Below are 144,179 nucleotides of genomic sequence, written 5' to 3'. Positions count from 1 at the left end.
GTTACACGAAATTCATTGTCCTCTATATCAAGGACATTGATGTATTATTTCCACTTTAAGAATATTGGTTGAAGATTCTTATTGGCCCCAATTGGAATTTGATGTTTCTAACTTTGTTTCTGAGTGTTTAATTTTTCAAAGGGTCAAATGACACCATGGTAAACAATATGGTTTCTTAATGTCTTTACCAATTCTTGACCGCCCATGGAAACATATTTCAATGGATTTTCTAACTAGTTTGCCTAATACACAAGCTAATCATGATATGATTTGGACTATAGTAGATTGATTTAGGAAACAAGCATATTTTCTACCATCCAAGAAAACATTAACTGCATCTCAAGCTGCATAATTGTTTTTTAATACTATTTTCACTAATCATGGTTTGCCAAAAGTTATTATTTTTTATCGTAATTCTAGATTTGTAATAAATTTTTAACTACTTTATTTGCTAATTTGGGTACTAAGATTGATTTCTCATCTGCATTCCATCCTAAAATCAATTGGCAAAGAGAAGCTACTAATAGTACAATTCTAGATCTTTTGCATGTATACACAATTTCAAAACCACAAACATGGGATACTTGAATTAAATTAAGGTTAGGATAGAGTTCCAACCTATTTAATTATTTGTAACTGAAGATTGCTATGTATTCACTTTTGTTGGGTTTTATCTTATTATTTTCTAACAATTGTGAATGCTTCATTTGACGTGTAGAGTAGGCGAAGAAGGTTTTGGGTAGCACCGGACGGTGAGGTAAATCCAAATGCCTAGAATAATTACCATTTTTTATGGGTGTGTGTCTTATCACTAAAGGTATGGTGCCAATATTTATTTGAGTGCACTTATTTACTAAAGCGCTTGACAAAACATCTATTATCTTATATGCACATGGACACTCAATTAAATATTTCATTATTTGATATTTGTATTTGGGCAGAGCCCAACTTTTGGATGCCCAAATGCTTTGCTTTATATTTGGAAAAAAGCAAACAAAAAGCATGCTATTTGTAAAGTGGGCTATTTTTTGGCTTAAAGATAAATAAATCTATAAATACATGCCTTGTGAAGCACTCACACAAGGCATGGAGAGAGATTTTCTCTCTCCATTTCCATGATTTAGAATCTCACTTAAGCTAACTACAAATCATAGCAATTAAATTTTTATTCATGTACTAGTATGCTTTCTAGATGATCTATCAATTCGTATAAGTGTAAAATATAGAGATAATATTTTATGTAATTAATTCTTATGCGGATATTGTCCATGTAATCTGACAAGTAGCTCTAGTATCATTTGATGCAAAGACTAACATTTATTTTTTTGTAGAAATTTGGCATAAATTGTCTTTGCTCATGCTTACATTTGGCCACACTTGATTTTTCATTGGTAATGGCAACTCTGGCAACATTGGGCACTCCCATATCTCAAGCAATACATATTCCTTGACCGGCTGTGGTGGTTCCCATGGTCTTTTCCACTCGTCACTTTAGAGCCATCGTCCGCGAGTGTGTTTGAGAGATAGGAAAGGCGGAATAAATTTGAGATGGGAGAGCATAAGAGAACCTGGCTTTGTCAAAGATCGACATCGAGGGATTATGCTAACTCTCTCCCTTGAAGCCTCTCGGGGGATAACGCCTCTCTCTCCCTCTATCTCTCTCTCTCTCAAACTTCTTCTCTTAGCCTCTTGGAGGGGTATCCTTCTACCTCTCTCTCTCTCTCTCTCTACCTCTCTCTCGCAGTCTCTAGGGGTCTCCTTGTGCTTCTCTAACTGCTCCCCATGCCTCTTATTTAGCTGAATTAGAGAAGAAGGGTTGTGGTTGAGAAGAATAGCTCTTTATGGAGGGAATCTTGGCAAAATTAGGGATCTAAAACTTCTAAGATGCAATCTGATGCTCAAATCACAAATCTGATGATTCAGTTGGCTATGAAAAACAATTATAATCCCAAGACACTTGACTAAAAATCCAAATCATTCCTTCTTCTCCTTGTTCAAAGTGTTATTTGCTGCCTGTAAACTATGATCATGACGGGTGCCATTTCGCCAATCATTCTTTTTTAAATGAAATCTTCAAAACTGGTTGAAAAAAACACTTACTTTTTTCTAACATGATATCGTGTTTTAGAAATTTTCATAGCTTTTTAGGATATTTACAATAAATAATATCTAAAAATATTAAATATATGCTAATTTTATCTAAAAATCTAATATTTTTGGACCATCCATACTATACACATTGATATTAATGACCAATATGGCTCATAACTCTTGTTTACGCTGTCGTATTGTTGCGCATTCGAGGTGTGTAAACCACCCAAAAGTTGTGCATGGGATTTGGTACTTTGTACATACTTAGTTGTTGTGATTACATTTATTTTATGCGTATGAATATAGTGGGGAGGAGTTGGAGACAAAAGTGGCGAATATGATGAGATGCTTTCAGCCTATGTTGAGCAAGGTTGAGTGGAAAGCACAACTGATGCTGATGAACATGTTAGGACTTTGTCTTCTCCTTCTCCAGCTACATCAAAAATACCTAATGATAACAACCCTCCACATCCAGGAGTTGGAAAGAAGGAGGCTAAGCATTGAAATGTGCTATGAGAAGCATGGAGTTATCACTGTTACAGTGTGTGCTTGTTTTGGGTTACAATGTGTCGTTTACATGGGCGCCAAAGATATGGAACGACAGGCTCTTAAAGTATTCAGAATGAGACTTTTTGGAGTTGAGGTATGTGCTGTCCAGTTTGGTACAGGTACGTTGAAAGATGTGGCATCAGAAGCAATAAGATACTTGGTTTCAAATGAAGAGACTACACACTATATTTTAAGGTCCGTAACTGGATCTCACCCTTATCCAATGCTGGTGAGAGATTTTCATGCCATTATTGGCAAAGAGACTTGACGACAGTGCTGCTAATGAGGGATTTCAAATGCTAAGAAGGGAGGGAAAAGAGGAGAGTGTGACGAAAAGGAGGGAAGGGGCAATGCTAATTGGGAAAGAAAGGTGAGAAAAAGCAGGGGAGGTCAGGAACGGAAAGAGGGGGGCACGAGAGGACCCAGGGGCAGACTTATCAGAGGAGGGAGCAGGATATGGGCGCCGTTCGTGTAAAATATTACACGGCGCAGCGAACAGAATCTGAGAAAGAGATAGAGAGTACACAACAGATAAGAGGAGAATCAGTAAATTCTTTAACTTCAAACAACTGATACAAAGATGGCTCTGTCCACCCGTGCGCTTCCACTGAGTGAAGCTTAGATGGCGATCTAGACAGAAGATAGGTGAAGAGCTTAAGGCTAGCTGGAACAACAACTCTGACTGGGTGAAAGATAAGTGTAAGATGGCTGCGAAGGGGTTTAGCTTTTATAGCCCGCGAAGGTCGTTAGGTCGGCCTGCTGACCGACCTACCATATGAGCCTCCACTAGTCGGCCAGGGAATATTCCAGGGAATATTCCCTTTACCATCGGGCCGGGGGCGCTGCCCCCGGACCCCCGCCAGGGGGGCCGCTGGCCCCCCTGGGACCCCCCAGCCAGGGGCCGCTTCCGCGGCCCCCGGACCCCACAATAGGGGCCCCTTTTAACTCCCTTACTACGCAACTCAATGCAATGTGCCTCGAGTTGCTACCAGCTTAACCACTCTGTCTAACCCAAAGATTAGACCCACAATGGTCACCTTTTTGCCATCCGGTCACATAGACCTCATCTGATATACAAGTCAGGACTCCACCAATGTCCGGGCTCACACTTGGCTTCTCCTTATAATGGGGGCCTTACAACTTTGAGCACCATGGATCATTGGTAGTACCTAATGAGGGTGGGGCATTGATCATATCTAACACCCCCCCTCAATGTCCACCCATAGGTGAACTATCTCCTCGGCCCAATGCCGAGTCTCTGAAGATGAACTTGAAGCAGATCCTTCGTAAGTGCTTTGGTGAAGATATCTGCTCCATTCTCCTCTGTTGGACAGTAGACCAATTCCACTATCCCATCCTCCATCAAATCACGCACATAGTGATACTGGATCTCTATATGTTTGGTGCGTGCATGAAACACTGGATTTTTGGCAATGGCGATGCAACTCTGATTGTCACATCTCAGCACAGTTGGTTCTTCATCCTGCACTCCCATATGCCATAGAATCCTTCTCAACCATACGGCCTCACATGCAGCAAAACAAGCTGCCTTGTACTCTGCTTCGGTAGAAGACAATGCCACTGTTGGTTGCTTCTTACTAATCCAAGAGAAAATTCCTGAACCCAAAGAGAAACAATAACCAGAAACTGACTTCCTGGAATCAATGTCTCCTGCCCAATCTGAGTCACAGTTCCCCACAAGAGAAGTTCCGAAACTGTATGTGATACCATAGTCAAGAGTTCTCTTCAAGTATCTGAGCACCCGCATCCCAGCCTTCCAATGACTCTCATGAGGTTTGTTTGAGAACCTGCTCAAAACACCAACAGCAAAACTGATATCTGGTCTGGTGTTACACAAGTAGATTAGACTGCCGACCAACCTCCTATACCTCCCAATGTCTGCTAGTGCTGATGTATCCTCAACGGATAACTTTACATTCACCTCCATAGGTGTAGCTATTTCCTTGCACTCGGTCATGCCAAATGCCTTCAAGATCTCCCATGCATACTTCTTCTGAGAGATGAAGATCTTTCCTGGCTCTTGCCAGACTTCAATCCCCAAACAATAGTGCAGCAAGCCCAAGTCTGTCATTTCAAACTCAGAACTCAAAGCCTTTCGAGTTTGGTTGATCATATCTTCATAGTCACCTGTAATAAGAAGGTCGTCCACATATAGGACAATCACTGCAGACTTTTTACCATCCCTGTAAACATACAAGTTAGCATCTGAGGCACATCTTTTGAAGTTTAGGTTTAAAAAGAACCTATCTATCCGTTGGTACCATGCTCTGGGGGCTTGTTTCAGCCCATACAATGCCTTCTTCAGTTTACACACTTTGTTCTCAGAATGGGGGGCCTCAAACCCTGGTGGCTGAGCCACGTACACCTCCTCCTTGAGGTCACCATTTAAGAACGCTGACTTAACATCCATTTGGTACACTGGCCACTTCTTGTGGGCAGCCACTGCAAGTACCGTGCGAATAGTGGTCATTCGGGCAGTTGGGGCAAATGACTCTTGAAAATCAAACCCTTCAACTTGTGAAAATCCTTGGGCAACTAGTCTAGCTTTGTACTTTTCTAAGGTACCATCAGCCTTGTACTTTACCTTCCAGATCCACTTGGTGCCAATAATCTTCCGCTTTGCTGGCCGATCCACTAGCTCCCAAGTGTCATTCTTCATTATGCTGTCATACTCCGCCTGCATAGCAGCCTTCCATGATGGATCTGCAAGTGCTTCTTCTAAGTCAGTTGGCTCCTTTACTTCTCTCATAATCTCAACCATCAAGGCCATGTTGACTATGTGAGCAGAAGCCCTCCTTTGCTCCTCTATTCTCTGAGACCTCCTTGGTCCGTCTGCCTTCTCCTCAACAGATGCAGGCATAGGATTATTGTGGTCATAGAGCTGCTTCACCCAGCGCGGCAATGGCTTTTCCGGTGGGGTGATGTCAGGTTGGTGAACTTTTTCCTCATCATCTGAAGATGATGCTTCCTCCTCCTTAAGGATAGGGATAGCTCTCGGGACATGTTCATAGTGGACTACTTCTTCGCTTGATGATAAAGTGGAAGACCTTGCCTTCTCCTCCTCCACTGTATGCGGCTCCTCCTTGAACACCACATCACGGCTCGCGATGATCTTCTTTGCCTCTTGGTCATATAACTTGTAAGCCTTCTGCTCATCACTATAACCCAAGAAGATACATTTTCTGCTTTTTGGTTGTAACTTGTTTCTCTTCTCATCTGGAACATGTGCATAACATTCACATCCAAAAATTCTGAAATGTGAAACAGATGGTTTCTTACCAGTGTAAGCCTCATGAGGTGTTTTTCCCTTGAGAGCCTTTGTGTAGCTCCGATTTAGAATGTAGACTGCAGTATTAACAGCTTCAGCCCAAAAATGGTTAGGCAATCCCTTGCCCTTTAGCATGCATCTTGCCATCTCCACAATGGTACGATTCCTACGTTCCACAACACCATTCTGCTGAGGTGTGTGAGGCGTCGTCAATTGACGCTTGATCCCTTTGCTCTTGCAAAAGCCTTCAAACTCCTTTGAGTTGAACTCACCACCACCATCTGTTCTAAATTTCTTCACACTTTTCCCTGTTTCATTCTCAACAAGTATTAGCCATTCTTTAAACTTACCAAAAGCTTGAGCCTTATCACGAAGGAAGTACACCCACATCTTCCTACTGTAGTCGTCGACAATCAACATAAAATAAGAAGATCCCCCCAAGGCCTGTGTAGGCATCTTACCACACAAGTCAGCATGCACCAACTCTAGAGGAGCATGTGCTCTATTCTTGCTTTCTTGTGGAAATGCCTTTCTCTGTTGCTTGCCCATCATACAAGCTTCACATGGTTCCTTCAATTCAGCTATTGTAGGTAGGTGAGCAACCATACCTTGCTTTTGCATCTCCTTCAATACTGCAAATCCGATGTGTCCAAACCTTTCATGCCAAAGCTTACTTGTGCCCACTCCAGCGGTGGCTGTAAGAGCACTTAGCTCATACAGGTTGTTCCTCCTTTCTCCTTTGCCAACAATTGTGCCAGCACTATCAATAATTTCTGCACCTGTCTTCTTGAACCTTACTTCATGACCAAGATCAGTTATGGCAGCAACTGATAAGAGATTTCTTCTGATTTCGGGAACATACAACACATTTGAGAGCTTTTTGACTTCACCATTTGCAGCAACAAAAGAAATAGTACCTGTGCCCGCAGCAGGGCATTTAGCATCATTTCCAACCGTCACAGTGATGGATTCTTGTAGAGGCTGCATAGAACTGTATAGACCTTTCTTGTTGGTCATGTGACGGGAGGCCCCACTATCCAACACCCAAGAGTCAGTGGTAGATTCTTCTTGCGCCGAGGAGCACACTTCCTCAATGGTCGCCATGAATAATTCCAACTCTGCTTCAGCCGTATTGGCTGTCTCTTTCCCTTTACTTTTAAGGGTACCATTCTTTTCATCTGCCTTCTTGACACGACAATCTGCAATTGCATGTCCTTTCTTCTTACAGTAGAAGCACTCTCCTTGAAACTTCTTCTTGCCGCCCTTCTTCTTTTTGTCACCATCATTTTTGGTGGAGGAAACACCTTTGCCTTTTGCATTGGCAGAGAATGCAGCATCTCCATTGTTGCTTCCTTCTCGGGCTTTCAGCCTCAACTCCTCCTCCATTAATAATGCACAAAACTCCTCAAAAGTCAAAGCTTGAGGTCTCACCTGAGTATTAAGGGCAGTTACTAGTCCATCAAACTTTTGTGGACAAATCCGAAGACACCTCCGAGCTAGCTCTTCGCTAGTCTTTTGTATCCCAGCGCCAGCCATCTGGTCGCGCAGATTCTTAATCCGAGTGATGAATGCTTCAACCGTCTCTCCTTCAGCAAACTTCTCCGCTGCTAGTTGATTCTCCAAGTTTTGAATCCTTGTTTGGTTTCGTGTTTCATACTGACTCCTTAGTACATTCCAAGCCTCTGACGCTTTGGTTGTATGCTGAATCAGAGTCAAAACACTGTCAGAACAGCTTGTAACTAAGGCACACAATGCATCTGCATTCCTTCGTTTCCAAGCTCGTAGAAGATCTGCATTCGGAGGAATCATCACACTAGGATTTGATGGGTCGGGGGTAGGCTGTGGTTCTGCGTCAGTCCCCAGCACAGTCTCCAGAAGCTCATAAGAATCAAGGATAGTTGTAATTTTGAACTTCCACAAGGTGTAGTTTGTACCATCTAACTTGCCTTCGCTGAAGGTTGGTGGACGAATCCTCAGTGTTTGAATAGCCGGTACAGCAGCACCACCTCCTGCACCGCTTCCTGATGCACCAGAACTGCTTCCCGGAGTCGACATCGTTTCTCTTTGCTGTTGAAGCCTTTGCCTCTTGCACGCTCTCCGATCTCTAGAGCCCCCTGGGCTCTGATACCATGTAAAATATTACACGGCGCAGCGAACAGAATCTGAGAAAGAGATAGAGAGTACACAACAGATAAGAGGAGAATCAGTAAATTCTTTAACTTCAAACAACTGATACAAAGATGGCTCTGTCCACCCGTGCGCTTCCACTGAGTGAAGCTTAGATGGCGATCTAGACAGAAGATAGGTGAAGAGCTTAAGGCTAGCTGGAACAACAACTCTGACTGGGTGAAAGATAAGTGTAAGATGGCTGCGAAGGGGTTTAGCTTTTATAGCCCGCGAAGGTCGTTAGGTCGGCCTGCTGACCGACCTACCATATGAGCCTCCACTAGTCGGCCAGGGAATATTCCAGGGAATATTCCCTTTACCATCGGGCCGGGGGCGCTGCCCCCGGACCCCCGCCAGGGGGGCCGCTGGCCCCCCTGGGACCCCCCAGCCAGGGGCCGCTTCCGCGGCCCCCGGACCCCACAATAGGGGCCCCTTTTAACTCCCTTACTACGCAACTCAATGCAATGTGCCTCGAGTTGCTACCAGCTTAACCACTCTGTCTAACCCAAAGATTAGACCCACAATGGTCACCTTTTTGCCATCCGGTCACATAGACCTCATCTGATATACAAGTCAGGACTCCACCAATGTCCGGGCTCACACTTGGCTTCTCCTCATAATGGGGGCCTTACAACTTTGAGCACCATGGATCATTGGTAGTACCTAATGAGGGTGGGGCATTGATCATATCTAACATTCGTGAGGTAGACACGGCCCATATACCGCTGAGCCCATAGGGAGCCACCATAGCCACCTTCACGAGAAGACAGGGATATTGATTCCAAATGCAATTCTAGCCAGTTCCACTCCAATGCCCACCATAGTATCTTGATCGAACTCGATAGCTTGAATCGGAGGAAGGCGAGTGCAAGGGGCAGACCGCTGCTGCTTCTGTGACCACAGGAAGGAAAACCTAGACAGGAACGAAGAGGAGAACCGGGCTATAGCACCGAAGGAGTGAGGCGGGAGGAACAGAGTACTGGAGTAAATCAGACCTGGTCCTCCGATGGTTGCTGTATTGCCTCTGGTTCAGCTGGATCCCAAAATTCACAGTTTTGACATAAAATACAATTCTAAAGAGCCCTTACAGAGCATCAAAGCACATCAAAAACAAGTTTTTTAATGCTGCCTGGCATCACAGTCTTCCACTCCTAGTTTCAACATCTTTCAACCTGAATATTGGTTTGCACAGATATGATGTTTGAGCTGGAGTATTCACACTGACTTTTGATGGAGTCATTCAGTGAATTCAGGAGCTATGCGTTCTCCTGAGAAAGGATTCGGTAGTCACTAAATGTTTGCATAGATCCGATGGAGTAAGCTAAATTGACTTCGATATTGGAGGGCGATGGCTGCTGCTTTTGATCATTGCCCCAGTCGACAAAGTGCTTGAGAGAGAGCATGCCTCATTCGTGGAGGCCGTTCCATTCAAGACAATAGTCCTGTTCACGCTACTGCAGCAGGTCTATTTACTCATTTGCTTTGGCATCACTTGGATTCCCATCGTGGACGTTTTGTTTCCTCTGTTGATCATGCTTTTGGTGCCCATCCGAGAGTATTTACTCCCTAAGTTCTTCATGGGATAGCACCTGCAGGAACTGGATGCAGCTGAATATGAAGAAGCTCCTCTAGTGGCACCATACTCCATGACCATGACTGCAAAAGCTTAGCACTATTGCAGCACAAGTTGGTGCATAAGCAATTGGTCAAGTAAGCAAAGAGCAACATTAATGAGAAGTACTCGGTAGATCAGCTGTATGGAAATATGCAAGAAGGCATGCAACTTCTGTTGTTCATTCACATCCATCACCGTTGGTCCTAAAAGAGCTTAAGAGCTGCACAATTCAGTTGACTTTAGGCACTGGTACACTAAGTGCTTCAGTGGATGAGACATTGTTTGACCCAGAGAAACACATCGACGAGCTAATCCCTGTGGTGGTGAAAGAACAACGCGGGAGTAATTTTCTGCAGTCTTTGTTGGAGGCTGCATGCATTGCTGCTATGCCTATTCTGAAGAAGATCCCCACTTCTGTACTGTGGGCTATTTTGCTTTCATGGCCATTGAGAGTTTGCCTGGAAATCAATTCTGGAAGAAACTGCTACTGACCTGAGCACAATACATGTCATAAAATATTTGACAAACAATATAATGAACTTGGCATCAAATATTGTGATATCGAGATCTTCTTGATAGTCTTTATTTCTTGTTGTACCTTGAACCCTGTGTTCTGCAGCCCTTACACGAAATCTACGACATTTCTGGTGAACCCGACGTGAAAGTGCTGCGTCATCAGCAAGATGGGAGACTCGCAAGAAGAGATGACAGATGATAATGTTATGAAGAACCTGTTTCAGTCATTTACCATGTATATGCAGCAGCAAGTTCATGCAAAACGTGACAGTGATGCTATGGATGCTTTGAAAGCTGTCCAACAGGAGATGAAGCAGTTTAATGGCCAGCAAGTGTCAACTTACCTGCATTTGTATGAAGAAAAGATGAAGTTTTTTGGTGTTTCTCAAGATGTTTGGAGCCGCTACTTCTTGCGGATCGTGGTGCGCGCTCTTGAAGGTCGAATTGCAGAAATTCAAGAGGCAGATGCAGGTTGGGCTGAATTTAAAAAGGCATTAAAAGATGAATATTTCCTGGAGGATACAGGTCTTATGAATCGCAGGAATTTTTTAGCATGGGTTTCTATGCCTAATAAGGGACTTTCTGTTACCGCTCTTCTGCGAGAGTTTGAAAGCCGTTATGATCAGTTGGATGGGACTGAATAGCAAGCTTTGGAGATGCAAAAAGTGGAGTTATTTTTGCAAGCTGCAGATGCTGATTTACAGGAAAAGTTGGATGATCTTTTGGAAGATCAAGCTACTGATTCAGGTTTAAAGACTGAGTGGAGACATGTCATTGATGCTGTGAATGCTCTTGTCAAGAAGCAGCGCAGGAGAGTCAGATTGCATCGAAACACAGGATCAGTTCCTGAAAAATCCTTGGAGACTTCTTCTTCTACCCCTGCTGCTTCTTTGCCTAAGCCTACTCCTCCTGTTGTGAATCCACCAGTTCCTGCTGCTCCAGTGCCCTTATCTGTAGATGATGTTATTAAAGGCTTGGCGGATTTGACAATTGAAGTAGTCAAAGCTGAAGTTGGTAAGTTAAAGGAGCAACTTATGTCAGTACCTGCTGTAGCACCTGCTCCAGTGACTGCTTTTCCAGCTGGACAAAGAAAAGGGCGACGATGTATTTGGTGTGATAGTACAGAGCACCAACACTACAGAGATTGTGATGCTTTTCAGGAAGCACGTAAGAAGAATGTAGTGTTCTGGGGACAAGATGGGAAGATATGGCTGACAGAGACTGGCGCTCCTCTTGACACGAACTTTGGTAAGGGAGGTATGAAGAAGCTTGTTGATGATATGACTGCGCGATCAGCTTATGTGAGTGTTAGAGGAGATGCTTCAGCTTTTGGAGTCCAGCTTGAGCAGAAATCTGATGGAGACTCTGCTTTATGGTCTTCTGCCTTGGAGATAGCGAGAAGAGGGAAAGTTCAAACTTCTACTATGACTTGTGTGGGCTCTAGCATCCAGGAGAAACAGGATGGGATTCTCCTGTTGACAGGTATTCTATTTTTGCTTATATGGCTAAAACGCAGGGTTTAGATGCCATGGTTGAGGAAAAGAGAAGAAGAGATGAGGAGGGTCCTAGCTCCTCCAAAAAGACTAGAGGGGGTGACTTTGTTTCACCACCTGTTACAGCTCCACCTATGTCAAATTCTCCAACTCAAACACGTTCCGATCAACCAATGGAAGACAAGCAGAAGGAAAAGAGGCAACCAAGAAAAGAACCAGGATTCAAGCTCTTGTCAGACCTTGATATGCAAACGGATATGAGTAAGATTTTTCATGAAAGAATTTTGAATAGTGAAGTCACTTTTACTGTTGGAGAGGCTCTTGGGATTGCTAGAAGAGAAATACAGGATCAGATGCAGGATCTTTTGCGGAGGAAACGACATGCGATGGAAGGACCTGCTTTACAGGGATTGTGGAATGGAGCTCTTGAGGAAGAGCATGATGATGCAGTGATGGTTGAGAATGCTTCTGTTAGTTCGCAATTGGAGAAAATAGTGCAGCCTATGTAGTATGAAGATGATGAGACCCCTATTCTCATTCCTCGCAGCCATTTTTCACGAAGTCATTGGGCTAGAGCAACCACTGAGACAGTGGTAAGGATTGGAGAGAAACAAATTCCCTTGATTGCTTTAGTTGATCATGGTTCTGAGATTAATCTTATTGCTTGAGGTGTTTATGAGAATGGCAAGTGGCCTATGGATGTAGAGCATGGCTGGCGTATGAGAGCCGCCAATAATACTTCTGGTGATATGTATGCTGCTTGTCCGAATATCAGAATTTCTATTGGTAATGTTGAAGAGGATTATCATTGCTTTGTTCAGGATTCATGTTCTTATCCGATTATTCTTGGACAGCCTTTTATTACAGAAGCAAGAATGGAAACAAAAGTGATGGATGATGGGTCAGCTTATGCGCGGATACGCAGTAAAGATGGTATGCGAGCTGTTCAGTTTATGATTGTTGGGGTAAATCATCCGAGAAATAGGGACTCCTTGCGTGAGGCACCACTACCTGCGAAGAAGTTGGATTTTCATTAGGTACCGCTGTCTTGCGAGACGCCAGTGGTACGGAGCGGAGAAAAGAGGAGATCTCGCCTCCTGGCAGCCAGTCTTTCTCCAATAACTTTGTTGGGTTTACTTCACATAGTTCAGTAAGTTATCAGAAAATTTTAGATTTGCCTAGAGCTGCCAGGCAGTACATTGGTCGTAAGGAGAAAGAGTTGAAGAAAGTAGATATTTTGCAAGCAGAAGAGCATGTGGATGGATTGTATGAAGGGATGTCTTATGCAGATACATTGTTTGAGATAAGAGCAATGCTGAAAACTGATGTATGCAAGGGTTCAAAGATCATACCTGTGCAAACCTTGGATATGTTTCAGGAAATTTCTGGTTTTATGCTGCAAACAGAGTTAGAGGCTGAGAAAACTCAGCAAACTGAATTTATGGCTGATCTTGATCAGCTAATAGAATTGCAGAGGGCTGAATCCATTCAGCCAACAGAGTTGAATGCAGAAAAATTTCTGCATACAGAGTTTCAGACTGCACCCATGCAGTCCATAGAGCTAAAGGCTGAAATTTTTCAGCCAACAGAGTTGAAAGATGCTGAAAATTTGCAGAAATTGCAGCAAAGGAAAGAGTGCTTGAATGATGCCAAGGTTGACACAAAATATAAAACAGTTGATAAGAAGGTTAAGCCGGTTGCAGGCCCGCTTCCTTCTGATAGTGATGAACAGATTGAAAAAGCTATGAAGCAGCCTATGTTGAGGGATCCTGCAAATATTGGACATAAGTTTACAGCTGAAACTCTTGCAGAATTGAAGATTGGAAATGATGATTTTTTGCTTCTAGTGGAAAAAGAATGTTTTAGAGAGATGCTTGGACGTCATGGTAAGGAATTTGCTTTCTTTCCACATGAAATTGGCTGCATTAGTCCCGAATTGGTTGCACCTATGGTCATCTTCACTGTTCCTCATGTACCATGGAATATACGTCCTATACCTGTACCTAAAGCACACTTGCCAAAGCTGATAGAGTTGCTGAATGAGAAGATTAAAATGGGGATTTTGGAACCCTCTTCTGCACCCTATTCTAACAGGTGGTTTACTGTACCAAAGAAGAATGGTACTTTGAGATTTATTCAGGATATGCAGCCCATGAACAAAGTGACAATCAGGAATGTGGGAACAGGTCCAGTTGTGGATGAATTTGCTGAGGCTTTTGCAGGACGAGCCATCTATTCACTAGGTGACTTGTATTCAGGTTATGATCAGTTTCAGCTTGCCTTGGAAAGCAAGGATATTACTACTATGCGGACACCTATTGGTCTTGTGAGGATGTGTACCTTGCCTCAAGGTGCTACAAACTCAGTTGCTCATATGATGAATGCTATGCATAGAGTTCTTCGAGACTATATTCCGCAGTTTACCATGCCTTTTCTAGATGATGTGCCTATTAAGGGTTGTGTAGAAGAAGAAAAGAATGAAAGTCTTGATTTGCGTGGATGTAGACAGTTTGTGGCTGATCACTTGATTGCTTGTGAGCAAATTTTGACATGATTAGAGGAGGTAAATTTGACACTTTCAGGGCTGAAATCTGTCTTTGCTGTTAATGAAGTCATCATAGTTGGGCATATGGTTGGATATTATGGCAGAAAACCTTCTCCTGCAAAGGTGGATGCCATAAACAGGATTGCAGAGTATTGCTCGACTACTTCAGAGGTGCGAAGATTTGTGGGAGCTTGTGTATTTTACATGATTTGGATTCCTCATTTTGCTCATATTGCAGATGTTCTCTATCAGCTGCTTCGAAAGGGGCAGAAATTTCATTGGGATAAGAAGCATTCAAAAGCCATGCGTAAGCTCAAGAAGCTGTTGCAATCAGCTCCTACTCTACGCAAGGCGGATTATCAGTGTGGATGGCCGATCATGTTGACAGTTGATACTAGCCCTATTGGCATAGGTTGGGCTGTGGGATAGGATGATGCTGATGGAAATAGGTATGCTATCCGCTTTGGAGCTAAAGTTCTTAATGAGCGACAAAGGAGATATCCGCAGATCAAAAGAGAGTTGTGGGGAGTAGTCACTGCACTGAAGTGTGACAAAGGATATTTTATTGGAGCTTCAAATGTTGTGGAAACAGATTGTTTACCTTTGCTTGGCATGATTACTAGTTGCTCAACTCCAGATATAGCGATGCTTCAGTGGATTGCCTATATTAAATCATTGAATCCAGAATTTCGACACATAGCAGGGAAAGATAACCCAGTTGCTGACATGCTTTCTAGAGCGAGATATGAGGATGAGGAGTCAATGCTTGCAGAAGATGATGGGACAGAGTTTGTTGCTTCTGTCCTTATTCATGATTGTCATGTATCTACTGTTGAAGCTTTTATTGAAGAACTTTATGTTGATGAATGGCTGCAAATTGGACAATATCTAAGTTCATTGACTCGAAGAGCTGATTGGACAGATGATGAATTCAAGAAAATTAGAAGGAAGGCTTATGGGTATTTCTTGAAAGATGGTTTTCTTTGGAAGCATCCAAGAAAGAGAGGAGGCTTGCCCTTGAGAGTAGTTTGTGATGTAGCGATGCAAATACAGATTATGCGAGAGTTTCATGAGAGCTCATGGGCTGGACATAGAGGTGTGTGGGCTACCTATGAGAAAATCAAAGAAAGATACTGGTGGAAAGGGATGTATAAAGATGTTTCTCACTTTGTGGAGACTTGTAGGGATTGCCAGCTTTACTCTTTAGTGCGACATCGTGATGAGCTGCATCCGACTTATTCACTATGTATGCATTACAAGTGGGGGGCATGAGAGGACCCAGGGGCAGACTTATCAGAGGAGGGAGCAGGATATGGGCGCCGTTCGTGAGGTAGACACGGCCCATATACCGCTGAGCCCATAGGGAGCCGCCATAGCCACCTTCACGAGAAGACAGGGATATTGATTCCAAATGCAATTCTAGCCAGTTCCACTCCAATGCCCACCATAGTTTCTTGATCGAACTCGATAGCTTGAATCGGAGGAAGGCGAGTGCAAGGGGCAGACCGCTGCTGCTTCTGTGACCACAGGAAGGAAAACCTAGACAGGAACGAAGAGGAGAACTGGGCTACAGCACCGAAGGAGTGAGGCGGGAGGAACAGAGTACTGGAGTAAATCAGACCTGGTCCTCCGATGGTTGCTGTATTGCCTCTGGTTCAGCTGGATCCCAAAATTCACAGTTTTGACATAAGATACAATTCTAAAGAGCCCTTACAGAGCATCAAAGCACATCAAAAACAAGTTTTTTAATGCTGCCTGGCATCACAGTCTTCCACTCCTAGTTTCAACATCTTTTAACCTGAATATTGGTTTGCACAGATATGATGTTTGAGCTGGAGTATTCACACTGACTTTTGATGGAGTCATTCAGTGAATTCAGGAGCTATGCGTTCTCCTGAGAAAGGATTCGGCAGTCACTAAATGTTTGCATAGATCCGATGGAGTAAGCTAAATTGACTTCGATATTGGAGGGCGATGGCTGTTGCTTTTGATCATTGCCCCCAGTCGACAAAGTGCTTGAGAGAGAGCATGCCTCATTCGTGGAGGCCGTTCCATTCAAGACAATAGTCCTGTTCACGCTACTGCAGCAGGTCTATTTACTCATTTGCTTTGGCATCATTTGGATTCCCATCGTGGGCGTTTTGTTTCCTCTGTTGATCATGCTTTTGGTGCCCATCTGAGAGTATTTACTCCCTAAGTTCTTCATGGGATAGCACTTGCAGGAACTGGATGCAGCTGAATATGAAGAAGCTCCTCTAGTGGCACCATACTCCATAACCATGATTGCAAAAGCTTAGCACTATTGTAGCACAAGTTGGTGCATAAGCAATTGGTCAAGTAAGCAAAGAGCAACATTAATGAGAAGTACTCGGTAGATCAGCTCTATGGAAATATGCAAGAAGGCATGCAACTTCTGTTGTTCATTCACATCCATCACCATTGGTCCTAAAAGAGCTTAAGAGCTGCACAATTCAGTTGACTTTAGGCACTGGTACACTAAGTGCTTCAGTGGATGAGACATTGTTTGACCCAGAGAAACACATCGATGAGCTAATCCCTATGGTGGTGAAAGAACAACACGGGAGTAATTTTCTGCAGTCTTTGTTGGAGGCTGCATGCATTGCTGCTATGCCTATTCTGAAGAAGATCCCCACTTCTGTACTGTGGGCTATTTTGCTTTCACTGCCATTGAGAGTTTGCCTGGAAATCAATTCTGGAAGAAACTGCTACTGACCTGAGCACAATACATGTCGTAAAATATTTTACAAACAATATAATGAACTTGGCATCAAATATTGTGATATCGAGATCTTCTTGATAGTCTTTATTTCTTGCTGTACCTTGAACCCCGTGTTCTGCAGCCCTTACGTATTGCTGCGCATTCGAGGTGTGTAAACCACCCAAAAGTTGTGCATGGGATTTGGTACTTTGTACATACTTAGTTGTTTTGATTACATTTATTTTATGCGTATGAATATAGTGGGGAGGAGTTGGAGACAAAAGTGGCGAATACGATGAGATGCTTTCAGCCTATGTTGAGCAAGGTTGAGTGGAAAGCACAACTGATGCTGATGAACATGTTAGGACTTTGTCTTCTCCTTCTCCAGCTACATCAAAAATACCTAATGATAACAACCCTCCACATCCAGGAGTTGGAAAGAAGGAGGCTAAGCATTGAAATGTGCTATGAGAAGCATGGAGTTATCACTGTTACAGTGTGTGCTTGTTTTGGGTTACAATGTGTTGTTTACATGGGCGCCAAAGATATGGAACGACATGCTCTTAAAGTATTCAGAATGAGACTTTTTGGAGTTGAGGTACGTGCTGTCTAGTTTGGTACAGGTACGTTGAAAGATGTGGCATCAGAAGCAATAAGATACTTGGTTTCAAATGAAGAGACTACACACTATATTTTAAGGTCCGTAACTGGATCTCACCCTTATCCAATGCTGGTGAGAGATTTTCATGCCATTATTGGCAAAGAGACTTGACGACAGTGCTGCTAATGAGGGATTTCAAATGCTAAGAAGGGAGGGAAAAGAGGAGAGTGTGACAAAAAGGAGGGAAGGGGCAATGCTAATTGGGGAAGAAAGGTGAGAAAAAGCAGGGGAGGTCACGAACGGAAAGAGGGGGGGCACGAGAGGACCCAGGGGCAGACTTATCAGAGGAGGGAGCAGGATATGGGCGCCGTTCGTGAGGTAGACACGGCCCATATACCGTTGAGCCCATAGGGAGCCGCCATAGCCACCTTCACGAGAAGATAGGGATATTGATTCCAAATGCAATTCTAGCCAGTTCCACTCCAATGCCCACCATAGTATCTTGATCGAACTCGATAGCTTGAATCGGAGGAAGGCGAGTGCAAGGGGCAGACCGCTGCTGCTTCTGTGACCACAGGAAGGAAAACCTAGACAGGAACGAAGAGGAGAACCGGGCTATAGCACCGAAGGAGTGAGGCGGGAGGAACAGAGTACTGGAGTAAATCAGACCTGGTCCTCCGATGGTTGCTGTATTGCCTCTGGTTCAGCTGGATCCCAAAATTCACAGTTTTGACATAAAATACAATTCTAAAGAGCCCTTACAGAGCATCAAAGCACATCAAAAACAAGTTTTTTAATGCTGCCTGGCATCACAGTCTTCCACTCCTAGTTTCAACATCTTTCAACCTGAATATTGGTTTGCACAGATATGATGTTTGAGCTGGAGTATTCACACTGACTTTTGATGGAGTCATTCAGTGAATTCAGGAGCTATGCGTTCTCCTGAGAAAGGATTCGGTAGTCACTAAATGTTTGCATAGATCCGATGGAGTAAGCTAAATTGACTTCGATATTGGAGGGCGATGGCTGCTGCTTTTGATCATTGCCCCAGTCGACAAAGTGCTTGAGAGAGAGCATGCCTCATTCGTGGAGGCCGTTCCATTCAAGACAATAGTCCTGTTCACGCTACTGCAGCAGGTCTATTTACTCATTTGCTTTGGCATCACTTGGATTCCCATCGTGGACGTTTTGTTTCCTCTGTTGATCATGCTTTTGGTGCCCATCCGAGAGTATTTACTCCCTAAGTTCTTCATGGGATAGCACCTGCAGGAACTGGATGCAGCTGAATATGAAGAAGCTCCTCTAGTGGCACCATACTCCATGACCATGACTGCAAAAGCTTAGCACTATTGCAGCACAAGTTGGTGCATAAGCAATTGGTCAAGTAAGCAAAGAGCAACATTAATGAGAAGTACTCGGTAGATCAGCTGTATGGAAATATGCAAGAAGGCATGCAACTTCTGTTGTTCATTCACATCCATCACCGTTGGTCCTAAAAGAGCTTAAGAGCTGCACAATTCAGTTGACTTTAGGCACTGGTACACTAAGTGCTTCAGTGGATGAGACATTGTTTGACCCAGAGAAACACATCGACGAGCTAATCCCTGTGGTGGTGAAAGAACAACGCGGGAGTAATTTTCTGCAGTCTTTGTTGGAGGCTGCATGCATTGCTGCTATGCCTATTCTGAAGAAGATCCCCACTTCTGTACTGTGGGCTATTTTGCTTTCATGGCCATTGAGAGTTTGCCTGGAAATCAATTCTGGAAGAAACTGCTACTGACCTGAGCACAATACATGTCATAAAATATTTGACAAACAATATAATGAACTTGGCATCAAATATTGTGATATCGAGATCTTCTTGATAGTCTTTATTTCTTGTTGTACCTTGAACCCCGTGTTCTGCAGCCCTTACACGAAATCTACGACAACGCTGTAACTTCCATGATGGATGGCTACAGTCCTTGTTAATATGGAAAAAATATCGGGTTATGATTCTCGATTTTTCTAAAAATATTTTTAATTAAATAAATTTCTTGAGTTATTAATGTTAGTTATTTTTACTTTAGTTAGTAACTTTACTAACTTATTAATTGACTAACTAAGTTTCAAATTATTCAATTGACTTTTAATTGCATGGAAGTATTATACTACGACTCTCCTACATCCCAAAGATTAGCCCCAAGATGCATCATTTCAACATAAAGCACATGTGAAACATAGTCCTCTCTTTATAATAAATGTTTCAGGAGATAATTCAATACTTATCAAATCAAGCCCTAAACGGAACAAATGTACTATCTTACAACATAGGACTTCTCATGCTCTCAATGCAGATCAGTGATTGTAACATTGCTTTTGTTTATTGATTGTGTTATTCTAAATGCTTTTGCATTGAAGTGATTGTTGGAATGTGATCTTGATGATTATTCCAAGTGCTTGTGTTTGATGGTAAATGCATGGTAGGGGTCTGTGATGACAAGTTGCCATGGAAAATGAAGGAATGTTTCCTTGGAAGATGATATTAGGCTGATTACCTTGATTGTGCTAGATTCTTAATTGGATTAATTAAGGAAGGATATTTGTATGGGTGGATCATCTCCACAATCGCACCACGGATTACCTCGAGAGGGCATTGCTCGATTAAGGTGAATGCCTATAAGTGTATGAACATGTAAAACTATAGATCAAATAGCGCGAATTGTGCACAAATAATTTTTTTCATGACTTCACCCTAATGCAATGCGTCATTACTCAGATAGCACCAAACTAAATCATGATGTTGCCATTTTTTAAAGACTTAAAATGAATGAATTTTATATTTCAAGATATTTATAAAATCAAATTTCAATGGATTCTTAACTCCCTACAACCCTTTCCCCCTATCGTTTATGGTTTTGCATTCATTGGTAGGTGTAAAGAGTATTTTTCATGTATTTTTTGTATATAAAAAGTAATAAATATGCACTTTAGCATAAAATTGGAAATAGGCTGAAGCTAAACCTTATGCCCTAGTCCCACCATAAACTCATGGACACATTCATAATTTTTTGAAAAAAAATATACATAAAATCTATGTTTTTCCTATAAAGTTAATTTTTCTTAATTTATTTTTATTTTTAAATATATATTTTTGATATTTTCTAATTTTCTTGATGTAAAATGATTAACAGTATCGAGATTTGTCATTATTCACCATTTCAAAGTCATGATTTATCTTGAAACCACATTTTGTGGATTTTAAGTGTTTATCACAAAATTATTAAACAATTAATACCTATTGGTTTTCTAATATTTCCTAATAGAATAAATCATTTGCAAGTAGTAGCAACCATTTCCAACCATATGAAACTAAAATGCATCATAAAACTACGAAAAATCCCACTTATGCATAAAATCACATAAAAATCCATGTGTATCCCATGCTCGTGAAGCTAATGATGCTCACCCATGGTTGGTAACACCTCTTCAATCATTCATCTACGTTTCACAATCCTTTAACATCATCCCAAGTTCAAAATATTTCATCTTAGCCCACTACTCTTCTTGTACATAGAATCGGCCATGGAAACAAGCACTCAGAGGGGAGAGAAAGACTAAAATCATAGATTTTGATTCAATGCACCGTTTTGTGTGTGATCTGTAGCAATACATAGTGAAAAATTTATCTATTTCAGCCCCCAGACCATTCTTGTCATCTCCAACAGTTACAAAATTAGGAAATTGATAGATTTGAGGGGACGCAAAAAATTTTGCACCCCCCCTTCAGATGAGGCAAAACGTTTTTGTTAAGCCCTTGGCATATTAAAAGTGAACTGGTTTAGGTTTTTCATATTCACACTTCCGAGAAGTAGTTCTAGCCTAGACGAAAGGCCAAACAAGCTTGGATCACAAATGCACTAGATGCCTGGCTTCATGGCATAGAGATCTATCAACCTAGCCTCTATCACTAATATCTTCCTTTCCCAGCGAAACCTTTGACCTTTTCTCAAGAGCTAATATAGAGCATCAGCTACATGTGCAAAGTGAGGAATCCATATCAAATAGGACACACATGCTCCCAAGAATCTATGCACCTTTGATACATTCGTGCATACATCTTGCATTCTATCAATCCCATCTATTTTTTATGGTAATGGTCTTCGCCCATAGGGCCCATACATATGCCCAACAATCAAAACGTCTTCAACTCCAAAGACATACTTTTGTCCAAAAAGAGTTAAATGCACCTCTTCTAGATGGGTCAAAATCCTTTCACAATCCACAATATGGTCAACAACAAACTGTTTGCATCCATGAGCATCCATCTCTTCATTCTTCTCATCCACTACACACCCTTTGATTGGAACATCATCCAAGAAGGACATTGTCAATTGTGGTATTAAATCCTTGAGTGCTCTATTCATAGCATTTGTCATGTGTGCCACTGAGTTTGTTGCACCCCTGCGGGAGAGTACACATCCATACTAACCCCAATGGAGCATGTTGGAGGGGCTTTTATCAAAAGGTCGTATCCATGGGGAATTAGAGATAGAAGGAAGTAGAGGATAGGAGATGGAAGAGAAGAAAAAGAATAGACAAGATTTAAACATGATTAAGACACAATGAGTCGAATCAATATATATTGAGAGAATGTGAAATCCCTTTTCTGGCACTACTTAGAAGCAATCCCCAAGCATTAGATCTCTTGGAGCTCTCTCATAGACCAAAAACATGCATTTAAAAAATCGCTTCTTCTCTGCTTCTTGGAACCCAAATCTGATGGCTCAGTTGGCTCCAAAAGGGGGTTAAAACACTAGGAAACATGTTCAAGAATCTCCCATTTCACTCCTTCTTCTTCTTTTAGTTCAAAGTGTTGTTTATCGCCTGTCAATTGCAATCGCAACACGCAATTTTGCCCATCTTTCTTTTTCGTCTCTTTTTCATGAAAATTCCAAAACTCGTTGAAAAAGTAACTTGCTTTTTGCATTCCACCCTATTCTAGAAATTTTCTTGGATTTTTAGGATATTTACAATAAATAATATCAAAAATATCAAAAATATGCTAAGATTATCCAAAAATCTAGTATTTTTGAGCCATCCATGACATGGACACTAGCACTCATGACTCAGATGACATTGACTCTCTTGATCAATAAGAAAGTCTGATGATGATGCTCTCTAGATTTTTCTCACTATTTTCGTGTAGTGGCACAACATTCACCCCCTCTAAACCTGTACATCCTCCAATATGTGCCACCAATACACCACTCATAATGTCAACTTGCTACTTATCATGCATATAACAAGGCATCCCCTTGGATCATAGATCAAAATACTCAGCATTTGTACAACTCTTGAGCCATACCTAGTATCCCCTCTAGGGTCATAAGGCCTTGGGTGCGTATCATACACTAGAGGTTGTTGAATCTCCATATACATGCTATCAATGCACCCATCAACAAATACATAACAACATGCATGCTCTTTCAAATTCCATCACATGGGAAGTTACTTCTAATAACCTTTTTGCTCCACATCCAACATAAACTGAGCCTTACTTGCATTCAACACATTCTCACCATCACCGAAAATAGTGAAATAGTCCATATCTTGAAGCATCTTAGAATTGTCTATCAAGGCCTTTGATAAAGCATGTGAAACAATTTCCAAGTGTGGATCATCATATCTAACATCCTCTAAAGGCATATCCTTGAGCTTATGAACTGTCTCATAAACAATAACTTTATCGTCCTGCAAATCATGTGCATCCAACACTTCACCAATCTCCCTTTGAGTCCCTGCATCAAGTAAAACATGATCTTCATAAACCTCTTCTTATGCATTAAGAAAATCTATAGATGCAATGGTTGACTCTTCTAGTACAGAATCTTCCAAGGCATCTGTGGGTGGTTGTCTCATTGCCCTCTTACTTGCTATCTTGTTTTTGCTCCTGCCCAACCTCTTCCGTAACATGCGCGAGAGGTGGTTGATTTGTAGCTTTAGGTAGATCCACACTTCTTCTTGTCACTGCCTTAGATATCCTTGCATTATCTTCATCTCTCTTCTGTTTCTCTTCCACAAAGACATCTGTGTTTTTGCCCTTTTGCTAAATATGCATCCACTGAATATGCATCTATCAGTGATTCCCAACTAGTTATGTCACCATGTATCAAATAGTGCACTATCAGTAACTTTTCTCTTTTCAGTTGCATGCAAAGCATGTGTCCATATCGTAGTCTTTGGAACACTTGGCCATGCATTCTATCCAATTGTAGACCGAAAGTAAGAGCATGTACAGTCGCATAAGCATTCTAAACAACAAAGTCTTCCAACAATTTTTACATACCTCCCTTTCCAAAATTCAAAGCAAGAGGAAATCCTATTTCTTGTGCATGGATCTTTCCATCTTTCCAAAAGATGAGCTATCATGCCAAGGCCTCTTGATAAGAAGCACAATTCTTCCTTTCATGTTGCAAACTATCACAACACATACATCTTTTTCCTAGTTTAGGGGTTGCTACATGCCCCCTTTCCTCTTGTTCTTTCTCATCTAATTTTGTGACCTTCAAGTGAAGATCCCACATGAATTTAACCAATTCATCTAATACATCTTTCTCCCTAACATTGGGAACAACAGGTGCAACCATAGGGCTAGCCACAGAAGTGGGTGGCTTATTGGATACATCAACGGTATTGTCCATAACAATGGGTAAGCTAGATACATGCAATCTTTCTCTTCTTCTATACTTTTTTACCAATGCGGTAACAACGTCTTTAACATACCTCCACTCTATTTTAAGCCTTGTCTCTATAGTTTGATCCTCTAACAGATCCTTAGGTTTCTCTTCAAGCTAAGGATCTGCTGCTTGTAGAAATAATTCAATTTTTTGACTTCCAAGAACTTACTTTTCTACAAGTTCTAACTGCTCAAATTGACTTTCAAATTCTCTTAATAATTCTGTAGCCACCACAAGGCCGTTATTGGGTCATAAAACCCACTCGTGAAAAGTCTTGTGTATAATCAAATTGGTGCCTTCAATGTAAAATTATTCCTTGAGTGTTTTCTTGAAAGCTACGCAGTCAGCATCTACATGTACAATTCAATAATTCGCACTTGTAGTTCATGTATAGTGATCTAAACAAAATATTGGCTCCATGCAAGTTGAGCCACCCCAAAGAATTCCATCTTTTGAGCATATATATGTGCCTATGCAGATACATTACTTCCATTGAACAACTTCATCTCACGCTCAACTACTTGCAAAGCATTCATCATAATAGTTTCTATTTGAGCAAAAGCCTACATCACATGTTCTTGTTGTACCTGCATAAGCATGTTCATATTCTGCACTAATTCCTACAAAACATCATTGGAAATTGTGCAGGTTCTCTCATCTTTTCTTTCCTTCTAACGACCTTTCACATTGGGTTCACCAATGCTAGAGGGGTTTTTGTTGAAAGGCTGTATTAACCAAGGATTAGAGATAGAAGGAGGTAGAGAATAGGAGATGATAGAGAAGAAAAAGAATAGATAAGAGGTAAACAAGATAAAGACAAAGCACAATGAATCGGTACTGAGAGAACCTAAAATCCCTTGTATAGCACTACTCAAAAGCAATCTCCAAGTATTAGATCTCTTGGAGCTCCCTTATAGACCAAAAACATGCATTAAAAAATAGCTTCTTCTTTGCTACTTAGAACCCAAATCTGATGGCTCCATTGGCTTTGAAAGGGGGGTAAATCTTCAAGACACCTACTCAAGAATCTCCCGGTTCACTCCTTCTCCCTTGTTCAGAGTGTTATTTTCTGCCTGTCAACTCAATCACAGCCCACACGATTTTGCCCCTCTTTCTTTTTCATAAAAAATCCAAAACTTGATAAAAAAGTAACTTACCTTTTGCATGCCACCCTATTCTAGAAGTTTTCTTATCTTTTAAAGATATTTACAATAAACAATAAACAAAATATAAAGAATAGGCCAAAATTATCCAAAAATCTAATATTTTTGAACCATCCATGACATGGACACTAGCATTAATGACTCAGATGACATAGACTCTCTAGATCAATAAGAAAGTCGAATGATGATGCTCTCCAGAGTTTTTCACACTGTGTCCACATAGTGGTACGACAATGGTGTTACAACCATGAGCAATTGGCAAGGCCTAGAAGACATCTCACAACTCTAAACACTAAGACACTACCTTATAGTCAAATCAACTAACTGCCTACCCCTAACTCCAATCATAAGTGCCCAACATAAGGTGTCTCGTACACCACATTAACATAAAACAAGCTTCTGGGGGGTCCACTAAGAGTAGAAATTAAATGCCCAGGACATGTTGAAAAAGTGTAGAATGATGTAAATTTTACGTGGAATTTAAAGCCTGATGGAAGTGGAAGATGCAGATTTGAAAAATTTAAGTAAGTGTAGAAGATGGGAATGCAAGTTTCGACCTTTGGAGTGGTTACAAAAGTTTTATAACTTTTTTGAGTGCTTGATTGAAGTAAGATGAGGTCACTAGAATGATGTAAATTTTACGTGGAATTTAAAGCCTGATGGAAGTGGAAGATGCAGATTTGAAAAATTTAAGTAAGTGTAGAAGATGGGAATGCAAGTTTCGACCTTTGGAGTGGTTACAAAATTTTTATAACTTTTTTGAGTGCCTGATTGAAGTAAGATGAGGTCACTTATGCCAGATGTGTAGGATTTTTCGATTCGCAAATTGGATGCTAGACAGGGAAGAAACTTGAGCCGAGCACCTAAAATGTTAAATAATGGCCAAATTTCAAGTAGGCTTCGCCTTGAGACTTTGGGGGGCCCCAAAAGGGGTCAATTAACAAAATATTTTATCAAATGGGAGCTTCGCTCTGATACCACTGGTGCGCAGATCGGATGCTGTACGCTCGCGTAGTGAATGCCGGAAGGGTCTAGTTCAAAAATAGCAATCAGCAAAATGATGCCATTCTTGGTGATGATTTAGCAAGCAACTATTCTAACCATTCCGATATATTCCTCCAAATTTTCACTATGATTCACTTGATTATTTGTGTGAAATGGCTACCCGCATGGAAACTTCAAAAATGAGGCTTTCTCTCTCCTCTTGATAGATATTTGTATGCTTCAATTTATGAGAAAAGAGGGTAGATTGATTTGAGAGATTTCTATTGGGACATGATGCTGAGACATGATGGAGTGTAGATCGATGTTTGAAGGAGCATTAACGACTGTTAGTAAGTGTCACAATAGCCTTTCAGATAGGAGATACGTGTGAGATAAAGTGTGGTTTATGAGTAAGTGATAAATTTCATCCTTTTATGATAGATCTTGATTACAAATAGTGGAAAATGATTACTCTTGATTATCAATGATCTGTTTAATGAGAAACATTAAGAAAATTAGCAAGAATAAGTCGTCTATTGATTTTTCTATAAACACACCAAATCCATAAAATTGTGGTTTTACGGCAAACCATGGATTTTGGGGGTTTTGATGTGTGAATGGTGTTTTCATGGGATGAAATGAGGAATGAAAATAATTCTCAGCAAGTTTTATCAGGTCACATAACAAAATTAGAAAATATCGATATTTATTGACAAAATTAGAGAAAAGTAGGAGAAATTAGATTTTAAACGCTAAAAATAGGAAAAAATAATATATGTGTCTGTGAATGTATGGTAGGGCTAAGGCATGAGGTTTTAGCCCTAATTTTATATTAAAGTGAGTATTTATTGCTCTTTATGAAGAAAAAATATATCAAAATGATCTCTAAACTTACCATCGAATGTGCAACTCTAAATGATAGGGAGAGGAGGGGGTCATAAGTGTTGATTACATACTGAATTTGATTTTTTAAAATTAGGTGTGTTTTGAGAATTGAAGGGTTCAGTAGCATGAGCATTCTTTGGTGTGCTGACCATATGCAATGCTTTAATTATGCTTAGAATGAAAGCATGAAAAAAAAAGGTTTTGCACTATCAGAATGATGTTTTAAACTAATAAAAATGGTTGAGTAGTATGAATCATTCAGTGTTACACTGCATTCAACATATGGTATTATCTTGGATGCATGGCAATTGTCTTCATAAACATTGACCCATGTTGAGAGTGAGGTATCCCAAGCCCTAGGGCTAGTGATTTGTTTCCTTTGGGAGACTTACTCAATGAGGATTATCTTTGATCTCCTATAACATTTTTAAAAAGAGAGGATTGTGTGTCGTACGTGCTTTATGTGTTCATGGCGTATCTTGAGGCCAATCCTTGAGGTGTAGGAAAGCTGTAGAGAGGTTGGGATAATTAGCCAAGGGGTGCTTCATATGTCTATTTTATATGGTATATAATACCAATACGTGTAGGGGCTCCTTGTGAGGATTTTGGGAAGGGATCCATTGGACTATAAATGATACAAACACTTATTTAGTTAGATCAAGGTGTAGCCTTTAGATGCTACTAGCCACAAGGCCATGGGGTATTTTGATTGAGTATTGAGACATGGCACACTAGAGCCTTAGAGTCAGTGTCATTGTTGTTTTAGGTCCTGACATCCACCTTACAAAACATGTAAGATATCATGGGATTTTAAACAAAAATATATTATATTTAATAACATTTAAAAGATTATATTTACAAAATATATTTGTAATTACAATGTGAGATTAATACTAGTTTAGTAAAGTAAAAGGTATCACTTTAGGCTTATAATATGCAAAGAAAGGGTGTTTCTTAATATTCGCTACTATAATAAAATGGAGGGATAGTGACGTATGTTTGTGATACATAATAGCGACGCCACTAAAAGCATTGCTATTATGCATTACTAATGTGGATTTGCGATGCTAATAGTGATGCATATAGCGATGCTTTTAGTGATGCTATTAGCAATGTTTTTAGCAACACTAATAGTAATGAAAATAGCGATGCCATCTAAGGAAAAAAAGTGCTGAGAACCCGAGTGTGGAATTTGCTTTAAAAAATTGTGAGAGAACAAAAGAGAGAGCGAGAGAGCACAAAGCTTTGAGAGGAAGGAGGGAGAGGGAGATCTCATCACAGTCTTCATCGCCACTACTATCATAGGGTGAAGAAGAAGAAGAAGTGTGCAAGGGAGAGAAGCCACGAAGAGGAGGCATAAATGGTTTTATCTTCGGTCCTTTGAGGTAGGCACATTGCCTCTTCTTACTTTATTTTTGTGTTTTTGTCTTTTCTTTTTTTTGTTTTTATTTCCAAAGAGTTGCATTGAAAGAGAGGAAGGGAGGGATGGAGGGAGAAGAAGGAAAGGAGAGAAAGACGGAGAGAAAGGGGAGAAAGAAAACAAAGATGAAGGGAAAGAGAAAAAGAGAGATGAAGGGAGGGAGAGAGGAGGATGATTAAGAGAAACAATAACACTATCTTGAGGAATTTGAAAATTTCCAGGATGATTAAGAGAAACAATAACACTATCTTGAGGAATTTGAAAATTTCCATGCACTCTGAAAACCACCAATATTTTATTATTTGACCACATGCTCGAGTCCCATTGTCTTATTTAAAGGTGGAATCTACTCTAAATGCTACATAAGCTACCTTCCTAAATCCACTTTCAAATATGGATTGAGATTTAGCCATGTGATAAAAATTTTATCACTTATTTAAAATTGGGACTTGGGGAATTCCCAAATTCTCTAATTTGGTGTTCAATTGAGGAAGAGAGGGAGAAAAGAACAAAGAGAGAGAGAAAAAATAAAATAAAGAGATAGAAAAAGAGAGGCAGGGAGAGAAATAGAGAGGGAGAGAGAAGGAATGAAGAGAAAAGGAGGAGGAAGGAAAGAAGGGTGAGGTAAAGAGAGAAAGGAGAGTAAAAATAAATGAGTGAGAGAGAGAGAGAGAGAGAGAGAGAGAGAGAGAGAGAGAGAGAGAGAGAGAGAGAGAGAGAGAGAGAGAGAGAGAGAGAGAGAGAGAGAGAGAGAGAGAGAGAACTAGAAAGAACAGAGGGGGAGGAAGAGAGAGATGGTGAGAAAAAAAGGGGAGAGAGGGGGCTTCATAAAAGAGAGAGAGAGAGAGAGAGAGAGAGAGAGAGAGCGAACTAGAAAGAAGAGAGGGGGAGGAAGAGAGAGATGGTGAGAAAAAAAGGGGAGAGAGGGGGCTTCATAAAAGAGAGAGAGAGAGAGAGAGAGAGAGAGAGAGAGAGGAAAGACAGAGATGAAGGGAAGCAAATAAAGAATTGAAAAGAGACAGAGAAAGAGGGATGGGGAGAGAAATAGAGATGGGGATAGATAAAGATAAAGAGAGGGGGAGAGAAAAGGAATGGAGAGAAGTAAACAGATGGGGGGAGAGAGAGAAGCAATGAGAGAGAGTGGGGACAAACAAAGAATGAAAGAGAGAGAGAGAGAGAGAAAGAAAGAAAGAAAGAAAGTTATATTAACGTCTTCTAAAGACCAAAACTGGCCTATGAGACAAACTGTGATACAACTGATGAGGTCCAGCTATCCAAAATAAAAGTGCTGAATGAAAAGCTAAAAACTCGAAATTGAAAATACGGTGCTGTGAGTGTGATAAGTGTCGTGTATGTGTATGTGCATATGTAGCTATGGTATTCCAGATAATGGCTACAAAAGGGGAACAAATGTCGGCTGTGATAGGGAAACAACTGTCGGCTGTGATAAAGTGGTGCGATGTGTATATGTAACATATGTAGGGAGATATACTATCTTGGGATGTAGTAGGAGTTGTCGAAGTCGCTAATAGCAGGTGATCCCTCCTGGATGCAGGATGTGGTACATCGGCGGTGGAGAAAGAGCAAACTGGAGGTCTGAGATCCAGTGTGTCGAGTGTCACCGGATCTCAGTCTGCTGTCGATGTAGATCAAGAATCCTTCGGATCTCCTGTCGGTGTGGCTGTGGGGTCTGAAACCCACGGATCCTCGTGCGGCGTCGGGTACGTTGGTCCTCAGCCTGCTGTAGTGTGAGCCAGAGGTTTGGCTAGAGGCTGGTACAGTAGCTCTCACTCTTTCTATCTGAAAGAACTGTGTAATAGTCGTCTGGGTGGGCCCCTCTCTGACTCGGACCCGCTGTGTGCTCTGCTCTCTGATGTGCCATGCCTCTCCTAGAAAATGGCCAAATGATCTATGATCCATATCAGTCATACATCCCTGAAGTGAGCTGCTCAATGTGTATCTAGATCTCAACTCTGAGTATGCCGGGCATCTGAGAACAAAATGCTCCTCACTTTCCACCTCTGATATGCAAAGGGGGCATATCCTCTCCTCCCGTGGGATGCCACTGGCTCTGCCACTCTCAATCATAAGCTGATGTGATGATACCCTGAGCTATCCAATAAGAACTCTCAATTGATGTGGCATATAGATCTGCATATATCTCGGAATCTCTATGAATCCCTGCTCTGATATGCTCAAGAACTGTGTATAATAATGTGCCATCTTTGATGGCAGTGGCTGTGCAGGGCTGACCCATGTCCTCTGTATATAAATATGCCATATCTCCTGTTTGATGACTCTGTTCCTCTCAGAGAGAGAGAGGGTGTAAGTGGGAGCCTGAGTATCATATAGAAGAGGTGGGAGTCTATCAATGTCCCAGCCCATGTCTGTCAAACCAAGCTCTAGTCTGTGCATACCATGATGTGGTATCCCCCACTCGAGCCATCTCCTAAGATGCCATATATGCTCTGTATGCAATGCGATCTCTGTCCATATCTTGAAATCTGTATAGGAAGCAGACTGTCTGAAATAGTACCTCTACTAGCATGGGCAGTGTGGCAAGCTCTGCTCACACAATGTCATGTGGGACTGAGGCCTTGCTGCGAATCAATCTAGATATCATGATCACCTGAGGTCTCTCCATCAATGTCCATACATAATTGGCAAGGCCTGGCCCCTATATAGTTGCTCCATACATCAGTGCTGGAGTGACTAGAGTATCAAAGATCCACCCCTTGGTGCGGGGCTCCTGGAAATGTGCCTGATGACACTGTCGCTCCATAAGAGCCAATGCTGAGTATCCTCTAGTGAGGCGGTCACGAGCTGCCTGTGTCATCGAGAAAATCCCTAAAGCTGCTGTAAAGGTGACTCCCAAATATACATATAATCCAGTGACCTCAATACTCCATCCTGCTGCCATGAAAATACTCTATCTGCGTATTTGAGCTAATGTATGGAATATAAGAACCTTGGTTTTACCAAGGTTCACTGTCATGCCTCTCTGTATGCAAAAATCATCCAATGCTAATAAATGCTGCTGTAATCCCTGAGCTGAATCTGAGACCAACACAATGTCATCTGCATATAGTAAGATATGAACTGTGGCTCCACTGAGATCTATACCTCCACCAGCTCGCTGTTGAATAAACTCTCCTATCTCATCAATGTATAGCCCAAATAGAGTCGGTGAGAGTGGGCATCCTTGTTTCACACCAATGGTGCTCACAAGGGGATCTGATATACCTCCCGGACATCTGACTCTGCCAGTAACCCACTCAGATAGTGCATAAATACCCCACATCATGTCATCATCCACCCCCAGATCAAGTAGGCGTCTGAAAAGCCTCTCTCTGGGAACCGTGTCAAAGGCTTTGCGGAAATCCACAAAGCAACAATACAATCTCTGTTTCTTCACTTGTGTCTGGTCGATCAGACAATGGAGAGTGAAGATGTGGTCTATGGTAGAAAATGCCCGTTTGAACCCTGCCTGTCCGGGTGCACGCATGCACTCTCTCTCTGCCAGCGTGCTGAGCTCCTCCTCCATCACCGTGCCATAAAGTTTGGCCAAAATTGGCCCAATCATGATGGTCCTATACGTGTTAGGATCCATATGGAGGAAGAGAAACAATGAGAGAAACAAAAGCATATTGCTTGCTGTAACATAGACAAAATGGGTAATGATGATGGTTGTGGCATCCAAGATTGTGATGCGTATCTTAATTAGCATGTTTAGTGTCCTTGCACTCAGTGCAAGCTAGAAATTAGACGAAAGCGTTTCTTATCTTTACACCATGTGCGATGCTTCGGTGAGTTTCAATTGGAGATCATTGACTAGGAAATCTCAAAATTCGAGAAAATGGTAAGAAAAGTGTGCATCAATCATACTTTTCATTTGCATTGTAATTGTTTTACAGTTATTATATTTCCTTGGAGTTCTCTCCTGCACCTTGTGTCTTTTCCATCCCTTTTCATTTCTCATTTGAACGAGTCATTAAAAGGCCATTAAGCCTTCCCCATGGCTTAAATGGGTCTTAGTTGTAAAAGATTTTGAAACACCCTTTTGAATTTCCCGATTTCAAGGAGGGAGCCTTCCAAAAAAACTACTTTTGACGAACGGTGCAAGGGAGCGACGGTGGAATTCCAAAGAAGAGTTGTAAAAGCTGCTTCCACGTCCGAATGACTACAATTCTGATGCCTCCTAAGAAGATCCAAGGCATAGCCACGGGAGGGTCATCTCTCGGTATCCATGTGGATATCTCACCCCAAACCCAGGTTTTTCCTTCTTAATTTTATATTGTTGTAATTCAATCATGCAAGATGAATTGTTAGAGGTACAAAAATATTAGATGTTCCTTGGAAATGTCTATAGAGAGGTGGCACTCCATCCCATGGAGTGCATCTTTTGCAGCCCATCTCACAAGAGTTTGTGGACATCCAATATGGATGGAGTGTCTGAGCTGATAAACACATTAGAGGGCATGCCATTAACAACATCCTTGATACCAAAAAATACAGTAGACCTTTTGAACATTCATCCAATCTTGGAGCCTGAGATGGAGGCAATGATTGATGCATTACTATCCATGGATGCCGAGTTATCTAATCCATTGAGAGAGAAGGCATCCATACCATTGTAAGATGGGTGCCGAGTATCTCACTTAAATATGTGCTATTTTTGACATAATTTTTGAGCTTCAATGTAACATCTTGTCTCACATACATATTTTTCTCTTCGAGTCAAATCCAAAATAATGTATCATGCCATGGTTATTAGCCAATCTACGATTATAAAACCATGGTTAAAAAGCCTTCCACATGAAATGAGTGTGCAAAGTTTTACTTAATTTCATTTGAGCTAAAAGACCTAGTTCAAAGGTCTAGCTAATAATGTAAATTGTTTTTATAAGTAAATAAAGAAAAGGGAAGTTAGAAGAGTCATGTGAAGGAAGGTGGTTGGAGGTGATGTAACCACCTCTCATCTTTATCTTTGCACGCATTCTTTCTTTCTCACTCTCTCTTGGCTCAAACATGATCTCCTACCCACTCTTGTGCAAGTTTAGTTTTTCATGGATTGTGATGAGGATGAGAGTGAAGATACAGATCATTGTGATATTTTCTGTGAGCTTGTGCTCTTATGTGATGGTTGAAAGCACTCTCTTTGACAAATCTTGATGAAACGGGCATTGTAGATGATGCTTTGAGGTTTGGTTTTCTGGGCATATTCTAGTGCTTCCTTGGGTTTCTCATATTTGGCGATCTTGATAGGGGGTGCTTAAATTAGTTCTAAAGATTTGAAAGAAAGTGATCTAATTAAGGGTTGCAAGACTGGGCTATGCTTCGGGTATCAATGAAGGGTTTAACAAAAGGGAACATTGTAAGAAGTATAGAGAAGAAAAGAACGAGAATAAGAATATGATTAAGCTATTCTTCTCTATGGGCATCAACGAGTTATTCCTTTTCATCGGTCCTTTCTTTTGCAAAAGCAGAAAAAATCGAAGAAAAAGAAGACAAAGATCAACAGTATATGGTGGCTTGCCCTGCAAACATGATCTCATCGCCAACCATCTGCCATGGATGCCACCCAAGAGATCTAGCCTTGTTGATACCCTCTTCAAGCTGCCCTGCAGACACACGACGATCTCCAATTAACGACCTTTCGCACTTCATCTGCCAATCCGTCTGACACAGATAGATGAAAAAGCCTTCTTTAAAAAATTAAACCCTAAGGTTTATTTTCAATATGAAGCTACCCTAATCTTTCAAACTCTTGACACCTCACATTTGCAATTAGGTAGGTGTAAATAATTATCAATAGTAAAACATCCACACTCATGCCTTTGTGGAAGCAACCAGAAGGAGCACTTGAATGTCATATCTATTGCGAGGGTAATTTGCAATGTTTTATCTTGTGATCAGGGTCCAATCCATGGAGTTTATCCATGGAGTTTTTAGTGCTTGAAAGGTGGGTGTTCTTATAACTCCTTGTGGAAGATTGTGACATTTCTTGTGTTCATATGGGAGGATGTTTACTTTGCTCTTTTGAAGTCCAAAGGCAAAGGATAGTTAAGAAAGCAAAAAAAAATTCATTGAAAAGTTCAGTGTTAAGTAAATTTGGGATGGGTACCGATTGAAGTGGTCCCAAGGAAAAATAAAGTGAAGTGCTCGTGATGTCTACTCCTCAATGACATGTTTAAGTTGTTAATTCCAAGTCAAAGCTCTCTTCCAAATGCTCGCAAGGACGTTTGCAATTCAAGTGGAGGAGAAATGTTAACCTCCCAAGATGTGCTATTTTTGACATAATTTTTGAGCTTCAATTTAACATTTTGTCTTACATACATATTTGCTCTTCAAGTCAAATCCAAAATAATGTATCATGCCATGGTTATTAGCCAATCCGCAATTATGAAACCATGGTGAAAAATCCTTCCACATGAGATGAGTGTGCAAAGTTCTATTTCTTTTCATTTGAGTTAAAAGACGTAGTTCAAAGGTCTAGCTAATAATGTAAAATGTTTTCATAAGTCAATAAAGAAAAGGGAAGTTAGAAGAGTTGTGTGAAGGAAGGTGGTTGGAGGTGATGTAACCACCTCTCATCTTTATCTTTTACATGCGTTCTTTCTTTCTCACTCTGTCTTGGCTCAAACGTGATCTCTCACCCACTCTTGCCCTTCAGTTTTTCATGGATTGTGATGAGGATGAGAGTGAAGGTGCAAATCATTGTGAGATTTTCTATGAGACGGTGTTCTTGTGTGATGGTTGAAAGCACTCTCTTTGAAAAATCTTGATGGATCGGGCATTGTAGATGCCACTTTGAGGCCAGGTTTTTTGGGGATATTCTGGTGCTTCCTTAGGTTTTTCTCATGTGCTACTTGCACTCTTAAGTATGTAGGTAATGTAAGAATGGAGTGATGCAAGTGTGATCGAGCCATTCAAGTATATACTATCCTCCTCTGTTTTTGACTCCATTATAAAAATGTTTTTAATGATATTCAAAGGTGTTTTTTTTTTTAGTTTGCCAAAATATCACATATTACTACATGAAAACACGATACTTGAGTCTTGTGATGATATGCCATTGGTGTTATGAAAGCTTGGCATGGACTACAACAACATCCATGCATGTGCAAATGATTGTATATTGTTTTGAGGAGACTATGAGACTATGAAGACATTTTTGAAGTTTGGTGCTTGCACGTATTGACATGAATGGATTTGAAGGAGGTAAGAAGGATGGAGGCACTTTAGCCACAATCAAGCTCTGATGGTCACTTGCAACTATCTTGTACTCCTTGGGTCCTATCCACTAAAGAAGAGCTCATGGTGAAGCAAATCATCAAGTCTATCCCCACCCCAAGTATGATGCATTCTCTAAGGTTTATTTTTTCTAAAGATGACCAACTAATAGGATTGAAACTTCATGAAAACCTTGAAGGGCTTTGTTTGACAAGAGCTCAGTCACCAAAAGGAAACATGTTTGAAGGTTGGCTAGTGCTAGAGGCATTAGTACATATTTAGAAATACCAATGGTGGATTCAAAAAAGAGTATGCTATGGATGTTGAAGGAAAATGATAGAATGATCAGAGATGTGGTGGTTGAAAATGTGATTAAAAAAGGATGGATGGTGCACGGAATGAGAAAGTGAATCTTTTTTATATGTTGCATCATGCATCCATGGAGAAGTGGCTTGGTAGGTACGAGTAGGCCAAAAAGAGAGTGGGAGAGAGTGTGATCTAAATTTTGATGCAGTACACACCACCGATCGGTTCAACATCCCAAGGATATGGAGGAGATGCCATGGTTTATGTCTATGTGGTGGTTGCATGAAGCTTTGACTGCAACTTCATGTGAAGGGGTAGAGGTTTCTAGGGAGAAGTGGGAATTCTCAGGGGATATAGTTTGAAGGTGACTACATACTTTCTTTGTTATCATATCTAGATTTTATGTGCAAAAACTAACCTAACCATTTCAGTGTACACAATGAAATCTATAGCAGAATGTGGTCCTACATGTGCCATTTTCGAGTTGAGTGCATCAACAAAATGCACTCCACAATGGATTGTGGTATCATGGCAAAGTTCAAGCAAAAGAGTCGATGGTAGACCAGGGATCCAGATACTGTAGTAGATGAGATAAAGTGTTTTGGCAACTTGCAAAGTGGTATATTAGTGGATTACTGTAGCTTCTCCATGATCATATTCGATGTGTAGTGGTTTAAAGAGGTATTGGAAGGATTTGAGGCAACCATTCAGTGAGGCTTATCTAGATTTCTAAAGGTAGATTCCAATAAAAGATAAAATAATTTGTGCAACACGTTTGTCTTGTTGAAGTCATTGTGAATAGGAGTATGACCTTTTTTGTTTATTTTTTCGTAACACAAAATAATCACACATATCGATTCACTCTCTGCAACATACTTATAGTGTGATATTGAATTGGTAATCTTCTATCAAAATCCCAGGCAACCTTGATGGTGATATGTTATGTCTTCAACACCTCGGAGCACGTGAGTATATGATGCAAGTAGTGCCCCCTACCTAGAGGGGAAGAGTATGCTGGTAGAGAGGGCAATGTTGCTAGGGGTGGAGGGCAAAGAGGGCCTAGATTGTGTGGAGTAGACAAGCATGGGTAACATAGGTGAAGAGATAGGAGACCAGGAATTGTCTAAGAATAAAGTGGATTCCTTTTTGTGTGGAGACCTATGTATAGATCTTTTAGTGTATCATTGAGCTATGCCAAGAACTTGACATGGAGCTATAGATAGGGTCATATTTGTGTCTGGTTGCTTAAATCATTGATATTTTACTTTTAAGGATACTTTATTATGTGCCTTTTAATTAGCATCCTTTTTTGGAGAGTTATATTGTCGTGCTTTACCTAGACCTTTAACATGATTACACTAACATTATTTTTTGACAGTGTAGGTTACCTTTGATGATATCCATAGAAGAGCAAGATGAGTCAAGGGATGACAAATGAGGAGCTCTAGGAGATCTTCATCATACGTATGTCTTTGGATTAGATGGCTTGCTTTAGAGACATGGAAAACTAGAAGTTGCCACGGTTGAGGGAGTGGTTCTAGGAGGTTCTCAGAGATATAGATGATGTGAGTCCATGGTGAGCTACTAGTTCTCAATCTCATACCGGTTCTCAGAGAGGATGGCTCAGTAGGTGCGTATTATGGAGGCACCGATGCAGTGTCTCCATCTTGTCAATTTGGTGGACACTTGTCTTCTCCATAGCTTGTCACACTTGTAGGGATGCCTACTCCTCTAACTCTAGCTTTCGCTCACTCATTTGTAGAGGTGGTACCCCTATGGGTGCTACTTTGAGAGATACCACCCCTTGGAAGTCCATTAGATGTATAAGGATCTCCTACATATGCCAAGGAGTCTAGTTGTAGTTGGGAGAGGCCACATCTTAGAAATATCCCAATAGGGCACGAATACCTCATAGATTAGAAAATAGGTGTTGTGATCATGAATGATGAGGGGAGGAGGGTAAGGGTTCACATGAGATATTGTGCCAAGAAGAATGTAGGCACAACCTTTTAGACCATTGGCAAAATATACTAAAGGGGATTAAGGATTATGTATTGGGTCTTTGCACAAAGAGTTTTTAGTACCTACAATGGCAAAGAGGTTTCGCACTAGGTGGATGATGGATTGTATGCGTGTATATATGTGTTATATACAATCAGACACATGCAAGGAAATCAAGCATGGCACCTTAAAGCCCAAGTGGTTGCACAAAGAGGATTGGAGAAACTCAAGGAGGAGACCACAAACTCTTTAGGATGATGGCGGCAATAGCGAAAGGTAGTGAGGACACGATTAGAGGAAGGGGTCATGTATCAGTTGGGGAGTGGTAGCCATATGACTTATTTGGAGGACTTTGTAGTTTTCTTTTGGTTCTTCTTACTTTCTTATTTAGAGTATCACTTGTACTAACAATCTTATTTCTCACATACTCGATCAATGTAAAATAAGTGCTATGCATCGATATGTAAAAAATAATGCTTGTATGTATGAGTGAATGAAGAGTTTCCATGAATTAGTAACAATGAAGAAAAATGAATGTGCAACAAATAATATTTTCTTATTTTTTTAAGAATATGCTCTAATGATATGTGGTATTGCATTAAAAACTCAAGGGTGCTGGATATTCCAATTCATGTTATCCTTTAATAAAGAAATAAAATAATATTTTTATTTATATGATATGCATGAGAATTTGATCAATTTTAATAACATTTATCAAAATTTTAACCACTTGGCATTGGGGCCGCATTAGGATGAACCCTTACTACAAATGTGCCATATCTAGACATAAATGCCCTTGTTTTTTCATAATTTGAGAATGAATATGTGATGCTTTTATATTTTTTAGTTTCTTAGACCATTCTTAGAATACTAATAATTATTATTTAATTTTTTTATTATTTTTTACTTCAGTGATCCAGTATCCTTCACCTAGGCACTTTTATCCCACAAGGAGCTTGAAACTAAGCTAAATTTGATGTATGGTTTTTCTAGTCCACATATAATGAGATTATCCTTCAAGTCATTAGGTATAACATTTCTCTCTTTAGCTAGAATTTTAGGTCTCCAAACATACTTCGGTCGAATTATCCAAGCATAAACATAATCCATTGCTTATCGCTCAAATACTCTATTAAGGAAAATGTTGGGGGTAAAGGCACCTCTGCCTAGCTGCCCATCTATTATTACACTGATAGTACCCACCACTACACACTGCAGGTGGCGGGCACCCATCATCATCACTTTATTATTTATTCTTTTGGTGACAGTTTGAATAAAGGAGGGCCCGGTTACACATTGTGACTGTTGGAGTTCCCATGTGTGTGTCTCTCTTCTTGATCTTGCTCTCCGCCATAGCTCACTTCCAAGCAAGCTTCGATCCTTCTCTCCTTTCAACTGGTATCAAAGTGAGGCTTCCCGAATTCTCGAGCTTGGTTCATGGCATTCTTAGCTTCCATTCAAATACCTACAACAATTGGTCGCCTTCCCAGAAACCATAGTCGACGTTCCTGAGCTCTCGTCACTCCCCAGCTTCCCGAGCACCTTCCCGGCCTATTGAGGCACCCTTAGGGAATTGCTATAGAGGTATTGAATTGATATTTTGGTGCTTTTATTTAGTCCTTAAGTTTTATTAAATCAAGGAAGCCATAGCTCAAACCCTTGGAGCATGTATCTTGCTCCCTCTTGCATTTGGGCACTTGAGGCTTGTTGTGTGCCTCCCTGGGCACCCCCTAGAGCCTCTAACCACTACCATTGAGGCTATGTGGATGCAAATTAGCACAAGCACATATAAAAAAATTTGCACCATTTTCTTGGCTGATCTGGATAGCATACTACAATAGCTCACCTACTCCTCAATGATGGCTATGTCATGCTTCTTCGGGCTTAACAATGCACTTGGCAATGATCTCTAACATGTGTTGAAGCCTCCTTGATCATTGGCATCAGATTTGGGTCTGATATATACATTCCCACGACTATTTACAGTAGTCCCATAGTCATGTTATGCAAAAGTAACATTGGCATCTAATGCTATGCTTGTTTGGGCACACCTACTTAACCGATTTGGTACCTATTAATGCCCGATTGTTTGGGGGATGCAAGGCACATGTTATGACATAATTTTGGAATAAATTTCTCACTAAAAATACTCAATTTTTAATAGTAAATCACTACTGTACAAGAGTGGGCTGAAGCGTATTACTTCACGTTTGGTTATGCCTATTGGTTTCGGGCTATGTCTTTGGGATATGCAATGAAGTATTGACCTTCGGGATACAACATTGAGCTTGTCTTTGATTTCGGATCTTCATTTGAGCTTGAGCTCTACTTCGGAATGCATTTGATGCTCCTTCTTGGATGTACATATGGCATGTATGTTACCGTTACCTATGTTTGATTGGTCTTGACATGCTTGGCCTATGCCACTACTACATGCTAGTTGTTTGGAGTTGATTGCCACTAATGCCTTGTCTTGGCTTGCATCTAGCTTCTCGAAACTTACTTGGGATATTTCTTGGCTTGCTAGAGTTGTATTTGGGATAATAGTTTAAGTCTATGGATGCTCTAATCGGAGACTACATAACCTATATGCTCATGATGTCTTATTGATGTTTGGTCTTGGATCTTTCGTCACTGGTGCTCTCCTATGCCTTTCTTGAGCTTCTTGGCTTGATCCATATGGCTTTTGTGCTGGTGGGAGCATCGTTAGACGTTTGATAAACATTGAGTAGGTGGTTTATGCTATTGAGCTTTGAGTCTTATGAGATCGGGATCTTCTTCACTTGGATGTTGCATGGTTGATATATTGTGGTCTGCACACATGTACTTGGGCTGATTTGGGCTTTGCACTCATTGAGCATACACCTCTTTGTGTCAGGTCTTGCCAGTGTTGTGTACACTTTGCCCTATTACACATGGGGTGTGCCGGCTTAATGATGGATGTGTTTGATATGCTTGGCTGTTTGCTTGATGTTTGTATAATCGTCCTAAGTTGATTTATGCCCACTTGATGGTGGTTATGCTTTGACAGTCAGTGGTTGACTTGGTGCATTGATTTAGCCTATAGTTTACTCTCATTGTACCTAGCTATAATTTATTACAGCAAGCACTTATGTATGGAATAATGTGGAATTTTCATGCTAAATCATCCTAATTTTATATACTTTTGATGGTATTTGGTGGATAACATCATTAGCTATTAGTTCGTGGTCATTTTGCCTTGGGTTTGTCAAGATTGTGGGAGAGAAGGAAGGAGTCTCACTTGAAGCTTTCTTGCTTGCACAATGGGGGAATACACACAGAGATGGAGGCTGAAAATAGTTTTCCTCTTCTTAGTTGTGTAAGCCAAAAAGAACTCACGTACATAGAAATAGAAGAACCCTATATATGGGTCTCAAACCAAACTCAACTAACTAAGGTGGCATACTAACTGAGCCACAAACTAGAGTAGATAAGGATAGCTATCATCTAGCTATTATTCATGGGTGGTGTACCAACCGCATCTGCCCAACTGACAAGTCGGTGATATAAATACACAATGGTCACCCTGGCGTATCACGAGTGGAGCTCGATATCTCAACACTCCCCCTCGAGCTCAATCCAATTCATGCACACCAAGTAGGTCTCTAAACTTGCCCAGCTTCTCTGCCCCCAATGCCTTCGTGAATATATCAGCTACGTGATCCTCTGTGCTGACATAAACTAGATCAATAAGACCTAGTAAAACCCTCTCCCGCACATAGTGATAATGCACCTCAATGTGCTTTGTTCTAGCATGATAGACTGGGTTATTTGCCAAGTGTATACTACTCATGTTGTCAGAATAAATGACAACTGGCCCATCTGTAGGCTGATGCATATCATAAAGTAGCTTATGCAACCAAGCTACCTCACATGCAGCCATTGCTGCACCCCTGTACTCAGCCTCTATACTGGACAAGGCAACTATAGGCTGTTTCTTACTGCTCCAAGTGACTGCAGCACTCCCAAAAGAGAACACATATCCACTGGTAGATCGTCTATAAGAAATGCTACCAGCCCAATCAGCATTAGTGTATCCATGCAACTGTATCTGAACCTCAATCTCATAGAATAGTCCATACTGCAATGTGGACTTCACATACCCGAGTATGCGTCTAGCCGCATCCAAATGCAGTTTCCTTGGAGCCTGCATAAACTGACTTACCAATCCAACAACATAGCTCAAATTTGGCCTGGTAATAGTCATATAAATCAAGCTTCCTACTATGCGTCTGTACATAGTAGGGTCTTCGAGAAGCTCACCTGCATCTGCGCTCAGCTTCACATTCTGCTCCAAAGGAACTGAAATAGGCTTACAGCCTGTCATCCCATATTTTGACAGCATGTCCAATCCACACTACCTTTGCAAGAGCTGTATCCCACTTGGTGATCTAATCACCCCAATGCCCAAGAAATAACGCAGCTCTCCCAAATCCTTCATCTCAAACTTTTGCTTCAATAGCATTTTCACATGAAGGATATCTTCATCACTGTCACCTATCATAATCAAATCATCAACATAAATGACAAGTAGCATAATACCTTTCTCTATTTTTCTCACATAAAGTGAGAAATCTGCCTTGGAAATCTAAAGGCCAATAGTGACAAGATATTGTCCTATCTTGTCAGACCATGTTCTAGGTGCTTGCTTCAAGCCATACAATGCTTTCTTCAACCTGCAAACAAACTCAGGATGAACAATATGCACATAACCTAGTGGCTGCTCCATATAGACCTCTTCTTGCAAATCACCATGCAAGAAGTCATTCTTTACATCCATCTGATGTAAAGACCATCCCTTTGATGCAGCCATAGCAATGACTGCTCTTACGGTTGCCATCCTTGCAACCGGACTGAATGTTTCTTCATAGTCAATGCCATATGTTTGTGCATACCCCTTGACTACTAATCTTGCCTTGTATCTGTTCACAGAACCATCTGCATTGTGCTTCACCTTATAAACCCACTTACAACCAATTGCATTCTTACCTTTAGGCAAAGGTACTAACTCCCATGTAGCATTTGCTTCCAAGGCATCCATTTCTTCATCCATGGCTTTCTCCCATTTTTCTTTTCCTATGGCTTGCTCAAAAGAAGTGGATTCTGGTTCCTGTATCACTTTGACCATATATGCATAGTGAATGGTTGTAAATCCATCATATTTCAGCCTATCCACAGGATACCTAGCTCTGGTAGACCTGCGCAAAGTAGGTTCACTCCCAGGTGCTCTCAAAACATCCCTGGTCTTCCTTACTCTAGGTGTAACAATAGAAGGAATACCCAACTCATCATCAATGCTCTGTTCTGAGCCACTTGATTCACCATCCACATAAGAGTGACCTGCATTCACATCAAACATGGGCTGATCTACCTTCTCTTTTCCTTTTCGTGAAATCTGCATACCACTATCTGCATTGTTTTGAGGAGATTCTCTTGATCTCAATCTGCCTGTCCATGGCGAAGAATGTGAACCACTGCTAGAGGACGCTCCAAGTCCACTAATATTTTGTGACTGCTGCTGTGAATTCTGTGTAGCATTACCATTTTGTGCATCTACATCATCAATCACATTTACTGGTTTATACCAGCTACTCATCTCATAAAAAACAACATCTCTGCTCACTGTAAACTTACGAGGAGAAGGGTTATAGCATCTATATCCTTTTTGTTGTAGAGAGTAACCAATAAAGATGCACTTCTCAGCTTTTGGATCCAACTTGGATCTCAACTCATCTGGCACATGTACATAGGCAATGCAACCAAAAATTTTCAAATGAGAAATATCTGGTTTCCTACCAGTATACCTCTCCTCTGGAGTCATCCCATGTATTGCTACAGTGGGAGTCCTGTTCATTATGTAGACTGCTGTAGCAACTGCTTCAGCCCAATAAAAATCTGGCAGGTCTTTTTCATTGAGCATGGCACGAGATACCTCTCCAATATGCCTGTTTTTCCTTTCTGCAATTCCATTTTGTTGTGGGGTATGATTGCATGAATATTGCTGCTTTATGCCATGCTCCTGCAGGAACCTTGCAAACTCATTTGAGAGGTACTCTCCCCCTCCATCTAACCTTAGGCATTTTATTTGCAGACCTGTTTCTTTTTCAGCCATAGCTTTAAGAGTTTTGAAATGCCCAAAAACTTCACTTTTCTTGTTCTTAAAATACACCCAAACTTTTCTACTATAGTCATCAATAAAAGTGACAAAATAATGACAGCCTCCAAGAGATGCAGCTTTAGTAGTCCACACATCAGAGTGGATTAAGTACAATGGCTTCTTACTCTCTTGAACATGTCTAGGAAATGGTTTCCTTGCCTATTTTCCAAATTGACGGGCTTCACATACCTTATGCATTTCTGCAACCTTGAATTTATGCAATCCTGCAACAATATTTTAGGCCTGCATTGATTTAAGTCGCTGTACATCAACATGACCAATGCGTTTATGCCAGATATCAATATCTGCAACTACACCGGTTCCATGTGCAAACATTGCTGCACTCAATTCAGGCATGTCTGCATCCAACGTAAACATTCTGCCCTTCTTCTTTCCTTTTGCTATCAAGCAACCTTTATTTTTTATATCCTCAACAAAGCATCCATGAGGATTAAATCTGACCTAGAAGCCCTGCTCAACCATTTGACCAACAGAAACCAGATTCTTGGTGATATTCGGGACATGAAATACATCGGACAGGTATTTCTTTTTCCCATCCTGCATAGACAAAGGAAATTTTCCAATCTGCACAATAGGACGTGCAGTATCATCACCAGTCTCCACAAATCCTGGTTTTTCCATTTTCCTTGCATCCTCCATCCATTCTGCATGACCTGTCATGTGGTTTGATGCACCTGAGTCAACATACCATACATCGTTGCTTTCTTCTGCACTTGTCATAGAATTGTTCATGTGCTGCACCATAAACAAATGCTCATTTCTGTCATCACCCTGTCTACTAGAAGATGCATAATTCCCTTGTTGCAATTTCCCATTCATGATGTCATTCTGCTTTTTATAGCAGTCTTTAGCCATATGACCCATTTTACCACAGTAGTAGCATTCAACATTGTTGTTTGCATTTTGGCCTCTTTGCCATCCACCACGATCTCTTTGGCTCCCCCTACCTCTAGAGTTACCAGGTCCTCCTCCATAGGACTGGTTTTCTTGAGTTTGCTGCATATTCTGATTTCTACCATGGCCTCCAAATCGGCCTCCTCTACCTCTGCCTCTACCTCTTCCAGCATTTGAGTAGAAGACAGCTTCTTTTGAAGTTCCTCCTGAAGAAGATGCACCACCATTTCTCTGCTCCTCAGAAATTAGAAGAGCAATCAACTCCTCAAAATCAAGAAATCTTTCACGGACGGAAATGGATGTTCGAAACTGTGCATAATCCTTTCCTAGACCATTCAAGGTCACAGAAACTAAATCATCATCTTCCACTGGCGACCCAATGGAAGCAAGTGCATCTGCAATCTTCTTCACCTTCATGTGGTAGTCATTGATGCTCATACTTTCTCTTTGCACATTATGCAACTCTTGCTTCAGCTGCATTTTCCTGGCTTGTGTATTTGTGCTATACATTTTTGACAAAGTATCCCATGCCTCCTTTGGCGTACTTGCATCCTGAATATGCACAATCATAGAGTCTGAAATACTGATAGACAGCCAGTACATAACTTTTCTGGCTCTCTCATGCTATGCTTTGAATGCCTGCATTTGCTGTTGATTGGGAACATTAGGAAGAACTGGTTCTTCTTCATTTCCTGCAACAAATTCCCAATATCCTTTTCCCATAAGGAAATTCTTTATTCTAAACTTCCATGCTTGGAAGTTGTTCTTGTCAAGCTTTTCAGTTACAATCTGTGAAAGAGAATCAGATGCCATTACAGAATACTGCAAAAAATTCTATCACTGCAGAGAACACAGCTTCAGCCTCACAAGGGCAAATCTGCAAAACTAACGAAAGTGGTATTTAACCACACAGTCACTTCCTAGTGACGATTTTGCATCAATAGGCAACAAGGATGATTCTGTAACTCCCAATGTCTCTGCGCACAGGCATACGATGCAATTTCTACAATAACTTTTCACCGACCTGTAGAACAGTGGCTGCACATCATATAACTGGGCCTTTTCCTGAGTGCATGCAGAAAACTTCCGCCTCCAAAACAGGCCCTGAAATGGCCCCAAATAAAAAAAACAGGGTCGCGAAGGGCTAAAGCCCTATACCCGCAGCATATACTACCCTCTTGCTTCACCGCGAAGGGTGTCTCAACGTGAGACAATGCACTCTTGCAATTTCCAGCTGTGCTACCTGCAGAGCTTTGCTCCCAAAATAGAAAATGAAAGCAACACTGCTCCTCTTACTAGAACACCGCGAGCTTGGCTTGCTTTCTTGAGCTCCTTACCACGAAAAAGGCTCTGATACCATGTCAAGATTGTGGGAGAGAAGGAAGGAGTCTCACTTGAAGCTTTCTTGCTTGCACAATGGGGGAATACACACAGAGATGGAGGTTGAAAATAGTTTTCCTCTTCTTAGTTGTATAAGCAAAAAAGAACTCACGTACATAGAAATAGAAGAACCCTATATATGGGTCTCAAACCAAACTCAACTAACTAAGGTGGCATACTAACTGAGCCACGAACTAGAGTAGATAAGGATAGCTGTCATCTAGCTATTATTCATGGGTGGTGTACCAACCGTATCTGCAACTGACAAGTCAGTGACATAAATACACAACGGTCACCCTGGCGTATCACGAGTGGAGCTCGATATCTCAGCAGGGTTTTGGTCATATTTTGGCTATTTACAGCAAAAAACATCAAGCAGTTTTGAACTGTCTACATTATTTTGGACTGCATTATGGGTTCTTCTTCCATTGACAGTGATATCGTCAACATCACTAAGCTTGATGGTACGAATTATGTCTATTGGAAGAGCCAAGTTTGGTAGGTAGTATTGGTGCAGAAATTGCAGATAAAGCCACTAAGGATGCATGGCGAGCAATGTGAAACTATGACTGATAACGAATGGGATGAGCTTGATGAGTTATGAAATCTACCCTCATCTTGTCTCTCAGTAGTCAGGTGCATTATAATGTGGTTGAGGAAGCAAAGAGTGCTTGGCAGCTTTGGGATAAAATTAAGAACCTCTATAATAAGAAAAATCTAGCAAGCTAGATGTATTGGTGGGGGCTGAAGCAACTTATGGACTTGAGCATGAAGGAGAATATGACAATGTCTATTCATTTGAGCCAATTCCATGCTATTCTCAAGAACTTGACTTTGCAGGGTATTACCTTTAATGATGAGGTTACTCCATTGTTTTTTCTTGAGACTTTAAGTGAGTCATGAGATTTATTCCACACTACCTTTTGTGCTTCTGCCACTATTTTGAACTTGCCTGATGTAGAGAGTGCTCTTCTATAGGAAGAGATCAACCATAAGAACTTGGATGCCTCTCGTGTGTCGCATGCTTTGGCTGTTAGAGGCAGAGATGGTAATGGCAAGAGTGATCGTGAGAATGGCCGTGGAAAAGACTTGCAAAAGTCTAGGTCTAAGTCACGTGGTAAGTCATGCAGCAAGTCTCGTGGGAAATGCTAATGTGACATGTCATCATTGCAGCAAGAAGGGTCATATATGCCCACAGTGTCATGAGTTGCACAATGAGAAGTGCAAAGAGAAGGGGAAAGACAAAGTACAATAATAGTTCTTTAATTGCAACATTATGCCTACAAAATCCAGTGTGAAAATCGAGAAGATAAATGTCATGCAGATTGATGACTCCAATGGGGAGTACATACTTGCAGCTAGTTCTTGTGATGCTACATCGTTGATCGATGTTCACTCTATGTATGCGCAGTGCTGGATTTTGGATTCTAGCGCTTCATTTCATGTTACACCATGCCATGAGTGATTCCACTCCTACTGCACTGTCTCTGGTTCAGTTCGCTTGGGTGTTGATAGGTCACTTCCTATTGTTGGCATTGGGGATGTACGGCTGCAGTTCTCTACTAGTAGTACTTTTCTGTTAGAGGATGTACGTCATGTACCTATGCTTGCATGCAGTCCTATGTTTGTAGGGTAGCTTGATGATGCTAGGTTTCATGTTTCATTTGGGGATTCTACTTGGAAGATCACACATGGCAGACTTGTGCTTGCTAGAGGTGGCAAAGCTGGCAGCCTCTATCCTCTTGTAGTTAATGGGTCGTCTATGGACCATGTTTTGTCAGTGGAATCCATCCCACATGTATCTCTTTGACATGGTCATTTGGGCCATATGTCCTTGAAGGAAATGAAAATGCTTTCTGGTTTGTAGTACTTACCGCCCCTTGACTACGCATGTTTTGATTCATTTGGCATTGTATTTATGGCAGACGGACTAGGAATATGCATAAGAAGTCTGGTAAGACACACATGAGTGAGCCCTTGGCATTGGTACATTCAGATGTCTGTGGACCCATGCCCTATCAATCTATGCATGGTGCAAAATATTTTGAGACATTCATTGACGATTTTTTGCATAAATTTTGGGCTTATCCCATTAAGCTTAAGTTCGAAACCTTGGCTGTGTTTCAGAGATGGCTTGTATTGGTCGAGAACCAGATTGGGCATAGATTGAAATGCCTCAAGACTAACAGCGAGGGAAAATATGTGTCACGTGCTTTTGAGAAACTCAGTGACAAGAGGGGTATTAAGCGTTAGTTGACCGCCCTCTATACCCACCCTAGAATGGTTTGACTGAGCGGATGAATAGAACCATCTAGGAGCATGTATGCAGTATGCTTAGCCATTCATGCTTACCAGTAAGATTTTGGGTTGAGTCAGTCAGTACAGCTATGCATGTCATAAACATATCACCTTCTAGTGGTTTGGATTTCTAGGTTGCAGAGGAGGTATGGACCGTCTTATGTGCATCTATGTGTCTTTGGATGTGAGGCATTCTACCATGTGCCCAAAGAAAATCATACTAAGTTTGATCCTAGGAGTGTCAAATGCATTTTCCTTGGCTATGGGGATGTAGGTGAGACAGGTTACCGCCTGTGGGATCCGCAAGTGTGGAAAGTCATCTGTAGCCATGATGTAGTCTTCCATGAAGACAAGATGCATAGGTAGCTTGAGAAGTCTAGAGATACGTATGTTATATTCCAAAGAGCCACATGATCCTGCACAACTAGTTGGATAGTCTACAATAGTAGTTGGTACACATGTCCAGGGTATTGGAGTGGCTGCAGAGCTTGTCGTGAGATGGTCTACTAGAGATAGATGTCCACCTGATAGACTTTAGCCCTCAATGAATTATATCTTTGTTACAAATGCAAGAGAGCCTCTCACCTATGATGAGGCTATGCACAGGGGTGATAGTCACTCCTGGGAGAGGGCTATGTAGTTTGAGATAGACTCCTTGCACAAGAATATGACTTGGGATTTGGTTGCACTGCCTCAGGGAAATAAGACTTTGCCATGAAAATGGGTGTACAAGCTGAAAAGTATCCCTACAAATCCCAAGTCGGCGTACAAGGCACGACTTATCACTAAGGGTTTTAAACAAGAGCATGGAGTTGACTTTGATGAAGTATTTTCTCCTGTGGTCAAGATGACCACCCTACACTTGTTTTTTGCCTTAGTTGTGCAGCTTGACTTGGAATTGTACCAGATGGATGTCAAGACTACATTATTGCATGGGGATTTTCATGATAACATATATATGGAGCAGCCTAAGGGCTTTGTAGAACCTGACACATAGCATCTAGTGTGCAAATTGAAGAAAAGTCTTTATGGCTTGAAGCAGGCATGTAGCGAGTGGTATCATAAGTTTGATGCCTTTATGCAGTAATAGGGCTACAGTAGGAGCACTATGGATCCATGTCTTTACACAAAGAAAGCCCGTGATGACTCCTTGCTTATTTTGGTACTTTATGTGCATGATATGCTGATAGCAGGGAAAGCTCATGATCAACTCAATGCTTTTAAATATTAGCTGAAGAAGAGATTTGAGATGAAGGATTTGAGGCAGGCCTCTCACATTCCTGGTATGCGCATTAAGCACAACTGACATCAGTGACTACTCTACCTCTCCCAGAGGGAGTTGTAATATTTCCGCACGAAATATTAAACAACTTTGATCACTACACGCATCGCACAAAAGCTATGCTAAGTCATCTCCCACGATGGAATAATGTTGTGGCAAAGTCCTTACCCCGTATGCGCGATAATAAACCCCAACCACGTTGTGCAAATAAGATCGAGACTAAAACCCGCAAGCCGCATGAGAACATCCTTCTTGGAAAAAGGGGAAAATGGATAAATGATTAAAGTTATGGAAAATTTATTTTTAATAACCCCTCCCCCTCAGCCGATGCATGGCAGGGGAGAGGAGTGTGAGAGGGAGGGAGTTAAGTGAAGAAGCATGTGGAGGAGAAGGCATGCAATTATGCCACGGGGGTGTCTATCCCCCCCTTAGCCTATATAACCACCCCCTCCCCAGGCTTGAGGGAGGGGAGAGAATAGATAGAGGCTGCCATGAAGATCGCCGCCACGCCAGGGAGCTACTGGCATCGATGCCTGGCCACCACGCTGGCTACTGCATTTCATATTAAATCATGAATTCAATGCATCGGACAAAGGGTTATAGATATAATTCTTGTTGAAACTCAACGTAGGTTTTTATATGAGTTAGCTGTGAATTGTCTATCATTATAGATTAGGCAAGGAAAAGAAATGATAATTGCAAACCTTATAGTTGCATAGAAGTAAAAGTCTATGCTATACATACTTGCATGGAATGTTGTATCATGAATTTATTTATTTGCATCTCTTAGGAAAAGTATTTGCATCTCTTCTAACCAAAGATCACTCTTGTCACAAGACAGTTAGATCCTTCTAGGTAGATCACTTGTAATGGCATAACCCTCAAGGGATTGGTAAAAGCATAACTAGTTGGTACGACGAACACCTCAAAGTGCTAGTTAGGGTTTAGCTACGTTAAAAAATTTATACCTAGTATTGCACTTGGGACACCAAGTCAAGACTTTCGATCCCAAGATCCTACCACATTCACGGAATGTTAGGGTTAATTGAATGCCCATACAACAATGATCTAGGGTTTTACCCTAAGGATCAAATGACCTATTTCTAGACTTCCAATTGAGTTTAGAAACCCTAGGGCCAAACGTTGTCGGCCTAGTATGGTTAGGGTTGGGTTGGGTCAAAAGACATCCCAAACCCTACATCTTGACCAAACGTATTTCTTGACAAAGGAATGCCGTTTGATGGGAGAAATGATCCCGAAAGTGAGATGTGACTCCTATGCAACAAGTTGCAACATCGCATGACTTTGTGTTTAAGTCACAAGATAGATTTGCCACTCTTTAGAACAAGGGTTGGTAGGATCTAAGTACAAGTTAATTTGCAAGAGGATGAGTAGTCATCCTGCTACATCACCTTCTGTGAGGCTAAGTTGCCAAGTTAGGGTAATTATGAATTGCCTAGTAAGCAATTGACAAATCAAGTTAGAGTGACAAAGTCGCCAGGATCTATTGTCTTAGTTAAGAACCTAAGGTGTTTGCTAATTTGGGTTAATAGGGTATAAACCCTAACCCAAGGATAAAAGGGTAAATAAGCAATGAAACTCTTCAGATCTTGTCAAGTCGCAATCGATCCCGGATCGAATGCTGGATACATTCAGAGAGAAGGATTCACACCTTAGCAATTGGCCAAATAAAGGACCATTGGATTGATTGTATTTGTACAGTTAGAAGCACTGATGGTATTCTTTTCTCAAGGAACTCAAAGATGGAAAAATAATTAATGCTATAGGTTGAAGGCCTAGAGGGAGAGGCAGCTTTAGTTACTCCCGATTGTCTGCCTCACCCTAACCAAGGGGGTTGTTAGCTGCGCCGGGTACGTGGACCGAACCCATCGCGAGAGGTCTCTCCGTGGGTGCTACTTGGAGCAGGAGGATGCTTGGGTGCCAAGGGGGCTCTAGCCGTAAATCCCTTGCCTCCGGGTCATGCACAAGAGGCCGACGTGACTCGGGATTGGATCTCAAGGCCTGCATACTAGTCTATGGGCGGAATCTTGGAATAGTGATCCCTGAGGATTGCTGGATTGCCTTTAGGCGGATTATGGATTGCCTTCGGGCGGATTATGGATTAGCGTTCGGGCTGGATTATATGATATATTCCAAAGGCTGACAAATAAGATCAATTGTTGAAAAGGAACTTGCTTGACATTGTTTTTCTATGTTAGTACTGAAGTTACATGAAGAAAACTTAAGTTACGTGAAGAAACCGGTGAATATTTGGCTTATTAAGAAAGCTCTTTTTGTGTGTCAAACTAAATGTGATAGGTAATTAGATAACTAAAGAAAACCTGAGGAAAGTGCAGTGCATGTGGCCATGGGTCCGTCCTATGGAAGGGTGGTCCCGGTTGGCCGGGAACTTTTCTCAAAGAAGTTGACAACAAGGTAATGATGACTTAGAATCTAGGAAGTTAGAGTCCTGACTTGTTTTGTTTTAGGGGAATGGAATGGGACTATACGTTATGGGCAGAGGGGTTGAGCTTTGCATCCCTCTCATTTCCCATTCTCCTTGAACCAAGTGCAGCATGAATCTGCTTCGACCCTAACGTTTCTGCGTAAAGTAGTTTGACGCTAGTTACTCTCTAGGAACTTGACCATTAGGAAAACCCTGACTCAGGTTGGTCCTAAGTGGGAACGGCCAGAATGCTTCCGCTACATGGAAAACTTAGGAAGACCTAGATCACAAACATGACATTCCATGGGAGTGTCGGGCGCCATTTTCTGGACTCTCTTCTCGATGGGCTGTTAAAATGTGTCCTACAAGTGAACAGGTGGACGCATTATAGTTGGTATCAGAGCGAACCAACGAGAAACTAATATTTACAAGAAAACTTAATGAGGAGAAGTAGAGCGAATGTTGCTGTTAAGAAAATTTCCTTACTTACTTATCGATGCTATCTTGCAGAGTCGCGAAGCATGGAACAAATTCTTGGTGGTCCAGGTTATGTTGATGACTGTGATACATGCTTCGGATTATCGACAGACAATCGATATGATGAATATCCTAGACTGCATCTACAATCCCTCACCCCTCTACGTGGAACGGAGATGGATGGGTGATTCAAGAATTTATTACATAGCTGTCCACCGATTTGCGTACCTTTGAACCAACTTAAAGAGAATCAAGTGATTGGAGGACTTAAAGATCGTGAAGCTGTTCATCTTTGTTGAGGCTCACGCAAATGCCACCCTACATGTCAGTGGTCGAAAGGTTAAACAGAACAAGTATGTGTACGAGGAAGCGACTCGAGTAATCATGTTGGGACGTTATGAGAAGAACGGGTATCTAAGGAAAGGATACCCTAATCTTCCAATGATCTATCAATTCCTAAAAATCCATGACCCCAATCCATACTATTACTCAGTTCTGATAGCTGAATGTAACACAATCTTATTCTCCCCAAATTGATGTATAAGCTTGTTCCATTTTCCCAAGAATGATTGTACTCAAAAGGGCTATGCCCATATGAATGAAATAAGACTTCCTTTTTATCAATGACTGTGAGTATTGATAAAGAAGTTAAGTGATTAGGTCACTTGGCTAAAAGTTGAACGGGCATGTAATGTAACGCGAGAAACATTTAGCAAGTTTTTAATGTAAAGAATTTCAATGCCCATGCATAACCTCAAGTGCAGATCCCTAGTCCGACCCCTACACCAAGTACAGCTATAACTCAGGAAAAGAAGTTTTTTCTCAAGCAAATCAAGCCACCAGAATTCACTGGTAAGGGGAGGGCCATCCAAACTGATGCCGAGATCTGGATCGAATCCATGGAGGATTATTTCAAAGCAGCCGGTACTGCACCCGCTAACCAAGCAATGCTCGCCAAATTGAAGCTTACCAGAGAAGCAAGACTTTGGTGGCAGCAATGGTGCATAGACCAAGGGATCTCAGAAGGGTGAGTTACTTGGGAGGAGCTAAAAAAAGCTGTGCAAGAAAGATATCTACCACCTACCTACCACACGCAAAAGATGAACGAATTCTATGAGTTGAAACAACTTGGTCTATCTCTTGATGCATACTATTCAAAGTCCGTCTCTCTTTTAAAATATATGCCACAAATGGATATGACACAGCAGGTGTCAAAGTTTTGTGCCGGATTAAACCCACCTATAGAACCCGCCTTCAATCAATGCGCCCGACAAATCTTCGGGATGCGTTCATTCGAGCTGTGCCTATAATACAGGAGGTGCAGAACCCACCAAGAAATAACAAGACTTGGTCTTACAAGAATGAGAACAAGGGAGTGTATAGGTCCCAGGCCAAGAGAACGGAAGGTCAAAACCAGGGACAAAGGAAGAAAGCTAGGACCAACAATGTCAATAATTTTGTTCCTACTCAAGGTAATGGCCGTAATCTCCATTTCTTCCATTGCAATGAGCCTGGTCATTTCAAAAAGCAATGTCCCAAGCTTGGCAGAGGACAACGTCAAGGACCATCTCAAGGAACCATATGTGGCCAAGGAGCCACCGGGACCAGAGGAAGAACCCCCAGTGTTGCCAATAGGAAAATGTGCAATGAAGAAGACCCGACCATGGAAGCTGACTTTGAGAGGGCAACTGTTCATGTTGCTCTTCATAAGAAAGGCCCGAATTGCCAATTCTCGGTGATTTAGACACCATCGGATTATCAAGGTAAAGGCTTCAAAACCTCGATTGATTGTGACAGTACGCATTCCTTTATTTCACCAGCTTGTGCAAAAATATTAGGAATAGCCATAAAAGATGCACCTACCTTGCTTGTGGAATTAACAAATGGTGGTGAGGTCACTTGTACCAGGCAAACTACTAAGGTGGAATTCCTTTTAGGAGGAAAGTCAACTTCAGTCAGATTTAGGGTTATGAACCTAGGTATCCACGAGTGTTTGCTCGGAATGGATTGGATTAAGCCTAATGATGCCCACATTCATTGTGGAAAGGGCCAAGTTTCCTTTCAAAATTCTGAAGGGGAATTGGTCAGAACTCAAGGAGAGGCTGGGAGGCCAAAAATTCAACTAGTCAAAGCATCGCGGATAATAAAAGGAGTTAGAAAGGGGCTACCTGTCTATTTGATTAAACTTAATAAGCTAGATCAGAATCAGGAGTCTAGTGAAGAACCTTCATGGCTAAAGGAGTACGCATATGTATTTCCTAAAGAGCTGACAGAACTTCCACCTCAAAGGGAAGTTGATCATGAAATCAAGCTAGTGCTAGAAGCTACACCAATCGCAAAGAGACCATATAGAATGTCCATCCCGAAAGCGATTGAGCTGAAGGAGCAACTCAAGCAATTGTTAGAACAAGGTTACATCCGTCCTAATAGTTCACCATGGGGAGCTCCAGTGCTGTTCCAAAAGAAGAAGGATGGAATGCTTTGACTATGTATTGATTACAGAGGATTGAATCAATCAACCATTAAGAACAAATATCCCATTCCAAGGATATATGAACTTCTTAACCGTCTTCAAGGTGCGAAGATCTTTTTCAAGATTGATCTCAGGTCTGGATATTATTAGATAAGGATCAAGGAAGAAGATATCCCAAAGACGGCATTCAGCACAAGATATGGACACTTTGAGTTTCTAGTCATGTCATTTGGGTTGACAACTGCTCCTACTACCTTAAATAGGCTAATGCAGGATATCTTTAGGCCATATCTTGATGATTTCATACTCATCTTCTTTGACGATACCTTAGTCTACTCCAAATAAGAAGAAGATCATGAACCCCAGCTTTACATTGTCCTTGAAACAATGAGGGCACACAAGCTTTATGCCAAAAAGAAGAAGTATGCATTCTTCAAGCGACAGATTGAATATCTCGGATTCATTGTATCAGTGGAAGGAATTTCAGTAGACCGGGCCAAGGTTAGAGACATTTTGGAGTGGCCAACACCAACAACTATAAAAGAAATACGTAGTTTTCTTGGATTGACAGGATGGTACAGGGTCTTTATAAAAAACTATGCCCTGATTGTCGCGCCTCTGACGAATCTACTGAAGAAGCAAACATTGATTGTATGGTCAACTGCTGAACAATCTAGCTTTGATAAACTAAAGCAAAGTTTGGTATCAGTACCTGTCCTGAGACTTGCAGACCTTAGTAAGGAGTTTGAAGTGACAACTGATGCTAGTACACTTGCCTTAGGATGTGTGCTTATGCAAGAGGGTCATCCTGTAGCATACTCTTCAAGGAAACTAAAGAGCCATGAAAGGAATTATGCTATCCACAATCTGGAGCTGTTAACTGTCATCCATGCTCTCAAGATTTGGAGACACTACTTGTTGGATAACAAGTTTACCCTAGTAACGGATCATAAAAGTCTCAAATGGATCTTTACCCAAAATGAGCTCAACATGAGGCAATGTCGATGGATTAAAGTGCTGGAGGAGTATGATTTTGAAATCAAATATCGGCCTAGAAAGGAGAATGTAGTTGTCGATGCACTCAATTGCAAGGCATTTCTGAATTCTCTAATTCTACAAGATCTATCAAATGCTAGCCACCAAGATATCCATGCCAAACAACCCAATTCTTGAGCTAGCTAGAGAAGAGGCATGCCATGATCCAACCTATCAGAAGATGCTAAGGGAAATCCCTATCAAGGATCAAGGCCCAAAGCTATAGGCAAAGTATTTAGGATTCTCTATCAATAGTGGACTTGTCTACTATAGAAGGAGATTATGTATACCGGCAGCAAGTCACTCAAGCTAAAAATACTTTGGGAAGCCCATGACTCCCCTTTTTCAGGACATCCTGGCTATGCCAATACCCTCAATGTAGTCAGAAAGAGCTATTATTGGGAAAGGCTTAAAGGTGACGTTCTCAAATATGTCACTGAATGTTTTTCTTCTCAACGCATTAAGGTCGAACATGTCAAAATGCCAGGGAAGTTGCAACCACTTGACATTCCCCAAATGAAATGGGAATTCATCAGTATAGATTTTGTTGTTGGCCTACGTTTAGGGAGGATACAACTCCATTATGGTTGTGGTGGATATGCTCACCAAAGTTGCACATCTTATCCCTGTTAAGACAAACTATAAAGCATTAGACATTGCAAGGTTATTTAAAATTGCATGGGTTACCCAGAAGAATCATTAGTGATCTTGACTCACTGTTCACATCACACTTTTGGAAGGCTATCTTCGAAACCATTGGGACTCAACTCTGTTTCAGTATAGCTTACCATCCCCAAACCGATGGTCAAATGGAGCGAGTCAACTAAGTTATTGAGGATATGCTAAGGGCACACTGCTGTCGTGAACCCAAAAAGTGGATTCAATATTTACCACTGGTGGAGTTTGCCTACAATGCTTCCTACCAACAAAGCATTCATATGACCCCTTTTCAAGCATTGTATGGGCACGATTGTCGAAGTCCTTTAAACTTTTCAGATCCAACCCTAAGGGTTGAAGCTTCAAAGAAGATGCTAGAAGATATGGATGACCAAATCAAGTCAATAAGACATGACATCCAAATCGCCAAGGATAGACAAAAGGCTTACGCGGACCTGAAACACCAAGATAGATCCTTCGTTGAAGGAGATATGGTCTTCATTCGTGTACGCCCAAAGAAGAGTTCCCTATCCTTGGGTGAATGCAAGAAGCTAAGTCCAAGGTATTGTGGACCCTATAAGATCCTCAAGTGCCTAGGGCCTAATGCTTACAGACTTCAACTCCCCAAGAACCTAAAAGTTTATAATGTATTCCATATCAGTCTACTGAAGAATTATGTACCTAACCCTAGTCAAATGCTTGATGATCAACAAGTTGTAATGCCTAGCCAAGGAGTCCTTGAGCTACGGCTTGACACGGTCTTAGATGTTAGAGAGAGGCAATTGAGATCCAGAACCTTGAGAGAATACCTCGTCCAGTGGAAAGATTATCTCGAGGAGGATGCCACTTGGATGGATGAAAGTGCTCTCAACCAACAATACCCCCAGTTCTTCTCGAGATGAGGACATCTCGATTCCTCTAAGGGGGAGAGAATGTAATATTTTTGCACAAAATATTAAAGAACTTTGATCACTACATGCCTCATGCAAAAGCTATGCTAAGTCATCTCCCGCAATGGAATAATGTTGTGGCAAAGTCCTTACCGCGCCCGTGTGATAATAAACCCCAACCACGTTGTGCAAATAAGGCCAAGGCTAAAACCTGCAAGCCGCACGAGAACATCCCTCTCCGAAAAATTGGGCAAATGGATAAATGATTAAAGTTATGGAAAAAAAAAATAATAGCCCCTCCCCCTCAGCCGATGCATGGCACGGGAGATGAGTGGGAGAGGGAGTGAGTTAAGTGGAGAAGCATGTGGAGAAGAAGGCATGCAATTATGCCAAGGGGGTGGCTATTCCCCCCCTAGCCTATATAACCACCCCCTCCCTAGGCTTGAGGTAGGGGAGAGAAGAGAGAGCGTAGAGGCTGCCATGAAGATCGCCGCTACGCCACGGAGCTGCTGGCATCGATGCCTGGCTGCCACGCTGGCTGTTGCCGCCTGCATTATCGCCATCGCCATCATCATTATCGTCATTGCCATCTCTCTCAATCGTTGCCTTCATCCCTTCTCCCCAATCATTTCCCCTCCACGTCATTCTGTCTCACACAGAAGCTCCTTGGAAGCTTCTTTAGAAGCTTTTAAAGACAAAGCTTCCATAAGCCTTGTACACACGGCTTATCCCCGGGTTCTTTAAACCACCCCTTGTAGAGATAATTTCTACGCAAAGGAGGGAGTAGGCAAATTTTGAGACTGATTTGCCAAATGCTGGAGGAAGATCGCAGATCGCAAAAAGGCAATGATGAGTTGCGGAGTCAAGAGTCTACGATGGCCCCCAAACAAAAGACGCAAGGTGCTCACGCGGGAGCCTCCAACCGAAGTTTACATGTGGACATCGTTAAGAGTCCTCAGACCTAGGTTCTTAGAAGTTTAATTCTACATAAAAGGAATGCATTGGGCATGTTTAATTTCATGGGGAAGTTATGAATGCAAATTACTCATTCGTCTTACTAGTTTTAGTTACATGTTGCTCTTTGCTTGAATTTCCAAAGTGACAATCCTAAACGCATATTGCATAGGTTAAAAGGATGAAAATTTGTTTAAATCCATCCTTCTCTTCCTCACAAGAAAGAATAATCACATAATGCATTTAGGCAATGATTTCCAAGATATGATTCGTAGGAAAAAATCGTTAACATCCGTTAGAATATTATCTAAAGGATTTCATCGCATGAAAAGGAAACCATGAACTTACCTGTTGCATGCGAGGATGCTTGAATTTTTAAGTTGGGTTAAGTGCCACTGAATGGATTAAGTCAACAATAGTCTTATGACATTCGTCATGCATGAACTTCTTTATCAAAGTTGTTTTAAAAAAGATGCATTTCATATTAAATCATGAATTCAATGCATCAGACAAAGGGTTATAGATATAATTCTTGTTGAAACTCAATGTAGGTTTTTACATGAGTTAGCCATGAATCGTCTATCATTATAGATTAGGCAAGGAAAAGAAATGGCCATTGCAAACCTTATAATTGCATAGAAGTAAAAGTCTATGATTCGCATACTTACATGGAATGTTGTCTCATGAATTTATTTATTTGGATCTCTTAGGAAAAGTATTTGCATCTCTTCTAACCCAAGATCACTCTTGTCACAAGACAATTAGATCCTTCTAGGTAGATCACTTGTAATGGCATAACCCTCAAGGGATTGGTAAAAGCATAACTAGTTGGTATGACAAACACCTCAAAGTGCTAGGTAGGGTTTAGATACGTTTAAAAAATTCTACCTAGTATCGCACTTGGGACGCCAAGTCAAGACTTTTGATCCTAAGATCCTACCACATTCACAGAATTTTAGGGTTAATTGGACGCCAATACAACAACGATCTAGGGTTTTACCCTAAGGATCGAATGACCTAATTCTAGACTTCCGATTGAGTTTAGAAACCCTAGGTCCAAACGTTGTCAACCTAGTATCATTAGGGTTGGGTTGGGTCAAAAGACATCCCAAACCCTACATCTTAACCAAATAAATTTCTTGACCAAGGAACGTCGTTTGATGGGAGAAATGATCCCGCAAGTCAGATGCAACTCCTATGCAACAAGTTGCAACGTTGCATGGCTTTGTGTTTAAGTCACAAGATAGATTTACCACTCTTTAGAACAAGGGTTGGTAGGATATAAGTACAAGTTAATTTGCAAGAGGATGAGTAGTCATCCCGCTACATCATCTTTTGTGAGGCGGAGTTGCCAAGTTAGGGTAACTATGAATTGCCTAGCAAGCAATTGACAAATCAAGTTAGAGTAACAAAGTCACCAGGATCTACTGTCTTAGTTAAGGTACCTAAGGTGTTTGCTAATTTGGGTTAATAGGGTATAAACTCTAACCCAAGCATAAAAGGGTAAACAAGGAATGAAACCCTTGGGATCTTGCCAAGTCGCAATTGATCCCGGATCAAATGCTGGATGCATTTGGAGAGAAGGATTCACACCTTAGCAGTTGGCCAAATAAACGACCACTGGATTGATTGTGTTTGTACAATTAGGAGCACTGTTTGTATTCTTTGCTCAAGGAACTAAAAGATGGAAAAGTAATTAATGCTTCAAGTTCAAGGCCTAGAGGGAGAGGCAGCTTCAATTACCCTTGACTGTCTGCCTGACCCTAACCAAGGGGGTTGTCAGCCGCGCCAGGTATGTGGACCAAACCCGCCAGGTACATGGGTGCTACTTTGAGCAAGAGACGCTTGGTGCCAGGGGAGGCTCTGGCCGTAAATCCCTTGCCTCCGGGTCCTGCACAAGAGGACTCGAGATTGGATCTCAAGGCCCGCATACTAGTCTACGGGTGGAATCTTGGAATAGCGATCCTTGAGGATTGTTGGATTTCCTTCGGGCTGATTATGGATTTCCTTCAGGCAGATTATGGATTATCCTTCGGGCTGGATTATAAATAAGATCAATTGTTGAAAAGGAACTTGCTTGACATTGTTTTTCTATGTCAATGCTTAAGTTACGTGAAGGAACCAATGAATAATTGGCTAATTAAGGAAGCTGTTTTTGCGTGTCAAGCTAAATGTGATAGGTAATTAGATAACTAAAGAAAACCTGAGGAAAGTGCAGTGGATGTGGCCATGGGTCCATCCTATGGAAGGGTGGTCTCGGTTGGCCGGGAACTTTTCTCAAAGAAGTTGACATCAAGGTAACAATGACTTAGAATCTAGGAAGTTAGAGTCCCGATTTGTGTTGTCTTAGGGGAACGGAATGGGACTATGCCTTATGGGCAGAGGGGTTGAGCTTTGCATCCGTCTCATTTCCCATTCTCCTTGAATCAAGTGCAGCATGGATCCACTTTGACCCTGACGTTTCTGCGTAAAGTAGTTTGCTTGGGGTTTGACGCTAGTTACTCTCTAGGAACTTGACCATTATGAAAACCTTGACTCAAGTCGGTCCTAAGTGGGAATGGTCGGAATGCTTCCGCTACATGGTAGATTCGGGAAGATCTAGATCGTAAACCCTGTGACATTCCATGGGAGTGTCGGGCAGCACTTTCTGGACTCTCTTCCTGATGGGTTGCTAAAACGTGTCCTACGAGTGAACACGTGGACGTGTTATATGAGTATATTCATAAATTCCTTGAGCGTTTCCACATGTAGGACGTAAGGCCTATTAGTTGTCCATTACCTTCTTATGTGAAGGTTTCACATGCCAATTGTCCGTATATGGATGAGCAAAGGGCTAAGATGGCCAAGATCCCTTATGCATCAGTTGTGGATAGTTTGATGTATGCCATGATAGCTACTCGTCCAGATATTGCCTTTGCAGTTGGTATTGTGGCATGCTATATGGCTACACCTGGCAAGAAGCATTGGAATGCTGTCAAGGGCATCATGAGATACCTAAAGGGCACAGAAGATCTATATATTTGCTATGCTAGCCAGGATACAGGAGTTGTGGGCTACATAGACTCTGATTATGTAGGACATGCAAATAGTAGGAAGTCCACTTCTGGCTATGTCTTCACCTATGATGGAGGTGTTGTTTCTTGGATGTCCAGGGTTCAGAAGTGTATGGCTCTCTCTAACACTGAGATCGAGTATGTTGCGACCACTGAGGCATGCAAGGAGGCCATATGGTTGGGCCATTTGGTTTATGACCTTGGGATTGATGCCACCCCTACGTTGCATTCAGATTCTATGAGTGCTATTTAGCTAGCCAAGAATTTGGTCTTCCATGCGAAGATAAAACATATTAAGGTGAGGTATCACTTCATACATAGAGTCGTGGAGGACAAGTCAGTTGACCTTGTCAAGATCTCCATCGACAAAAATCCTGCAAATTTGCTCACGAAAAGCCTCACTACTGAGTGCTTTTCCTTCCTTAGAAGATTGATGGGCATGGGATTAGATGACGTTTTTTCTCATCCTTTTGTACATGTGTACATTGTATTGTATTTTCTTTTTTCCTTTTCACTCATCAGTGGGGCAAATTCACCTTCAAGTGGGAGGTTGTTAGGGGTAAAGGCGCCTTTGCCTAGCCACCTGTATATTACTATATTGATAGTACCCATCATTGTACACTATAGGTGGCGGGTGCCTATCACCATCACTTTATTCTTTATTCTTTTAGTGAAAGTTTGAATAAAGAAGGGCTTGGTCACACATTGTGACTGTTGGAGTTCCCATTTGTATCTCTCTCTCTTCTTGCTCTTGCTCTCCACCATAGCTCACTTCCAAGCAAGCTTTGATCCTTCTCTCCTTTTAGAAAATTGATGTATAGGGTAAGAACCAAATGAGCCCAAACTTCTTCTACTTCTTTTCTTCTTTTTCTTGGATGACCAAGACCATACTTCTTCAAATTTCTTCCTTGCAACATAGTTCTTTTCTATCACAAGGAAAGAACCACCAATTCCCATGCCATATGCTTCATTGGCTCCTAATAAAGTTTATCTCGAACCAATCATACTACAAGTATGTGTGGAGATCACATGGCAGAATGGACAAAGTCTAAGCAAGGACTAGAGAACATATAACAAATATTAAAAGAAGAGAAACTACTTAAATTTAAAAAAAACTAATGCAAAGATGACTCTCTCCATTTATGTGCTTCCATTGTGAAGGTTAATTGGCAATTTGGACAGATGATAATAGGTGAAGAGCTTAAGGGTAGCTAAAAGAACTCTAATTGGGTGATTGAGGATGGCTTTAGAGAGGTCATCCTTTCATAGCCTATGAAGGTAGTCTGGTCATCTTGTCTGACCATATTATGAACCTTTCTTAGTCATCTAGTATTTCCTTTATTTTCTGATTGGGGACGCTATCCTCGAACCCCCGTCAGGGGGCCGTTCACCCCCCTAAGACCTCCTAGCAAAGAGCCTACAACTTGATGCATTGTGCATTGAGTTCATGTCAATGTAATTACTCTATCTAACCTAAAGGCTAGATCTAGAAAGGTTACCTTTTTTGCCATTTGATCCCATAGACCTCATTTGACATACAAGCTAGGCCCCAACCAATGTCCCATGCTCATAAAAGGTTTCTTCTCATAATGTGGGCCTTATAACTTGGATTACCATGGATCATTTATGGTACATGAGGGTGGGGCATTGAGTATATCTAGGAACCCCCCTCAATATCCACCCATAAATGAGCTTCATCCTTAGTCCAGCATTAAGTATTTAAAGATGAATTCGAAGGAGATTCTTTCTAAGAGCTTTGGGGAAGTTATCTACTACATTCTTCTCCATTGGATAGTAGAGCAACTCTACTATTCCATCCTCAATCAAGTCGTGCACATAATGATACTAGATCTCAACGTGTTTGTGTGCATGAAAAATTGGATTTTTGGCAATGGAGATGCAATTTTGATTGTCACATCTTAGCATTGTTCAATCTTCTTCTTTTATTCCCATAGGCCATAGAATCCTTCTTAACCATACATCTTCACATATAGCAAAGTAAGCCACCTTGTACTCTGCTTCAATGTCACAATTGGTTGCTTCTAACTAATCCAAGGGAAGATTCCTAAAACTAAAGGGAAAAAATATCTACAAACTAATTTCCTCGAATTGTTCTTACCTCCTTAATCTAAATTACAATTCCCCATAAGAGCACTTCCAAAACTGTATGTGATACAATAGTCAAGAGTTCCCTTCAATTATCTAAGCACCCACATCCCAACTTTCCAATTACATTCTCGTGGTTTGTTTGAGAACTTGCTCAAAAATCCAATAATAGGCCTTGTGTTACACAAGTAGATAAGGTTGCCAACCAACCTCCTGTATCTCCCAATGTTTGCTAGTGTTTATGTGAGGCTGATGTATCCTTAATGGATAGCTTTACATTGACCTCCATAGGTGTAGCTATCACCTTATTACAATCAGTCATTCCAAATGCTTTTAAGATCTCCTACACATACTTTTTTTGAGAGAGGAAGATCTTGCCATGCTCTTGTCAGACTTCAATCCCCAAACAATAGTGCAACTAGCCTAAGTCTATCATTTCAAACATAGAGCTCAAATCCTTTTGAGTCCAATGGATTATATCTTCATAGTCACCTATAATAAGAAAGTAATCTACATATAGAACAATCACTCTACAAACTTTTCACATATGGAGCAATCCACCTATAATAAGAAGGTAATCCACATATAGAATGCCAATCACTCTACAAACTTTTCACCATCCTTTGTAAACATACAAGTTAGAATTTTAGGCACATTTTTCTAAATTTCAAGCCTAAGAAGAATTTATATATCTATTAGTACCATGCTCTAATAGCTTGTTTCATCCCATACAATGTCTTTTTTAGCTTACAATCTTTGTTCTTAGAAATGGGGGACCTCAAACTCTAGTGTGGCTGAGCCACATATACCTCCTCCTTAGGTCTATATTTATGAATACTAATTTAGCATCCATTTGGTAAACTAGCCATTTTTTTGAGCCACCACTCTATGTACTTTCCAAATAGTGGTGATTCTAGTTGTTGGAGCAAACGATTCTTGAAAATCAAATCCATGAACCTGTGAAAATACCTATGCAACTAATTTGGCTTTGTAATTTTCTAGTTGGTATCATCCTTGTACTTTATCTTCTAGACCCACATAGTGCCAATAATATTCATTTCTTCTCATCAATCCACTAGCTCCCAAGTATCATTCTTCATTATGTTGTCATACTCAGCCTGCATAGTCGTTCTCTATGATGGATCGACAAGTGCTTCTTCCAAGTCTACTAGCTCCTTTTCTTCTCTCATAATCTCAACTATCAAGACCATATTAACTTTGTGAGAAAAATCCTTTCTTTGCACCTCTATTCTCCCAAATCTCCTTGGTCCATTTGTCTTTCCTCAATTGTGGTAGGCATAGGATAACTATGATCATAGAGTTGCTTCACCCATCGTGTCAATGGATTTTTTGATGGCCTGATTGCAAATTGGTGAACTTTTTCTTCAACATGCAAAGATGATGCTTCCTCCGCCTTGAGAGTAGGAACAACTCTTGGGATAGGTTCATAGTGAACTACTTCTTTGTTGGATTATAACATGGAAGAACTTATATTCTTCATCTCCACTATGTGTGACTACTTCTTAAATACCATATTACAACTTGCTATAATCTTCTTTGCCTCTTGGTCATACAATTTGCAAGCCTTTTGATCATCAATTTAACCCAAGAAGATACATTTTGTGCTTTTTGGATTAAACTTTTTTCTCTTATCCTTTGTAACATGCGTATAGCATTCACATCCAAAAGTTCTAAAGTGTGAGATAAATGGTTTCTTACCAAAGTAGGCCTTATGATAAGTTTTTATGTTGAGAGCCTTTATGTAACTATAATTGAGAATGCAGATTGTAGGATAAATTGCTTCTATCCAAAATTGGTTAGGCAATCCCTTGCCCTTAAGCGTGCACCTTACCATTTCCATGATAGTGCAATTTTGGTATTCAACAACCCCATTCTGTTGAGATATATGAGCATTATCAATGGACACATAATGCTATCTTATTTTGTTCTTAACAAGTTTTAGCCATTCTTTAAACTTACCAAAAGTTTGAGTCGTAGCACAAACGAAGTTCGCCTAAATCTTCCTACTGTAATCATCAATGATCAATATAAAATAAGAAGATCCTTCCAAGACTTGTGTAGCCAATTTACTACATAAGTTCATGCACCAACTCTAGAGGAGCCTTCATTCTATTCTTGCTTTATTGTGAAAATGCCTTTGTCTATTGCTTTCCCATCATACAAGCTTCCCATGGTTGTTTCATTTCAGTTACTCTAGGTAGATGAGCAACCATACCATGCTTATGCATCTCCTTTCACATTGCAAAATCAATGTGACCAGACCTTTCTGACCAAAGTTTACTTATTTCCACACCAGTACTAGCTATAAGAGCACTTAGCTCATAGAGGTTATTTCTTCTTGCTTCTTTGCTGACAACTTTTCCACAGCACTGTCGATAATTTCTATGCCTATCTTAATGAACCTCACCTGATGTCCTATTGGTTAAGTGATAGGAGGTACTACTATCCACTATCCACAAGTCAGTGGTAGATATTTTTTATGATGTTGCCTTCCCTTTAGTCTTCATGATGCCATTCTTTTCATTTGCCTTATTGACACAAAAATCTACAATTGCATGTCATTTCTTCTTGCAGTAGAAGCATTCTCATTGAAAATTTTTCTTACCACCCTTCCTCTTTTTGTCTAGAGGAACCATCTTTCCGTAGCATCTCCACTCCTACTACCTTCATAGATTTTAGCCACAACTCCTTCTCCATTAATAGTGCACAAAATTTCTGAAACATGAAAACCTAGGGTCTCACCTGAGTATTTAGGACAATTACCAATCCATTAAACTTTAATGGATAAATCTGAAGACACCTCTAAGCTAGCTCCTCACTAGTCTTTTATATCCAAGTGCCAGCCATCTAGTCACATAGATTCTTAATACAAGTGATGAATGCTTCACATGTATCTTCTATAGTAACCTTCTCTACTACTAATTGATTCTTCAAGTTCTATGTCCTTGTTTCATTTCGTGTTTCCTAGTGACTACTCAGTAAATTCCAAGCCTTTAAAGCCTTGGTTGTATATGGAAACAAGGTCAAAACATTGTCAAAATAGCTTATAACTAAGACACAAAATGCATCTATGTTCCTTTATTTCTAAGCTTGCAGAAGATCTACAATTGAAGAAATCATAAAATATGAATTTGATGGGTCTCGGATGGATTGTGGTTTTGGGTCAATCCCCAACATTGTCTCCAAAAGCTCATAAGAATCAAGGATAGTTGTGATTTTAAACTTCCACAAAGTATAGTTTGTAACATCTAACTTACCTTTTCCAAAGGTGAGAACCTCTTATAACTTATATACACCACATTCTATATGCTAAGATATGCAAAGATATCAATAACTTAATTAAATATCATTTTTTAAAAACCTATTCACACTTGTCCAAAGTGGTATCACTCTAATTAGAGGAGCAAACGGTTTAGAAATTGTGATTTGACTAGATGAGTGAATTTTAGAATTGAAATCTATCACCATAGCCTCCGTCACATGCTTTTTGACTTTGAGCTCTAGTGGAGTTGCCTCATAATATCAAAAATTGTGGCTATTAAATGTGGGGCCAAACAAACTCCGATCAAAGAAAGGACACTTGCATTGCATTCTCAGTGTTGAAATGCATTTAGAAAAACTCCAGTTCCTTCATCTGTAACCATTTCATTTTACACCAAAAATACCTCTTTTATCGATCTCAAGCTTCTTTTGCACTTGAATTTTGGCTTTAGATTTTTCTCTCATCGGCAACTACGCGATAGAGCAACTTAGCCTGTCAAATCCATGAGCTAATTTACAGAAATGTAAATCATAAAGAGCATCAAGCTGCTACAAATCAAAATATACAAAAGAGCATAGACACAACTCTTACCCTACCCCTTGAGAAAATCAAGGCGTGAAGTCTACAAGGGATGGGCTTAGTATAATTTGATGAGACAACCTACAAAGCTATTCACTAACCAATTCTCCAACACAAATGACTAAAAAGAACAATCAAATGAGTTATTCTAAGTGGTTATCTAACACGCCTACCTGACCTAGGATAATTGGACCAAGAGCTCCTACTAGGTGAGGACTCCTATAGTGTGGTCTATTTGAAATCATATATTTTTCTCTTTTACCATACCCTTTTAGTATTTTATACTCCCATGTGTAAAAAGGAGGGAGTTGAGCATATTGTGACCGAAGGAGAATAGGGCATCGGGGCCTCAGGTCTAGTCTCAACACCCAAGAGCCTACCAATCTCTCGCAAGCTAACATGAAATCCTTTTTCTTTTGCTTACTTTTACTTTTGCTCGAACCATCCTTATTTTATTTTTAAGATAAATGCCACCCTTAGAAAGATAAGGAATCTCATCCCTAGGAACCTATGAGGCTCTTGCAAGGCAATGAACATCTGCTCTTGGAATTTTTCTTTTTCTATTTTTTAATTTTAGGGATTAGAACCCCTTTTTACATATCTTCATACTTTATACAGGTCTGCCGTATATATTCAATATTTATTATCATTCTACTATTTCACAATCTTCCTTAACTACCTCACAACTAATAGAAATTCTTAGAAATAGTTGCCTAGTAGACTAGCAGAATAGGGTTACTAGGACTACTCACAAAAATAGCTCTTAGGAGGTGGAAAACTGATCAAACCTCCCCAGACATACCTAAACTAACCTGGAACTATGTATATGCCTTGAATATCAGTATCCTACAAAAAGAAAAAAATTTGCATATATATATACACATAAAGAATAAAGGGAAAGGACTTGTAAATGAAGGATATCACCTAGACTTGGCCACAACAAAATTTTGCACAACAAGAGGTTCTCTCTAGGTGCCGTGTCGAGTTTGTTCATTGTAGTACTAAAACAAAAAACCATTAACCGTACCCACACCAAACAAAAAAATGGCCCTCTTGGCCTAATGAAATGTAATTTTGAATCCAACAGGAATATCCCTCTTAGCATAATGAAACAAACCATTTTTCTATGAAATAAATGGCCCTCTTGGCCTAAAAAAATCAAACAACTCTCTACAAGAACAAAGAGCCCTCTTGGACTAACAAAACTAACCAATAAAGCACACAATTCAACAACCTACTATTGAAAACAAACCCTCAGCCCCCACAATAAACCTACTGAAGCACAAAACTAGACCAAGGGAATGACCATTTAGGCCCTACACTAAGTGCATCAAATTATTAGCTAATCCCCTTGCATAAATAGCAAGGGGTGTCTTACAAATATGCCATTGAATGATCCAATGCATCCATGACATAATAGAAAGATGGTCAATTGACATTGCTTCATAATCCATACTAAAACCATCGATGGCTGAAATAGGATGTGTCAACAAGTAGTCCCTTAATAGCCCTAGATGAACTTCAGAGGCATAATTGTAAAATCTCCTCAAGACCACAGTTAAGAAAAATATCTTCAACCAAGATATAATAACCCAGGAAATCTATAAAGCGATTCCACTATCGGGGAAGCAAGTGGTAAGTTGCTACTTCAAAGATCTCATGGGCATCAAAGGTTGCACGATGGTACATCCTTAGAATGTGATGTCTCACACTATAGATCCCATTCAACTAGTTGGTTACTAAGTGTGGGTTGCCTCTCACCAATAACCCGTGAATAACAGCATGTCTAGCTAGATTCTATCCCATAAGCAATGCCTTATATTCTCATTTGTACAAGCAATGCCGAAATACACTTCCATTTTTAAAACCAGTTGATGGCGGGGATCTTTAATGACAACCCCAACACTTGCATGCTTAGGAGGTCCTTGAGAAGCTCTAACAAAATATAATGTAGAAATCATCTCTTCATTTATGTATTTTACCATGGCTGTCAACCTACTTGCAGTTATGATAACCAAAATCTAACTTAGAGAGGGAATATAAGACAGACACAATCCTCCTTCCTCACTAAACTCAATAGGGATGCTAGTAAGAACCCTATGATATGGTGGCAATAGACTTGAATATACTACTAAAATATTCATCTTGGCACTCGGCAATGTAATAACCCTTAATCCACCAAATCACTTTACCTTGGTGGTAACATTGCTCCAAATATGGATGCTCAACATAGGGAATAATTTTCTCCATCTAATAGTCTTGGTACCCTTTGCAAGTTTAAGCTAGATCTTGAAGGGCCTGCAAAGGCGCCAAATCTGATGTAAATCCCTATACATAATAGGGATTCAATTTATTGAAATTTTGTTTAGTTTTGAACTCTTCTCCTTGCAAATCTACTAAAAGGGCTATAGAGACATTCTTTCCTATCCCTTTGGGTTCCAACATGCCTAGGAAGAGCTCACAATGATAGGATTCCTAATACAAGACCAATTGGCCCTTAAACACCATATTGAAGAATATGGGAATTCCATAAGTTTGGGACACCTAGTTAAATTTTTGGATTTGTCATAACTTGAACACTATAACTCCAAATCGAGCGGTCTATAGCTCAATAGATTCCATTTTTCAAAATCTTTCCAATAATAGGTCGCATCATATGGTTTTGAGAAACTTATGGGCATGTTATGTGGGTGCCACCGTTTTAGTATTTAAAAAATGAAAATTGGGAGATTCCCAAACTCACTAATATTGCGTTCTTAGAAAATTTATACTTCTTAGCACAAAATTGTGAAGTATTTTCATCATCTTCTTCCTATTTCCTGATTAACAAGGCTTGTAATCTAATCTTGTCAAGATGTGCAAGGGAAATGAACCTTTCTTGCAACGCTTCCCCTTCACCCAAACAATTGTAACGTGTCCACTAGAATCATCCAGGACACGTCTTAGCAGTCCATTGGAAAGGATGTCTAGAAAACTCCGCCCGGCACTCCCATGGAATGTTACGGGTTTTGCAATCTAGGTCTTCCCGTGTCTGCCACGTAGCGGAAGTATCCTGGCCGTTCCCACTTAGGATCGACCAGAATTTGGGTTTTCCTGTTTGGTCATTAGCTAACAGCAACTAGCGTCAGACCCAAGCGAACTACTTTACGCAGAAATGCCAGGTCCGAAGCGGATTCACGCTGCACTTGGTTCAAGGAGAATGGGAAACGAGAGGGATGCAAAACTCAACCTCTCTACCAATAGGCATAGTCCCATTCCGTAAATCGGGTAAGACGTAACTCTAGGTCACCGCTCTCATTATTCTTTTTGATAATGATGATCATCCCGCTGTTCTTCGAGATTTTTGAGAAAAGTTCCCGGCTAACCGGGGCCACCCATCCGTAGGACGGACCCATGGTCCCTCCTCCGCACTTTCCTCGGTTTGTTTTAGTTATGTAATTATCTAACACATTAATTTGACATATAACAATCAGCTTCTTTAATTAACCCTGTTAAGCACTGGTCCCTTCACGTAATCTTATCACGTGACATAGAAAAACAATATCAAACAACTTCTTTATTATCATTTCATCATTTTATCTTTGAAATACAAGGAGTTCCGCCCGAAGGCTATCCAGTAATCCGACAGGGATCACTATTCCAAGCTTCTGCCCGTAGACTAGTATGCGGGCCTCGAGATCCAATCCCGACTCACGTTGGCCTCTTGTGCAGGACCCGGAAGGTGAGGGATTTACAGCCAGAGCCCCCCCTGGCACCCAAGCGTCCTCCTGCTCCAAGTAGAGCTCAATGGAAAGACCTCTTGCGGCGGGTTTGGTCCACGTTCCCGGCGCGGTCAACAACCCCCTTGGTTAGGGTCAGGCAGGTAGTCGGGGGTAACTGAAGCTGCCTCTCCCTTCAGGCCTTCAACCTGAAGCATTAGATATCATTTCATTCTTTAGTTCTTTGAGCAAACAATGCAAACAGTGCTTTCAAAGCTGTTACAAGCACAATCAATTCCAGTGGTCGTTTATTTGGCCAACTGTCAAGGAGTGAATCCTTCTTTCCGAATGCATCCGGCGTTCGATCCGGGATTAATTGCGACTTGGCAAGATTCCCAAGGGTTTATTTGTTCACCCTTTTGTCCTTGGGTTAGAGCCATACCCTGTTAACCCAACTTAACCAATACCTTAGGTTTTATTAACAGTAAATCTTGGCGACCATGTCGCTTTAATTTGTTGATTGATCATTTACTTTCAAGCAAATACCTAACTTCCCTTTACTTGGCAATCTTTCCCCAAGACAGGTGATGTAACAGGATGACTACTCATTCTCTTGCAAGTTAAACTTGTGCAAGAACTTACCAACCTTATTTCAAGAAATGGCAAAACTCTCTTGTGAACAAACAACAAGTCTATGCAACGTTGCAACTTATTGCACAAGTGTCGCATCTATTCCATGGGATCATTTCACCCATTGAACGGCGTTTTCTGGTATCGGAATTATCTTGAGACAAGAAGCAGGGTTTAGGGTGTCTTTTTACCCAACCCATTCCTAATTACACTAGGTTGACAACGTTTGGTCCTAGGGGTTCCAACTCAATTCGAGTTTCATCATTTTGAACGAGTGATCCTTAGGGTAGAAACCCTAGATCGTTTCTTGCAAGCCCGTCCAATTGACTCAACATTTCGTGAATGTGGGTATGATCTTTGGGTTTGAGGGTTTTGACTTGGCAACAAGTGTAAAACTAGGTCGAATCCTTAACTCGCTAAACCCTAGTTAGCACTTGGGATATTTATCATATCGATTGAATCATGCCTATATGAATCCCTTGTGGGTTAGGTGATTTAGACAATTCAATATACTTGTCTTGCGACAAGGATGAACCTTTCCTAGAGATAATAAAGGAGAAAAATAGTTGCAACTACCACAATACATGTAAACATGCGATTCATTGCTTCTACGCATCACATAGTTCACAATAACTCTATCCTTCCTTGGTAAAGTAAAAATACATGATAATCTCGATAGTAACTTTCCTAGGACCTACTAGGACTTACATCAAATAATCATGCCTACTACCTTGTTATCTACACTTTAGAATCTCATGCTTTGTTAAACCATGCAACCTTTCCTAAATACGGCTCCTGATGAATGAAATTTTTTTGCATGACGACTATGCAACACGCAACTTTCTCCTAGCTACAATGAAGTCAATGAAGTTCATACAAAACTAAAGCTAGTGTTAACTTTTTCCATTTTACATGCCACTTGCAAGTCCATAAGATTAATTTCGTGCTCTTCTATTTATTTTCGGATAACATCTTATGGGTGTTAACTTTTCCTCATGACTCCTTACAAGGAAGATGTTGCCTAAAAATGCAACATACGCTTAATCTTTCCATGTCTAGTCAACGGTGCACTTTAACAATTCCAACCTTATAATGATAGGCAACAGGTATTCTAGGCTCGTCACTTTGAAAAGCACGACAAGGCAACATACTATTAAGGTCGTAAGATGGATAGACAGTTTGCGTTTATAGCATTGAAAATACCAATTTTCCCAATTTCATTTAACTAGGCTAGGTGAATTTGAACATGCACGGGTGCTTCCTAATCCATGAAGTTATCATGCTTAATGCATTACTTTTGTATGGAATCACAATAGTAAAAACCTGGGTTTGCGGGCTCGGGGAGATGTCCACGTGAATGCTAGGAGAAGAACCTCCCGCAGGTGCGCCTTGCGTCTTCTTGGGAGCCATCGTTGATGAATTGAACTCCGTGAATTGCTCTCGCTTCTACGCGTTCTCCGAACAGCCTCAAGATCTGCCTTCTCCCTTGTACGTAGGAAATTCCTTCACCGAAACGCGGTTTTGAAAGCAACTCGGAAAGGCTTGTGGGAATGGGGCTTATGGAAGCCACCCTTAGAAGCTTCTCAAGAAGCTTCGAAAAAGCTTCTGTTCTATCCAGAAGACATGGAGGGCCAATGATTGGTGTGAAATCGACGACAAAAAAAAGGGGGATTGCTGGCGATATGACGGCGAAAGGTTGGCGGTGGCCTGGCGGACTATGGTGGCGATCTCCTTGGCTGCAACGGTGGTCACTCTCCTTTCTCTCCCTTCGTTTTTCCCTTCTATCGTCCTTTCCCTCACACCCAGGAGGCTCTGGCTCCTTTTTGTGCTTTTGATCCTCCCCTCTTCCAATTCGTGCCACCGGGTGGGTCACGTGTGGTGGGGGGGATGAAGGTGGAAAGCAGCGACAAGTTTCGTCCTCTTCCTCTGATCATGCAGCACTGCAGCCTCTACTGATTGGCCCCTTCTCTCCATGCAGCCTTCTTTTCCTCCTTCCCAGCACGGCGATGGAAGCAGCCATTTGTCCCCTCCTTTTCCTCTTCACACCTTAGAGGGTGTATTTATAGGACAAGGGGGGGAAGAGAAGAGCTCCACCACGTGGCCACTGCATGGCTTCCCCCCTCCTCATGCAGCCCCACCTCCACCAAGCCCATCCCCCCACACTCCCTCTCCTCCAGCCGTGCATCGGCTGGGGGAAAGGGATAAATAAAGAAAATTTGCTTTAATAATATCCATTTTGCCCCTCCCAAGAGGGTGTTTACGTGTGAATTGCGGATTTGAACCCTCGGGCTTGCTTTGCCAATGCGGAGGTCTCGATTTCTCGCGTGCAGGTTACCGATTACACTGCCGGTAATTCCAATATGAAAGATAACCTTTGCACGAGGTTTACCCAGTGTGCGGGAAATCAATATTCACGAGTGGGAATATTACATTCTCTCCCCCTTAGAAGAATCGAGATGTCCTCATCTCGAGATGAACTGGGGATATTGATGGTTTAGAGAGCTTTCATCTATCCAGGTAGCATCCTCTTCGGGATAATCTTTCCATTGGATGAGGCATTCTTTCAAGGTTCTAGATCTTAACTGTCTCTCCCTAACATCTAAAATCTTATCCGGTCTTAGTTCAAGGACTCCTTGACTAGGCATTACAATTTGTTGGTCATCAAGTACATGATTAGGGTTGGGTACATATTTTTTTAAGAGACTAGTATGGAATACATTGTGAACTTTTAGGTTATCAGGAAGTTGCAATTTATAAGCATTGGGTCCCAGGCATTTGAGGATTTTATACGGCCCACAATACCTTGGACTTAGCTTCTTGCATTCTCCTAGAGATAGAGAACTCCTTTTAGGGCGTACACGAATGAAGACCATGTCTCCTTCTCCGAAGATCCTCTCTTTACGTTTCAAATCTGCATATGCCTTTTGTCTATCCTTGGCTGCTTGTATGTCTTGTCTTATTGACCTTATTTGGTCGTCCATGTCCTCCAACATTTGTCTTGAAGCTTCAACTCTTAGGGTTGGATCAGAAAAATTTAGGGGACTTCGACAATCATGACCATACAATGCCTGGAAAGGGGTCATTTGAATGCTCTGCTGGTTAGAAGCATTGTAGGCAAATTCTACTAACGGCAAGTATTGAATCCACCTCTTCGGCTCTCGACAGCAGTAAGCCCTAAGCATATCCTCAATGATTTGATTCACTCGCTCTGTTTGTCCATCCGTTTGGGGATGGTAGGCGGTGCTAAAAAAAAGTTGAGTCCCAATAGCTTCAAAGATAGCTCTCCAGAAGTGTGAAGTGAAGAGAGAATCTCGATCGCTAATGATTCTTCTAGGTAACCCATGTAGCTTGAATATCTCCTTGATAAATAATCTTGCAATGTCGGAGGCTTTATAGTTTGTCTTTACTGGAATCAGGTGTGCAACCTTAGTAAGCATGTCAACTACAACCATAATGGAATTGTATCCTCCTTGGACTTGGGGTAAGCCCACAACAAAATCCATACTGATGAATTCCCATTTCATTTGGGGAATGTCAAGTGGTTGCAATTTTCCTGGCATCATGACATGTTCAGCCTTGATACGTTGGCAAGACAAACATTCAGTGATATATTTGAGAACGTCACCTTTGAGCCTCTCCCAATGGTAGCTCTTCCTAACTGCATTAAGAGTTTTTGCATAGCCAGGATGTCCTGCGAAAGGGGAATCATGAGCTTCCCATAATATCTTCTGCTTAAGTGACTGGCTTGTTGGTATACACAGCCTTGTTTTGTAGTAGACAAGTCCATTATCAATGGAAAATTCCTGATACTTGGCCTGTAACTTCAGATTCTGATCCTTGGTAGATATTTCTTTTATCATTGTTTGGTAGGCCAAATCTTGGCATGCTTCCTCTCTAGCTAGTTCGAGTATAGGGTTGCTTGGCATAGATACCTTTGTAGCCAGAGATCTGGCCGTTGATGGATTCTGCAAGATTAGGGAATTTAGGAATGCCTTGCGACTGAGTGCATCGGCAACTACATTCTCTTTCCCTGGTCGGTACTTGATTTCAAAATCATACTCCTCCAGTACTTCAATCCACCGCCGTTGCCTCATGTTGAGCTCGTTCTGGGTAAAAATCCATTTGAGACTCTTATGATCGGTTACTAGAGTAAACTTGTTACCCAATAGGTAGTGTCTCCAAAGCTTTAAAGCATGGATGACAGCTAATAATTCCAGATCATGCGTGGCATAATTCTTTTCATGACTCTTCAATTTCCTTGAAGAGTATGCTACTGGATGACCTTCCTGCATAAGTACACACCCCAAAGCAAGAATGCTGGCATCAGTTACTACCTCGAACTCCTTATTGAGGTCAGGAAGTTTTAGAATAGGTGCTGATACCAAACATTGCTTCAATTGGTCGAAGCTATTTTGTTCGGGAGTTGACCATGTAATAGAAGTCTGCTTCTTTAGTAAGTCTGTAAGAGGTGCTGCAATCAAAGCATAGTTTTTGATAAAGACCCTATACCATCCTGTCAAGCCAAGGAAGCTACGTATTTCCTTAATGGATATTGGTATTGGCCATTCAAGCACATCCCTGACTTTGGCTGGGTCTACTGATATTCCTTCTGATGATACTATGAATCCTAGATATTCAATCTGACGCTTGAAGAATGCACACTTCTTCATTTTAGGATATAGCTTATGAGACCTCATTGTCTCAAGAACAATCCGTAGTTGAGGTTCATGATCTTCTTCCTGTTTAGAATAGACTAAAGTGTCATCGAAGAAGACAAGCACGAAATCATCAAGATATGGTCTAAAAATATCTTGCATTAATCTATTGAAGGTGGCAGGTGCATTTGTAAGCCCAAATGACATAACCAAGAACTCAAAGTGCCCATATCTTGTATTGAAGGCCATTTTTGGAATATCTTCTTCCTTGATCCTTATTTGATAGTAACCTGATCTGAGATCAATTTTGGAGAAGATCTTTGCACCTTGAAGGCGATCCAGAAGTTCATCTATTTAGGAATAGGATACTTGTTCTTGACTGTTGATTGATTCAAACCACGGTAATCAATACATAGTCGAAGTGTCCCATCTTTCTTTTTCTGGAATAGTACTGGAGCTCCCCATGGTGAGTTGCTAGGCCGGATGTAACCCTGATCTAACAGTTGCTTGAGTTGTTCCTTCAACTCAATAGCTTCTGGTATGGACATTCTATAAGATCTCTTTGCAATTGGCGCAGCTCCAGGCACTAGCCTTATTTCATGATCAACTTCTCTTGGAGGCGGAAGTTCAGTCAATTACTCAGGGAATACGTCAGCGTATTCCTTTAGCCAAGAGGGTCTCTCATGAGACTCTTGCTTTTGATCTAACTTGTTGAGTTTGATCAGGTAAACAGGTAATCCTTTTCTAACTCCTTTTATGATCCGCGATACTTTGGCTAACTGGATTCTTGGCACTCCTGCCTCACCTTGAGTTGTAACAAACTCCCTTTCAGAGTTTCGAAAGGAAACTTGACCCTTTCCACAGTGGATGTGGGCGTCATTAGGCTTAAGCCAATCCATCCCGAGTAGACACTCATGGATACCTAAATTCATGACTCTGAATTTGACTGAGGTTTTCTTTCCTCCCAGAAAGAATTCTTCCTTAGCAGTTTGCCTGGTACAAGTTACCTCACGACCGTTTGCCAATTCCACAAGTAAGGTAGGTGCTTCTACTGTGGCTATTCCTAATCTTTTTGCACATGCTGGTGAGATAAAGGAATGTGTACTGCCACAATCAATCAAGGTTTTGAAACCTTTACCTTGATAGTCCGACGGTGTTTGAATCACCGAGAACTGACGGTTCGGCCCCTTCTTGTGTAAAGCGGCATGGACTGTCGCTTTTTCAAATTCTGCCTCCATAGTCGGATCTTCCTCTTCTTCTGCTTCGCATCTTTGCCTATTGGTAATGCAGGCAGTTCTTCCTCTTCCACGGGTGGCGGCTCCTTGACCGCAGCCTACACCTTGACGATGTCCCTCGCTGAGCTTGGGACATTGCCTTTTGAAGTGACCGAGTTCGTTGCAGTGGAAACATCGGAGGTTTCGGCCATTACTTTGAGTAGGAACAAAGTTGTTGACGTTGTTTGTCCTTGCTTTCTTCCTTTGTCCCTGATTGTGACCTTGGACTCTCTTCACTTGGGGTCTGAATGTTCCTCTGTTCGGGTCGCTATAGGACCAATTTTTGTTACCCCTTGGTCTAGCTTGCACTTCCTGAATTATAGGTGCCGCTCGAATGAGTGCATCTTGAAGATCTGACGGACACATAGATTCGAGACGGGTATTTACAGGTGGATTTAAGCCCGCGCAAAATTTGGACACCTGTTGCGTCATGTCCATCTGTGGTGCATACTTTAAGAGTGAGACAAATTTAGAGTAGTGTGCGTCAAGGGTGAGTCCTAGCTGTTTTAGCTCATAGAATTCATTCATTTTTTGTGTACGATATGCAGGTGGCAAATATCTCCCCTGCACGGCTTTCTTTAACTTCTCCCAGGTGACGAACCCCTCTGAAGTCCCTTGATCCCTGCACCATTGTTTCCACCATAGTCTAGCTTCGCCGGTGAGTTTTAATTTGGCGAGCATGGCCTGATTGGTAGGCGCAGTACCAGCTGCTTCAAAGTAATCCTCCATAGATTCAATCCAAATTTCAGCATCAGACTGGACGAATCTACCTTTCCCGTCAAACTCGGGTGGCTTTATCTACTTGAGGAGGAACTTCTTCTCCTGGATCACAGCAGTACTTGATGTAGGGGGCGAATTTGGAACCTGTACCTGGGGTTGTGCCTGGATAAAAGTTTTCTTAACGTTATTACATGATAATTGACGTTAGCTTATCTTTAGATCAGCTATCTCGTAAATCATGAAGCTACTTAACTTTTTAACAACTCTGATGCACAGTCGGATATTGATAAATGAAGTCCTTATTTATATTTACATGGGCATAGCCTTATATAACATCTCGTGTGATGATAATCCAATCATTACATTCAGTTTGGGGAGAACAACGTTGTATTACATTTGTCTACAGGAACTGTGTAATAGTAGGGTTTTGGGTCATGGATCTTTAGGAATCGATAATTCATTGGAAGTTCAGGATATCCTTTCCGCTGGAATCCATACTTCTCATGGCGGCCCAACACCTTAATCCTGTCGGCTGGGATTACACGGGTTACTTCCTCATATACATATGAGTTCAATTCAACCCTCCGACCTTGAATATGCAAAGTCGAATTTACGTGAGCTTCCACAAAAATGAACAGCTTCACGACTTTCAAGTCTTCCAACCACTTGATCCTCTTCAGGTTGGTCTGTAGATAAGCGAACCGGTGGGCAGCTATGTAGTAGATTCCTAAAGACCCAGTCCATCTTCGTTCTATATATAAAGGTGATGGATTATAAATCTGCTCCAGGATGTTCATCATTCCAACTCTTTGTCTATAATGCGGAGAATGCATTGCAGTCATAAACATGACCCGGAACACCAAAAACTTGTTCCACGCTTCATAGTTCTGCAAGACAGTATTGAAGATGAGGAATTGTTTGGACAGCAACAATTTCTTTACTTCATTTTATTGAGATCTCATAAAAACAATTCCGTTGTTGGTCAGCTCTGATACCAACTGTAACGTGTCCACTAGAATCATCCAGGACACGTCTTAGCAGTCCATCGGAAAGGATGTCTAGAAAACTCCGCCCGGCACTCCCATGGAATGTTACGGGTTCTGCAATCTAGGTCTTCCCGTGTCTGCCACGTAGCGGAAGTATCCTGGCCGTTCCCACTTAGGATCGACCGGAATTTGGGTTTTCCTGTTTGGTCATTAGCTAACAGCAACTAGCGTCAGACCCAAGCGAACTACTTTACGCAGAAACGCCAGGTCCGAAGCGGATTCACGCTGCACTTGGTTCAAGGAGAATGGGAAACGAGAGGGATGCAAAACTCAACCTCTCTACCAATAGGCATAGTCCCATTCCGTAAATCGGGTAAGACATAACTCTAGGTCACCGCCCTCATTATTCGTTTTGATAATGATGATCATCCCGCTGTTCTTCGAGATTTTTGAGAAAAGTTCCCGGCTAGCCGGGACCACCCATCCGTAGGACGGACCCATGGTCCCTCCTCCGCACTTTCCTCGGTTTGTTTTAGTTATGTAATTATCTAACACATTAATTTGACATATAACAATCAGCTTCTTTAATTAACCCTGTTAAGCACTGGTTCCTTCACGTAATCTTATCACGTGACATAGAAAAACAATATCAAACAACTTCTTTATTATCATTTCATCATTTTATCTTTGAAATACAAGGAGTTCCGTCCGTAGGCTTGTCCATAATCCGCCCGAAGGCTATCCAGTAATCCCCCAGGGATCACTATTCCAAGCTTCTGCCCGTAGACTAGTATGCGGGCCTCGAGATCCAATCCCGACTCACGTTGGCCTCTTGTGCAGGACCCGGAAGGCGAGGGATTTACAGCCAGAGCCCCCCCTGGCACCCAAGCGTCCTCCTGCTCCAAGTAGAGCTCAACGGAAAGACCTCTCGCGGCGGGTTGGGTCCACGTTCCCGGCGCGGTCAACAACCCCCTTGGTTAGGGTCAGGCATGCAGTCGGGGGTAACTGAAGCTGCCTCTCCCTTCAGGCCTTCAACCTGAAGCATTAGATATCATTTCATCCTTTAGTTCTTTGAGAAAACAATGCAAACAGTGCTTTCAAAGCTGTTACAAGCACAATCAATTCCAGTGGTCGTTTATTTGGCCAACTGTTAAGGAGTGAATCCTTCTTTCCGAATGCATCCAGCGTTCGATCCGAGATTAATTGCGACTTGGCAAGATTCCCAAGGGTTTATTTGTTCACCCTTTTGTCCTTGGGTTAGGGCCATACCCTGTTAACCCAACTTAACCAATACCTTAGGTTTTATTAACAGTAAATCCTGGCGACCATGTCGCTTTAATTTATTAATTGATCATTTGCTTTCAAGCAAATACCTAACTTCCCTTTACTTGGCAATCTTTCCCCAAGACAGGTGATGTAACAGGATGACTACTCATTCTCTTGCAAGTTAAACTTGCGCAAGAACTTACCAACCTTATTTCAAGAAATGGCAAAACTCTCTTGTGAACAAACAACAAGTCTATGCAACATTGCAACTTATTGCACAAGTGTCGCATCTATTCCATGGGATCATTTCACCCATTGAACGGCGTTTTCTGGTATCGAAATTATCTTCAGACGAGAAGCAGGGTTTAGGGTGTCTTTTTACCCAACCCATTCCTAATTACACTAGATCGAAAACGTTTGGTCCTAGGGGTTCCAACTCAATTCGAGTTTCATCATTTTGAACAAGTGATCCTTAGGGTAGAAACCCTAGATCGTTTCTTGCAAGCCCGTCCAATTGACTCAACATTTCGTGAATGTGGGTATGATCTTTGGGTTTGAGGGTTTTGACTTGGCAACAAGTGTAAAACTAGGTCGAATCCTTAACTCGCTAAACCCTAGTTAGCACTTGGGATATTTATCATATCGATTGAATCATGCCTATATGAATCCCTTGTGGGTTAGGTGATTTAGACAATTCAATATACTTGTCTTGCGACAAGGATGAACCTTTCCTAGAGATAATAAAGGAGAAAAATAGTTGCAACTACCACAATACATGTAAACATGCGATTCATTGCTTCTACGCATCACATAGTTCACAATAACTCTATCCTTCCTTGGTAAAGTAAAAATACATGATAATCTCGATAGTAACTTTCCTAGGACCTACTAGGACTTACATCAAATAATCATGCCTACTACCTTGTTATCTACACTTTAGAATCTCATGCTTTGTTAAACCATGCAACCTTTCCTAAATACGGCTCCTGATGAATGAAATTTTTTTGCATGACGACTATGCAACACGCAACTTTCTCCTAGCTACAATGAAGTCAATGAAGTTCATACAAAACTAAAGCTAGTGTTAACTTTTTCCATTTTACATGCCACTTGCAAGTCCATAAGATTAATTTCGTGCTCTTCTATTTCTTTTCGGATAACATCTTATGGGTGTTAACTTTTCCTCATGACTCCTTACAAGGAAGATGTTGCCTAAAAATGCAACATACGCTTAATCTTTCCATGTCTAGTCAACGGTGCACTTTAACAATTCCAACCTTATAATGATAGGCAACAGGTATTCTAGGCTCGTCACTTTGAAAAGCACGACAAGGCAACATACTATTAAGGTCGTAAGATGGATAGACAGTTTGCGTTTATAGCATTGAAAATACCAATTTTCCCAATTTCATTTAACTAGGCTAGGTGAATTTGAACATGCACGGGTGCTTCCTAATCCATGAAGTTATCATGCTTAATGCATTACTTTTGTATGGAATCACAATAGTAAAAACCTGGGTTTGCGGGCTCGGGGAGATGTCCACGTGAATGCTAGGAGAAGAACCTCCCGCAGGTGCGCCTTGCGTCTTCTTGGGAGCCATCGTTGATGAATTGAACTCCGTGAATTGCTCTCGCTTCTACACGTTCTCCGAACAGCCTCAAGATCTGCCTTCTCCCTTGTACGTAGGAAATTCCTTCACCGAAACGCGGTTTTGAAAGCAACTCGGAAAGGCTTGTGGGAATGGGGCTTATGGAAGCCACCCTTAGAAGCTTCTCAAGAAGCTTCGAAAAAGCTTCTGTTCTATCCAGAAGACATGGAGGGCCAATGATTGGTGTGAAATCGACGACAAAAAAAAGGGGGATTGCTGGCGATATGACGGCGGAAGGTTGGCAGTGGCCTGGCGGACTGTGGTGGCGATCTCCTTGGCTGCAACGGTGGTCACTCTCCTTTCTCTCCCTTCGTTTTTCCCTTCTATTGTCCTTTCCCTCACACCCAGGAGGCTCTGGCTCCTTTTTGTGCCTTTGATCCTCCCCTCTTCCAATTCGTGCCACAGGGAGGGTCACGTGTGGTGGGGGGGATGAAGGTGGAAAGCAGCGACAAGTTTCGTCCTCTTCCTCTGATCATGCAGCACTGCAGCCTCTACTGATTGGCCCCTTCTCTCCATGCAGCCTTCTTTTCCTCCTTCCCAGCACGGCGATGGAAGCAGCCATTTGTCCCCTCCTTTTCCTCTTCACACCTTAGAGGGTGTATTTATAGGACAAGGGGGGGAAGAGAAGGGCTCCACCATGTGGCCACTGCATGGCTTCCCCCCTCCTCATGCAGCCCCACCTCCACCAAGCCCATCCCCCCACACTCCCTCTCCTCCAGCCATGCATCGGCTGGGGGAAAGGGATAAATAAAAAAAATTTGCTTTAATAATATCCATTTTGCCCCTCCCAAGAGGGTGTTTACGTGTGAATTGCGGATTTGAACCCTCGGGCTTGCTTTGCCAATGCGGAGGTCTCGATTTCTCGCGTGCAGGTTACAGATTACACTGCCGGTAATTCCAATATGAAAGATAACCTTTGCACGAGGTTTACCCAGTGTGCGGGAAATCAATATTCACGAGTGGGAATATTACAACAATGGTCTAGAACAAATCTTATTGTAGGTAGCTCAATCTTGAAAAGAAAAACATATTCTTCCCCATATACTAATTTAGAATGGGTGTGGCTTGTAGCTCTTCTAAACATCATATTATAAACCCAAATAACCACATGCAAAACCGAATCATGCTTACCTTTAGATAAAATCTTTGATAAGATCCCCACAAGCTAGTTATTAGTATTCTCTACTTGCCCATTAGCTTAGGGTTTGTAAAGCATGGTCTTATTATGTTTAACCTTCAAAGCTCATGTAAAAGCATCAATCACTTTATTTAAAAAATGTGTCCTATGGTAAGACACAAGCTCTTTAGGTGGACCAAAATATCAAACAATCCACTCCAAAATAAAACTAGCCATTTTCTTGGCATTAACCTTCATCGTAGTGTGAGCTTCAAACCACTTTGTGAAATAGTATGCCACCACAATGATATAACACTTCTGTGTAGTTGACAAAGGATGCAGTATGGGTCCAACAAAATCAATGCCCCACTTCTTAAATGGTAGTGTAGCTATGATATAAGTAATTGAGTGCATCCCATTCTCCCTATTATCATTTCTTTGACATGTATCATATCTATTGATATATGTAAATGCATCCTACAATATGGATTACCACCAATATTTAGCTCTCAAAGTTTTTTGTGTAGTCAACCATCCAATAAAGTGCCCTCTACAAGTAGAGTCATGACACTCTTCTAAGATAAATGGAACCTCATCATGTATAACACATTGGTGATAAACATCATCATTCCCTTGCTAGTATGCATAGACAAGCTAGGAGGAATACCCCTTAGCTCATCATAGCTCCATGAAAAAAGATCACAAAATTCTCAAATCAAGGATACATAGTCCTTCCTCTCTTTTAAGCTCAGTACAGATCCTAATTTAATCAGTTGTGGGTCATCCAACATACCAAGATCTAGCTCAATCACATTTGTGTCTTTGATTCTATCTTGAGCTTCTATCGACTCATTTAGAGTCACTTGGCAGATATCTTTTGTAGTGGATCCCTCTCTTGATTCATCACTTGATGAAGCCTTACTGCTAGAAGGATTATCTAATGCAACTAATTCTATCAAAGATAAAGGCACTCTCTTTCTTTCAAGATATTTAGGATATGCATACATTATTATGGATCTAGCACCTCTGCAAAAAATGAGACAACTAGCAGGCATATCAACTTAATAGTAAGATTACAAGATCCACGGCCTTCCTAATAGTGCTTGATAGCTTGGCCGACTTGCAAACCTAATAACCCTAAAGTCCAAGTTGCATTCCACATTAGCAACAATCACATGGGCTTTGGTAATGTAAACTTTTGGTTATCTTAAATTGTCATTAGGCATACAAAGAATTTTGGAGGTGTCCTTTTGGATTTCTAGCCCCAACCTTTCCATCAATTCAGAACTCATAATGTCGATGGAGGATCCCATATCCACAATGGCAAGATTTACTAATATGCCATCAATATATGCTGCCATTGTTACGCAATGATTTTTAGCATTTTCAAATGAGTCCACCCCCACACAGGCTATTTCCAAGGGTTCAACAATACACCTAGTTTGAAGAATCTTCTTAAACTCTTAATGTACTTCTATAGATAACTTGATTGCTTGCGAGAGATTCACATCTAGCTTTACCTCACAAAGAGAAGTAGCTAAGTCAAATTCATTATAATGAGCAATAGTTCTCTTCTCTCTCTAAACCATTCTTTCTCTTGGTCATTAAACAAGCTTAGATGCCTCTTTCTCAGCTTTTATCTTCTTTTTTGGTAGTCCCTTATTGGAGTCAACTTTTCCATTATTAGCTTTTATAGGATTAGATTCCACCTCAAGGTCAACCTTTTATTCTCTTGTAATGGCTCATAAATTTGAAGCCTCAGTGATGTTGATACATATAGCTTGATAACATTGATACCACTACCACTAGGCAAATATTCTAGAATAGCCTTTCCTCTTTGCAATATTTACTTTGGTCCCTCATCTTGTTGAAGGCTATTCCCTTGTGCTCAATAATTAGTTAGACCTGGCTACTTACTCCATTACTCGAGAGAAGTAATCTCACTCTAGTAAGTACTAGCTAGATGGCCTGGCTTCCCATGTATGTTACATTTAACATTACAATAGTTTCTCAAAAAGTGCTAACTATCACACCACTTACAACTAAATCTTGATGGACCACCTTCTTCAAGACATCGACTTTGTATCAAGTTTTTCTTATTCTTTAGGAAATTAACACATCCATGACCATTTGTCTATATAAATTCCATTATCATATTGGTATAATGCTTCATCATGTCCTTGACTTCACTAAGAACATTTGATGCACTAGAATCATAATCATAATCATCCACTTTCCATTCATTTGGCCTAGCCACCTCTAATTATGGATCGTCCCCACCATTGATTAACTAACATATGCCTCTGCAAGAGCTGTATCCCACTTGTTGATCTAATCACCTCAATGCCCAAGAAATAACGCAGCTCTCCCATATCCTTCATCTCAAACTTCTGCCTCAATAGCATTTTCACATGAAGGATATCTTCATCACTGTCACCTGTCATAATCAAATCATCAACATAAATGACAAGTAGCATAATACCTTTCTCTGTTTTTCTCACATAAAGTGAGAAATCTGCCTTGGAAATCTGAAATCCAATAGTGACAAGATATTGTCCTATCTTGTCAGACCATGCTCTAGGTGCTTACTTCAAGCCATACAAGGCTTTCTTCAACCTGCAAACAAACTCAGGATGAACAGCATGCACATAACCTGGTGGCTGCTCCATATAGACCTCTTCTTGCAAATCACCATGCAAGAAGGCATTCTTTACATCCATCTGATGTAAAGACCATCCCTTTGATGCAGCCATAGCAATGATTGCTCTTACGGTTGCCATCCTTGCAACCGGACTGAATGTTTCTTCATAGTCAATGCCGTATGTTTGTGCATACCCCTTGACTACTAATCTTGCCTTGTATCTGTTCACAGAACCATCTGCATTGTGCTTCACCTTATAAACCCACTTACAGCCAATTGCATTCTTACCTTTAGGCAAAGGTACCAATTCCCATGTAGCATTTGCTTCCAAGGCATCCATTTCTTCATCCATGGCTTTGTCCCATTTTTCTCTTCCCATGGCTTGCTCAAAAGAAGTGGGTTCTGGTTCTTGTATCACTTTGACCATATATGCATAGTGAATTGCTATAAATCCATCATATTTCAGCCTATCCACAGGATACCTAGCTCTCGTAGACCTGCGCAAAGTAGGTTCACTCCCACGTGCTCTCAAAACATCCCTGGTCTTCCTTACTCCAGGTGTAACAATAGAAGGAATACCCAACTCATCATCAATGCTCTGTTCTGAGCCACTGGATTCACCATCCACATAAGAGTGACCTGCATTCACATCAAACATGGGCTGATCAACCTTCTCTTTTCCTTTTCTTGATACCTGCATACCACTATCTACATTACTTTGAGAAGATTCTCATGATCTCAATCTGCCTGTCCATGGCGAAGAATGTGAACCACTACTAGAGGACGCTCTAGGTCCACTAATATTTTGTGACTGCTGCTGTGAATTCTGTGCAGCATTACCATTTTCTGCATCTACATCATCAATCACATTTACTGGTTTATACCAGCTACTCATCTCATCAAAAACAACATCTCTGCTCACTGTAAACTTATGAGTAGAAGGGTTATAGCATCTATACCCTTTCTACTGCAGAGAGTAACCAATAAAGATGCACTTCTCAGCTTTTGGATCCAACTTGGATCTCAACTCATTTGGCACATGTACATGGGCAATGCAACCAAAAATTTTCAAATGAGAAATATGTGGTTTCCTACCAGTATACCTCTCCTCTGGAGTCATTCCATGTATTGCTGCAGTGGGAGTCCTGTTCATTATGTAGACTGCTGTAGCAACTGCTTCAGCCCAATAAAAATCTGGCAAGTCTTTTTCATTGAGCATGGCACGAGATACCTCTCCAATATGCCTGTTTTTCCTTTCTGCAATTCCATTTTGTTGTGGGGTATGACTGCATGAATATTGCTGCTTTATGCCATGCTCCTGCAGGAACCTTGCAAACTCATTTGAGAGGTACTCTCCCCCTCCATCTGACCTTAGGCGTTTTATCTGCAGGCCTGTTTCTTTTTCAACCATCACTTTAAGAGTTTTGAAATGCCCAAAAACTTCACTTTTCTTTTTCATAAAATACACCCAAACTTTTCTGCTATAGTCATCAATAAAACTGACAAAATAATGAGAGCCTCCAAGAGATGCAGCTTTAGTTGTCCACACATCAGAGTGGATTAATTCCAATGGCTTCTTACTCTCTTGAACATGTCTAGGAAATGGTTTCCTTGCCTGTTTTCCAAACTGACAGGCTTCACATACCTTATGCATTTCTGCAACCTTGAATTTCGGCAAACCTGCAACAATATTTTGGGCCTGCATTGATTTAAGTCGCTGTACATTAACATGACCAATGCGTTTATGCCAGATATCAATATCTGCAACTACACTGGTCCCATGTGCAAACATTGCTGAACTCAATTCAGACATGTCTGCATCCAATCTAAACATTCTTCCCTTCTTCTTTCCTTTTGCTATCAAGCGACCTTTATTTTTCATATCCTCAACAAAGCATCCATGAGGATTAAATCTGACCGGCAAGCCCTGCTCAACCATTTGACCAACAGAAACCAGATTCTTGGTGATATTCGGAACATGAAATAGATCAGAGAGGTATTTCTTTTTCCCATCCTGCATAGACAAAGGAATTTTTCCAATCTGCACAATAGGATGTGCAGTATCATCACCAGTCTCCACAAATCCTGGTTTTTCCATTTTTCTTGCATCCTCCATCCATTCTGCATGACCTGTCATGTGGTTTGATGCACCTGAGTCAACATACCATACATCATTGCTTTCTTTTGCACTTGTCACAGAATTGTTCATGTGCTGCACCATAAACAAGTGCTCATTTCTGTCATCACCGTGTCTACTAGAAGATGCATAATTCCCTTGTTGCAGTTTTCCATTCATGATGTCATTCTGCTTTTTATAGCAATCTTTAGCCATATGACCCATTTTACCACAGTAGTAGCATTCAACATTACTGTTTGCATTTTGGCCTCTTTGCCATCCACCACGACCTCTTTGACTCCCCCTACCTCTAGAGTTACCACGTCCTCCTCCATAGGACTTGTTTTCTTGAGTTTGCTGCATATTCTGATTTCTACCACGGCCTCCATATCGGCCTCCTCTACCTCTGCCTCAACCTCTTCCAGCATTTGAGTAGAAGACAACTTCTTTTGAAGTTCCTCCTGAAGAAGGTGCACCACCATTTCTCTGTTCCTCAAAAATTAGAAGAGCAATCAACTCCTCAAAATCAGGAAATCTTTCACAAACTGAAATGGATGTCCGAAATTGTGCATAATCCTTTCCTAGACCATTCAAGGTCACAGAAACTAAATCATCATCTTCCACTGGTGACCCAATGGAAGCAAGTGCATCTGCAATCTTCTTCACCTTCATGTGGTAGTCGTTGATGCTCATATTTTCTCTTTGCACATTGTGCAACTCTTGCTTGAGCTGCATTTTTCTGGCTTGCGTATTTGTGCTATACATTTTTGATAAAGTATCCCATGCCTCCTTTGGCGTACTTGCATCTTGAATATGCACAATCATAGAGTCTGAAATACTGATAGATAGCCAATACATAACTTTCCTGGCTCTCTCATGCCATGCTTTAAATGCCTGCATTTGCTGTTGATTGGGAACATCAGGAAGAACTGGTTCTTCTTCATTTCCTGCAACAAATTCCCAATATCCTTTTCCCATAAGGAAATTCGTCATTCTAAACTTCCATGCTTGGAAGTTGTTCTTGTCAAGCTTTTCAGTTACAATCTGTGAAAGAGAATCAGACACCATTACAGAATACTGCAAAAAATTCTATCACTGCAGAGAACACAGCTTCAGCCTCACAAGGGCAAATCTGCAAAACTAACGAAAGTGGTATTTAACCACACAGTCACTTCCTAGTGACGATTTTGCATCAACAGGCAACAAGGATGATTCTGTAACTCCCAATGTCTCTGCGCACAGGCATACGATGCAATTTCTACAGTAACTTTTCACCGACCTGTAGAACAGTGGCTGCACATCATATAACTGGGCCTTTTCCTGAGTGCATGCAGAAAACTTCCGCCTCCAAAACAGGCCCCGAAATGGCCCCAAATAAAAAAAACAGGGTCACGAAGGGCTAAAGCCCTATACCCGCAGCATATACTGCCCTCTTGCTTCACCGCGAAAGGCGTCTCAACCTGAGACAATGCACTCCTGCACTTTCCAGCTGTGCTACCTGCAGAGATCTGCTCCCAAAACAGAAAATGAAAGCAACACTGCTCCTCTTACCAGAACACCGCGAGCTTGGCTTGCTTTCTTGAGCTCCTTACCACGAACAAGGCTCTGATACCATGTCAAGATTGTGGGAGAGAAGGAAGGAGTCTCACTTGAAGCTTTCTTGCTTGCACAATGGGGGAATACACACAAGGGTGGAGGCTGAAAACAGTTTTCCTCTTCTTAGTTGTGTAAGCCAAAAGAACTCTAGTACAAAGAAATAGAAGAATCCTATATATGGGTCTCAAAGCAAACTCAACTAACTAAGGTGGCATACTAACTGAGCCATGAACTAGAGTAGATAAGGATAGCTATCATGTAGCTATTATTCATGGGCGGTGTACCAACCGCGTCTGCAACTGACAAGTCGGTGACATAAATACACAACGGTCACCCTGGCGTATCACGAGTGGAGCTCGATATCTCAACACATATATGGTACAATGAAAACTTCAAAAGTTCTCCCAAGTAGCTAGAAAATTGTGATCATATTGCATTGCTTGTTCTTTGACCTTAGCTAGGATTTTTGGATAACTTGGTATAACATTTATAGTAGCTTTGAGGTCTAGCCCATTTATAAATCATTCTCTTAGTGCATCATCAAGCAATGGATTAAGCCTCATTGGCCAAAGCCTAAGGCAACATCAAAGGTAACTATATAAAATTTAGAGTCACTATAAGTATGCCTCTTAATAGCCAAGAGCTTCCTAAGAACTTGATCCACATGTAAAGTCTTTCGAAACTCATCTAGAAACAAGTCATAGAGTTCATAGGCTAATCTTGTTGTTTTTGCAAGTAAACTTTTATACCACTTTTTTGCGTCTTCCTTGTAAAAATTAGCCAAAGTAAAGGAAATAGAAAGGATCAAAACAAGCTACTTTTCTTACAGTATATGTTTAGCTTTTTCATAAAGTTAGCCACTATCGAAAGGATATAGAAAGGATCGAAACAAGTTGTAACTCTCCTTATGATACATGTTCAACTTTTTGGGTTTGATTTTGTTCGTTCTTGTAGATGAACCACTAATAGAAAATTGGAAACTTACCTTGCTTATGCTCTAATCTAAACCATGTCAACTGATTTTCAATCAAGTGAAAACTTTCATGAAAAATAATTTTTTGGTGAAAGATGTTTAAATGCATTACAACATATAAAAATATTTACAAGTAGGCATTCCAAAAGTTGGCTTTGAGGACTATCTAGGTAAACATGTTGTAAAACTTAAGAGACTTAATAGAGCTTTAAGTAGACACTAGAAATCATATAAAATATCAGATGGTGAGTCAGTGGTTGATGCATCTAAAAGAGGATTCATGAACACACAACTTTGCAAAACTAACAAAAACATAAGTAGTTTAGCTATGGCCATATTGCATGAGTTCTTGATAGGGCAATTTCAAAAAAGCTTGACACTCGCTTACTAATGGCAAGTAAAATATCTTATGGGATGGAGATGTAGGCAAAGTCTTGATCTCAAATGATAGTATCAATCTGAGCCTCTTTGGTGCATTGGTCGTATCCTCTGAAGGGGGACATGAGTTTCATTCATAGGTGTATGTATGTATCATGTGGATTCAATATTAGGGATGTTTCAAGTACTATTGTTACACATCTTTTACATAAAAAAAGCTACCATAGAAAGGGATTATTTACAAATTGAGTAGAAAAGGGGTGCCTTTTATTCAAGGAAAATTAATAAATAAGGGTATCTATAAATATGTCCCAAATGCATGTGATATAGAGGGTATGTATCTAGTGAACCCTCAAGATCCTATTACATCTCCTTCTTCTTGGCAATTGTATGTTTATCAAATTGAGTCAATGATCAATCTGTCAAATGAAATTCAATTTTGGCCCTACAAAGTGCTTTGATATGTATGGTTGCATTCCCATTAAGAGAATTTTAGTTCAATAAAAATTGCCAACCTAGATGAGTATTATTTTGATACTTTTTATGCATGCTTTAAAAAATTATTTGTAAATAATGAGTTTCCACCTAGAATTTATCCATCCATTTATTGTACTATATAAAAATATAGATAAACTCCCATCAAGTTTTGATATCATATGGACACGTGATTGTAAATTTTTTCCAATCTTAATACATGAGATACATTTTATTAAAAATTGATATTAGCAAAATTATTCATGATATTTCTTGATACAATTGTTTCCACTCTAATGGTGCGACTTGATAGGGATGAGATGTGTGACCTTGGTGAGCATATCTACTACAAAAAAAATAGAGTTTTATCCTCCCTGAACTTGGGATAGGCCAATAATAAAGTCCATACTAATGAACTCCCATTTGATTTGTGGAATGTCAAGTGGTTGCAATTCCCCAGGCATTTTAACATGTTTTGCCTTAATGCATTGACAAGACAAACATTTCGTGACATATTTGAGTACGTCTCCCTTTATCCTTTCCCAATAATAACTCTTTCTGATTGTATTAAGGGTCTTGGCATAACCAAGATGCCCTGAGAAAGGGGAGTCACGGGCCTCGCAAAGTATCTTCTGCTTGAGAGTTTGGCTTGCAGGGATACATAATCTTGTCCTAAAGTAGATAAGTCCATTACTGATGGAGAATTCTTGATACTTCGTCTTAAGCTTCAGGTCTTGATCCTTGATGGGGATCTCCCTTAGCATTTTCTAATAAACTGGGTCATGATATGCTCCCTCTTTTGCTAGTTCAAGAATCGGGTTGTTTAGCATTGATACCTTTGTGGCTAGAGACCTTGCTGTTCATGGATCTTGCAAAATGAGAGAATTTAGAAATGCCTTGCGAGACTGAGTGCATCGGCAACTATATTCTCTTTTCCAAGCCTATATTTGATTTCCAAATCATATTCTTTCAGTAGTTAGATCCATCGACGTTGCCTCATATTGAGCTCATTCTGGGTGCAAATCCATTTAAGACTCTTGTGGTCCGTTACTAAGGAAAATTTGTTACCTAGCAAGTAATGTCTCCAAAGTTTGAGAGCATGGATGATAGCCAACAAATCTAGGTCGTGGGTAGCATGATTCCTTTCATGGCTCTTCAATTTTCTTGAAGAATATGCTACGAGATGACCTTCTTGTATAAGTACACATCCTAAAGAAAGTGTGCTAGCATCAGTTACCACTTCAAACTCCTCACTAAGATCAGGAAGTTTCAGGATGGATGCTGATACTAAGATTTGGTTTAGTTTTTCAAAGCTAATCTGTTTAGCACGTGACCATACAATTGCTACTTGCTTCTTTAGTAGATCAGTCAAAGGTGCTGCAATCAAAGCATAATCTTTGATGAAATTCTGTACCACCTTGTCAATGTTGAGATATCGAGCTCCACTCGTGATACGCCAGGGTGACCGTTGTGTATTTATGTCACCGACTTGTCAGTTGTAGACGCGGTTGGTACACTGCCCATGAATAATAGCTACATGATAGCTATCCTTATCTACTCTAGTTCGTGGCTCAGTTAGTATGCCACTTTAGTTAGTTGAGTTTGGTTTGAGACCCATATATAGGGTTCTTCTATTTCTTTGTACTTGAGTTCTTTTGGCTTCCACAACTAAGAAGAGGAAAACTGTTTTCAGCCTCCACCCTTGTGTGTATTCCCCCATTGTGCAAGCAAGAAAGCTACAAGTGAGACTCCTTCCTTCTCTCCCACAATCTTGACATGGTATCAGAGCCTTGTTCGTGGTAAGGAGCTCAAGAAAGAAAGCCAAGCTCGCGGTGTTCTGGTAAGAGGAGCAGTGTTGCTTTCATTTTCTGTTTTGGGAGCAGATCTCTGCAGGTAGCACAGCCGGAAATTGCAGGAGTGCATTGTCTCAGGTTGAGACGCCCTTCGCGGTGAAGCAAGAGGGCAGTATATGCTGAGGGAGAGAGCATATGCAAGAGGGCAGTATATGCTGAGGGCGACCCTATTTTTTTGATTTGAGGCCATTTCGGGCCCTGTTTTGAAGGCGGAAGTTTTCTGCATGCACTCAGGAAAAGGCCCTGTTTTATGCTGTGCGACCACCGTTCTACAGGTCGGTGAAAAGTTACCATAGAGATTGCATCGTATGCTTGTGTGCACAGACATTGGGAGTTACAGAATCATCCCTGTTGCCTGTTGATGCAAAATCGTCACTAGGAAGTGACTGTGTGGTCAAATACCACTTTCACCAGTTTTGCAGATTTGCCCTTGTGAGGGTGAAGCTGTGTTTTTGCAGTGACAGAATTTCTTGCAGTATTCTGTAATGGCGTCTGATTCTCTTTCACAGATTGTCACTGAAAAGCTTGACAAGAACAACTTCCAGGCATGGAAGTTTAGAATGAAGAATTTCCTTATGGGAAAAGGATATTGGGAATTTGTTGCAGGAAATGAAGAAGAACCAGTTCTTCCTAATGTTCCCAATCAACAGCAAATGCAGGCATTCAAAGCATGGCATGAGAGAGCCAGGAAAGTTATGTACTGGCTGTCTATCAGCATTTCAGACTCTATGATTGTGCATATTCAGGATGCAAGTACGCCAAAGGAGGCATGGGATACTCTGTCAAAGATGTATAGCACAAATACGCAAGCCAGGAAAATGCAGCTCAAGCAAGAGTTGCACAATGTGCAAAGAGAAAATATGAGCATCAATGACTACCACATGAAGGTGAAGAAGATTGTAGATGCACTTGCTTCCATTGGGTCGCCAGTGGAAGATGATGATTTAGTTTCTGTGACCTTGAATGGTCTAGGAAAGGATTATGCACAGTTTCGGACATCCATTTCAGTTCGTGAAAGATTTCCTGATTTTGAGGAGTTGATTGCTCTTCTAATTTCTGAGGAACAGAGAAATGGTGGTGCATCTTCTTCAGGAGGAACTTCAAAAGAAGCTGTCTTCTACTCAAATGCTGGAAGAGGTAGAGGCAGAGGTAGAGGAGGCCGATTTGGAGGCCGTGGTAGAAATCAGAATATGCAGCAAACTCAAGAAAACCAGTCCTATGGAGGAGGACGTGGTAACTCTAGAGGCAGGGGGAGCCAAAGAGGTCGTGGTGGATGGCAAAGAGGCCAAAATGCAAACAACAATGTTGAATGCTACTACTGTGGTAAAATGGGTCATATGGCTAAAGACTGCTATAAAAAGCAGAATGACATCATGAATGGAAAACTGCAACAAGGGAACTATGCATCTTCTAGTAGACAGGGTGATGACAGAAATGAGCATTTGTTTATGGTGCAGCACATGAAAAATTATGTGACAAATGCAGAAGAAAGCAACGATGTGTGGTATGTTGACTCAGGTGCATCAAACCACATGACAGGTCATGCAGAATGGATGGAGGATGCAAGGAAAATGGAAAAACCAGGATTTGTGGAGACTGGTGATGATACTGCACATCCTATTGTGCAGATTGGAAAAATTCCTTTGTCTATGCAGGATGGGAAGAAGAAATACCTGTCCGATGTATTTCATGTCCCGAATATCACCAAGAATCTGGTTTCTGTTGGTCAAATGGTTGAACAGGGCTTGCAGGTCAGATTTAATCCTCATGGATGCTTTGTTGAGGATATGAAAAATAAAGGTCGCTTGATAGCAAAAGGAAAGAAGAAGGGCAGAATGTTTACATTGGATGCAGACATGTCTGAATTGAGTGCAGCAATGTTTGCACATGGGACCGGTGTAGTTGCAGATATTGATATCTGGCATAAACGCATTGGTCATGTTAATGTACAACGACTTAAATCAATGTAGGCCCAAAATATTGTTGCAGGATTGCCAAAATTCAAGGTTGCAGAAATGCATAAGGTATGTGAAGCCTGTCAGTTTGGAAAACAGGCAAGGAAACCATTTCCTAGACATGTTCAAGAGAGTAAGAAGCCATTGGAATTAATCCACTCTGATGTGTGGACTACTAAAGCTGCATCTCTTGGAGGCTGTCATTATTTTGTCACTTTTATTGATGACTATAGCAGAAAAGTTTGGGTGTATTTTATGAAGAAGAAAAGTGAAGTGTTTGGGCATTTCAAAACTCTTAAAGCTATGGTTGAAAAAGAAACAGGTCTGCAAATAAAATGCCTAAGGTCAGATGGAGGGGGAGAGTACCTCTCAAATGAGTTTGCAAAGTTCTTGCAGGAGCATGGCATAAAGCAGCAATATTCATGCAGTTATACCCCACAACAAAATGGAATTGCAGAAAGGAAAAACAGGCATATTGGAGAGGTATCTCGTGCCATGCTCAATGAAAAAGACTTGCCAGATTTTTATTGGGCTGAAGCAGTTGCTACAGCAGTCTACATAATGAACAGGACTCCCACTGCAGCAATACATGGAATGACTCCAGAGGAGAGGTATACTGGTAGGAAACCAGATATTTCTCATTTGAAAATTTTTGGTTGCATTGCCTATGTACATGTACCAGACGAGCTGAGATCCAAGTTGGATCCAAAAGCTGAGAAGTGCATCTTTATTGGTTACTCTCTGCAGCAAAAAGGGTATAGATGCTATAACCCTTCTACTCGTAAGTTTACAGTGAGCAGAGATGTTGTTTTTGATGAGATGAGTAGCTGGTATAAACCAGTAAATGTGATTGATGATGTAGATGCACAAAATGGTAATGCTGCACAGAATTCACAGCAGCAGTCACAAAATATTAGTGTCAATGAGCGTCCTCTAGCAGTGGTTCACATTCTTCGCCATGGACAGGCAGATTGAGATCAGGAGAATCTTCTCAAAGTAATACAGATAGTGGTATGCAGGTATCACAAAAAGGAAAAGAGAAGGTTGATCAGCCCATGTTTGATGTGAATGCAGGTCACTCTTATGTGGATGGTGAATCCAGTGGCTCAGAACAGAGCATTGATGATGAGTTGGGTATTCCTTCTATTGTTACACCTGGAGTAAGGAAGACCAGGGATGTTTTGAGAGCACCTGGGAGTGAACCCACTTTGCGCAGGTCTACCGGAGTTAGGTATCCTGTGGATAGACTGAAATATGATGGATTTACAGCCATTCACTATGCATATATGGTTAAAGTGATACAGGAACCAGAACCCACTTCTTTTGAGGAAGCCATGGGAAAAGAAAAATGGGAGAAAGCCATGGATGAAGAAATGGATGCCTTGGAAGCAAATGCTACATGGGAATTGGTACCTTTGCCTAAAGGTAAGAATTCAATTGGCTGTAAGTGGGTTTATAAGGTGAAGCACAATGCAGATGGTTCTGTGAACAGATACAAGGCAAGATTAGTAGTCAAGGGGTATGCACAAACATATGGCATTGACTATGAAGAAACATTCAGTCCGGTTGCAAGGATGGCAACCGTAAGAGCAGTCATTGCTATGGCTGCATCAAAGGGATGGTCTTTACATCAGATGGATGTAAAGAATGCCTTCTTGCATGGTGATTTGCAAGAAGAGGTCTATATGGAGCAGCCACCAGGTTATGTGCATGCTGTTCATCCTGAGTTTGTTTGCAGGTTGAAGAAAGCTTTGTATGGCTTGAAGCAAGCACCTAGAGCATGGTCTGACAAGATAGGACAGTATCTTGTCACTATTGGCTTTCAGATTGCCAAGGCAGATTTCTCACTTTATGTGAGAAAAACAGAGAAAGGTATTATGCTACTTGTCATTTATGTTGATGATTTGATTATGACAGGTGACAGTGATGAAGATATCCTTCATGTGAAAATGCTATTGAAGCAGAAGTTTGAGATGAAGGATTTGGGAGAGCTGCGTTATTTCTTGGGCATTGAGGTGATTAGATCACCAAGTGGGATACAGCTCTTGCAGAGGCAGTATGGATTGGACATGCTGTCCAAATATGGGATGACAGGCTGTAAGCCTATTTCAGTTCCTTTGGAGCAGAATGTGAAGCTGAGCGCAGATGCAGGTGAGCTTCTGGAAGACCCTACTATGTACAGACGCATAGTAGGAAGCTTGATTTATATGACTATTACCAGGCCAGATTTGAGCTATGCTGTTGGATTGGTAAGTCAGTTTATGCAGGCTCCAAGGAAACCACATTTGGATGCGGCTAGACGCATACTCAGGTATGTGAAGTCCACATTGCAGTATGGACTATTTTATGAGACTGGGGTTCAGATACAGTTGCATGGATACACTTATGCTGATTGGGCTGGTAGTATTTCTGATAGACGATCTACCAGTGGATATGTGTTCTCTTTTGGGAGTGCTGCAGTCACTTGGAGCAGCAAGAAACAGCCTACAGTTGCCTTGTCGAGCACAGAGGCTGAGTACAGGGGTGCAGCAATGGCTGCATGTGAGGTAGCTTGGTTGCATAAGCTACTTTATGATATGCATCAGTCTATAGATGGGCCAGTTGTCATTTATTGTGACAACATGAGTAGTATACACTTGGCAAATAACCCAGTCTATCATGCTAGAACAAAGCACATTGAGGTGCATTATCACTATGTGCGGGAGAGGGTTTTACTAGGTCTTATTGATCTAGTTTATGTCAGCACAGAGGATCAGGTAGCTGACATATTTACGAAGGCATTGGGCGCAGAGAAGCTGCGCAAGTTCAGAGACCTGCTTGGTGTGCAGGAATTGGGATTGAGCTCGAGGGGGAGTGTTGAGATATCGAGCTCCACTCGTGATACGCCAGGGTGACCGTTGTGTATTTATGTCACCGACTTGTCAGTTGTAGACGTGGTTGGTACACCGCCCATGAATAATAGCTACATGATAGCTATCCTTATCTACTCTAGTTCGTGGCTCAGTTAGTATGCCACTTTAGTTAGTTGAGTTTGGTTTGAGACCCATATATAGGGTTCTTCTATTTCTTTGTACTTGAGTTCTTTTGGCTTCCACAACTAAGAAGAGGAAAATTGTTTTCAGCCTCCACCCTTGTGTGTATTCCCCCATTGTGCAAGCAAGAAAGCTACAAGTGAGACTCCTTCCTTCTCTCCCACAATCTTGACAGTCAACCCAAGAAAACCACGTATTTCTTTGATAGAAGTTGGTGCTGGCCATTCCAGAACATCTCTGACCTTAGCTGGATCTACTAAAATTCCTTCTGCAGATACAATCAATCCCAGATATTCAATCTGTTGCTTGAAAAATGTGCACTTCTTCTTCCTAGAATAAAGCTTGTGTGCTCTCATTGTTTCAAGAACAATGGGAAGCTGGGGTTCATGATCCTTTCCCTTTTTTGAGTAGACTAGGGTATTGTCAAAAAAGATGAGTATGAAGTCATCAAGATAGGGCCTAAAGATATCATGCATTAACCTGTTGAAGGAAGCAGGAGCATTTGTCAGCCCGAATGACATCATTCGGAATTGGAAGTGTCCATACCTTGTACTGAATGCAGTCTTTGGGATATCTTCTTCTTTGATCCTTATCTGATAATATCCAGATCTTAGATCTATCTTTGAGAAGATCTTCGCCCCTTGAAGATGGTCAAGTAATTCATCTATTCTTGGAATTTGATGGTTTCTTGATTCAACCCTCTATAGTCAATGCATAGGCGAACCGTTCAAACTTTCTTCTGTTGGAACAACACTAGACCTCCCCATGGAGAACTGCTAGGACGGATGTAGCCTTGTTCTAATAGTTGCTTGACTTTCTCTTTCAGTTCGATAGCTTCAAAGATGGACATTTTATATGGCCTCTTTGCGACTGGTGCAGCTCTTGGCACAAGTTTGATTTCGTAGTGGACTTCCCTTTGGGGAGGAAGTTCTGTCAGATTTTTAGGGAATACGTCTACGTATTCCTTTAACCATGAAGGTTCTTCTCCAGATTCTTGAGTCTGATCTAGCTTATTCAACTTAATCAGATAGATAGGTAGCCCCCTTTGAACACCTTTTATTATTCGTGTTGCTTTTGCCAAGCTTACTAGCCTCACCTTGAGTCGTGACTAGTTCCCCTTCAAAATTTCGGAAGGATACTTGGCCCTTCCCATAGTGGATGTGGGCATCATTGGGTATTAGCCAATCCATTCTGAGTAAACATTCATGGACACCTAGGTTCATTACCCTGAATCTCATAGAAGCTAGCTCGCCACCCAGTAGGAATTTCACCTTAGCAGTTTGCCTAGTACAAGTGACCTCACGACCATTTGCTAATTCCACAAGTAAAGTAGGTGCATCTATTGTGGCTATCCCTAATCTTTTTGCACAGATTGGTGAAATGAAGGAATGTGTACTGCCACAGTCAATCAGGGTTTTGAATCTTTTACCTTGAAATTCTAATGGAATTTGAATCACTGAGAATTGGCGATTCGGACCCTTCTTGTGAAGAGTGGCATGAACCGTTGCCTTCTCAATCAACATCCGTGGATGGATCTTATTCATTGTCCAACTCCTTGGTGGAAACATTGGAGGTTCTCCCTCTAGCCATAACGGTGGTTCCTTGGCCATGAGTGGCTCTATTTTGACCTTGGAATTGCCCCTGGCGATGCCCTCTGCCAAGCTTGGGACACTCCCTCTTGAAGTGTCTGGGCTCGTTGCAATGGAAGCAACGTGGGTTGCGATCATTGCTTTGTATTGGAACAAAGTTGTTGACAGCATTGACCCTAGCTTTCTTTCTTTGGCCCTGATTCTGACCTTGTGCTCTCTTAGTCTGAGCCTTAGACATGCCCTTATTCTGATCTTTGTAAGGCCAAATCCTGTTGTTCCTTGGTTTGGTCTGCACGTCCTGTATTATTGGAGCTCGAATGAGTGCATCTTGTAGGTCCATTGGACGCATTTATTTGAATTGAGTGTTTATAGGTGGGTTCAACTGTATACAAAATTTTGACACTTGCTGTGTCATATCCATTGGGGGTGCATACTTTAGGAGTGAAACAAACTTTGAATAATATGCTTCAAGGAATAATCCTAGCTGCTTCAAGTCATAGAATTCATTCATCTTTTGTGTGCAGTAGGCAGGTGGTAGATACCTCCCTCACACAGCTTCCTTAAGCTTATTCCAAGTGACTGTGCCCTCTGAGATCGCGTGGTCTCTACACCACTGTTTCCACCAAAGTCTCGCTTCCCCTATAAGCTTAAGTTTGGAGAGCATGGCTTGGTTAGCAGATGTAGCTCCTGCTACCTCAAAATAGTCCTCCATGGACTCAATCCGGATCTCGATGTTAGCTTGAATAGTCCTTCCCTTGCCATCAAACTCGGGTGGCTTAATTTGTTTGAGAATGAATTTCTTCTCTTGAGCTACAGCTGGACTTAGTGCAGGAGTCAGATTTCGAACCTACGCTTGGGGTTGCGTCTGAACAATAATATTCTTTATATTAACATCTTATCATATGTTCCCATATTATGTTAATATGACTAGCACAGCTTTTTAGCTAAGTGATTTAATCAGTTAGCACCTTAGTTAACATTTATGATCAAGATAGATAATTGTAAAAAGTCTTATTTATTCATGAAGGAATAACCCCTTGAGTACATTTATTTTGGATAAGTAGGACAGGTTGATTGATACATTAGTTTGGGGAAAATAGGATTGTGTTACAATCTGCTACAAGGACGGAATAATAATATGGAGTGGGGTCATGGATTTTCAGGAAACGGTAAGTCATAGGAAGCTTGGGGTATTCCTTCCTCTGATACCCATTCTTCTCATAGCGCCCTAACACTTTGATTCATGTTAGAAGAGATTACCTGGGTCACTTCCTCATAGACATACTTGCTCTGCTTGACTTGCCGACCACTAACATGTAAATTTGTGTTTATATGAGCTTCGACAAAGATGAATAACTTCACGATCTTTAAATCCTCCATCCACTTGATTCTCTTCAAGTTGGTTTGAAAGTATGCGAGTCGGTGGGTCGCTATATAGTATATTCCTAAGTCTTCCATCCATCTCCGCTCCTATACAGGGGCGAAGGATTATAGATGCGGTCTAGAATATTCATCATGCCAAGCCTCTGACGATAATTCGAAGCATGCATTGTAGTCATGAACATGACCAGAACACCAAGAACTTGCTCCATACTTCGTGACTCTACAACCCAACATCCATAAGTGAGTAAAGAAATGTTTTCAATAGAAAACACTGGTCCGTTCTGCTCACCCTCCCCTGTTTACCCCCTTATTCCCTTTATTTTCCCCCATTAAGTTCCCTTATAATCTTTATATTTCGTTGGTTTGCTCTGATACCAATTGTAACCTGTCCGCTTGTCTACTTGTGGGACAGGTCTTAGCAGCCCATCCAGAGAGGAGTCTAGAAAGAGCCACCTGGCACTCACAAGGAATATCACAGGGTTTGCAATCTAGGTCTTCCCGAGTCTGCCCGGAAGCGGAAGTATCTGGCCATTCCCACTTAGGACCAACCTGAAGTCAGTGTTTCTTTCCTATCAGCCAAGTCTCTAGGAAGTAGCTAGTGTCGAGCTCCAGATGAACCACTTTGTGTAGAAACAACAGAGTCGAAGTGGATTTATGCTACACTTGGTTCATGGAGAATGGGAAACGAGAGGGATGCAAAGCTCAACCTTTCTGCCCATAAGGCATAGTCGCATTCCGCTCCCCTAAAACAACATAAATCAGGATTCTAACTCTATTGACTCTAGGTCTTCACAGTCCCGTTATCACGTCTTTTGAGAAAATTTCCCAGCTAACCAGGACCACCCTTCCGTAGGACGGACCCAAGCCGCATCCATTGCACTTTCCTCGGGTTGCTTAGTTATCTAAATACCTAGCACATTATGTTTGACATGCAAATGTAACTTTCTTAATTAATCAATTTAAACACTGGTTCCTTCATGTAACTTAGGCACTGACATTAAAAAAACAATGTCAAGCAAGTTTCTTTTCCAAATATTTGACATTTATTTATCATAGTCTTGGAATACATCAGGTATCATGCCGGAAGGCTATCCCATAAATCAATAAGATTGCTGCTCCAAGTTTTGCATGTAGACTAGTACACGGTCCTCGAGATCCCATCTCGAGTTACGTCTGTCTCTTGTGCAAGATCCAGAGGCAAGAAATTTACGACCACAGCCTCTCCTGGCACCCAAGCGTCCTCCCGCTCCAGGCAGCACCCACGAAGAGACGGCTTGCAGCGGGTTCGGTCCATGTACATGGCGCGACTAAAAAACCCCCTTGGATAGGGCCAGGCAGGCAGTCGGAGGTAATTCAACCTGCCTCTTCCTCCAGGCTATTAACTGTAAGCATTAAGCATTTGGCCTTGAATTAGTTCCTTCAGCAAAGAAGTTCAAACAATCGACCTAAGTGTACAATTACGATCATTTCAGTGGTCCTTCGTATGACCAACTGCTAAGGTGTGATTCCTTCTTCCCGAATACTCCCAGCATTCGTTCCTAGATTGTTCGCGACTTGGCGAGATTCTAAGGGCTTGACAAGCTAGGTTGCTTGTTTTCCCTTTTTCTTTGGATTAGGGGTTATACCTACTAACCCCAATTATCATTACCTTAGGTCTCCTTGTACTATAGTCAATGGACAACCCCGTCATCCTCGATTGGTCAATTTTCTTCTTGGCAATTCACAATTTCCCTAAGTTTGACAAATCGGTACCCAAGAGAGAGAGTTTTAGTAGGGTGACTACTCGACCTCTTAACGAATCTAACTAGTAATTAGATCTCGCCTCCCTTGGCCTCAGATGTAGTAATAGCATCTTATGATTTAGTTGCAAAAGCATATGACCTTGCAGACTAGTTGCACGAGATAGGTAGTAGTGCCTATCTTGAGGAATTACATCCCTTTGTTTGTCGATATTACTAGTATTCGTGTCCTAAGGCCTAGTACCCTCTCTTACTCGCAACATAGAACGATCTAACTGCGAGAACATCGGATTAACTCTGCAAGCGCAAAATAAGCAACATTTTAACTTAACTTAGCCTATCTTTCATATTGAATGTAACTATCATGTCATGCGTATTGCATCCTATATGCTTTTCATCAAATGAAATTTAACCCTTTTTCTTTTCATACATCTACTTATGCATGCAAGCTGCTTATGCGTGCAAGTTATGCTATGTACATTTATAATGCTATTAAAACATAATTTATTATTTTTCCATGCAAGTTACGCGAATAAGAATGCAGTTGCTTATGCGAATTCTAAATAAAATATAACTATTTTATTCCTCTCCATAGCAACTATCTATTCTTTAATTAAACATCCTTCTATGAATTAACCTATTTACGGTCGTCACAAGGGATTTTTATTGCACAAATGCATTGTATAGAACATAATACATTCTTTTCCAACGTAAATTGCCCAATGCAACCTTCCAATGCACAAGAACGTTGCAATTTATATTTAACCTATATGCGAGATGCAACTAGGACATTATTGCATAAGTGCATCTTTTAACACATGAACTATATATCCAAAAATGCAACAACCTTTCATCATGATGGTGCGAGAATTATAAGTACCTTGTCATGCAATTTAAATCTTTTTCGAACATTCCTATGATCTTTTTAAAACAAAGCATTCTAATAATGCAATTAAGTTTTTCCCTATGGAAATTTATACTTAATGCACCCACATCATGCGGAAACGAAAAGGGTGAATTTGATGGATCCTGAACATCTGCAGGAGGGGTATTATTGGTTTTTGCGCTTCGGGTGGGGACTCCTACATGGGCTCCTCTTACTCCTGCATGTGCTCCTCTTGTGTGGCACTTTGGGGACATCGCAATTGGGACTTGGGAATAAGTTGGGCAGGTGGAGGGTGTGCTGAAATTTTCTGCAAGTTGGTAGTCCTCCCTTCAGAGACAAACTGTGTCCTCTACACGATCTGCAGGTGAATCATCCTTAAGAAGGATCTTTGTGGAAGCTTCTAAGAAGCTTCTCTAGCTTCTTTTTTGACAGTCGAGCCCGACATCATCTCCTCCTCCTCAATCACGTTATGACGGTGAAAATGATGGTGGTGAGGGTACCTAGCGGTGTTTAGCAGCTTGGCAGAGTGTTGGTGGGGCAGGGGACTTGACACGTCAAGCGGAGCGAGGGGGGGCTGGCGCTGAAGACGGAGTAGGGAGGGTGGCGCGTGAGACCATAGGGGGGGGCTCCTCATATAGTGGGGAGGGGATGGTTCATCGGGGGGAAGATGGATGTTTAACGGCCCTCAACCCTACACCTGGGGGTGTATGCCCCCTCTCATTCTCTTACTCCCTCTCTCTCTCTCTCCCTGACATGCTGTCCACGGGGAGAGAGAGAGAGGTAAAAAAATTTGAGTTAATTTTTAAAAAAATTAAAAAGGGGGATTTCTTATGCACGGGGGATGCTACAATCATTTTTTATGAGATGACCAATTTGTATGCATATAGTGGTGATGCATTGGATGATGATGATAGGTATGTGAAAAAATAAAAGCAAGAGTCATGGAGCCCTAATGGACTAGAAACATACCTGTTGGGTACTACAAGGAATTGGAAGTGTCCATACCTTGTACTGAATGCAGTCTTTGGGATATCTTCTTCTTTGATCCTTATATGATAATATCCAGATCTTAGATCTATCTTTGAGAAGATCTTCACCCCTTGAAAATGGTCAAGTAATTCATCTATTCTTGGAATTTGATGGTTTCTTGATTCAACCCTCTGTAGTCAATGCATAGGCGAAGCATTCAATATTTCTTCTGTTGGAACAACACTAGAGCTCCCCATGGAGAACTGCTAGGACGGATGTAGCCTTGTTCTAACAGTTGCTTGACTTTCTCTTTCAGTTCGATAGCTTCAAAGATGGACATTTTATATGGCCTCTTGCGACTGGTGCAGCTCTTGGCACAAGTTTGATTTCGTAGTGGACTTCCCTTTGGGGAGGAAGTTCTGTCAGATTTTTAGGGAATACGTCTACGTATTCCTTTAACCATGAAGGTTCTTCTCCAGATTCTTGATTCTGATCTAGCTTATTCAATTTAATTAGATAGATAGGTAGCCCCTTTTGAACACCTTTTATTATTCGTGTTGCTTTATCCAAGCTTACTAGCCTCACCTTGAGTCGTGACTAGTTCCCCTTCAAAATTTTGGAAAGATACTTGGCCCTTTCCATAGTGGATGTGGGCATCATTGGGTATTAGCCAATCCATTCTGAGTAAACATTCATGGACACCTAGGTTCATTACCCTGAATCTCACAGAAGCTGGCTCCCCACCCAGTAGGAATTTCACCTTAGCAGTTTGCCTAGTACAAGTGACTTCACGACCATTTGCTAATTCCACAAGTAAAGTAGGTGCATCTATTGTGGCTATCCCTAATCTTTTTGCACAGATTGGTGAAATGAAGGAATGTGTACTGCCACAGTCAATCAGGGTTTTGAAGCTTTTACCTTGAAATTCTGATGGAATTTGAATCACTGAGAATTGGCGATTCGGACCCTTCTTGTGAAGAGTGGCATGAACCGTTGCCTTCTCAATCAACATCCATGGATGGATCTTATTCATTGTCCAACTCCTTGGTGGAAACATTGGAGGTTCTCCCTCTAGCCATAACGGTGGTTCCTTGGCCATGAGTAGCTCTATTTTGACCTTGGAATTGCCCCTGGCGATGCCCTCTGCCAAGCTTGGGACACTCCCTCTTGAAGTGTCCGGGCTCGTTGCAATGGAAGCAACGTGGGTTGCGATCATTGCTTTGTATTGGAACAAAGTTGTTGACAGCATTGACCCTAGCTTTCTTTCTTTGGCCCTGATTCTGACCTTGTGCTCTCTTAGTCTGAGCCTTAGACATGCCCTTATTCTGATCTTTGTAAGGCCAAATCCTGTTGTTCCTTGGTTTGGTCTGCACGTCCTGTATTATTGGAGCTCGAATGAGCGCATCTTGTAGGTCCATTGGACGCATTTATTTGAATTGAGTGTTTATAGGTGGGTTCAACTGTATACAAAATTTTGACACTTGCTGTGTCATATCCATTGGGGGTGCATACTTTAGGAGTGAAACAAACTTTGAATAATATGCTTCAAGGAATAATCCTAGCTGCTTCAAGTCATAGAATTCATTCATCTTTTGTGTGCAGTAGGCAGGTGGTAGATACCTCCCTCACACAGCTTCCTTAAGCTTATTCCAAGTGACTGTGCCCTCTGAGATCGCTTGGTCTCTACACCACTGTTTCCACTGAAGTCTTGCTTCCCCTATAAGCTTAGGTTTGGCGAGCATGGCTTGGTTAGCAGATGTAGTTCCTGCTACCTCAAAATAGTCCTCCATGGACTCAATCCAGATCTCGATGTTAGCTTGAACAGTCCTTCCCTTGCCATCAAACTTGAGTGGCTTAATTTGTTTGAGAATGAATTTCTTCTCTTGAGCTACAGCTGGACTTAGTGAAGGAGTCAGATTTCGAACCTATGCTTGGGGTTGCGTCTGAACAATAATATTCTTTATATTAACATCTTATCATATGTTCCCATATTATGTTAATATGACTAGCACAGCTTTTTACTAAGTGATTTAATCACTTAGCACCTCAGTTAACATTTATGATCAAGATAGATAATTGTAAAAAGTCTTATTTATTCATGAAGGAATAACCCCTTGAGTACATTTATTTTGGATAAGTAGGACAGGTTGATTGATACATTATTTTGGGGAAAATAGGATTGTGTTACAATCTGCTACAAGGACGGAATAATAATATGGAGTGGGGTCATGGATTTTCAGGAAACGGTAAGTCATAGGAAGCTTGGGGTATTCCTTCCTTTGATACCCGTTCTTCTCATAGCGCCCTAACACTTTGATTCATGTTAGAAGAGATTACCTGGGTCACTTCTTCATAGACATACTTGCTCTGCTTGACTTGCCGACCACTAACATGTAAATTTGTGTTTATATGAGCTTCGACAAAGATGAATAGCTTGACGATCTTTAAATCCTCCATCCACTTGATTCTCTTCAAGTTGGTCTGAAAGTACGCGAGTCGGTGGGTTGCCATGTAGTATATTCCGGAGTCTCCCATCCATCTCCGCTCCTATACAGGGGCGAAGGATTATAGATGCGGTCTAGAATATTCATCATGCCAAGCCTCTGACGATAATTCGAAGCATGCATTGTAGTCATGAACATGACCAGAACACCAAGAACTTGCTCCATACTTCGTAACTCTACAACCCAACATCCATAAGTGAGTAAAGAAATGTTTTCAATAGAAAACACGGCTCTGTTCTACTCACCCTCCCCTTTTTACCCCCTTATTCCCTTTATTTTCCCCCATTAAGTTCCCTTATAATCTTTATATTTCGTTGGTTTGCTCTGATACCAATTGTAACCTGTCCGCTTGTCTACTTGTGGGACAGGTCTTAGCAGCCCATCCGGAGAGGAGTCTAGAAAGAGCCACCTAGCACTCACAAGGAATATCACAGGGTTTGCAATCTGGGTCTTCCCGAGTCTGCCCGGAAGCGGAAGTATCTGGCCATTCCCACTTAGGACCAACCTGAAGTCAGGGTTTCTTTCCTATCAGCCAAGTCTCTAGGAAGTAGCTAGTGTCGAGCTCCAGATGAACCACTTTGCGTAGAAACAACAGAGTCGAAGTGGATTTATGCTGCACTTGGTTCATGGAGAATGGGAAACGAGAGGGATGCAAAGCTCAACCTTTCTGCCCATAAGGCATAGTCGCATTCCGCTCCCCTAAAACAACATAAATCAGGATTCTAACTCTATTGACTCTAGGTCTTCACAGTCCCGTTATCACGTCTTTTGAGAAAATTTCCCAGCTAACCAGGACCACCCTTCCGTAGGACGGACCCAAGCCGCATCCATTGCACTTTCCTCGGGTTGCTTAGTTATCTAAATACCTAGCACATTATGTTTGACATGCAAATGCAACTTTCTTAATTAATCAATTTAAACACAGGTTCCTTCATGTAACTTAGGCATTGACATTAAAAAAACAATGTCAAGCAAGTTTCTTTTCCAAATATTTGACATTTATTTATCATAGTCTTGGAATACATCAGGTATCATGCCGGAAGGCTATCCCATCAATCAATAAGATTGCTGCTCCAAGTTTTGCATGTAGACTAGTACACGGGCCTCGAGATCCCATCTCGAGTTACGTCCGTCTTTTGTGCGAGATCCAGAGGCAAGAAATTTACGACCACAGCCTCCCCTGGCACCCAAGTGTCCTCCCTCTCCAAGCAGCACCCACGAAGAGACCGCTTGCAACGGGTTCGGTCCATGTACACGGCACGACTAAAAAACCCCCTTTGATAGGGCCAGGCAGGCAGTCGGAGGTAATTCAACCTGCCTCTTCCTCCAGGCTATTAACTGTAAGCATTAAGCATTTGGCCTTGAATTAGTTCCTTCAGCAAAGAAGTTCAAACAATCTACCTAAGTGTACAATTACGATCGTTTCAGTGGTCCTTCGTATGACCAACTGCTAAGGTGTGATTCCTTCTTCCCGAATACTCCCAGCATTCGATCCTAGATTGTTCGCGACTTGGCGAGATTCCAAGGGCTTGACAAGCTAGGTTGCTTATTTTCCCTTTTTCTTTGGATTAGGGTTTATACCTACTAACCCCAATTATCATTACCTTAGGTCTCCTTGTACTATAGTCAATGGACAACCCCGTCATCCTCGATTGGTCAATTTTCTTCTTGGCAATTCACAATTTCCCTAAGTTTGACAAATCGGTCCCCAAGAGAGAGAGTTGTAGTAGGGTGACTACTCGACCTCTTAACGAATCTAACTAGTAATTAGATCTCGCCTCCCTTGGCCTAAGATGTAGTAATAGCATCTTATGATTTAGTTGCAAAAGCATATGACCTTGCAGACTAGTTGCACGAGATAGGTAGCAGTGCTTATCTTGAGGAATTACATCCCTTTGTTTGTCGATATTACTAGTATTCGTGTCCTAAGGCCTAGTACCCTCTCTTACTCGCAACATAGAACGATCTAAGTGCGAGAACATCGGATTAACTCTGCAAGCGCAAAATAAGCAACATTTTAACTTAACTTAGCCTATCTTTCATATTGAATGTAACTATGATTTCATGCGTGTTGCATCCTATATGCTTTTCATCAAATGAAATATATCCCTTTTTATTTTCATACATCTACTTATGCATGCAAGTTGCTTATGCGTGCAAGTTATGCTACGTACATTTATAATGCTATAAAAACATAATCTATTATTTTTCCATGCAAGTTACGTGAATAAGAATGCAGTTGCTTATGCAAATTCTAAATAAATTATAACTATTTTATTCCTCTCCATAGCAACTATCTATTCTTTAATTAAACATCCTTCTATGAATTAACCTATTTACGGTCGTAACAAGGGATTTTTATTGCACAAATGCATTGTATAGAACATAATACATTCTTTTCCAATGTAAACTACCCAATGCAAACTTCCAATGCACAAGAACGTTGCAATTTATATTTAACCTATATGCGAGATGCAACTAGGACATTATTGCATAAGTGCATCTTTTAACACATGAACTATATATCCGAAAATGCAACAACCTTTCATCATGATGGTGCGAGAATTATAAGTACCTTGTCATGCAATTTAAATCTTTTTTCAACATTCCTATGATCTTTTTAAAACAAAGCATTCTAATAATGCAATTAAGTTTTTCCCTATGGAAATTTATACTTAATGCACCCACATCATGCGGAAACGAAAAGGGTGAATTTGATGGATCCTGAACATCTGCAGGAGGGGTATTATTGATTTTTGCGCTTCGGGTGGGGACTCCTACATGGGCTCCTCTTACTCCCGCATGTGCTCCTCTTGTGTGGCACTTTGGGGCCATCGCAATTGGGACTTGGGAATAAGTCGGGCAGGTGGAGGGTGTGCTGAAATTTTCTGCAAGTTGGTAGTCCTCCCTTCACAGACAAACTGTGTCCTCTACACGATCTGCAAGTGAATCATCCTTAAGAAGGCTCTTTGTGGAAGCTTCTAAGAAGCTTCTCTAGCTTCTTCTTTTTTGACAGTCGAGCCCGACATCATCTCCTCCTCCTCAATCACGTTATGACGGTGAAAATGATGGTGGTGAGGGTACCTAGCGGTGTTTGGCTGCTTGGCAGAGTGTTTGCGGGGCAGGGGACCTGACACGTCAAGCGGAGCGAGGGGGGGCTGGCGCTGAAGACGCAGTAGGGAGGGTGGCGCGTGAGACCATAGGGGGGGGCTCCCTCATATAGTGGGGAGGGGGTGGTTCATGGGGGGGAAGATGGATGTTTAACGGCCCTCAACCCTACACCTGGGGGTGTATGCCCCCTCTCATTCTCTTACTCCCTCTCTCTCTCTCTCCCTGACATGCTGTCCACGGGCAGAGAGAGAGAGGTAAAAAATTTGAGTTAATTTTTAAAAAATTTAAAAAGGGGGGGTTCTTATGCACGGGGGATGCTACAATCATTTTTTATGAGATGACCAATTTGTATGCATATAGTGGTGATGCATTGGATGATGATGATAGGTATGTGAAAAAATAAAAGCAAGAGTCATGGAGCCCTAATGGACCGGAAACATACCTGTTGGGTACTACATCTATAGTTAGCCCTTAGTTTGGGAGACTAAGAAGTAGTGCCACCTGTTCACATACATCTACAAGTGTTGCAAGTAAAGGCAAAGTGAAGAAGAAAGTGTAAAGTATTAATGATGCATCTACTAGTCATTTGGGATTTGATAGATATTCCAATGGTTCAGAGAGTTTGGATTATGAGCTTGGTATTCCTTCAGTCAAGACACCTTGTGTACAGAGAGCACATGGTAAAGTCTCCTGCACTAACTGATCTAGTGATATGTAAGTCTAGTAGGGTCAGATACCCTGTTAGAAGATTTGGTTTTGAAGGTTATGTAGCTTGCCATTATGTTTATATGGTAAAGGTGGTTGAGGATGTTGAGCCCACATGATTTGAGGATGCTATTGGTCATGCTCATTGGGACACAACGATGGATGAGGAGATGGCTGCATTAGGACCCAATAAGTATTGGGATCTAGTACCATTAACTAAGGACAAGAAAGCTATTGGTTGTAAGTGGGTTTACAAAATCAAGTATAGCGCATATGGTTTTATTAGCAGGTATAAGGCTAGGTTGGTTTTGCAAAAGGCTATGCTCAAACTGTAACGTGTCCACTTGTATCTTCAGGACAGTTCTTAGCAGTCCATCAAAAAGGATGTCTAGAAAGCTCTGTCCGGCACTCCCATGGAATGTTACGGGGTTTGCGATCTAGGGCTTCCCACGTTTGCCACGTAGCGGAAGTATTCCGGTCGTTCCCACTTATGATCGACTTGAATTAGGGCTTTCCTTATTGGTCATTTCCTAACGGCAACTAGCGTTGGACCCAAGTGAACTACTTTACGTACAAACGCCAGGTTTGAAGCGGATTCACGCTGCACTTGGTTCAAGGAGAATGGGAAACGAGAGGGATGCAAGGCTCAACCTCTTTGCCATAAGGCATAGTCCCATTCCGTTCCCCTAAAACAACGTAAATCGGGATCAATCATTCTCTAGGTCAATGCTTTTGTTGTTCGTGTTCTTTGACAATCTTCCCACTGTCCATCGTGATTTGAGAAAAGTTCCTCACCAACCAAGACCACCCATCTATAGGACAGACCTATGGCCCATCCTCCGCACTTTCCTTGGTTTGTTTTAGTTATTTAATTACCTAACATATTAGTTGGACATGTATCAATCAGCTTCTTTAATTAGCCCGTTAGGCACTAGTTCTTTTACGTAATCATATCACTTGACATAGAAAAACAATGTCAAACAAGTTTCTTATTAATAGGTTATCATATTTATCTTTGAAATACAAAAAGTCCAGCTCGTAGGCTTATCGACAATCCACCCGAAGGCTATCCAGCAATCCACAGGGATCACTAATTCAAGTTTCCGCCCATAGACTAGTATGCGGGCCTCGAGATCCAATCCCAAGTCACATTAGCCTCTTGTGGAGGGCCTAGAAGGCGAGGGATTTACGACTAGAGCCCCCTGGCACCCAAGCGTCCTTCTGCTCTGAGTAGCACTCAACAGAGAGACCTCTCGCGGCGGGTTCGGTCCACTTTCTCGATGCGGTTAGCAACCCCCTTGGTTAGAGTCAGGCAAGCAGTCGGGGGTAACTGAAGCTGCCTCTCCCTTCAGGCCTTCAACTTGAAGTATTAGATATCCATTTATCTTTTAATTCATTGATCAATCAAAGCCAAACAATGCTCTTAAATCTATAACAAGTACAAACAAATCCATTGGTCATTTTTGTTGGCAAATTGCTAAGGAATGAGTCCTTCCTTTTGAATGCGTTCTGCACTCGATCTGGGATGACTTGTGACTTGGGAAGATCCCCTATATCCTGGGTTAGGGCGTACCCTATTAACCCAACTTGGTCAATTGCTTAAGTTCATATGTTATACCAATTTATTAGTTTGTCCTTTGCTCCAAGCAATTATCTTTACTCAAGAAAGATACTAAATTATGATGATTATTCATCCTCTTGCAAGAAAACTTGCGTAAGGACCTGCCAATCTTATTGCAAGAATTGGTCATTCCCTTGTGATCCAATCACAAGATCATGTGACTCTGCACTTGTTGCGCAAGTGTCTCATCGAACTATGAGACTATTCTACTCATCGAATGGAGTCACGAAAAAATTTGTTCCTGATTACATTAGGCTGACGTTGTCAGTCCTAGGGTTCCAAGTTCCATCTCATAAGATTCTTAGGGATAAACCCTAGTTCACTTTCGAAATATGTTTCACTGTCCCTACATTTCAATGAAAGTGGGCAAGTATTTGGGGTATAGGAGTTTCAATTTTAGCAATACGTAACGATTAGGTTACCTATTAATTTCCTAGTGAATTTCTTGGAATTTTAACTCATTCTAAACGAGTACTCCGCAGTTGAAGTGTTTAGGTTTTGTGCCAATTTGTTTAACTCTTGAAGATAGCTACATTATCATTTCATAAACACATGACTCGTTGTCTACGCGTAAATTGATCTTTCAACCGGAACTTATCGATTTAGGGTCAGGCATAGGTTAGGTTAATTCCAACTAATCTTTCTATAACTCGCGAACAAAATTCATGCTAAACAAGCAACCTTTTACTTAATAATTTATGCAGCTGACAACGATAATTGCCTAGAGTTATGCATCGTAAGAATCATTTCATGCCTTGCACTTTCCTAAAGATTCCTAGCATTTCCTATGATGATTCATTGTGGGGAGGATATGGGTTAATAATGCGATATGCAGTTTATACTTCCATGTTTAAACGAGGTATACTATTTGAATGGACATTAATCTACTTTTTGATTCATTTCAATGCATTAAGCTATTTACTAGAAATGCAATATTTATGCGGCCTTTATTTTACTTATTTTATTGAAAATATTAATGACTAAATTCCTCCGTCCTGAGCTAATTTTTCTAAAGCCTTTAAGACAAAGAATGCATCATATTTCCAACAATTATCCTTTGCACGATTGAATTATAACAATACCAAATAAAAATTAGGAATGAAAACCTGGACTTGGGGTGAGATGTCCACGTGGATGTTAGGAGACGACCCTCCCGTGGTTGTGCCTTGGAATTTCTTAGGAGGCATCGCAATTGTAGTCTTTCCGTCATGGAAGCAGCTTTACAACTCCTTTTTGAAATTTCACCGTGGCTTCCTTTGCGATAAATTGCACTGTCTGTCGGAAACACTTTCTAGAAGGTTTCCTCCTGTGAACTTGAGTGGGGATTTCCTATAGGAAGGGTTTTTAGAACCCCGACTTAAAAGTGGGCAAAAGGCCTTGATCTCAATGGGGTAATGGCTTTTAAACCGCAGTTGAGAGGGCAATACGAGGGCTCACGGAAAAAGGGCTTTGGATCCTGGGGCTAGGTGGAAAAGAAAGGGGAAAAACAAAGTGTGTAAGGCCTTCAAGAGGTTATTTTGTGTGAGAAGCGAAAAGTCCTTAAAGAGGCACATGAGGGAATTTTATATAGGGGGAAATAAAGGTTAAAGGTACCATATGAAGACCTTTTTTGGAAATTTGGGGGGGGGGGAGGGGCTTATAGAGCCTTAGGAGGAAATTCGGGGGTAGGGAAAGGAAAAAGGCCTAAGGGGGGATTTTAAAACAACACGGGGGGGGGGGGGGGGGGGGTTACAGTCGTCCGACGGCGACGATGGTGAATGCAAGGTGGCTCCTCCCTGGGCACAGGCGATGATGGTCAGTTCGGTAGCTCCTCCTCAGTGTAGAGCGGCAGGGTAGACTGTGGTCCAAGCGATTTCAAGGGTGCGGCAGCTCACGGCACAAATCCTCTCTCTCCCTCTCTTATGATAGGCGGCATCACTCCGTCCCCTCCATCTCTGGCCAATCCCATGGTTAAAATAGGGGAGGGGAGGGGGATCCTCCCTCCCTTGCATGTCATCACGCATGGCTACAAGCTTTGGCAAGCTCTAGCAAGGAGCTTGCCCACCTTACTAATCCCCTCTTCCTCCAGCTCGATAGTCAGCTGGAGGAGAGGGAAAACTAAAAAAAAATTCTTTTATCAAAAAGTTAATTCCATTATCTTCTAATGGGCAGTTCACGTGAGCCTAAGGCCATCGGAATATTACATTCTCTCCCCCTTAGAGGAATCGAGATGTCCTCATCTCGAGATAAACTGGGGATATTGATGGTTGAGAGTGCCTTCCACTACAAGGGTACACACATATAGCGACGCTAATTAGCGACTTTTTTTTTTCGGTGTCGGTATTATCGTCGCTATTAGTGCCGCTATTTGCATCGCTAAAAAGTCGCTATTAGCATCCCTATTAGGTGACGCAAATAGCGACGCTAATAGCGACGACTTACTGCGGTAATATTTCGTGGAAACCCGAACGTTTCTTTCAAATGCACACGCGAAGGCGAAGAGAAAGAGAAAGAGAGGTGAGCAAGAGAGGGAGGTGAGCAAGGAAGCAAGCCGCGAGTCACACGCAAGGAGAGGAGCCTCGCTCGCACGAAGAGGTCGTGGAAGAAGAAGAGAGCATGACGGTATGCCCTGTTTTGTTTTCTTTACAATCTTTGTTTTGCTTTGCAATGTAGGTTAGAAAGTGTTGGTTTCTCTTCGATATTTGTGTTGCTTTGTGTTGCTTTGCAATGTAGATTAGGAAGTGTTGATAGAGAGAGAAATGGAAGTGAGTGTTTTCAAATTTTTTCTTGTGTTGGTTTTTATTCTTTGCAATGTAGGTACGAAAATGTATGTGTGTGAGCATAGTTTAGAGCCGACCTCAAAGATAGATAAGTTTAGAGCCGAACTCAAAGAGATAGGTACGAAAATTTAAAAAAAAAGACCTAAAATATATACAATGGAGTGGTCCCAATATACAATATATAGTCATTATTAAATTATCATTCCATTACATCGCAGTCAAGCTGTCTAGCACTCACGATTAACATGGTGGTGATCGTGAGGCTTGGCTCAATCAATGTGTCCCCTGTCCATACACGCAATGCAAATTGGCCATTCATCAGAAACCTCATTTGTCCATAGAGCATGTGCAACGGTATGGAGAGTTTCGAGTTGAGATAATCGACCAAACAGTCTTGAATTACGAGATTGTGGTAAGTTCTCTCTCATTACTATATGACATGTAATTGATTTAAGTATAAAAATTTGGGGTTATCTTAGAAGTTAGCTCCTTGACGTCCTTTACAGGATCAAGGCCATGTCGATACATTGCAGTCCGTAGATATCTTGCGTCCAGTAAGACGGGTTCATCCATGCTCTATACAAATGCCGTCCGAGATAACTAACTGTCTCATAGAAGGTGATAACTCTCAACCCCCTTCTATGGGTGAGAATGTTGGAGACATGGACGATCCTCGTGCTTTTTTGGAACTTGAGTTAGAGGACATGATCGAATCATTGCTTCCGACGAACTCGGAATCCCAAGATCATTTAATTGCGGAGGCTGCCATTCCATTGTATGATGGGAGTCAGGTATCCCGTTTGAAGACACTTGGAGGAGAGGGGAAATTTAAAAAAAAATATTTTATTGAAAAGGTAATTCCATTATCTTCTAATGGCCAATTCACGTGAGCCTAAAGCCATTGGAATATTACACAAACATATGGCATAGATTATGAAGGGTCATTTAGTCCAATTGCTAGAATGGAAGTTGTTAGATATGTGATTGATTTAGTAGTAGCCAAAGATTGGAGTTTACAATAAATGGATGTCAAGAATGCCTTCTTGCATGGTAAACTATAGAAGAGGTGTATATGAGTAGCTAGCATATTGTTATGAGTATTCAAAGTGACCCAAATATGTATGAAGATTAAAGAAAGTTCTCTATGGGCTAAAACAAGCACCTAGAGCATAGTTTGACAAGATCAGAGAGCACCTTATCAATATTGTATTTTATGTTTCTGATGCTAACCACTCACTTTATGTGAGAAAAGGATATGTAGACTTGGTCATCTTAGTCATCTATGTGGATTACTTGATTATTATAGGTGATTGTGATAATGGGATTATTAAAGTCAAAGATTTTTTGAAAAAGAAGTTTGAGATGAAGGATTTGGGTGAGCTAAGATACTTCCTTTGGTATTGAGGTGATTTTATGTGACAATGGTATATAGCTCTCCCAAAGGCAATATGGCTTGGAAGTATGGTATGGTAGCATGTAAGCCACTTTCAGTGCCACTAGAGAAAAATGTAAAGTTGAGTGTTAATATTGGGGATGAGATATAAGACCATACCATGTTCAGGAGTATAATAGGGAGTATAACTTAAATGACTATCACAAGGCCATACGTAAGGTATGTTGCTGCCCTTGTCAATTAGTTCATGCTGCTATTTAGAAAGCCTCATTTGGATGCAATTAGATGAATATTCAAGTATGTGAAGTCCACTTTTTATTATGGGCTCTTTTATGAGGCAAGTAAGGATATAAAAGTGTTTGGATACACAAATGCAGATTGGGATGGTAGCATTTCTAATAGAGGATCTACTAGTAGATTCATATTTTTAATTAGTAGTGCACCAGTTACATGGAGTAACAAAAAACAACCTATAGTTGCTTTATCCAATAGTATAGAGATTGAGTAAAAGGTACTCCTATAGCAGCATATGAGGTGATATGGCTACAAAAGTTATTAGGTGATTTGGGGGTTGGAGGAGATGGTCCAATTGTCATTCATTATGATAACATAAGCAGCATACAGTTTGCTAAGAATCTAGTATTTCATGCTAGGAAAAAACACATTAAGATGTACTACCATTTTGTAAGAGAGAAGATAATTGTAGGAGGGATTGACTTGGTATATATCAACACATAGGATCAAATAGCTAACATTTTTACAAAGGTATTGGGTGCAAAGAAGCTTCAAAAATTTTGAAGCTTATTGGGAGTTGCAAAGATACAGTTGATCTTGAGAGGGACTATTGAGATAGCAAGCTCAACATGTGTGGACATTGATGATGGACCGCCTAGCTAGATGGGTATGCATGTCTACACTTAGCATGTCGATGGCCATTATGATCCTCACATGGCTACTAATTTATCACTTATTATATTCATTTTTTTGTACTTATGTAAAGCTAGCATAGTTATAGTACTAGTTAATTAGTGTAGTCAATTATGCAATGTTTGACTTAGTAGGCCACTTTCCTTTATATCATATCTTATCTATAATTTCTATACATTGTGGTGTGTGTGGAAGAAGAAAACAAAATCATTACGAAAAGGTTTTTGTGTCCATCTTTCTTCTTGTGGTCTTGAGTGAGCTTCCTCTTGTGTGTATAATGTGTGATCGATGCAACAAATCATGGAAGTCCTTCCACAATGCAATTCTTCGCATATCTCCTTCTTATTTTTAAATTTTATCAAATCTAAAAGTTCTCTAGTTAGGAATCTTTTGGCTGATTGTAAAGTACTTTAATATTTACATCCCACGCTTTTCATGCAATAAATACAAGGGTATTTTGCATTAGGCTAATTTTATATTCTAAGCATAAAATTGGTAGTCTCTAAATCACCACTAATATTCCATTCAATATTGAAATTATCCATCCTTTCAACTGTTAATGTTTCTCATTAACCTTGAGACTTAACAATATCAAAATACATATACGAGTGAGAAACCATTTCAAGATTTGATGACTTTCAATTGGTATTTTAGTTGTTGTACCAATTCACTAGATTTGCATCTCAAACTGAATGTTAAAATAGTGTTAGTGTTCCATGCCATTATTGTATTATTATATTATGTTTATGGTACAAATACTAACTCTTTCTATACCAATAAGAAAAATATATTCACTCTTCCTACAAATATCCTCTATACTTAGGGGATCACTAAAAAATATAAGTATATCACATGGGTTCCAAAGAAGATATATTTAAAATACTAGTTTTATATAAGTTTTACATAATAAAAGGGTACCATAGTAAATGATATATTTTATTTTTAAAAACGCCATAGATAAGACTATTTTTAAATAGTCCTTAAATGCACATGATATAGAGGTTTACATATAGTGAATTGCCCAAGTCTCTAGATGGTCAATCTAGGTTAGCTAAGACCAAAAACATCATAGGTAAGGCTATTTTTAAATAGATCTTTAACGCATGTGGTATGGAGGGTTTACATATAGTGAATTCCCCAAGCCTCTAGATGGTGAATCTAGGTAAGCTAAGGCCAAAAAATGGTAATCTAGCTAGAAATTAACACAAGCCATCCTTATATTGCACCCAAAGTACTTTTCGAGAGCTCTAACAATGATAATAATAAACTCCTCTTCTCCAATGCCATTGAGTGTCTTTTAAGAAAAAATACTCATGTGTAGGCCATTCTATTTTTTCTCTATTATGATATTCATAGTAATATCCCTCCGTATCTAATTCGGGTATGAGTCTTCCCATTAGCTACATAGTCTTGATTCTTTTTCTCAAGTTATTGTATTGCATCCTCCGTTCAATATTCTCATGCCTCCTTGTTCCAAAGATCTTAGAGTTTTTGATTTGCTTTCTTTATTCAATCTTCTACCTCTGTCTTCCTAAGACCCATGAGTTTATTATAGTGAATTTCTCCTTGAGACCAGATTCTTAGAGCTCATTTTTGAAGTGGAAAAGAGCCCGAGAGGCCGTAAAATACAAAAATTTCATGCAAAATGAAACGATTGCATATCGATGAGTTGGATTTTCCTTAGATGGAATTTGACACTAGGAATCCAAGGCAAGTCTCGTTTCACTGATCGGAGTCTGTTTGACCCCCCCTTTTTCCCACAAGGTTTTGCATTATAAAGTAGCTATGTGGGCAGCTATGTGGCCATGTTTATAGATCTCGATATTGTGAAGCCGGTCGGCTAGAAAAATCTTGAATTGGAGCTCATTTGCCCCACCAAAATGGAAAAAACCACTTTTCCAAAGCATAAAACCTCCTAATATGAACTAGATTTTTTGAATTTTAGGATTAATGAGCTTAGTTAGCATGAGAAATGCAAAGACATACCATTTATTGAAACGTGGGGATGGGGAGTGTCATTTTTTTTGTGCCCTGTTTTTGGATTAAAAAATGTCATTTTGTTGTTGTTGATGATGATGAGGGGAATGCTCGACATTTTTTGTGCCCCGTTTTTGGATTAAAAAATGTCATTTTGTTGTTAATAATGATGAGAGCATCTTATGGCTTAGAGCATGCTAATTTGACATCTCATGCCATTTTGTTGTTGTTGATCATGCTAAAGCCATAACACTAGGAAAAAATGCCGACAAAAGATGGAATTTACTTGTGGCTGAAACGTCCCATATGTTGGGTCACCATGTTGAAATATTGGGCCTTATCAGGATGTTGGAAGCCTTAGTTGTTAAGGGAAAGCTATTGGTCAAAAGACCTAACCCTCAAGCTCTAAATAATATCAATATATCTGCTTTAGATGAAGGGCAAAAGCTCCTACATAAATCCATTTTGGAATGGCCTTTGAATGGGCAAGGTATGAAAGATCCTCTGAGGAAGGATCAAAATGATATGCTAAAGTCATAGGACTCCCTAGACCACTCTGTGAGTTGGTAGAAAGGAAATTCCATGGAACAAGTAGCCTTCCTACACTAATAAAGGTGGAAACGGAAGAGATTAGGGGCCCTAAGATGCGAGAACTAGGTCGAGATGAATATGATGTCCTTGATGACCCAGTGTTGATCCCAAAGAAGAGAATTGAATTCCCTTCTCTTTATAGGAATCTTCAAGTATTTTATGGTTTGTTGGATGAGGATCCAATGCTACACTTGAAATAATATGGCCCACCTTGCCTTGCAACTAGGTTTGACGATCTACATCAAATGCTTGTGTTCTCAAGTACCCTAAAGAAAGAGACTAGGAAATGGTATTGGAGCCTCCCAAGAGGGTCAATCAAATCGTTTGAGGAATTATATGATAGATTTTGGATGAATATGAGAAAAGGTTCCCATGGCTTAGGTCTTGGGACATCTTAGACAGACTCGATAAGAGTTATATACCTCTGTCAAAGAGTACACGATAGCCTTTGAGATATTCTTAAGCTTTGGCCAAGGAAAGTTAGTCAAATATCAAAAGATATGCTTGGTGAACTCTTTTTCAATGGCTTAGAAATAAATATTCAATTCCAAGTTAGGATGAGAAACCCTAAGTCAATGAAGGAGGCAAAGATTTACGCAAATGATTATGATAGATATGTTCAAAAGTGTTGGGAGAGATATTGGAGTTTTCCCCACACCCTTGAAATCCATAAGGATTGGCAACATTTACCAAATGTTAGTCATGCTGGAGGTGCAAATGATAGGTACACTAGGAAGCCTGGCATGAACTATAATGATCCCAAGACCCACAAACCCTAGCATCCTAGTGCAGCCAATCCCACCTTACAAAGACATGAGCTAGATTGAAATTGGTAGAGACCTAATGGGGGAAGTAGAGTGGTTAAGAAACCCATCAATGGTCTAAGTTTGAGACAAAATCATGGCAATGAGATGACACTCCAAAACGTAGCTGATATATGCCATTGTGTGGAGGCTATCTCAACTATTGAGAGCCAAGGTGATAGGAAATCTAGGGTTTGCAATGGTAAAGATCCACCTCATTAGAAAAAAAATGAACTCACAAATGAGCCCTTAAAAATAATATAGTTTAAGATATGGGCCTTTTGGATTGTCCAATAGGCTCGAGGGATTCACTATATATATATTCTCTATATAATGTGTGTTCATGGCCTATTTATAGATATCCTAATCTGTGAATTTTTCTGGAATAAAACATAACCCTTTTCTATTCAACCTGTAAGTAACCCCTTTATATGATACCATTCTGTATGTAAAAAATGATGTTTTAAAAACCCCTTATTTTGAACTCAGGTTATATATACATATATTCATGAGTGACCCCCTCAAGCCAATAGGAAGGGTAGATGTTGACATCCATGGAGGGTGAATCTTCTCTCTCCAAATCTTGGGTTTTTATTAAAAAAAGGGGTAGTGGGGGGTTCAAAAAAAGGGAGAATAGATAGTACGAAAAATTTGAGTTTCTCTCACCTCATATTTCCTCCCTTTTTTGGAAAACTTTCAATTTTGGTTTTTTCCCTTTCATAAAATTAGTTTGACCCAAAAGTTGAGCAACATAGCACTTTTCCTCTCTTCTTTATATGCATGAATTTTTGTCTCCATTGAATCTTCCTACTGAGAGTAATTAGGATTTTGAACATCCTGCTTACCTCTGCACTTTCTTCTCCATGTAGCTCTAGATTTTTGACAAAACACAGATGCCCATCTCTCTTTGCATTTTCTCTTATTTGCTATTTTTTTCAATAGGGTTTGATGTTGTTTCTTACTGTTATTGTTGTTATATTACAGAGGTTGTTTTGGGCAAGAGGCAGAGATGCTCATCTATCTCTCTCTCTTCTTTCTTTCCCCTCTCTCTCTCTAGTATGTGTTGTTTCTCTTTTATGTTGTGTTTTCAATAGAATTTAATGTTGGTTCTAATTGTTTTTTTCTTGAAAAGTTTATTTGGAGCAAGAGACAAAGGTGTTAATCTCTCTCTTTGTTTGGTTTTTTTTCCTGATATCTGTTCAATACAACATGATGTTAGTTCTAACCCTTGTTGTTTTATTGCATACATCATTTTGGGTGACATTGCATAAGTGCTCATCTCTCTCTCCCTCTCTCTTTCTCTCTGTGTGTTTCCTCTTTGCTACTTTTTTTTCAATATACCTTCATGTAAATACTAACTCTTGCTATTGTCCTTTGCAGAGATCAATTTGGGAAAGATTGGATAGGTGCTTATTTCTTTCTCTCTCCTACATACTCACACAATCTCTCTTTCTTTCTCTATGCATTATTCATTTTCTACTATCTTTACAATAGGGTTTGATACTAGTTCTAACTTAAGGATCAATTGTTGTTACAACACTTAACACAAGGTAGAGCAGAGATTCTATAGCTCAATTTATGAGTAAATCTTCCATTGTTTATGGTGCCAAAATTTATTCATTTAATTAGTGACTTTATGTTTGATGGGGTGTTTTCTTATGTCCATCATTTGCAATGGGTTTTGATAAGCAACGATTCAATCTTAATTTCAGCAAATCATCTTATAGGTAAATTGGCCCTATTTTGTATTGCTTCTATTCATGTAGTTATCTAGATATTTTTTGTTAGAAGAGATTCATGCAAGTATTTTTGTTAAAAGGGATTCATGCAAGTATTTTTTTGTACATACAGCTATTGTACAAGGTTTAGGTGAAGCACATAATTCTCAATCGACTATTTTGATGTGGTGAGTGATTTCTTTGCGTTGGGTGATATGGATATGCTAGAAGTCAATGGTTTAAAAATCCTCTATTTTATTGGTCCTATGTGTCCATTTGAATCTCCATGCCAATTGGTAATGATCCATGAAACTCTTGGATCATAACATCCATATAACACACAATGTGTTGAGTCTTAGACTATCTAAGGTGTCAATCCAATGTGCCTATTAAGATTTACATGCCATGTGGCTGCTATCCTTGTAACAACTACTCTATAATAGCCATGTTTCATACAATGTATTGAGTCAAATCAAACTCCTATTCATTGTAATAAAATTAATTTTGGAAAAATTCTTTGAGTATTCTTGTGCTATTCTTTTCATTATATTTCATGCAAATGATATAATTAAAGTGATGCCTTGAAATTGAATCTATACTTTGTATCGATGTACATATCCATATGTGTTTCGATATCGATGTTTATGTTTGTTTACAAAAGTGTAAACATCTCTTAATGCCATGTTGATTTGTATGGCATATTGGTGAATACTAGGCAAACTTAAAATGCTTATTATTTAGGGGTTAATACATACTTCTTTGCATCTAATGTGTAGGTTATAATATCTGAGAGAAGAACAAGCATCCTCTCAATGGAAGTACGTATTAGAAAAGATAAAGAAGGAAAATGGATCACTGATACGTATCATTGCTCATCTTGGGCACATATGCATCCAAGTATGAAGGGAGCTTTCAAGGTGAAAGCATCTGCAATTGCAGATATATCAAAGCACTGAAAGGGTAACATTTTAGCTCTCAAACAAAGGAATGTTGATTCTCACCATCTTGAAATTGGTAGATTGCTCTTCTTTAAGGGGTGTACAGCTAAGCAGCTCGCAGAGGACCTTGTTTTTTCCTATGACTCAAAGTACATATTGCCTAAGGGGGGTCGAGAATATGAAACCCTTCAGTCTATGCACATATTGAATCTCAATAGCATAGAATGGCAATTGTGTAATAGTGACATTTTACACATGTTCAGCACAAAAAATTTAGCACACATTGAATTCTATGAAGCCAAGCACTGGCTCAAAGAATGTACATCTATATAAACTCGTTCATACCAATTGCAATTTTTATACACATGTTCAAGGAATGTGAGGATTTGAGACGTACCAAAAGCACGTATGTCATAAAAAGTGCATCAGAGGATTATGTAATAAGGATTCTAGGTAAAACTTGGATATAAAAAATGACTCACATGCTTGACAAAGTGGAGTATCAAGTCACAACAAGGGGCAAGACTATTAGGTACAATTTTTCTCTCTTAGTTGACTATTATCTTACTTTGGGATGAATCGACTAACTTTCCTTTCCAATTATAGGTACTTTGTCACACGATAGACTTTATGCCTAGTGTTCAAGTATCATAGATGGAGGATGCTCAAGGGTAAATGGTTGTGCCTTGATCAAGATATACATAAAAGTATAGCTGTGAAGTTACTATCATTTGTGAGGGCCCTGAGCCCCACTTGTTAGCTTCTATTTTAAACTAGATGGTAGGAAAATTTGAAGCGGAGTTGAGGATACTGTTATCAATGGAAAGTATGTGGCTCCACATATTTTAGAAATCGTAGAGTCTCCCTAAAAATCCCAACACCACAAGTTGTAATATCCAACACCTATAAATTTTTCGTTATTTTGGCCAATAGAATATTGTCGCTTGCAAACTTGCAATAATTTAAAATTATGGTATTTATGCAAAATCATACACTTTTTATACAGTTTCCACATCAACACATTTACATATACATGTAGACTTTACAAAGACGTAAGTAAATCCATAACTAAATATCATATGTGAATAACCCTTAATGGTTTAAATCTTAAGGTTTTTAAGGTAGAACTAGTGTAGTTCTTGTTTCATTGTTTCATTTCACACGTTCTCTCTTCATCTCTTTATATCCACCACATCCCTTCTACCTGCTACGATGGATGCTCGTACACACTTTGATGAGTGACTCCATGAGACTATCTTTGCCAGCCAGGGTGACGAGATATTTCAAGTTTTCTCTAAGAACTTCAACCTTGAAAGTGTGCTCTCATCGTTGGATCCCCCCCTTTAGGTTTTTTAAGACTTTGTGAGCACCATTGCTACCTGCACATACTCCATCGAGGGATCTGACATGACTTGGGTGCACTTGAAATAGCTCATAGTATTTTAGGTAGGGTAGAATCACCAAAAAGTGGTGAATAGGTGTTTAGCCCACATGGATCCTTCGCATAGAGTGTGCAATATTTCCATGGGCAGTGCACCAAATATAGCATCTTTCAATCTCCTGGAGTGTGATTGCGTATTGGCAATTTACCTCCTTGCATTGGATACACCACTAAAGGAGTAGAGCGATGAAGATACAACTCCATAGGTTGTTGCTATCACATACATGGGAGAAGAACTATTTGAAGAGCTTATAAATGTTGAGGAGGAACATCGGGTGGTGGCAGAGCAAGGGTTGGCTCTCATGGTGCCATCTTCTTCAGAACAACCACAAGTCGACAAACCTAACCTTGCCTCCTTGATGCCCATTGGAGCTTTGAGCGGAAGCTTATTTGCAACTACCTTAGACCTAGCCATCTCTCATGCATAAGAGATGTGAGAACTCAATGAATAAGATAGAAAGTGAAACCGTCTTTTATATAACCCTAAAGTGTAAGACTCATTCACATAGATGCAAACTCTCTCTTTCTCTCTTAAACTATGAATTGCATTCACATTGAACACATTGTTCATCTTACTATCTTAGCTCTCTTTGAATCCATTTGCTGCCTTGTCAAAGCCTTGTTTCTAGCCACTTGGCATCGTTTTCTTTGGCAGTTGAGGCTTCATAACACACTCTTTTAGTGACACGATGTGATTCCATCATGTCTATAGTCGATTCATCAACACTTTCATTTGCTCTCTTTTGTGATAGTTTAGCTTCATCTGCTACTATAATTCTATACCACCAAGATAGCAATTGGATCATTGTATTGCTACCATTCACCCCTCCACCATGATTGGTTTTTCTTTGGTATGCACAATGCACTATTGAATGTGAATTTTCCATCCCTTATGTGGACCAAATTCCAATGCTTCCCTCTTCTGCAAAGTATGGTCAATGTGCCTCAAGGATATGCTACAAAGACGCATATGACACATGAGTAAAACAATACCCAATAATTTATACAATTTATACCATTTTAAAATATTAACTTAGTATGTACCATGTAATGTGTGATAGAGCTTTTGCCCCACACTTCCACCATGTTTTTGTAGAAGCTATGCACAACATTGATAAATTCTTGCTTATCTTCATTGTTAAACACCATCTTGTGAAGTAAGGGAGCCAATTTGTTAAGATTGGACAACCTTGTTTTTGCTCCATTACTTCAATTAAGAACTGCAAAATGTAACTTTTTCCACCCATCATAGTCCTATGGCATACGAACCATGACATTCCATTCCTCATTGATGGGGTGATGAGCGAAACTTTCTAGCCTTCGCTCCTCCAAACCAAGGATTTTTTGTCAAGCTACCAGATTTTCATGATCTCTTCTCATCTTTTTCAATTGTCACTTGATGCTTGTGTAGCCCAATTTTTGATAGCACTCACTCCACATTCCTACTCGTTGCAATGGCTTGTTTTTTTGGTTTCATCCTGTAAGAAAAGAAAATGTATTCATATACAAGTTTCTCCATGATTATGACAAAAGCATGTAATGAACAAATGTAAATACGATCTAATGGAATGTTGAAGATGGGCTTCCAAGTGGGATCTTCTCTATTGCGCGTTGGTGCAGCACTTGTCACCCTTTGACAGTTCTTCTTTCCCTCCTTTCCTTCTACCCTCTCTATCAAGCAATATAGGCATGGTTTCTTTGTATTTTCACCATTGGAGATTCCACACAAGCATTTCAAAGTTTTCAAGTCTCCTGCAATATGCCATTCAACCAAGTATTGACCATACCCTTCAACTGAGAGTGTCTCACCATGTTCTTGACGATTGATGATGCTTGGAATGCTTGTGTGCATAAAGAACAGCTGTAGCACCTCAAATGTTTCCTTAGGAACTTCAAATGCAGCAAGCCACCACACATGGTGCTTGGATTGAACACTAAAGTTCCTTGGGTTGTTCTTGTCGAATTGTAAAGCTCTATTCATCCGAGTTACACTAACTCTTTCAATATTTACTCCTTTGAAGACCTCACTTTCATCTAATTTTATAACAAACTGTAATTTACCATTACATTCCTCAACAACAGACATATTGTAGTACATTACCATTTCCGATTGCACCTTATACAAATCTAAATAGTAATTGTTGAGTTCGATAAACTTCATCTCATACATTTTTGGTCCCAACCTTTAGGGTTCCCATGCATTGAACATGCATGGGATCTCCTATCAGCTCAAAAACTTTTGTATTAAGTTGCCATTGGGCCTTGATTAACTTTGAAGGTTGAGGAAGAGGAATGATTCTATTTCTCTTCAGCACACAACCAAACCCAGCCTTCACACCTTTGAATATCTTTGAGTAAGTCGTTGTGCTAATATTGGCCCTATCACAAATAGATTGTGCATCCATAACTGAGAACTCATTTGGCACATCTTTTAATGTGCACTCAATCACATTTTCCTTCACAGTTTCAAACTTAGGTAGCTCAGCTACGAGCATTTCCAAGTAATTTCTCTCAATCGGATCTGTAGTTGGAGTTGGTCACACTCCAATGTGATTTTGGTGAGGTGGGGTTACATGCCATTGAGTTATTATTTGTACATGGATTCCTGCTTAAGAATGCATCGATGTGGTGCTAGCATTTGAGGAATGGCTTTAGACTTGGCAAGGCCAGCCTAGAGTTAGATAATGTTACTAGCTTCATGATATTCTAATTGGAAGCAAAGCGACCTACAAAGGGTAGATCTTCAAGGTTAGGATCTTTATCTCCCTAATACGTTCTTTGATTACCAAGATTTGGAGATTCTTCTCCTTGATCCAAGTATATTTCTTTCTTAGCTTTGGCTCTTAAGGACTTTGGAAATATTTTGGTTTGGGGGTATGGGTTAATTGAATCCTGATCGAGACAGGAAATGCCAACCTTCTTTATTTCTTGAGTCACTCTAGCATGCTATTGCTCTAGAATATGCTAGGAGAGAAGGTCAGATTCTACATTCCTGTCTCGATTTAAGTCTAGTACTGCCTATTACAAGACTTGAATCCACTCCTCTATCTCTATGTCTCACTATTTTAGTCACTTATGGTGGTGCCAGGTTCTTCCATGGTAAGCTTGTTTCATTTTTCTTGAGGTCGAGACATAGGATGCTTTGCTACTATCCCTTGATTTGTGATTGGCCAATTTGTGAGAATTTGAAGAGTGGATACGTGGCTTCATAGCAAGGCCACAAGTTTGAACTTGGTAATAGATTCAAAAGTAGAGTATGAGTGAGATGGATTGGAACTAGTAGGAGTGCTTTTGTCTTGCTACTAGTGGATGTGGTGAGTGGCACAAGATGGAGTTGGATAGGAGGGGGAGACTTGGCATCTTTGTTTGGCTCATTTGATTTGTTGGGTAAGGGTGAGAGCTTAGAGTAGGATTCTATCATGGCATCATAAAGTTCTTGCTTTGGCTATTCCTAGTGGTTGAGCCACTCCTTTGCATAATCTCATTGAAGTTTCTCAATGCTCTCTAGGATGAGAGGGGTTGCACAATCCAGGTACTCTACTTCTGTGGAAAGTGTGTGAAGGAAAACATTGTCCTTCTCTAGTTGCTATGCTCTATTTTGGATGTCTTTTGTAAAGGCTAGCTACACATACTTGGATGCCTCTAGCCTTTCCCAATGGTCATTGCAAAGGGTGGCCTCCCTATTCAGAGAGTGTGGAATCATCTTGCTTGAGGTGGTCCACTTGGTCGATGAGCTCTTAATGTTGGTGCTGCTATCAAGTCAAGAGTCCATTGTCAATGTTGAGGGACTCGTTTGCCATTTCCCAGTTGAACTCTCAAGGGATGTGTAACATGTCCACTTGTTATCTTTAGGACACATCTTAGCAATCTATCAGAAAGTATATCTAGAAGGCTCTGCTCGACACTCCCATGGAATGTTACGGGGTTTGCGATCTAGGACTCTCCACGTCTGCCACGTAGCAGAAGTATTCCGGCCGTTCCCACTTAGGACCTCCGACCTGAATTAGGATTTTCCCTATTGGTCATTTCCTAACGGCAACTAACGTCAAACCCAAGCAAACTACTTTACGCAGAAACACCAGGTCCGAAGCAGATTCACACTGCACTTGGTTCAAGGAGAATGGGAAAAGAGAGGGATGCAAAGCTCAACCTCTCTGCCATAAGCCATAGTCCCATTCCATTCCCCTAAAACAGCGTAAATCGGGATCAATCATAACTCTAGTTCAATGCTTTTGTTGTTCGTTTTCTTTGATGATCTTCTGACTCTCCATCGTGATTTGAGAAAAGTTCCCGGCTATTCGGGACCACCCATCCGTAGGATGGACATATGGCCCATCCACCACACTTTCCTTGGTTGTTTTAGTTGTTTAATTACCTAACACATTTAGTTGGACATGTATCAATCAGCTTCCTTAATTAACCTATTAGGCATTGGTTCCTTCACGTAATCATATCACTTGACATAGAAAACAATGTTAGACAAGTTCCTTTCAAGTTTTCGCCCATAGACCAGTATGCGGGCCTCGGGATCCAATCCCAAGTCACGTTAGCCTCTTGTGTAGGGCCCAAAAGGCAAGGGATTTACGATTAGAGCCCCCCCTGGCACCCAAGCGTCCTCTTTCTCCAAGTAGCGCTCAACGAAGAGACCTCTTGCAGTGGGTTCGGTCCACCTTCCTAGCACGGTTAACAACCCCCTTGGTTAGAGTCAGGCAGGTAGTCGGGGGTAACTGAAGCTGCCTCTCCCTTCAAGCCTTCAACCTGAAGTATTAGATATCCATTTATCCTTTAATTCATTTATCAAACAAAGTAAAACAGTGCTCTTAAATGTGTAACAAGCACAAACATTTCCATTGGTCGTTTATTGTTGGTCGATTGCCAAGGAATGAATCCTTCTTTTCGAATGCATCCAGCACTCGATCTGGGATGACTTGCGACTTGGCAAGATTCCCTATATCCTGGGTTAGGACGTACCCTATTAACCTAACTTGGTCAATACCTTCATATGTTATTCCAATTTATTGGGTGGGTCTTTTTCTTTCAAGCAATTATCTTTACCCAAGAAAGATACTATATTAGGATGATTATTCATCCTCTTGCAAGATAACTTGTGTAAGAATATGCCAACCTCATTCCGAGAACTGGCCATTCCCTTGTGATACAATCACAAGATCATACGACTCTACATTTGTTGCACAAGTGTCGCATCAAACTATGGGACTATTCTACCCATCAAATGGAGTCACGAAACAATCTGTTCCTAATTACATTAGGCTGACATTGTCAGTCCTAGGGTTCCAAGTTCCATCATTTTAGCGAAATATTCTTAGGGACAAACCCTATATCACTTCTCAAGTATGTTCCGTTGTCCCGACACTCGGTGAATGTGGGCAAGTATTTAGGGTATAGGAGTTTTAGTTTTACTCGGTGTATGTGGGCAAGTATTTAGGGTATAGGAGTTTTAGTTTTAGCAATACGTGCGACTAGGTCACGTATTAAATCCTAGTGAATTCTTTGGAATTGAATTAACTCTTTCTAAAACGAGTACTCCCCGGGTTTAGGTGTTTAGGTTTATGCCAATTTGTTTAATTTAAGAAGATAATTACACTATGATTTCCATAAACACATGACTCATTGTCTACGCGTAAATTTATATTCAACCCTAACTTATCGATTTAAGATCAAGCATAGGTTAGGTTATAACCTAATTCCAATTAATCATCCTATAACTTGCGAACAAGATTCATGCTAAATAAGCAACCTTTTACTAATAATTATGCAGTTGAAAAATAATAATTGATCAATTTATGCAACTTAGGAATCATTTCATGCCTTGCACTTTCCTATGGATTCTTAGCACTTCCCATGATGCCTCATTGCGAAGAAGATATGGCCTAATAATGCGACATGATTTTATACTTCCATGCTTAAACGGAGTGCATTATCTTAATTCCATTTTGTAAATATGGACAATAATCTAAGTTCAGTTCATTGAATGCGCAAAACTTACTTGCTAGGGACGCATATCAATCTTCTGCTCACTTTATTTTGTTCATTTTATTAGAAATACTAATGACTAAATTCCTCCATCATGAGTTAATTTTTCTAAAGCATTTAAGATGAAAAATGCATCCTATTTCCAAAATCATATACGCCTAATTGAATTATAACGACAAAATAAAAATTAGGAAGAAAAACCCGTACTTGTGGTGAGATGTCCACGTGGATGCTAGGAGACGATCCTCCTACGGTTGCGCCGTGGGCTTTCTTAGGAGCCATCGCAAATGCATCCTTTCCGTCTTGTGTGTGGCTTTGCAAACTTCCTTTTTAAATTCCACCGTCCTTTATAAGTTTCTTTTTCTTCCCTTCGTAGAAGCTCTTTGAAGGGATGGGTGTGTGGAGGAGGGAGAAACCATGGAAAGGGTTTAAAAAGGGGGTATTTAAAAACCCTCCGCTAGTAAGGCTCATTAAAGCCATGGAAAAGGGCTTAATGGCCTTTTTAAAGACTCACAAGGAAGGGGAATAAAAGGTGTAGAAGACCCCTTTGGATATAGGGGATTGCGTATGGGGGAAAAAGAAGGGGTTAAGAAAAACACATGAAAACCCTTCAAGTCAAATGTCGGGGGGAAAAGGGGCTTGTGGAGTCCTTATGAGGGAATTCGTGGTATGAAAGGGCTAAAAAGGGAATTTTTTGCATGGGGGGGGGGGAAAAGGGGCCTAAGGGGGCCCTTAGGAGGATTTTTTTTTTTGAAAAGGGGCGGGGTTATATGGAAGGGTTAATAGGCCACATGAAGGTACCTTTAATGGCAATTTAGGAGGGGGGAAAAGGGCTTTAAATAGGCCCACATGAAGGGGGGCTTACTAAGGCCTTTGGAAGCTTCCAAAGCTTCTGGGGATTTCTGTGGAGCCATCTGGAGGGAGGTGGCTCCCCTTGCGCAGTGTGGCGACGGCCAGGGCCACTGTGGCGGTGTGCAGACAAACAGCAACTGCAGCTGATGCGGCAGCTCACAACAGTGGCGACGGGCTTTTCCCTCTCTGTCAGAAGTTGATAGTATAATGGCTCCCCTAATGACTACCCTTAGCCTCCCCTCAGCCTGCACACCCCCTTGGTTTAAATAGGGGAGGGGATAAGATCCTCCCTCCCCCGCGCGTCGAGACACATGCTCCATAGTCTAAGCAAGCTCCAGCAAGGAGCTTGCTTACACATGCTATTCCCCTCTTTGTCCAGCTCAATAGTCGACTGGAGGAGAGGGGAATAATTAGAAAAAAATTCCTTTATCAAAATAAAGAAATTATCCTTACAACTATAAAGAGGGTTCACGCGTGCTATTGGTAGTACAGTATGTTATAGGATGAGGACAAGTTTCTAGTAGGAAGGAGGAGAAAAAGATAGAGTGGTAGCAAAGGAGGTGCCATTTGGACTTGTGAGTATTGTTAGAGCACACACTAGGAACTTATTTCCTTGGGAGGGTTCTTCCTTCCATTGGCACTTTTGTTCCTTATATTTGAGGAGAGTAAGCTTCACGGAGAGGCTAGTGCCAAAAGTGGACTTCTTAGGCAAATTGGAGGGTTGGCTTTCTTGAGGTGGGTGGTTGTGCTTTGATGCTGGCATAGCAGTGTCTTGATCTGTCCAATCCCCTTTTTTGAGGACTTAGTCTTCAAAGTGATGCATTGCTAGGTCCTAATTGATGAGAGTTAGGGCTAGGTTCCTGTGAGGTACCAACCTTATGGTGAGACTAAACAACATCCCTTGTAGGCGGTGTTTGCAAGGTAGGTAGCAGAAGATATCAGACAGAGTCAAGGAGAGCAAGAAAGGGAGAGTAAAGTAAAATGTTAGCCGTATATCACCTTCATTAATTTCAAGCTCACTGGCCTCTAAACTAGGTGTTTTATCTCCATTAAGAGGTGGTCCGAAAAGAAATAGGCCTAGGCAATAGGAATAGTAGAAGGAGAGAAGAAGAGAGAAGCTATCTTTTGGGATACAGTGAAGACCTTGATGTGTAGATACAGGGCCTCCATAAAGAACTTGAGGGTTTCATACTTGGACTTGTGAGGGTCAAGGAGAGTGGTCATGTGGTGTTTTTTGTGAAGAATCAAACCAAAGATATCTTTGATGTCTGAGGTGGAAAACAGTGGAGGGTTGAGGTCACCATTATCAGGGAGGCATAACTTCTCTTGGCCATGTTGTACTTGTGACCTTAGATGTAGATGGTGGAGCTTGAGACGAGGTACTCACAAATAGACTATGTGTCCGGATGAACTAGGGTAGTATATCATGATAGGTTGATGAAGCGGTTGAGCTCTAAGGAGTTAATCTAGAGTTGTATTACAACAATAGCCTCTAGAATAGGAGGAAAATATTTCTCAATTGTGAGTTGAAAGGTAGCCATGAAAGTGAGAACAACAAAGGTACGTACATTAAAAAATCAAAGGAGGTGAAAGAAGATTGACAAAGAAAAATGAATTTGATGTGGCCAATTCATGCTCATCATGTCAGCAGAACATGCCATAAAACATCATCATGAAGATGAGATTTTTGTGAGATATTATGCCCCCATCAAGTCTTTCATCACATGAGTGAGTTTCATAAATAAACACCACATCACTTGATTGGTGTGACTATCAGATCGAAGTCAATTTGAAGATTGACAACTAGTGGGGTGAAATGTTTGCAATTTGGTATTGAAGGAGTAGCGAAGGTTGTAGGGAAATCTAGGCCAATGGAGAATGGACACTTAAAGTGATTGGTATGATAATGGCACAGTGAAAACCCATTGACATGCTTTGGTAATAGCTTTTCATGTAAGTTAATCAGGTAGAAAGAGTTAGTACCAAGATCATGGAACACCCAAAATGGACCATTCCATCAAAATTTCAGCTTGTTTGGGAGCTTGGCCATTTGTGTCTTCAAGAGGAAGATGAGTTGGCCTTTCCTAAAGAGTTGTTTCTTGGAAATTGTATCAATTTCATGCTTTTGTTAGGCTTTGACCTAAAACATGATGTAAGCACCATGGATCCGCTCTTCTTCTATCTATGCTAAGGCTTTCATCTAGAAGCGAAGAGATTATTCCATGATGAGCTGTTATTGTACCATGATCTGTAGAGTAGGTACTAGATAATCTGGAGGTGTGATGGCTTCTTGATAGAATTCCAATTTGTATTTTGTCATTCTAGTAGTGGCCTTGAAGGAAGTGTGATAGGCCCATAATGCTGTCAGTAGCTTGATACATGAATCTTCTCAGTTTTGATCTACCAATTTGGTTCAAATTTTACAAAGCACTTTATTGTGGATTCTGCTAAGCCATTAGCTTTTGGATAATAGGGTGATGACTTTTTATGCACAGCAAGAAAGTTTCTTGATCACCCTATTAGCAAAATGCATACCTCGATCATTGACCAATTCAACGAGAGTACTGTACCAGGTGAAGATATCTTTGAATAAACATTTGATAATAGATTTGACAATATTGTATGTTGTGAGATCCCATTCTTTTACCCATTTGATATAGTAGTCACTTTTCGTCAAGATATACGTGCTTTTGTTGTATGCCACCACTTGTGAAATCAAACCAACAAGATCAAGATCCCATTTTTGAAAAGGCTCTAAGGATAGGATTGGATAAAGCGGCAACTGGTCTCTAGCACTGGGTTAACCTAAACTTTGGTAGGAATTGCACTATTGGAATCACTTAACACATCATCATGCATGGTCGGCCACCATAATTTGGTCTATTGAATTTTCTTCATGGTCACATTAGTAGAAAAATAGGCACAAAAAATATCATGGTGAGATTTCTCTAAAATAGCAAGCTACTTTGTTGGTAAAACCACTCTCTCTAGTGCCTTGGATAGAGTGTGGTGATATAATTGGCCCATGATGGCCTTGAAATGCCAACTCTAGAGAGCTAGTTTTTTTCCTTAATTCTTATGGAGATGCACTCGAGGCACTCCACTCCCCAAAAGGCCAACATTTTCTCATACTAGGTCCATTATGGACTAGGTGATTAAGGCTTGGGTTCATCTGCTTTTACTAAAAATAAGTGGGCATCTAAGAAATGATCATTGATGCATGTTGGTGCTTCTATAGAATCTAGTCACAAAAGAAAGTTAGTAATCACATATTGAGCTCTCCAGGATGGATAAATTTTTGTGTACTTAAGTTCTTGTAAAAAAAGGAATAGAATCCACCTTGCTTATCTTCCCATCAAAATTTGTTGTTGACTAGATAAACGAAAGCTGAATGATCCACATGGAAAATAAAAGCATGATGCCAAAACTTCTTTATGGAATAAATTATTCCAAGGCACTCTCTTTCAATGATGGGGTAATTCTTCTCTACATTGGATAATCTCTAACTTGCATAGAAGATTGGGTGGAACCACCCATTGGAATCTTCTTGCATGAGAACATTCCTAATAGCCAAATCAGAGGTATGAATAAAGACATCAAACAATTGTTTTGCAATCTCTGTAGGAATCACAATTAGAGCAATGGAGAATTATAGCCTAAGGCTTTCGAATGCTAGGTGTGCCTCCTCATTCCACAAAAAAATAGATTTTTCCACATGTGCCAACTAGTTCAAGGGAGCATCTAAATGCACCAAGAATTGCAGGTGATGCCCATGCCATCAAATTTGTTGCAAGGCCAGGAGAACTACAAATGGTGAATCTAGCATTGCGGCTTGTATGATGGCTACAACCTTTGTGGGGTCCAAAATAATGCCCTCTTTGGAAATAATGTAGCTAAGTAAAACACCTCCTTGAACAAAAAATACACTATTTTAAAGGATTTAGATTCAAACTTACCTCTCAATATCTTGTGAGACATAACACAAGTTGTAGCATGTGGAGCATTCCTATCCCAAACACACTGTAGTCATCTAAAAAGACTCATGAAATCACTTAGATAGGGACCAAGACCTCTTGCATGTCCCTTTGAAAAGAACTCACTGCATTTTTTAGACAAAACCACATTACGATACACACAGACACCCCATGTGATAATTAATGTTGATTTGGACTGATCCTTCGGGGCAAGTCATACTTGGTTGTAGCCACTGAATCCATCCAAAAAATAATACATCTTGTGACCAGCCACTTCATCCAAACTATTGTCCAAGTAGGGAATATGTATTAGGGAATAGATGTAGAATGATGGTAGCATTGAGTTTCCCATAGTCAACACAAATCCTCAACTTCGTATTCTTCTTGGAGACAATGACAATTGGTGACATCCATTCAGTTTGATCTATTAGGGCTATGAAGACAACCTATATTATTCAACCCAATTCCTCTTAGACTTGTTTGGCTATATGTGGATTCATCTGGTATCTCTCCATCTCGATTGGAATAACATCTAGATTCAAGGGAATCTAGTGTCGATAGAATCTCAATTTCAATCCTTTTATTTCTCAGTAATCCCAAGCAAAGATATCCTAATATTGTTTTAAGAAACTAACCACGTGCTCCCAAAATATTAGCTCAATATGAGAACTATTTTTTACTAATTTCTTCTCCTCCAAACTAAGAAACATTGTAGCTAACACATCCTCATTTACTCTGGTGGCTTTCTACATTTGAGCTTCAAAATCTCAATCTTATCTCAATACTTCTGTTATATTAGCATCTACAATGTCTTCATTTTCTATTTCATATTTTGGGTTTTGGACTCCCAAAATCTTCATAGTATAACCTTCATTCTCTTTCTTTAGGGTTTTTTTGGATGGACATTATAGCTGCATACATTGATCTATAAAACATTAATTAGGCATAATGATTGTAAATTTTCATTGGTGTTTATAAACTCCTCTTCCTCATCATCACTCAATCCTTCCACAATGTTGGTTGTTTTTGCCATACAGCTAGTTAGTATTTTGATGAGGGAGAGGTATAATTTTGTAGAGGAACTTGGTGCTAGTAGAATCTCATATTCAACCCTTTCATTTTTTACTAATCCCAAGTGAACACATCCTTCAAAATCTTTCACTAAATAGACTAGTTAATTCCAAAGTTGTGACTCAAGTGAGGTGAGCACTAATTTTCATGGATTTGGTCACCTCAAGACTAAGAAACAATGTAGCTGACTCATCCTCTTTTACTCTCGCGAATTTCTATATTTGAGCTTCAAACTCTCACTCTTGTCTCAATACTTCTACTATCTTAGAATCAACAATCACTACAAGAAAATGGAAGCATAATGACTGTCATTTTTAACATGATTAGTGGTATGGCCATAGTGATGGTCGTATTTTGACGCAACTAGGTGGTGTCGCTATTTGCATCACTATGTGTCATATATGTGTCACTAACACGAATAGCAATGCATATAGTGATGCACATAATGATGCAAAACAAATAGTGACATAGTGACAACATTCTGGGGGAAAATTTTTGTCAAAATCTGAGCATGGCATTTTATAGATTTAAAAACTAGCAAGAGTGAGAGAGTAAAAGAGAGGAGAGAGATCAAATCAAGGGAGGTTGAGAGAGAGAGAGAGAGAGAGAGAGAGAGAGAGAGAGTGTGTGTGTGTGTGCCACCACCACCGCCATCCATGAAGAGGAAGGAGATAGTTGTAAAGGAGAAAGAGGAAACTTGTGAATGAGAAGAAGAACAAGAATGGAAGTGTGAAGGAATTCTTCTTTGAGCTTTGAGATAAGTGCATTCTCTTTTCTCTCTTTGTTTTACTCTTTTCTTCACTTCTCTTTCTTTTTGTTGATGAAGAGATACATAGAGAGAATCGGGGAGAGAGAGAGAGGTCAAAGCAAGGGAGGTTGAGAGAGAGAGAGAGATGTCACCACCACCACCATTGCCACCTCCATTTATGAAGAGAGATGAGACAACTACAACAGAGAAGAAGGGAACCTCTAAAGAAGAAGAAGAAGGAGAGAAGCATGAAATGATTATTTCTTAGGCTTTGAGATAAGTACATTCTCTCTTCTTTCTTTTCTTTGCTTCTCTCTTTCTTTTTTGAAATGAAGAGATGCATAGAGAGAGGGAAGGAGGAAGAGAGAGAGGGAGAGTGAGAGGGAGAGGGAGAGTGAGAGAAAGATGGAGAGAGGAAGGGATGGAGAGAAAAATGGAGAGTGCAATACAAAGAGGGATGAAGACGGAGAGAGAAAAATAGAGAGAGAAAAGGAAAAGAGAGAGAGGAGGGAGAGAGAGAGAGAAGGATAGAGAGAGAATATATATATACAGAGAGAGAGAGAGGGGGAGGGAGGGAAAGAAGGAGAAAAATAAAGATAAGGACAAGAATAGAGAGAGAGATAAAAATAGAGAAACATAGAGTGAGATAAAGAGAGAGAAAAGGAAAGAAAGAGAGAAAGGGAGGGAGGTAGAGAGAGAAATAGATGGAGAGAAAAATAGGGAGAGGAAAGGAAAGAAAAGATGAGAGAGAGAGAGAGGGGGGGAGGGAGGGAGGGCGGGAGAGAAGGAGATGAGAGCCAAATGAGTACAAGAGCTAAAGAATGGAGTGAAGCTAGCCAAAGAAGAGCTAAAGACCCAAGAAAAGAACAAGAGTTTTGATCAGATGAAGATGACAAAGAGGAAAAGGGAGAGGATGAGCTTAGCCTAGAAAACAGTTCTCATCCCAACAAGAGAGATGACTACTACTATCGCAACTACAAAGGTAGAAAGTATTATGATGGAGTTAGGATACGAGAAAGAAAAAAAAGATAGATGGATATATTAGAAGGATGAAGCCTTGCATCCACATGTTGTAGCTCAAGAAATGGATTTTAATAAGGGGAAGGATAAGCTAGATCATCCTGATCTTCGAACACATCCACCCATTAAGATTGAGGGTGAGGCTAGGTTGGTGCCCTCTTGTGAGGAATGGGATGCATTTGATGAAGAGTATGATGAAGAAATAGATGAGGAGATAGACTTAGAAGATGAGAATGGAAGGGTGAAAGCAACTTGGATAGGGCATTTGTGACATAGATCCAACACTTCTTCTTTAGATCCAAGTATGCATGTCATCTTTGAAATCTACTACTAATGGGTGTGGACTAAAGCAAGAAGAGACAAAGAGTACATCACCACTACTGTCACTCATGCTGCTGACTACATCAACTTCCTCTATCTTGACATTGTGGGAACAATGATAGTACCACTTAGGTTTTATTAGATAGGTATATGAATATGGTATAACTCCGAAGGGTACAGTCACACTCATTGTGGGCGGGGCATGGTGGCCCTTTATTTACAACACATTGATAAATGATTTACAAAAAGCTATTCAATATATATAGGTAAAAGGGTGGCAGGGCTACGTGCCCTACTACCTATTTATTTTTTCCCTCTATAACATTTGCTATTTGCATCGGAAAGTTACTAATGTAATTGTCTCTATTTGCATGTCTATAGATAATTAGCGATGCAAATAGCAACACAAATAGCAACACCAATATGGATGGATCTATCATGTTGCTAATAGCGATGACTGGGGAAATTTTCTCCATGAATAATTTTGTCGCTTTAAACATCAATATTGGGTCTATATGTTGTAGTCAATGTCTTCATTACCTTCATTTTCTATTTTGGATTTTGGGTTTGGGATTCCAAAAATCTTTGGAGTACAGTCCTTATCCTCTTTCTCGAAGCTCGTTTAGAAGCGACGAATGCGAATTCGACAATTTTAAGTGGGCATGGAAGACAAGAATTCAAATCACTTTCAAAAATGGACTTTTTAGTGATCGGTATTTTTCATGATTTTTTAGGTACTAGAATGAAGCGGAACAAGCTCCAAGCCTATTCGACTTTGAGACGAGACACGAAAATTCTTAGAGTTGCAATTGGACATCAGACGTGGAAAAAGCAGAAGGCGGGGCAAGAGGAGGGTCAATTGTAGTGTAAAAGAGGCTTTAAACTTAAAGGGTCATGCCCTTTCGGGCCTCAAGAGTCCAAATTTGACAAATTATGAGGGGGGGTCATTTTTAGCAAACATGCATGAAGGAGAATTACACCTTCTTGTCCATTATGACAATTTGATGGAGAGGAGCCTTTGCTACTCTAGTGCAGAACAACCACCTAATTTGATTACATCAACCTCATCTATTTTTCTCACTTGCCATCGCTCATCTCTAATGTGAGAACGATGCATTGATCATGAAGAACCAACTTTAAACTTTCTCTCTCCTCCCTTTCTCTTCCCTTGAAGGCTATTCATGTGGGAATGAATTGGAAGAGATGAGAATAAAGACCAGTTGCCTAGCTTAAACTAGATTCAAATGAGATTATGCTCGCGGCGCTGAGGAGTGATGACCAACACTATTTGCATATCAATGTCAGGTCCAATGGTTACATGAGATTCAATTCCAACCCTAATGGACTACCAAGAGAAGAAGGACCAGACTTCAAGCGAGCCAAGACAAAGAAGAGCAGTACGAGAGCTAAGCCCAGCACAGTGGGTGCAAGCATGAACAAAAGAGAAAGGTGAGGAAGATACCTATAAGAGAAACATGGAAGGAAAGAGCAAACAAAGAGAGCAAGTGGAGCTAGAACAAAAGAGACTCCAAGTAAGGCTACATCAAGTTTGTGAGGTCTAGATTCTGCAAAGAGAGAAATAATATCATGTAAACTGGGCCCTAGGAAGAGCTAGTTGTCTGGGAGTAATGGGAAACCAAGGCTAACCTTTTGAGTTCTCCTTCCACTACCCTTTCTTCTTAGACAGAGTTTCATCTCTAAGGGTGATGGAGTGTAATATTCCCACCCGTGAATATTGACTTCCCACACACCGCGTAAACCTCGTGCAAAGGTTATCCTTCTTGTTGGAATTACCGGCAGTGTGATCTGTGACCTACACGCAAGAAATCGGGACCTCCGTATTGGCAAGGCAAACCCGAGAGTTCAAACCCGCAAATCACACGTAAACACCCTCTTGGGAGGGGCAAATTAAATTTTATCAAGGCAATTTTTTTTAATTTTTATCCCTTTTCCCCAGCCAATGCACGGCTAGAGAAGAGGGAGTGTGGGGGGATGGGACATGGAAGAGTCGTGGGCTACATGGGAGGGGGGGAACCCATGCAAGGGGCCACGTGGTGGAGCCCTTCTCTCCCCCCCTTACCTATATATACTCCCTCTAAGGAGAGAAGGAGGGAGGAGGAAAATCGAATGTTGCTACGACGCTGAGGTTGGGGAAGGGAGGGAGACGAGGCTGCTGCCATCGCCGTAGGCTAGAGGCCGCGTGGAAAGAGGAGGGGGGGGAAGTCGCTATTCAGCTGGGAGCCGCCGTCAGGACACCGCCGCCTTGCTGGAGACCACCAGGCCGCCGCCTTGCTGGAGACCACCAGGCCGCCGCCCATCCTCGCCTTGACCACGACTTTTCTTCCCAATCATTGGGACCCCCCCCCCCCCCCGACGTCGCTGCTGATTCCCAGAAGCTTCTTAGAAGCTTCTTTAAGAAGCTTCTAAGGTTAAGGCCCTAAGCCTTGGTCCTATGCGGGCTTTTCAGTTTTTAAACCAGGCCTTCCAATACCCAAAAACCCGTGAGCCCGGTACTCTCAAGGATCCGCACTTTGGAAGGGATCTCCAGCGTAAAATTTTGAAGCGCTCGCAACAGTTGGAGAAGACTCACCGAACGAGTAAGGGTAAAGGCAAACCGGAAGTCCGTAAGCACGCTAACGATGGCTCCTAAGAAGACGCAAGACGCACCTGCGGGAGGTTCTTCCCCGGACTTACACGTGGATATCACCGCGGATCCACAAATCCAGGTTCCGTAAATATATTTCCACATGAAGAGATGTTTTAAATACGCTTAACTCCATAGGGAAATTCATTCTACGTTATCATTAATTCATGGGTAGTGATAATAGTACATTCGATAAATTATAGATAAAGGATCCGTGCATATCATGCATCTACAAAGTTATGAATGAAAATCACTTATTCTCCTTGTGAACTTAGTTGCAAACTGTCTCGTCATGCATCTTCAAAGTGGAAGCCACATATGGCCTAGGGTTATTGTTAAAGTGCATTGGTCATGTAGGAAAGGAGTATTTTGCATTTAGTCAATAACTCCCTTCGTTATGATTCGCGTGAGGGATTTATTAACTTCTGTTTCACGGCATGATAAAGAACCCCGATCTTATAAATGGCATGGAGGATGATGCTTGCAAATAGATTAAATCGACTCTTGCCTTAGTATTGCATGAACTGCACTCACGATGTTGTTGTATCTAAGGGTCGCACTTTTACTTTCGCAAACTTCATTTCATCATGTAACATTTAGGAATGATTGCATGGCTTATAAAAGCATGAAATGCAAATACTTAGACACAAGGTTGTAGGTGTTATCCCTTGACCTAAATCCTAGTAAGCCCTATGTAGATTACTCTTCAAATTATCTTGCCTTTTGACTTTAACTAAAAGGAAGGGATAGGGCTATTGCGCATCTTATGGCATGTGAAAGTAATGAATTACAGGTTTACATGTATTGTAACATTTTGCAACTATTTTCCTACTTTAGATAAAGTATATCATCTCTAGGAAAGAATTGTCCTTGTCAAAGACAAGTAGGTCAATTTACCCAAGTCATTTGTAGTATCACGACTGCTAGGGTTTCGTATAGGCATAGCTAGCCGATTCAATAAAAACCTCAAGTACTAGCTAGGGCTTGGCACGTTAGAGATGTGGCCAAGTAATGTAATTGGACACCAAGTCGAAGTCCTCAAACCCAAAGGTCCTACCCACCTTCCCGGAAAAGTTGAGCCAATGGGACACGCACGCAAATAATGATCTAGGGTTTCTACCCTAAGGATCATTCGACCTAGTGCTAGAACTTGGTTTGAGTTGGAATCCCTAGGACCGAACGTTGTC

The sequence above is a fragment of the Lygodium microphyllum genome, chromosome 3 (genome assembly GCF_053477565.2).
Source record: "Lygodium microphyllum isolate KBCC chromosome 3, Lygodium_microphyllum_v1.1.10, whole genome shotgun sequence".
Lineage (NCBI taxonomy): Eukaryota > Viridiplantae > Streptophyta > Polypodiopsida > Schizaeales > Lygodiaceae > Lygodium > Lygodium microphyllum.
This window is presented reverse-complemented; position numbering follows the sequence as displayed.